Source organism: Desmodus rotundus, chromosome 1 (genome assembly GCF_022682495.2).
Source record: "Desmodus rotundus isolate HL8 chromosome 1, HLdesRot8A.1, whole genome shotgun sequence".
Taxonomy (NCBI): Eukaryota; Metazoa; Chordata; class Mammalia; order Chiroptera; family Phyllostomidae; genus Desmodus; species Desmodus rotundus.
In genome coordinates this window covers 175964471-176066572 of record NC_071387.1, presented here as the reverse complement: position 1 = coordinate 176066572, position 102102 = coordinate 175964471, and the positions used below count along the sequence as shown (strand labels likewise).

General features: G+C 39.7%; 1 protein-coding gene and 1 pseudogene across 3 annotated transcripts; one reads left to right on the top strand and one right to left on the bottom strand.

The window, feature by feature from the left end:
* Positions 1 to 17078: 17078 nt before the first annotated feature.
* ELOVL7 (ELOVL fatty acid elongase 7) lies at positions 17079 to 96813 on the bottom strand. Of its 3 annotated transcripts, none has more exons than XM_024578458.3 (8): positions 96634 to 96813; positions 43505 to 43602; positions 36861 to 37051; positions 33250 to 33330; positions 32297 to 32353; positions 29972 to 30077; positions 25641 to 25777; positions 17079 to 23092 (listed from the first exon to the last, which is right to left on the bottom strand). In XM_024578458.3, exons 2-8 carry the CDS (start codon positions 43566 to 43568, stop codon positions 22883 to 22885), a joined length of 846 nt encoding a protein of 281 aa, XP_024434226.1. In that variant the 5' UTR covers positions 43569 to 43602; positions 96634 to 96813; the 3' UTR covers positions 17079 to 22882. The 3 variants fall into 3 exon arrangements, with proteins under 3 accessions (XP_024434226.1, XP_045042190.1, XP_045042191.1); XM_045186255.3 differs by lacking the exon at positions 96634 to 96813 and adding an exon at positions 95682 to 95978; XM_045186256.2 differs by lacking the exon at positions 96634 to 96813 and adding an exon at positions 73627 to 73840.
* Positions 96814 to 98141: 1328 nt separating this feature from the next.
* On the top strand, positions 98142 to 100487 carry LOC123478493 (DNA-directed RNA polymerases I, II, and III subunit RPABC3-like; annotated as a pseudogene).
* The last annotated feature ends 1615 nt before the right edge of the window (positions 100488 to 102102 follow it).

Here is a 102102-nt window from a genome sequence, read left to right as displayed (position 1 = left end):
AGTTCTATATTTTGTATCAGACCGGAATTTTCAGTCCTTCACCATAGGGCTGTGAGTTCTTTTTCACTGCTCAGGATTTCCCCCACCTAGGAATCGGTGGTCTAATGTCCTTTTTCAAAAGGACAAATGAGGTACCAACTCTATACCTATGGCTGGAGTACAAAATTCAAATCCGATCGCCTCAGTGAGTGCTCAGGGTAAGACATAAGAAAGAGCTGAGTAAAGAATCATATACCCACTTTAATCTGTCTTCATAACTACCTTCCTCCATTTACTGGTTTAGGTATGGATTTATGTGAATTTTAGAAAGCCAAAAAAATTCCTGGGATGATACGGGTGTATTTTGTATCATCCCAGGAAAAGCACTTAAGGTCATTTTACTTCCAATGAGTGAATCCTTGTCAAAACTTCTTTTAGGAATGAGGGGGAGCCTCTAAACTCCAAGGAAGAGATTTGCTTGTTCTTGGCAGGGAATACCAAGGCAGCACAAGAGAGAGAAGAGGAGTTTCAGAGCTTTGTCCATCCAGAAACTGACATGGTGGTGGAGCTGGGACCTGATACAAAACATCGTGTGTGCTTCCTGAACATTCGCCCAAGAGTCCATCATAAGCCATGGACAAGATAATTTTACTGGAAACACACATCTTCAAAATGATCAGGGGCCACACAGTCTTTGTAAATGCAGTTTAAGTTGGACTATTAATATCAGTCTTTCTACATCCCATAAAAATAATTGGGAAATTTCTCCCCCTCTCTGTGCCTTAAAAGTTCAGTGCTTTCCACCTTTGTGGCCTAGCTCCAACCACAATGTTCTTCTTGCTGTTCCTTAAACATCCTAAGTTTTGTCCCACTTTCCCTCCTTTGGAACAACCCCTTGCCTGGAATGTCCTTGCCCCAGCCCTTTGCAAGGCCGTCTCCATCTCACAATTCAGGCCTTGGTTCAAGTAATGCCATCCTACTCCCGCACCGTTGTATTTCCTTCATACCACTTATCAGTCTCTAAGCTGTTTATTTTTTGTCTTCTAGTTACCAAATAAAGGAGTTCTACTTTCTGGGAGTATTCTGAGCATTTGTGGGGTTGTTTTCTAATTTTTAAAGAGAAAGGAGGGCCACTATTTTGGAGGCAAGAGCCAGGGATATCCAGTGATGCTGAAATGAGGCTGCATGGCCAACAACTGCCCCGTGTCCCACTGGTCTTTGAGGTAAGAGAAAAGCCTGTTTGTGATGATCTCAGCTGAGCACCTACTCTATTTTACACATGTAAAAAATATTTTCAGCCAGCTTTAATATACACTGAATTTTCCAGGAATATTATGGTCTGTTTTGTTTAGGAAAAGTCACTTGCCATGTCAGAAAATCATGTCAGTAATGAGAGCGCAGTTTGTCATGTTTGGGACACATGTCTGTGACATTCTGCATCTATAATGGTTGAACTCATGGGTATGGTACTATCGATGCAATATACTTATTTAGTCCTTATTTCAAAATGTCAAGTATAAAAAAATGATAACATTAAGTTAATTATTGTCTTTACTTCTCTTTAATCCAAATTTATTTTTCTAAGTAGATGCAAGTACTCTCCTATTTCATTATATCTTTAGTTGTAGTCATGCTTAGGTATTTATTTATATTTTCAAATAAATATTACTTTATTATAAATTGCATCCTTTTTATTTCACCTTTAAATAAAAGGATGTTGTGTTAATTGTTAATTATGTGTAGGTGGAGACATTCATTTTAGCAGAGTAAAAAGGATATTTGTTCTGATACAGTTGCAAACCACTGCTCTGGCCTAGAATATAAACTCCGTGAGATCAAGGGTCTTTTGCTTCCCACTGTACCCCAGTTCGCAGAGCAGTATCTGCTACATAGCAAACACTCAAACAAAGATTTTAAATTAATGATATATATTTATTCTAATGTAAAAATGTCTTTAACTTACTCAAACTGAAGCGCAAGATAGTTTATCCTGAGTTTTCACACTTGAGCATGCCACAGTCCTCATCCCTCCCCACTGGTACCCCAGTTTGATAAGCACAAAATATTGCTAGTTTTTCTCTGACACACTCGTGGCTATTGTAACTGAATATTTATGTCTGTTATCTACTAGGAATTTACAGCCAAATTTGTGGCCAATATCTAACAACTGTGAAAAATGTAATGGTGAGTTATTTTGCTACCTTTTTCTTTTTTTTAATTGTTGTTGAAGTACAGTTGTCTCCATTCCCACCCCCCGTCCACCCATCCCAGCCTCCCACCCTTGATCCTATCCCCTTTAGCTTTGTCCATGTGTCCTTTATACAGGTTCCTTGATGACCCTGCCCCTATTTTCCCCCATAAACCCCTCTCCCCTCCCCTCTGATTACTGTCAGTTTGTTCTTTATTTTAATGTGTCTGGTTCTATTTTCCTTGCTTGTTTGTTTTGTTGATTAGGTTCCACTTATAGGTGAGATCATATGGTATTTGTCTTTCACCGCCTGGCTTAGCGTATTTCACTTAGCATAATGCTCTCCAGATCCCTCCATGCTGTCACGAAGGGTAGGAGCTCCTTCTTTCTTTCTGCTGCGAAGTATTCCAATTCCACTGTTGGGATTATACCCTAAGAGTCCAAAAAACCAATCCAAAAGAACCTATGCACCCCAATGTTCATAGCAGCACAATTTACAATAACCAAGTGTTGGAAGCAACCTAAGTGCCCATCAGTAAATGAGTGGATCAAAAATCTACCTTTATTTTCTACTTATTCTCTGATATTATATAAATATATCATAAGCCACCTCAGCTCCCTTTTGTAAAGAGGAACTGGTTTTTGTTTTTCTTGTAAGAAATAAATTACAATTCTTACTTTTGTAAAGCAGCTTTCAAAATTTTTTCACATTATCTTATTTGATTCTAAGAACTATTTGAATAGGTAAATTATGAATAACCCCTTTTTTACTGTTGAGGAAACTAAGCTTCAGAGTGGATAAGTGACTTGCTTAACTAGAGAAGTTAAGCGTCCCATTAACAAAACTTGGAGTTGAACCTAGACCTTCTGCCGTGAAACCCTGGGGAGTTTGGTTTGGCTTGGTTGCTTGATTAGTTGGTTTTTACTAACTCCTTCAGGAATAATAAGGGATAACTTTCAAATATAAAGTCAAATTTTGATCTTTATTTATGCAAAGACACATTTCAGGAGAGGAGGAAGAAGATAGTAACCTTTCATAAGTCTATTCAAGTAAGCCTTCCCAGGAATGAGTTCCATAAACATCACACATTTGAATTCTCTTTCAACCTTCTAATTATGGTTTGGCTTATTTTTATTTCTGCATTAACTGGGTATAAAGTATAAATTTAATCCAATTACCACTCCTCCCCAGACAGGTGAATTCTCAGTTATATCTCAATTAAATTATGAAAATTCATTTCCACACTCTGAGTATAGCAATTTTAATGAATTACTGTGCGTATTCTGCAGTGGCACAGTCAGTGTGAGGACATCAAGTTCCTTATAGCAGCTTTGCTTCAGCCATAGAACATCTTTCTAAGGTCAGTACTAGTACACTGGCAGTTTCCCCATCAGCAGCTGACTCATCACCAACATTAGGAAATTTCAAGCTGTGGAGGAAAAAGTGGCATAGACATGCAGTATATTGTGGGGTTGTTAGGTATATTTCTCAGCCACACCGAGGAGGGAGTGGCTGGGAGCTACGCCTTCACTCCCAGGAGGGTTCCTGGCTGCCACATTCAGTCCTTCTGCTGTCTGAAAGGTCCCCCAGCCAGTTGGGTGTGCCGTTCTGGAAGAACATCTCTGCTGAAACCTGATTGTTCTGCAACTACATTCAGTTGTGTTTGTTGGCATTTAAGCCATCAAGACAATCTATTTGCTGACATTCTTAAAAGTTGTAAAATCCATGACTTGATTTCCACTGTTATTGATCTGTAATGTCACCATTCCGCTGGGAAGTGCATGCCCCAGCTGCCCACAGAGCTTGTAGCAATACTATTCACTAATAGGAGTGTCATGTTCTTTGGGGCATGGGTAAAGAAGAAAGCTTAAAAACATCTGGAAAATATAAAACCATACTATTTCACTGAAACAGTTGAATAATATTTTTATTTCAGTATTTAAAAAATAAATGCCACAAAGAAATACAAGGATTTACATTCACTTCATTTATTCAATATGCATGAGTACCTACTACATGTCAGGCACTGTTCCAGTCATTGGAATATAGTAGATAAAACAAAGCCCTTATTTCCAGAAATGGACATCCTAGTAGCGGAGAGGACAAGTCAACGACGATACATTTTTTTAAAATGTATATATATACACACCAGGTGGTTATTGACTGCGAGATATTGAACAGAGAATTTCTTGGAGGCAGCAGCACAGAGTCCTGGTGAGCAAGGCCCATGGACCACAAACACACACAGAGGTCCAGGGAGCCCAACGTGAGGCAGTGGTCAGCAGCACAAAGCCAGACAGGATGAAAATGAGACTGTGAGGCAAAGCTGCTGGGGAACAAGGAAGGTCTGTGAGCCGGGGTTGGGGCAGGGTGTGTGTCCGAGTTGGGCTAAATCTTACAGGATAACAAAGGCCACAATGGTGGTTGTGTTCTCCTACAACACTGCCGCCTGTATGTTCTTTCAGAGCCAAGTAACTGAAACTGGCTTGGCTATAGAATACAAAATCATTTTAAGCATTTGACCTTACTGATGACGATTACTTTACATTTTATTCTTTTGTTTAGATGACACAGATCATCTTTCTTTCAACTTTTTATTGGATTACAACATATGGAGAGAAAAGCGCAGAGATTATCAGTAGAGCGTTTGGGTAATTTTCACACACCAAACACGTCCTCGTAATCAGCACCCAGATCACGAAACAGAAATGACCAGCATTGAGCAGACCTCCTCATGCCACCTCCAGTCTCCCTCCCCTCCAACCAAGGTTTACAGAAGCAGATCATGTACTTGTAAGAAAAAAAAGAAACAAGAAAGAGTGTACCCCAGACCAAAGAGGGAACAGCAGCCAACTCACAAATTACCAGGAATTTAGTCATGTACATTGTAACTCAGAAACCAACTATGGAGGCGAAGGGATGAAAGGATTTTCTTTAGAGGACAAAAACCCAGCATTTGGTTTCAGGCTTGACTAGGTATACCGTTTGTGGGTTTTCTTTCATTTAAAATTAAAGAGAGACTTCCTAGACATTCAAACCTGTTCGACTGCATTTTTTAAGTGTAACTTTCTCTGTTGCTCCTGGAATTAACAATGGGCAGTGCTTTGATTCCAGCTCCAACAAGGGATTAGGAGGGCAAGTGGCTCATTTCAAGTTGTCCCCAGCCCGTCTACACACCGGAACCCTGAAGACAATCAATAGAACCCAGATGCAAGACTGTTCCAGGTCCCCTGACAGTAGCCCCTTTGGGGTGAGCGGACACCAGAGGAGTGACCACAGAAATGCCAGAGTCGTGAGACCCCCTCCTGCGGGCAAGCTGTGGCCTGGAGGACGGGTTCTGCAGGCCCTGCCAGGAAGCAGACCTAGGCAGTATCCTGGAAGAAAGTGACTCTTGCCTGTTCTTCTGTCCTTGAAGCTGAAGTTACCAGAAGTAGTGTTTTAAAGGAATGTCAGATAAAGGCCATGAGGAAAGTTGTCAGGTCTCCAAACTGGGTCAAGAGAAATAGAGAACCCAAGGAGATGGGAGGAAAGAGGGTATGATGAGCTAGGAGGCTGAGGCAGAGCCTGGAGTAACTACAGAGCTGCAGTACAAATAGCTAGAACCAAGTTTTGGCCAGAAGCTTTAAAAGAGACAGGGACCACAACACCATCTGCTAAGAATTCTTGCCCCCCAAATGCAACCTAAACCTGACCTCAATGTAATGTTTTAACTACCAGTGTACGGGAAATGTAGAGGATAGGAGAATATGAGGGGTTGCAACCAGCAAAATCTGTAATGTGGGAGGTTCCACAAATGACCAGGTGTGTGCAAGGAAGACGGAGGGTAGAAGGTGAAGGGAGAACCCGAAAGAGATTTAAGAGGCAAATCAATTAATCACAATGTGGGGACATTATTTGGATCATAATTCAACCAACTATGAAAATAACAAAAACTAGAAATTTTAAAAGCATTTAGACAATTGGAAGCTAGAATACTAAGTAGATATTTGAAAATAAAAACTGGACTTTAAAATTTTAAGTGTGATAATTGTATTATAGTCATTTTATAAAAAGACTCCTCAGTGTCTTCGGGCAGTGGTTTTAGAACTTTACATGCCTCAGTGTCCCCTGCAGGAGTTCTTAAAACAGACTGCTGGGCCTGCCCCAGTTTCTAATTCTTCAGGACTCCGCTGGGGCCTGACAATCTCCATTTCTAACAAGCTGGATGATGGATACATGAAGGTTTATATTACTATTCTGTCTATTTTTGTTATGTTTGAAATTTCTATTTTAGAAAGTATTTTTCAGGATAAGGAAAAAGAAATCATAGAAAAATCACTTGACAATATCCAATTTTCATTCCTGAATAATAAAACTCTCAAAAAACTGGGGAACAGAAGAAAGCTTCTTCAACCTAATACTAATAAAAGTCTATGAAAATCCTCCAGCTAACATCAGACACAAAGGCAAAGACTGAAAACTTTCTCCCCAAGATCAGCAAAAAGACAACGATGTCTTTTTCTTCATTTCTATTTAACATCATACTGGTGGCTCTAACCACTACAGTGAGGCATGAAAAGGAAATAAAAAAGCATCCGGATTGGAAAGAAAAAGTTAAACTGTCTTTATTTGTAGACAACTAGCATCTATATAGAAAATCCTATGAGGTCTACAAAATAGCTACCAAAACTAATGTAGAAGTTTTACAATACTATGGCCACAGAGAGGGACTGAAGCAGGGTATGGGCTGGATGGTTATAGGGGCTGGATGGCTGGATGGCTGCAGGGACTGGATGATTGTGGGGACTGATGGCTGTAGGGGCTGGATGATTGTGGGGACTGATGGCTGTAGGGCCTGTATGATTGTGGGGACTGATGGCTGCAGGGACTGGATGATTGTGGGGACTGATGGCTGTAGGGGCAGGGCTCTCTATTATCTATAGCCCCAAGGAGCTTTTTGCCCTTCTGAGCCTGCAACCTATCACAACCTGGAGGCCCCAGGTGGGTTGCTTTCCTTCCCTGATGTTGCTGATGTTGGGGTGATACTTACTCCTCAGTTAATCATATTTCCACATGGAGAGACTTGCCTTGACACCGCCATTCTCAAACTTGTCTGCACATTGGAACCACCTGGGGAGCTTCAAAAACTACTGATGTCTGGCTTCCATCCCCCCCCCGGATTATGATTTAATGGTTCTGGGTTATGGTCCGGGCAGAAGCTCCCAGTGATTCTAAAGTGCAATCTAGTTTGAGAACCACTGTCTCAGAGTAATATTTCTTGCCTTGCAACTTCTCTGAACAGTGAGTTTAGAAGTGAAACTGGGCAAGAATGGCTCAGGCCCTACAGGGGTTTCTGTGGGATCTGCCCGCCTACAAAGTGTACCAAGCCTGTTTTGCTGCTCTGAGCCATACATTTTATAGTAAGAGGCCCTGCGGCAATGGGCAGAGGGAACAGGAGGTGGGAGAAGCCTGTGGTTCTCTCAAGTGACTTCAGCCAGGGAGTCTATCTAATTCAGGTATAAGGAAGGGTCAGCAACCCACTTAGTCAGCAGGCCTAAACCATCTTCTCCTAACTGCTTCTCTCTCCAATTTTCATTTGGGAAAATTTCAAACCTTCAGAAAAGTTGAAAGAACAGTCCCATGACACCTACATGCCCTCCAAATACATTCATCAATTGTTAACATTGTGCTCCATTTGTCATCTCTCTCTCTCTCTCTCAGGGGTGGTACGGGGGGAGGCTGAACCTATATAGTTCAATCAGCATCTCCTAAGAACAAGGGCATTTTTCTACTCAACCATGATACCAGTTTTACTCCCAGGAAGTTTAACAAATATACATTATCTAATATACAATCCATATTTAAATTTCTCCAATTTATCACAAAATTTCCTTTATACTTATTTATATTTTATTTAATCTTTATGGTATTTTTCCCATTACCATTTAGTTCCCATTTGTCCCCCTCCTCCCAGCCATCACCACTCTGTTGTCCATGTCCACGAGTCCTTTATACTTACTTTAAAGACTGCACGCTGCACAGTTGTCTCGTCTCTCTCCTCTTCATAATCTGGAATAATCTCCCTCCTTTTTATGAGACACTGACAAATTTGAAAAGGCCAGACCGACTGTGTCATAGAATATGCCACAATGATACTTCCTTATTATTAGACTCATATTAAATATTTAGCAAGAGTACTATTCACAATGTTGTCAGCCTATTGCATCACATCAGAAAGAACGTGTCAGTTTGTCCCATTGTCTCTGATGCTGAGCTTAATCACTTGGTTAACGTACTACCCACCAGATTTCCTCATTTTAAAGGTTTCTTTTATACTTAATAAATAATCTGTGGAGTGATTATATGAAGACATGTGAATATCTTGTTTCTCAACAAACTCATACCCAATGGTTTTTGCATCCTTTGATAGCCTATGATTACAACCGTGATTGCAAATAGCAATGTATTAACTCTATCACACCTTCTACAGTTTTTAACTGGCATTCTGTGTAAAGAAGAGCTTTCCTCACTTTCACTCCACTTCCTGGTTTTTGAGTATCATTACGAACTCATGAATACTTTGTTTATTAACGAATTATGATCCATTACTATTATCTTTTTGAAACCAGCTTCTGTGTCCTTTCAATATACCCCATTAATCTTTGAGTAGTGTCTTTATTTCTGCAACAGGAGGTTTCAAGCTCATCAGATACAGTTCCTTCTGCAGACCTGAGCTCCTCCGTTTCTCCAAGAGCCTCCACTCCATTCCTCTTTCTCGGAAATGGTATTTTTACACCGTTTTTCTTTAGTACTTGTAGTGAAGTTTTTATTTTTACCTGTCTGGCTCCTGAATCTATCTCCAAGTTCTTTCTAAACTCAGGCAAGAGAAAAAATAAGATGTCATGAATTAATCCTTCTACACCTTGACACCTGACCTAGTGTAATACAGAACACATTCACGCCTTATCATTTAAATATTGATCAATTTTTATATTGATTTAACAAATATTTTTGTGTGAGTGGTTATTCTGCACAGAGCTATGTGAAGTATCCAGGATGAAATTTGAAGCAAGACAAGCACAACTGTGGCCTTCATGGAGCTTACGGTCTAGAAGGCAGAACCAACACGAACTAGAAGATCATACAAATACTTAACTGAAAATACTGTGCACGCTCTAAAAACAGGCACACTGAGTTCTAGGCACACAACAGGGACTCTGACATACTCTGGGTAGTTAGTGAAAGCATCCCAAAAATTATGAACTTGGATCTAAGACCTGAAAAATGGATAGGGGCAAGGGGGTTGTGTATATGCTGGGGGCAGCAGTGGTGGTGGCAGAGGGCTGGGGAGGTGGTCAGTAGAGTAGGCTCCAGGCAGAGGTAAAAAGAGGAACTTGGAATACTTGAGAAAGCAAAAGAATGTTGAGGTCTTGATACAGGCAAATTCTACGGACAGCAGCTATCGGAGTGGCTGGAAGGCTGGGCAGATGCTGACTCAATTGGGCCTTGAGACCAAGTTAAGGATTATAGTTTTTAATCATCCATAAATGGGAAGCCATTAAAAGGCTTATGCAGGAAAGAGACGTGATTGGATCTATTTTTTAAAATGAATATTGGCTAATGCAGAAAAGATTGGCTGGGCAAGGGCGCATGTTAGCATTCCAGGCGGAAGGGTCTTTACAGTTGTGCATAGTGAGTGTTCTAGTGTGGTGGCTGTGAAATATCACTGTCACTTCCTGTCACCGAAGCAAGCACACACCCATTTCGTGGTTCTCTAAATATTTCTCTAGACAATGGGGAATCTAATTAATGGGCACCACCTTAAGCTCTCCCCAGCAGCCCCCACACTCTCTGTTTCCCTTTTTTCTTTTATACTCAGGTAAGTAAATACAAAAATGAGATGGGAGTTCATAACAGGAGTTTCGGAACACAGAGGCACACAAAACCAGTAAACATGTCTCAAAAGCCTTCAATAGCAGGGTCTCCGGAGGTCTCTGGAGGAAGGGAAAGAGATGGCACAGAAACTTGGAACTTTGTTTGTATCTTTTGTGGGGAAGAGGAAAGGATGGGTGAGAGGTTAAGGGGTGCAAGTGTCTAAGCACAGGGCTTACCTCGCCCTTCCCTCACTCCAAAGGATCTGCCCTTTTACCACCATACAAACATGTGGCCTCACTAAAAACCTGGTCTGTCGCTACCCTGGAAATGGTTTGATACAGAGAACAGTGGAAATGGTGAATGCAGAGCAGCAAGGCTGGAGGTTGGTAGTCAGGTGAGGCAGGTAAAATATTCTAAGAGATGGAGAATTTTAGCAGTGATATGTGGAAGGGAGTACAGAGAATAACCCGCATGATTCCTTAAAACCATATAAAATCCGTATGCTATGTGAAAGTGAACACATTTTTAAAAGCTTTCCAACTCCTTCTACAATACTAGCATAAGTAGTAAATGTAAAGGGGAAAGAGTAACAAAGTCATAGCATCTTAACCATTTTTAAGTGTACAGTTCAGCAGGGTTAAGTACATTCACCTTGTTGTGCAACTAATTTCCAGAACTCTTTTCATCTCACAAAACTGAAACTCTGTACCCATTAAACACTAACTCCTCCTTCCTCCCTTCCCCCAGTCCCTGCAAACCTCCCTTCCTCTTTCCATTTCTATGAGTTTGACTACCTTATGCAAGTGGAATCATACAGTATTTGTCTTTTTAGCTTATTTTATTTACCATAATGTCCTCACGATTCATCATGTTGACGCGTGCCAGAATTTCCTTCTTTTTTAAGGCTAAATAATATTCCAGTATGTGTAAATACCCCCTGTGATTGTGAATCCCAGGTAACAAAAGATTCCCAAGGCAGTAGTTATATTTAGTTGGGAGATTTATGTCCCATCCCAGGATGGAAGACCAAGAAGAGTCTGCAGAATCAGTCCATGGTAGTCATTAGGAGCCCAGGAGGAAGAAATTGGCAAAGTTCTGTAAGTAGGAAGGAATCCCCTAGATACGAACCACAATCACACATCCCACCACCGCCACTACCCAGCAGCGACAGGTGCACCTCTCCCTCCTGTAGTCAGGGGCAAGGAACTAGATGCCACTCCTTTAAAATAATTCTTGACTTGACTAGGACAAAGTAAATTGTAGTTTTATGCAAAAGTGCTCTCCAGTGGAAGAAGTAAATAATGACAAAGGGAATGTGTTTTAAACGAGGAATTGCATGTTGGGCTACTTTGCCTATAGGTGTGAAACTGACTCATATTCTTAAAATCAGTCTTCAAAGTTTCTCTCCTGGCAAGTGTGATTAGTCTTACAATGGGTAGGGGGATTGTGAAAAGCATTTATCTTGATTCACTTTGTAAAATGGTACAAGGAAGCAAGCAGAAAAGTTATACAGTACACAGGGAGGGAAAAGACATGGATATAGTACCATCCTGGAAGCAATCAGTCCCCCTGACACCACAGGGCCGTCAAGGAAGGAAACCAGGACGACACCGCATTGAGCTCTGTAATCGTCTTAGGGCTGAAAGCTGGTTCAGAAACCTCCCAGACATGAGACCCTGGGCAGTTCATTTCAATAAAATGGGGAGAGTAACAACTTCACTGTGAGGATACATTATCTCTACATGTCAGGTAGAATTCTTAGTCTACAAACTCATGACTCCAAGGAAAAGAACTATTTTTTAATAGCCACACTGACCTTCTAACCTTAACATTTATTCTTACTAGTTTGGTACTATTTACTTTTAACAGATAAAAATGTACCCTCAGTTCTTTCCACAGCTTTATCAAGGTATGAGAGGGTGGAGAGGCTAGAATATGCCTCTTGTCATCTGACATTAGAGATGGCCCCCATGATGGCCATTGACCCTCCCTCCCCGCCCCTCTCCATGGATTCAACAGCTCCTTTCTACATTAGAACCAGCCTCCAGGCCCGGAAATCTTTTTTTTTTTTTTTTAAGTTTTCTTTTCTTTTTTTTAATTGTTATTCAATTACAGTTGTATGCCTTTTCTCCCCATCCCTCCACCTCACCCCAGCTGAACCCACCTCCCTCCCCCCTCTCCACCCTCCCCCTTGGTTTTGTCCATGTGTCCTTTATAGTAGTTCCTGTAATCCCCTCTACCCACTGTCCCCGCCCCCACCCCCCACCCCCGCCCTGGCTATTGTTAGATTGTTCTTAACTTCAATGACTCTGGTTATATTTTGTTTGCTTTTTCCTTCTATTGCTTATGTTCCAGTTAAAGGTGAGATCATATGGTATTTGTCCCTCACTTCCTGGCTTATTTCACTTAGCATAATGCTCTCCAGTACCATCCATGCTGTTGCAAAGGGTATAAGCTCCTTCTTTGTCTCTGCTGCGTAGAATTCCATTGTGTAAATATACCATAGTTTTTGGATCCACTCGTTTGCTGATGGGCACTTCGGTTGCTTCCAGTACTTGGCTATTGTAAATTGTGCTGCTATGAACATTGGGGTGCACAGATTCTTTTGGATTGGTGTTTCATTGTTCTTAGGGTATAATCCCAGCAGCGGAATTACTGGGTCAAAGGGCAGTTCCATTTTTAGTTTTCTGAGGAAATTCCATACTGTTTTCCACAGTGGCCTCACCAGTCTGCATTCCCACCAACAGTGCACGAGGGTTCCCTTTTCTCCACATCCTCTCCAACATTTGTTTGTGGATTTGTTTATGTTGGCCATTCTGACTGGTGTGAGATGATACCTCATTGTGGTTTTAATTTGCATCTCTCTGATGGCTAGTGATGCTGAGCATCTTTTCATATGTCTCTGGGCCCTCTGTATGTCTTCCTTGGAGAAGTGTCTGTTCAAGTCCTTTGCCCATTTTTTAATTGGGTTGTTTGTCTTCCTGGAGTGGAGTCGAGTGAGTTCTTTATATATTTTGGAGATCAGGCCCTTGTCTGAGGTATCATTGGCAAATATGTTTTCCCATACTGTTGGTTCTCTTTGTAATTTGGTGCTGTTTTCTTTAGCCCTGCAGAAGCTTTTTATTTTGATGAGGTCCCATTTGTTTATTCTTTCCTTTATGTCCCTTGCTTTAGGGGATGTGTCTGTGAGGATGTTGCTGCGTGGAATGTCTGAGATTTTCCTGCCAATGTTTTCCTCTAGGACTTTTATGGTGTTACGGCTTATATTTAAGTCTTTTATCCATCTTGAGTTTATTTTCGTGTATGGCGTAAGTTGGTGATCGAGTTTCATTTTTTTGCACGTAGCTGTCCAGATCTCCCAACACCATCTGTTGAAGAGACTGTTTTTGCTCCATTTTATGCTCCTGCCTCCTTTGTCAAATATTAATTGATCGTATAGGTTTGAGTTTATTTCTGGGCTCTCTATTCTGTTCCATTGGTCTATGTGCCTGTTTTTATGCCAGTACCAGGCTGTTTTGATTACAGTGGCCTTGTAATACAGTTTGATATCAGGTATTGTGATCCCTCCTGCTTTGTTTTTCTTTCTCAAAATTGCTGCTGCTATTCGAGGTCGTTTATGGTTCCATATGAATTTCTGCAATGTTTGCTCTATATCTGTGAAATATGTCATGGGTACTTTAATAGGGATTGCATTGAATCTATAAATTGCTTTGGGTAGTATGGCCATTTTGATGATGTTAATTCTTCCAATCCATGAACATGGTACATGCTTCCATTTGTTTGTATCTTCCTTAATTTCTTTCTTCAGTGTTGTGTAGTTTTCTGAGTACAGGTCTTTTACCTCCTTGGTTAGGTTTATTCCTAGGTACTTTATTTTTCTTGTTGCTATATCGAATGGGATTTTTTTCCTGATTTCTGTTTCTGCAGTTTCGTTGTTGGTGTACAGGAATGCCTTTGATTTCTGGGTATTGACTCTGTATCCAGCTATTTTGCCAAATTCATTTATTAGGTCGAGTAGTTTTTGAGTGGAGTCTATAGGGTTTTCCATGTACACTACCATGTCGTCTGCAAACAGTGACAGTTTCATTTCCTCCTTTCCAATTTGGATGCCTTTTATTGCTTTTTCTTGTCTGATTGCTGTGGCTAGGACTTCCAATACTATGTTGAATAGGAGTGGTGAGAGAGGGCATCCTTGTCTAGTTCCTGATCTTAGTGGGAAAGCTCTAAGTTTTTGTCCATTGAGTGTGATGTTCAGGCCCGGAAATCTTGACTAGGCTCTCTCTAGGCCTGCCTGACCCCACAGTATCTCCAGAGACACTGTCAGAGAGAAGGTGCAGGGCCCCTGCTCTCAGGAACGCAAAGGTATCTGTCAGCCTCTTCAGATCCACTCCCTACCAGTCCCTAGAGAATTAAAATACATCCACTCTCGCAAGAATTAACAAATGTAATCCACAATATTTCTGAGGGGATATATTGTACATGTATATTGTTCAACATCACAGAAGAGGTTAAGGCAGCCCCCTGTAATCAAACACATTCATATACTTTTAAAGATTTTATTTATTTATTTCTGGGAAGAGAGGAAGACAGGAAGAGGAACATCAATCGGTTTCCTCACCTCTAGAATGTCCCTAACTGGGAACCTGGCCCGCAACCCAGGCATGCGCACAGACCTTGAATTAAACCAGTAACCTTTCAGTTTGTGGGACGATGCCCAACTCGCTGAGTCAGACCAGTGAGAGCAAACACATTCATATTTCTACATTAAAATATAGGAACATTTGCCCTATGTGGATGAGTAAGAAAATAAACAGCCTCTCAAGTTTGGCTACCAAATAATGTGCTGCAAATTTACAAACTTTGGGTTCCAGGCCTTTTGGATTTTGTAATCATAGGAAAAGATCGTGGATCTACAGTTGAATTTGAGTCAGTTGGTTATGGGTATGATGTAACTCCACTGTAGTGCAATAAAAATTCAAAAGAGGAAGGTGCTGCTAAGGGATAATAAGATCGGTAAAGATTTCATGGAGGAGAAACATTGAAAGAAGACTGGAGAATGTATGGAAATATGCAAAGATCAGACAATAAAATGCAAAAAACTAAAAATAGCAAACTGTGGTGAGAATGTGGAGCAACTGGAACTCTCACTCATTGTTAGTGGGAATGCACAACGGTAGAGCCACTTTGGAAGACATTCTGGCATTTCCCTTACACATTTAAACATGTCTTACTATACAGTCCAGCAACTGTGCTCCTATGTATTTACCCACCTGATCTGAAAACCAATATGCACACAAACACCAGCATGTGAATGTTTACAGCAGCTTTATTCATAATCAGCCCCAAAGTGGAAGCAACCAAAATGTCCTCCCATAGGCAAATGGACAAAAAACAATGGAGTATTATAGAGCAGTAAAAAGAAATAAGCTATCAAATATAGAAAGACATGGAGGAATTTTAAATACATATTTATAAGTGGAACTATCCAATCTAAAAAGGCTGCATACTAATGATTTCATTTATATGACATTCTGGAAAAGGCAAACCTACACAGATGGCAGACAGATCACTGGACGCCAGGAGTTCAGGGCAGGGAAGGGTTGAACCAGTGAAGTGTAGAGGATGTTTAGGGTATTGAAACTGTTTCATGTGAGACTGTAATGGTGGACATATAACACCACACATGTGTCAAAACTCAAAGCACTTTACAGCACAAAGAGTCAACCTTAAGGAATGCAACACATTTAAAATCATTTAGAAGTGGAGAAGGTCCGGGGAAGAAATGTAGAATGTGAGAAACGAATCTGACTGTATCACAAATATATGAAACAACTTCACTGACGAGGATGAGGGAGAAAGACGCTGACCTAAGCAATTCTGGAAATAAGTGGAGTTTGCATATGAACGACAAACTAGTCTAGTTGATAAAGTGGGGTATGGGTTAGCAATTCTGAAGCCACTATACATGCATACGAGACTTGAACTACTAAGTAAGTAAATGGCAAATGGAGTTATAGACAGTAAGAGGCAAAGGCTAGAATGATCCATGTGGCAGTGGGTCACATTTGGAGATATCAATATGAATTGTTTATCCTAATGTAGATACAGATAGTTACATATAGAAATATTTATAGATATCTGACTATACTTTGGTTAGTATACACACATCTTCCCTGCTCTGTCAGCTGAGAGGCCCTAAAGGCAATGATGCTCCAGTAGAAATTAGCATGCCTGGTGCCAGCTCTTGGTTTCTAAAACCATTCTCCAACCAAAGGGACCAGGGCCCCTTGGAAAATTGGCTGATCTAACACTAAGGCAGGAAATATATAAGATGAGTTTGGAGCATCTTGTAGTGCCAGAAAGTAAGGAAGTGGGTGTATGTCAAAGTGACAAAGGAGCCACCTGGAAGACCTTTCCAATGGCTCAAAGTAAAAGAATGTTAACAATGAAGTAAGTTGTATTGAATTATAACTCAAAGTATAAAATACATATTCATGAGTCCATACTAGTATAAATAAGTGATTGAATAAATAATAGAAGAGAATAGGCAACTTACCCATGCAGAAGAATTCTAAATAGTTTATGCAGATATTTTGCCCTCAAGGAGGGTATTTTTTTTTTAGAGAGGGGAAGAAGGGAGGGAGAAAAACATCAGTATGAGAGAGAAACATCAATTGGCTGCCTCTAGTCTACGCCCTTACTGAAGACCAAACCACAACCCAAGCATGTAGCCCAACCAGGAATTGAATCCATGACCTTTCGGTTTTGTGGGACAATGCCCAACCAACTGAGCCATACTGGCCAGGGCAAGTGTCTGTATACAGTTACTCCCTTCCAAAGAATAAGTATAAAAGGAGAAAGAAAAAGAGTAACATTACCTCAACCAGGTGGTCAAAGTTAACTTCAACACTAAAAAGTCACAACGATAGTATGTATGATATGACCCTTGATATGACACCCATGATAAGAATACTTCACCTCTACTGCTTTCCTCCTAAAAACTAACTTAATCATGAGGAAAACACCTGACAAATTCCAGGTGTTTCACTGGAGAGACATTTCACTTCTGTATTATCCAGCCACTGTTCTATGTACTGGCAATGAACAAAACAAACCAGTGTCTGCTGGTTTGAGGACAAGACTACCCTCCTTTATAATGAGGAAGACAGTCAATACACCATATAAATAACAACTAAGCCAATCGTAAGGCATGTTATAAGGTAGTAAGTGCTGTATGGAGGAATGAAAGAGCAAAGCAGAGAGAGATCAAGGTACAGGTTGTAATGTAAACAGAGCCTCACTGAGAAAGTGCCATGGGAGCAAAGACAAGGAAGCGAGGGCCAAGCAGTTACTTGGGAAAGAGCCCCTCAGGCAGAAGCAAAAGCTGAGCCAAGGGCTCTAAGATAGGAAAGTGCTTAGCATGGTCCAGGGGACACAAGGAGGCTACGTGACTGGGGCAGCGGGAGCCAAGGGGGCCGTCATAGCAGATGAGGTCAGAGGTGCAATGGCAGGTGGGAGACAGATCATGGAGGGCCCTGTAGGCCATTGTAAAAACTCTGGCTTTTTCTCTGGGTGAAACCAGATGTCACTGGAGGGTTTTGAGTAAGAGTGACATGCAGACAATGCATTGGAAGGAGGTGAGGGCAGAAGCAGTGAGTCAGGTAGAAAGCTGTTCCAGAAACTGAGGCATGATATAAGGAGGGCCCAGAGCGGTCAGATTCTCATTATACTTTAAGGTGAAGTCTTTGATGTTGAGTGAGAGAAAGAGGGGAAGAGCTGAGGATGCCTCTGAGGTTGGAGGCCCAGACAACTATAAAGAAGGCACTGCTCTGAAAGTCTGCCCCGTGCTAACTCATCCAATCCCCACGCCACACTGCTGAGGGAGGTAATGTCGTCATCCCCAGTTTCGGTGAGGACACTAAGATGCAGAGAGGATGTCCAGGTCGCACAGCTAGTAAGGGACAGAGCTGGGATTTGACCAGACAGACTGGTTCCGGAGTCTGTGCTCTCCACCACTGCACCAAGCTTCTCTCCATGACGGCAGCCTCATTGGATAAAAAGTCTTTATATTGGGAGAAAAATGTATTAATACCAAGGATAATTCTATAATCTAGGCAAGACTATCTGGGCCTGAAGTAGGATGTTTGGCACAAGAATAAAAAGAAACAAAGGAACAGATTCATGGACAAGATAAACACAAAGCAGGCACAAAACACACTGACAAGGATTTGTGCAGCTTTTAAGATAGAAAACGTCAGCTCTGAATGCTCAGCTTTCACATTCAGACAGTCAGATGCTTGCATCATCCCTATTGAAGTTGGTGAGTATACTAGGCAAAGAATGGCCCCTCATGTAGGCTGGGCACTTTAGGCCATTATTACCTTGTCACAAGCTTTCCCTGTGTAGTAACCAGACTGTCCCCTCATTTAACTGAGTATCATGGGCCCTGGAATATATAGAAGATACAGCAATATTCCCATAATGCTGCAGGTTGAATTTAGACACAAAGGCTCTTTGGATGTTAAAAGCATTGTAATTTGCAAGAATTTGGGGGTTATATGTACACGTACAGCCTGACCTGATACCAGCTGTCAGTGAAAGCCACGACGACATCCAGACAGCCACAGAAAAGAAAGAGCCTTCTAGTCCTTGCTCTGGGGCAGCCTAGTATCACAGGACATGCCATGAGCCTATTCCATTGTTGGAAACATCTGCTGGAAACATTTGGAACTTTTATCCCAACCCATCCCCAATCAACACACACTGTATTCTGCGTGAAGTGGGAAGAACCAAAATGCCTGCCCTATCTTAAGCTAGGGACTCATTTTCTTTTCCTTCCCACTCAACTGTGCTGAGTCTGTATCTCTGTGCATATGTTATTTCACATTTTTGTCAATTACTATAAAGGGCTTTTAAATATATTATCTCGTTTAGGGCACACAACAATCCAGCAAGAAGAAAGTGTACTAGTATTCTAATTTTGTAGAGGAAGAAACAAAAGGTGAGAGAGGTTGACTGGCTTGTCCAAGGTCACATGGCAGCTAATATCCACACCTCACAGCTTCAAATGCAGCCGGATTTCCACACCACCACCCTGGACCGAGCTACACATTCCATCCTTGGCTGGTCAGTCTCCAGATGCAACTCACCATAAGCTCTCACACTTCAGCCCCTTTATTTCCATCACACACAACGACTCTCTTCACCTGATGCTTAATCAACTTATTTAACTTTGCTTTTATTATCTCATGCCCCCACCTGACCCCACTCCACCAGATGACACATCTTAAGGTACCACTTCAATCACATCTCTTCTCTCTCACAAACCACTGAATACTCCCACTTGCCTGGAGCATCCTCTCAGATGCTGCAGCAGTGCCTCCCCCAGGTCAAAGCCCACCCCCCTTGCTGGCCTCATTTCTCTATAGCACCTATGGGAAGCCTCACTATGATTTGGTCCATTGGCCATTCCTGCAACTTTCCTAATACGTTCCTTCTGCTGGCCTTTGGTTTGTTATTTCTTTTCACTTAGAACACCTTGCCCATTAACCCACCACCCATTTTGAGATTCTGTATGTCTGAAACACAGAACTCAAATTCAAACTTCCTCATAGAGCCTTTCCTGTTTGCCAAGTGACCGGATTTTCACCCATGTAGCAACTATCACACACTGTCCTGTAGCATAGTTTCCCCTACCAGTCTGTAAGCTCCAGGAGGCCCCAACTGCGCCATAGGCATCTCTGCATCACTCTAATGTCTAGCACAGGGCTCTGAACATAGCCAGTGTACAACAGGTGTGTAAAATGCTTTGGATAAATGAGTATTCCGGTTAAAAACCTCCTACCCATGCAAACATCTGCAGTGAGAGTCCATATGAAAGACACACACACACACGACACCACAGATTTGTTATAATACACACACACATGCATACATGGAACGCCACAAATTTATAATACACACATGCATGTAACACCACAAATTTATAATACACACACACACGTAACACCACAAATTTGTTATACCACACACACATACATGTAACACCACAAATTTATAATACACACACACACGTAACACCACAAATTTGTTATACCACACACACATACATGTAACACCACAAATTTATAATACACACACACGTAACACCACAAATTTGTTATACCACACACACATACATGTAACACCACAAATTTATAATACACACACATGTAACACCACAAATTTGTTATACCACACACACATACATGTAACACCACAAATTTGATATAATACACACACACGTAACACCACAAATTTGATATAATACACACACACATAACACCACAAATTTGTTATAATACACACACGTAACACCACAAATTTTTTATAATACACATACACACAACCAAAACTAACAATCTCCAGAGTTTTCCACAGTCTTTAAAAACATGACAGAAAGGAGGGATAGAATAAGAAAATATAACCTCATAATCTTATAATTTAGGTAACAATGTTATCTACTCAATTAAGAATTCTACTAAATTAAAACTGTAACATTGCAATGTCCCTTAATATTTAATGTTTTGTATTTCTATTTCTTTACAATATATATGTTCTCAAGGATTCATAGAGCCCTACGTCATAAACCAGATTTTGTAACTGGGCTCTTTATTTGTTAAGTAAGCAAATCCAAAGGTAATAATGTCCCGAAAAGTGGGATGACGCCCCAATAGAAACCCTCTGTGACCCACAAAGCCCTTTAATAAAACACCAGCTGCACAAGTTCTACAGCCGGTGTACGCATTTCGATCTGCTCATGTTTACATACATGGAGGATGCTTCTGCCAGCTGTGATTTCTTTTCATGTAACATTCTAGCTCTCCACTTTGATTTGTACAATTTAGAATGTTTCCCTCACATGTTGCTGTTAGCTGATAGGTATGTCAAACGTTTCAAAGACTACCAGGCAGTTAAGAGAGGTTGTACAATATAGGTTCAAGAATATGCAAGGAAAGAAATCAAAATCTCTTGCTTTATATTCTTTTATTTCTTTTCTTTTTTTTTTTTTTGTTTTTTGTTTTTTGCTTTTGGTCTTCACCCTACTGGGGTCTTTGGCGATTGTGTGTATATACAGCAGCACCTACCACACTTTCTCATTTAGCACAAGTTGGATTTGAAGAGGCGAAACAAGAAAAGACCTCAGGAATCCTGACTCTCTCAGAGAAGTAAATTAGATCTCTGTTTCTTTTAGCTCTGCTCTCCTGTTCTTTATTCTTTATTTTTCAAACTATCAATTTCTCCCCATTTTCAACCCTCATCTTCTCATACTGTAAGCAAGTGAAGTCACTAAAGGTCACTTAAAGGCATATAACCTGATGAATCTGCTAAGTGTGAAAGGCCATGGAACAGATGAATGGGCTGGGGAAGACACAGAACTGTGGGCGATTACAGTGGGTAAACACTCAGACTTTGTTTGTGGCGCGTATCACCGGGTGTTACACAGTAACTGAGTCACACAGTACTAACTGTTCAAAGTCATACAGGCATACGGAGTCCTTCAAAAATACAGTATAAATATAGCAGGGAAAAATGAGCTATAAGAAAAAAATTTTAGATGTCCAAATATTTGTGCTTCTTGGACAAAAATCTACTGATCATTAGTTTGGGTTTGAGAACAAGAGAATTTTAAAAAGTAGCAATTTTAAAGAAGCAAAATAAAATTTAGTCCTTCATTATATAAGTTATAAGTTGTAAAAAGAAGTCCAGGCTGTTAATTAGTAATTCTGGAAAATATTTTTTCATGCAGTGTATCTAGTACAGTAACTATCATAGGGTCTCCACTGAGAGAGGCGCTGCTCTAACTAAATCTTCCCTGGATAGCCTCTGTGTCGCCATCTGCCTCCGACTGCTTCACAGGCCGCTCCCACAGGGCTCTGCACCCGCGATGGGTGGTCTAACACCATTCATGGTCTCAGGCTACTCGCCGTGTGCTAATGGCCTGAGCATTTACACATCTGACCAGTATGGTTCAACCAAGATAACCTTTGAAACCATGGCAATATTAGCAAGTGACATTATAACACAACAGACAACAGACTAAAATAACACAGTACTTTTTCCATTGACAAGTATACAAACATAATTGAAAAACAGTCGTAGCAAAGTGTCGATTAAGCCATCAGAACAAATCACCTGTTTTCAAACATTAACCTTAGTGTCAATTGCATCAGTGTGCTCATCAAAGGGAGTGTTACTTCTGAACACTTCTGTACAACCACAGGTTGACAGAAAGTCGTATCAGCAAAACTGGTGGCGGGTACTCCAGAGATCTGTGAAAAATTATTGTTAGTGATGTTAATGACAACTTATCTAAAGTTCACTTAATGTTCACTTTGTTAGTTCTTTGGAATAGGAATTTAACTCTAGAATAAACACAGTGTCTTCTGAGTATAGTCAACAAGCTACAGAGCCAGAGCCCACAGTTTGAGGTTTTCAGACCTGGCAGAAAGAATCCACTGTACAGCATGGATCTCTGTCCGTACTCAAAATATCTAATGATATTTTTCATTTATATTGAACTTCTTTGAAAAGTACTGTACAATTTCACACGATCCTTTATTGTAACAGAATGTATCGACCAGAACCTTTAGATGAGGTTTAAGAGCAGCTGAAAAACTGGCTGCTTTAGGCTCTATCAGAAGACTGTGTTATCTGGGAGTTTCAGCTCTCAAATATCAGAAACCCCCACAGCTTATCATAAAAATACAAGCTCTTGATTTTGAAAAATATACAAAATGCACTGCACGTGGAAATATATCTTGATTGTCAAGGAAGACCAGGTATCAGTCTCTTTCATAGATTCAGGTTGTGCTTGAATTTCAGTGGTCTTTGTTTTTGCAGATTCCATTTTTCACAGTTTTGGGCAGCCTCTGACCTTTTGTGTAAGCTCGGTACCAAAAATGGAGAAAGAGCAGCAGAAAGATGAACCCATAACTCATAATGATGTACAGAAAGACTGGAAACTGGTACTTGCAATCCTCCATGAAAAAGAACTGGCCTATGTGGATGGTGACAATAATAAACTGGACCTAACAGATGAAAGAATGAAAAATAGTTCAGACATGAAGAGTCAAAATGGAGCAATTAGTTAATGCATTCTTTGCCTGCTTATGTTTCAACACTCTGCAACCACTTCCAGGCTACAGTTGGGTAGGGAATTTTATCTTTCAATCTAACCTCCATGGGAGTGACAGTGGGTGGAACAGTGTCAAAATTCAGAAGGGAATGTGGACCCACTCTTCACTGCCACCAACTGCACAACTCCAGAGGCCTCATGTAAATGTCCCTGGAGCTGTGTGACGGACGTGCCAGCCCTTCCACACTCAGAAAGCCATCAGGGCAGTTTTTCTGCAAGTCTTTGACATGAGTCCTTGACTGCTGAAATGCTCATGGGGCCACTACCTTATGGCCTAATATTTAGGATAGTTTTAATTTCACAAAGTTTGTTGTTAGAGCAGGTATTTCAATTCTGTGGAAATAAAAACATTCTAATTAGAGGTCCGCCAATTTTGTAGGAGCCAAAGTGTCTGAGTCTTCATCTCTGCCATATGTCCTCCACTGTCATGGATAAAAAAACATATCCTATCTGCCAACAGCAGCAGAGACTCTGCAAGGACTGAGACAGATTTAGGGACCCTTCCAGTGATCTCCAAGGACTGTGTTCTAGAACATTCCACACAATCTTAAGGGGATACTACTGGGCTAATGTCAGATTTTATTTTGGATGAAATAAACTATTTTGGATAAAAACTATGTTTTTTCTTCTTAAAATTGAAAGGCAACATGCATTCTTTAGAAAACTAAAAATCTATAAATAAAACTAAATAACAGTTACCCACAATACATCCAGTTATTGCTATAGTTAAGATTTGCACATAGTTTCTTTAATTATCACCATCAACTTTTCTTGCACTGTAGTAAGGAACTTCTATGACATTTCTGTGCAGTAGCTATAATTATTCCTCTCATTTTGCAGAAGAAGAAATGAAACCTTAGGAAGCCGAAGCAACATCTTCAACATTCTATGCAGGTGTGATTGTGTATAACTGATACATTGGAAATAATAATGAACATACATCTATTCTACTTTCTACATTAGTATTTTCCTACATTATTAAAAGTCTTAAAATGTAAGAGTACGTTAAGTGAAAAAAACCTAATACTAAATTTTATAGGCAGTATAATACAAATCATGCAAAAGGTATATAATATATATACACAGAGGAAAAACACTAGATAAGAATAAAATAAAATATCAGCTCTGATTATCCCTGGTGATGGAACCATGTTTTTCTTTCTCTTTGCTTAACTTGATGTTCTTATTTCTCTGCAATGAGCACATATTACTTTAAAATCAAAAAGTATACTTAGAAAGCAATTGTGAATAATTCTCATGACTTCCAAATATTCCAAAGGAGGAGTTAAAATAGTGTATTGCACCACTTCCTTAGGGTTGCTTATTTAGGGCGTTTTCAATCTTAAATACAGTAAACAACTCTGCAAGGATGTACTCTGGTGATGATTTAAGATCCTTACAGACTAGAAGATCAGTCTCTCGCCTGGGGTAACACATTATATACATATGCCAAATGTCATGTAACAAGTTGTAGGATCTTGACAGAAATGATGCTTCAACAGGCTAGATACACCTAAATTCACACTTTCTCCTTAGCATATTGGCAGAATACAACACTATATTATTACAGACTGTAAATCTAGAAAGATGAGGATCACAGAATTTTTCTTTTAATAGAAGACAAAATTTAAAGCAAATCATCATATCAACCCATGTTTACTCTTCAAAATACACACACACATGCCATATATTTTTAGGATTAATGCTTGGAAAGTACTGTCAGGCCTAACTGAGCACCTCTGCTCCTCTGAACATTGGTTGCTTGAGGACAGGGCTCTAATTTATATTATCAGGGGGAAAAACTCTTAAAAAGAAAGCAATTGTGAGTAATTTTCATGACTTTATAATATTCCAAAAGAGAAATTAAAATAATTTATTCCCTTATGTTTGGCTATTTAGAGTGTTGTCGACTTTGTCAGTATATGTATTATATTATCACTGTCCACTTTTAATCCTCACAGTACTTTTACTAGTTGGAGGAAAATAGACTTAGAAATGTGAGGACTAAATTGGCAGGCACATAGAAAGGCTTATAATCCCCTTAAAGTTACACTCCCTCAAGGTCATTCAGGTCTAGAATACAAAACTTCTAATTTCTAATTTAATATTATGTCTATTGAGATTCACCTAACTTGGAGATTATTTTGGTCATAAATGTTTATTTCACATAAGTGCACAAAATAGTACAAGGATGGTATGAGATACACATTTTGATTTAACTGTCTGAGCCTCCTGGCTAACAAATATGCTTTGCTGTCGATAAAGTTCCTGACAAAAGTTTAAATAAGAAACGATAACGATGTGGTGCCATATGGAGGCCAGACACTTCAGATCCCTGTCGCTTTGTCAACTCTGTTCTTCATTTAGTCAATGTCCTAACTCACAGGGAAGACAAGTGGCTCTAGTTTCACATGTTGTTTTAAAGAAAATTAACTACTCACAAGCTGTAAAGATGTCAAATATTTTTTCCACCACAGATACTTCTGGTAGGCTGGTCCCAATGCACACAGTCCATAGTAGGAGTACATGACTACATGTACAGCTGTATTTACAAAGGCATGGAATGTTCCCAGACCACCTGGAAAATAAAATTATTGTAAGCTGAGGGTACTGTTCCTACCATGAGACATGTTTTTGTCTGAACTGAGATTTCAGTATAGTTCTTTCTTTAACTTTAGTGGGAAAAAAAATACAGTTTATGAAACATTGATCTTATTAAACAGCTATCCAATTAGGAGGAGCTGGAAAATATACTCATTTAGTAAAATATAATATACAAGTCTCAGAAAATAAATCATCATGTCTTTGTGCTATAACATCTTGACTTAAGACGGGCTTATGACTTGAGTTTAGCAATCTAATTTGAGTTACTTTTTAAACATGATATATTGCTAAATAACGGTAATCAAATTCATTTTTAATAAGGGTTAACATATATAAAGTACACAAAGTGCATTAATCTTAAGTGCACAATCTGATGGTTTTTTACATATGCATAGACCCACGGAACCACCACCAAATTCAAGATATAAAACATTTAGGACACCAGGTAAGGTTCCCATATCCCCTTTCAAAAATACACCCCTCACAATGTAACATTTATTCTGATTTCTACAATCAAGTATTAGTTTTGCCTGCTTTTAAGCCTCATATGAATAGAATTGATATTCTTTTGTGCCTTTTTTCAATCAACATGTTTTAATATTCATCCATGTTGGTGTGCATATTAGTAGTTTGCCTTTTTATTACTATATAGTATTATACTGTATGAATACATTAGAATTTATCCATTCTCTTATTAAAAGACACTTGAATTGTTTCCGTTTGGGGTTATTATGAATAAAACCACTAAGAATACTTTTACATATGTCATTGTGTGAAATCAAATTCACTTTTTACACTCTCAATTTTCAATAAATATTTTTAGTACCATAAAACTTTGGCAGTAAAACCACTGGCTTTCATTAGTAAGCTATGCTAAGTTTGCTTTAATCAATTATTGTTTTTCTAAAATAAACAATTACTGTTAAACCATCTTTGTTTACTGCTTCTATTTGATTTTTGTAAATTGTGCCTTCCTATCTTGGTTTTCATCTTCTGATTTCCCCACACCTCCTACTGGTCACATTTAATTAAGAAGCAAAGAACGCTGGAGGGACTGTAAACAAAGATCATTTCAACTGCCTTTGCCTGGACCAGTGGTACAGTGGAAAGGGTAACCAGGTGATTAATTGGTAGTGGGGGAAATAAACAAAACTCTTCCATAGCATCTCTTTCCAAAGTGGCATAATCTAGAAGAATCTGCATTCTTTATGTATAGCCTGATTCAGCTTAGTAATGTCGGCCTGAAATTTAAATTTTTCTCCAAAATATTCTATTTTCTTTATTCCAGCATTCCTTAATTTCAGAAATAAAGCAAAACCTCACAAATTTGGACTAACTGTGTAAGGAGAAGGACCAATTTCATGAATACTATGAATTACAGAAATTTAAAGCAAAATAAAATTGTTGCATAGTAGAAACTAATTATTTTTTAATAATAATTCATAATTGTGGCAATTCTAGATACTACCACTGCTAAGGTACTCCCTTAAAATAACCCATTTCAAATAATTATTTTAAGTAGCTTAAATATTCCTCCAATGCCTCATTTATGATATACTCTCCCTTCATAAACTTTTCCTTTCTGAATAAATAAAATTTTAGATGACACTTTAATTATCACACACTTTAAGTCAGAATAAACTGAAGCTTTTATTATTTACATTTGGGCTAGTCTTCTTTTCCAAAAGAAATTTAAATAAATATTAAATATTTAAATAAATAAGCTGCTTCACAGGGATATGCCAAATACCTCTAAATTCTATTTGTGTCTCATGATTAAAATATACCCAGGAAATCTACTGTAACCTTGATAACCAATTTCATCATTAAGACACACTCTCAATTTTTGGTGTGTGTCTATATTCCCACTCGTAAGTTTTCATCATTTAAATGTCCTAAAACAAGGATTCTATGGACAGAAATTCAACAAAGCACTAGTAGAGCTAAGTGTTTAGTAAGGATTACTGATGAAAATAACCTATCAAAATCAACTTGCATATTTTCTCATATATGATCATTTTCTGATAAGTTATTTAGTGAGTTTGGTCACAAAACAATCACATTTTAATTAGCGATGTTTTTCATATCTTTTTTGAAAGGCTTTTCTAATAAAGTTTTTTCTAAGGTTGCTTTCTTCTTTGTAATAACAGTTCTGAAAAGGAAATATCTCAGAATGAATTACAATTAGTGCCATCACATTTTACTCTTTTGGTTTGGGAAAAAGGAAGGAATCACCTGGGTGATTATTTTAATTCTCTGTATCTCTGGAAGGGAGTTTGTGCATAATATAAAGACCTGTCACAAAAATATCTGCATTACATTCAAAAGAAAAGCTGGATTGCTATTATCCCAGAGAGTTGTATGAAAATAGGAAAACAGGAAACTAAACCCTAAATAGAGATCAGCTATGCTCAAGTTTTTGAAAGAACAGTTTTAAACGGGCAGTTTCTGTCTAGGAATGGAAGCCAATGCCAAACCACATCTCTGGAAACACGTTCGCTCTTACGGCTGCGCCGGTCACTGACTAGAGAGCAGGTGCACGTGTGTCTACTGGAGTCCACGCGGAGGCTGAACAGGAATGCCAACTCACGGAGCATATGAGAACAAAAAACATTATTTTCCACTCTTTTCATTTTGTAAAGCAGAGGGGGATTAAGGTATGGACAATGAACCCACTATAAAGTGCTTAATGTCCATAAACATGGTAACATTGAAAAATTGAGGTATATCATGTGTTTAAATTTTCATTCTTGAAAACTTTTTATAAAGATTTTTATTTATTTGTTTTTAGAGAGAGGTTGAAAGGAAGGAAAAAGGAAGGAAGAGAAACATCAGTTTGTGGTTGCCTCTCATGTGGCTCTCACAGGGGACCTGGCCTGCAACCCAGGCATGTGCCCTGACTGGGAATCGAACCAGCAACCCTTTGATTCACAGGCCCACATTCAATCCACTGAGCTACACCAGCCAGGGCTCTTGAAAGCATTTTTTTGAAGTGGATTCAAAGATAGAAATTAGAAAAGGGCTCAACTCTTTTCTTCAAATACAATTTTTACATTAACATACATTATAAGACAAAACAGCTACATTTACTTTTTCAAAATGCTCAACAAATAAATGCCAATTTGGGGCAAAGAGACACTGTCCATACTGGAAAATCCAATGCCCGTGGACATGGTGGGGACACAGCCCTCCTGGCTCCGCTAGGTCTGGCCTCTCTTTTGTGCCGCTGGCTTACCCACGTCCTCTCATGCTCTGAGACATGAGACAGGCAGATTTTTTCCCCATGCCTAGAGAGTCTAAAGCTCAAACGAAAGTTCCTCAACAGTGGTTCCTCTTTTTTGTTTTTTTTTTTCTTTTTCAGTCTTGCAGAGTCAGAATGACTAATAGAGGTGAGCCATTCAGAGAACTGTTAAAACATAGTCTAAGATGGGCCGCAGGCCTACCTGAAGACTACTTAACTTTAAGAAACTACCATAAATAAATCACCCAACCAACTTTTGCTAATAATATAAGAATATGTCCTTGGAAATACCACTTATTTAAAAACTTTATGATAAGATAAAATTACTTAACTTCCTGTTTTTTTCCAACTGTAGATGTTCAGAAACATAAAACCCAAACCAAAGAGCTATTTTTGACTTAACAATATCAAAGCATCCTTTAGTAAGGTAGGATGCTTTAAAACTGCAATTTGACACATCTTTAAAGAACTGCTAGGGGTTAGAGTAAGTACCAATTATTAGAAGTTAGAAAACAAAGACGACATGGAACTTAAACATTCAACTCTCTGGATACATATAAGGAATAGATATATAACTATAATTCTATAAAACCAAGACTTTTACCATCTTATTTATTTATTATTGTTTATTTATTTAAAGATATTTAATAGAACCCTATGGGGAAAAAATAAAATCCAAACAAAACAGCTAAAAAAATATGTGTAGCAGACTGTACCCAAAGTCAATGCCTTCCTCAAGGATGGAGGGTTGGAGAAAGATCTAGGTAAGACTCCTGCATTTAGGTTTCAAGTAATAATGGAAGTTAGATCAAAGCAATTCTTTGATGTTTTGAGTTTCTCTTAAATCACATTTAAGGATAGATTTAGTGTTTATAGCATAAAAAAGGTTATTATTTATAATAAATAATCCCAATCTCCCTTGGCTACCTGCAGCAAATTTGACTCCAAACCACCAGGTCCATGGCATGATGGTATGATGGAAGACATGCAGAAAAGTCACTTGGCTATTTTTCTTACGCAGAACAAAAAAGATCTGAAATAATTTAAAGAAAATCAAGTTCATATAAAATCATGCAATAATTCATCTAGAGTTATAAAAATATTGGCACAGTGAAAACAATTTCACATCATAAGTTGCTTTGAAAGGGCTGACTTATAGATGCTCACAGAAGCAGCTGATTCTCCAAGGGGCAGTTCAAAAACTAATTGGTATGAAGGAATTTAGGCATGATGCCTACTCACAGGAGAATCGATAAAAAGGTAAAAAGCAATTGCATGCAGATTTGAAAATCAAAGATGTAAAGTAAAAACTATGGCCAAAAATTATCAAAAGAAATGTTATTGGTCAAAAAGAAGTCCACATGGACTTTGAAGTACATGGGAAGGTAGGGAATCAATTCTTATGACTGAAATTATTCTACATTGCTCTCTAACACATCCTACTAATTGAGGTAAGGGATTAAGCAAACTGAAAGAGGACTTGCAACAAATCAAGAGTTAGCAAGTTATAGTTAAAGAAAAGTAAAGAGGGAAAAATTTGAAGAGTTAATGGGAAAACAGGATGGAAAAGAAAGCAAAACTGCCTTGGAAAAATGAGAAGGGCAGCAAAGGTACAATTCAGACTGAATGTACCCAGTGGTTTATAGAAACTCTACAAAGGAGTAGAATAGAAAGGGTTTGGGAGAAAATTTATTTCAAAAAACATTCAAAAGCAGAATTAAATGCCAAAAAAATACTCAAAATTCAGGAGAGCAACGATGAGTGACACTTTTAAATACGGGACTGAGCAGAGGAGCAGTACTCATAGGGGTATTTCTGAAGCCTGGTTTAAAGAAGGACATAGCGGCGGCGACCATTTCCTTATGGAAGCTCGAACTGAGAACATGCAAAGCAGAAAAAATGAAGCCAAAATGCATTTGCTTATGCACATGAGAGAAAGCAGCATGGTGCAATGGAAACAGCCATAACACAGCAATCTGGGGTCTGAGGCCATCAGTAGCAGAATTCCTTTGGGTAAGTCACTTAACTTCTTGGCGTCAATGTATTTTTGGACTGAGAGCTCTGGACTTTAATAGATCAATAGTTCTCAACCCTGCCGGTGTATTACAATGTCTACGAAGCTTTTTAAAAATAGCCATGCCTGGTCTCTACTCTAGACCATTTAGACCAAATCTAGACCATTTCTAGACCATTTAGACCAAATCTCTGAGGATGGGGCCCAGGCTCATCACTTGCTAATGCAATTAAATCTACTGCATCATGAGGGCTGAGAACCACTGGACTACACCACAAGGGGTCTCAAAGTGTGGACCTTGGACCAACAGCAACAACATCACCTGGGAACTTGCTAGAAATGTGAATTCTTGAGCTTCACCCAAGACCTACTGAATCAGAAACTCTAGGGGCTGGGATATGGGCATCTGTGTTCTTCACAAGCTCTCCAGGGGATCCTAATGCATGCTATAGTTTGAGAAGCACAGGAGTGATTCTAGGCTCACTAAAGTCCTTTCCAATTGTAACACTGAGAAGGATAAGCACACTGAGATTTGCTACAAGAAATGCAGTGGTATATGTTCTGAAGAGAGAACACACTTGTCTGTCTTAGGCCCAGGACTGGTCCAGATAACCAAGCCCCACATGCCACAAATATATAATAATTATTCAGCTTTCCTAATTTGGGAACGAAGGCACACAACTTTCCTCTCCTTATGGACTCTAATTCAAGGCACTTGCTTCTCCCAGGGCTCAGTCACCCAAATGCAGAGTTTATCCCCATGCAGAGAGAGGACTCACGAGGCAGCTGAAGGTAGTTTTGATATTACTAAAATTACTGACAGGCCAGGGTTAACTTAACATTACTGTGTAAGTGTATGAATTTTGAAGCATTTATCTGCTTAACGGAGTGCGGATGATGCAGTGCTTTTGTAAGAAGGACCAAAGGTAAGATGTTCTCTGCTTTTCGCTTCCTAAACTTGCTTCCTGAAACAGCTGTCATCCATCTACAAAATGATGCAGTTTTACAGTGTATGGACGGTTATGTGCTTATCTTAAACAGGTGGCGGATACATAAGAAAACCTTTTGGAGTTTGCAAAAGACTGAAAATAAGCTTATCCTATCTATTCTCTAAAATTACTGATAATAAAATGCCTGAGGAGGAGAGATAACTGAAGTTATCAGATAACTGAACTCTAGCAGTTTATTGCTTTCATGGAACATTAAACATTTATCAAATGAGATGACTACAGACTCACAGTATCTAGTAGCTCGATAAATTTGGAGAAGTAATAAAGCCAGCAGGTGCGTACCATCTGCAGAAACACACAGAAATGTAAATTTATTTTATTTTTTTACATGGAGGAAAAACTAGTTTTTTAAAAAAAATTTTGGCAAAACACACATAACATAAAATTTACCATCTTAACTACTTCTAAGTGTACAATTCAGGGCATTGAGTACATTCACGCTTTCGTGCAATCATCACCACCACCCATCCACAGAACTCTTAATTAATCTCACCAAACTGAGACTGGGCCTATTAAACAACTCCCCATCCTCCCTTCCCCCAGCCCCTGATTACAGCCACTGTACTTTCTGTCTCCGAATTTGACTCTAGGTTCCTCATATAATAGAACCATACAGCATTCTTGTCTTTTTGTGCCTAGATTACTTCACTAGATAATGTCCTCGTGGTTCCTGAATGTTGGGGCCCATGTCAGAATTCCCGTCCCTGTTAAGGTGGTGTGATACTCTACTGAATGTACACATGCACGCTGTCTAACCATTCGTTCGCCAACGCACACTTAGATCGCCTCCACTTTCTGGCTACTCTAAACAGTGCTGCTAGGAATATGGGCGTACAAATAGCTTCTTGAGTCTTTGCTTTGCATTTTGAAGGTGTATGTACCCAGAAGTGGAATTGCTGGGTCATATAAACTCTATTTCTAGTTTTTGAGGAAAGAGATATGAATTTATTTTTAAATCCAAGAAATTCAAAAAGGAAAGCACCAATTTTCATGTTACAGAACGTGACACACCTGACTTTGATTCTTTCTGGTTGGTACGTTTTAGTTTTTTTTTCTTTCAATATATATGTTCTAATAATTGAGTCATTTACTCATTCTGAGTTCCCCTTAAGTGTTACAGATAGAGTCCAAAAAGTTTTAACGTTGAGTTTGAGTTCCAAGTTTTTCCAAGAGAAACTTACCCTCAGTGCCGTAGGCGACTGTGAATAGTCAACAATTTCACATCGAAATGAATAACCTGTACCCCAGCCAGACATTACAAACTGCAATAGAGAACATGCATTTATTTATTTTTTAATTTATTCATTTGTTCATTTATTTATTTATTTATTTACATCTGCTGGTATTTGGACTTTCTTTTTTTTATTTTTTTTTTTTAATTTTTGTTCAAGTACAGTTTTCTGCCTTTTCCCCCCACCTCTCTCCACCACCCCGGCCCTCCCTGCCTCCTTCCCCGTTTCCACTCCCACCTTGTTATTATCCATGTGTTCTTTATAATTAAGAACATGCATTTTAAAGAAGGAGGCATTTGCTCAACAGCTACAACAAAGGTAGTTCTGAACGTCCCTTCATTACGTTCTCGGCTGAATCAGCAGGCAGTGCAAAGGGAAAGGCGTCAAGAACAGTTGCAAACTAGGAACTTGCTGGATATCAGAGCAATAAGAATTTGCAAAATCATAAATTCATATATTATTTAGATAAATTGCATTTAGAATAAAATGCCCATTTCTTGGGATTAATATAGCAGAGAAGAAAGCACTGGGAGTTTTGCTTAGACATCAAATACCAGTAGGTAGATTATATATGTATCTCTATATGCCTGTGCATATGTTTGTGTATTCTAAAGGGAATAACTAGGTCTGAATTCAGTCTTTTCCAGTGACTTCCAATCTTCACAGTTAGTCAAAAAATAAATGGGCCAACCAAAATTCCTCAGTGTACTCATAAGCTGGTGGCAACAACTGCATTTCCCTGTCCTCAGCTGATGAGTGTAATGTGAGTGGTAATCATGGTCCATGGCTCTGAAAATTCAGGGTGACCAACAAAACACTCAAATACTAGTTTTGCTTTGGGTTCACATGGCAAGTTAAAAATGCAATCTAGAAAGCCTTAATTCCAGTACGCCCACGCAGTGACCTTATACTAGTGGGGAGAAGAAAAAGCCTACTGTTGATAAGACTGACCCGTCATTCAAACATTATATCGACATTCTTTCAGTCTGACGTGGGAAGGTCTTCTTTTAAAACAGTATCTGAAAATGAAAAACTTAAGGACTGTAAATTTAAATTAATGCCTATGTTAAATGTTTGGCTTAATTAAGAGTTCTGAAAATGCGACTACTTCTCTTCGTTGATGTCCTATTCTCACAAGTGCTAACATCTTCCCTAGAATGCTTTCTTTCTCAGTATAATGGTTATATCATTTTCTGCCACTGAAGTACATTTTCAGTTTCTATTTTTAATTACTAGGAAAGCTAACATGACAACTTGATAATAAATTAACTTCTAAAAAACAAAAATTTATGAGGTATTGTCAGAATAGTATTTCCATGGTAAAACAAAAAGAAACAAAGGAGAAAGAACATGTATTTGACGTGGGGTATTTAAAAACACACCATCTTTTTCTAAAGCTAGCTCCTAGCATGCACTGAGATGATTTAATCATAAATGTTAACTTGGTAAGTTATGAAATCTTGAAAATTAAGATTGGAAAAAGTATAAGTCATACTTCATGAGAGAAAAGCATCTTACAAAAAAAGTCAATAATTTTTTTTAAGGAACAAGGTAATTGTGGTACAGAAATGGCAAATTCTGCTTTACAAAATCTGTCTGTGAGGACCCTCATATTCTCCTGAGCTCAGACTTAACTTCTGGCTGATGTAAGTAACACTCTAAGTCCATTCACTTAAACTATTTCCCACTCTTCCCTACCCCAAACAAGCACTGCGCAGAATAGGAGAAACTGAGTGTCTTGGCCTTCCAGGGGGTCTTCACTGCTCTTTATTTATCAGCGTCTGACTGGTGCCAAGTAACTAGCACATTCAAACCATCACTAAAAAAATAAGGCATGTGGGTTCCTTTAGTCTGATTTACTTTGCTTTCACCTTGCTCATAGTCACGCTAATGATGTAGGTGGTGGAGGAGTTTACTCTGCAGACCAAACGCCATCATGCTCCACCCAATAAACCGTGTGTTTGGACGTGTCCCAGAGACGACACGCTGCCCAGCTGTCAAGTCTTTGTTTGAACAGGCAGTGGAACCTAACGCTTTCCTAATATTAAGTTTAAAAGCACTCTAAACATCTGTGGAGCTTTTAACAGGCTATCTCAGGCTATCAAGAAGAAAAAGTAATAATTTATATTTAGCAGCTAATAAACCCGAAAATGGACATATAAGTAACTGTAGTATTACTGGTTAATGGGAGATAGCAACTCTCAAATGCAGATATTTTCATAACTTCTTTTATGTTTCCATTGCTAAAGCAGAAATGAAAACTAACCAGTTATAACTGAATTACTTCCTGAGAGAGATAGTTGAGGACAGCACATTCAACGACACAATCAGACCCAGCATAAAGAGACCTGAGAGGCAGGCTGGCTCAACCATGACTCTATAAAATGGGAGACCTGAGGCCCAGGGGGGTTAAGTGACTTGTTCAAATCAGATAGCTAGTCAGTAGCATAACCGGGACTAACTAGCCCCTGGTCTCCCAGCTCCCAGGTCCGTTTTTAACACTGTCCTACAGGAGGCTCTATCTTATCTCCGATAATAAGCCAAGAGCATGTATTTTCTCAGTTCCCCACCTCTATGACTTCTTCCCTTTCAGTTACTCATGCTCCAGACAGGACAGTAAGGTGGCCTGAGTTAATTTCAGAAATAAAGTATAACAGAAGGAAGATAGCGAAGTAAGCCCAACTTCAGGGAGGCCTATGAGAAATGAGGCCAGAGCAGACTGAGGGGGACCTGATCAGGTGGATTCACAGCAGGAATCAGGTTGGAAGGACACATGTGCGGTCACCAGAGTGTCAAGAGAGGTCAGAGGGGCCATGATGGACTCTTCTGAGTCCAGTATGAGAAAGCACAGTCTATGATGCTGAGGAAGCCAGCCAGTACTAGGTAGTGGGGCTAGGGGGGACAAGGAATCTCAGAAAAGCAGAGAAGGAGGATGGCTGAGACATGTTAATAGCAGAGAGAGAGAAAGTGAATCCATGAGTTTGCTTTTGGGTTCTGAGATCCCCATCTCCCTTACTGACTGTTAAGGAACAGGCTCCTTTACCTACTGCTCTGTGTGAGTTTAAGTTCTCTGTTGCTCCAACGCCCACCTAAAGCAGACCAAAATAGCCCACTGTCACAGCTGATCAGAGCACCAGAGTGCCCCATCACGATGGTGACATCCCATTAGAGACAGGATGAGCTCTGATGTCAGACCTGTATGCTAATAGCAGCCCTTCACTTACCAGCTATGCTGCTTTGAGAAAGTTACTTAATTTCCCCAAGTATGCTTCCTTAACACTAACATTTATGGGTTCATTTGATCATCTATTAAGGCTAAGTGCATGCAAGTCTGCTGGCTTAATGTTAATTTTTCTCACTACCTGTGAGGAAATTATACATAGATCCTCTAAAGAGTTTAATATCTGGTTTATACATAACAATTTTAGGGCAAATCCCTGCTTAGTGAGCCAAGTTTCTAAAATTCCTTAAATCTTGAATAGTTTAATAGCCACAACAAGAAACATGAAACAGGAAGACTCAGGCAAAATTCTCCCCTTAGGAATACTAAAGACACTTGCCTCATAACACATATACACGGAAAAGAGTACTATGGAAAAATTGTACGTTATCATCGCTTTCTTGAGTTCAAAGGGCTTTCGATTTTCCATGAGCTTTGGTCCCAGGGAAGTGACAAAATAGACATAGAGTCCCAAGATGATGGTTTGTGGCAGAGGCGAGGACATAAGGAGCCAGTCTTCAACTCTTGGATCTAAGAGAAAAACAAGACATAAGTGCACATCCACTTAGCCAAGAGACAACTGACAGCAGCCAGCAGTTCTTGAAGCGAGCACCTGGACCTTAACATTGACACTGGGCTAGCTGGGCAATTATTACTACTATCTTCGGGAAGGGTAGAGGGAAGTCCTCGGGGATAATGTTGGGGATAGAAACAGGCTGTTAGCACTCCAGGCATCTAAGGGCTAAGAGAGGTAGTGGTTTCCAGCACACAGGAGAGAGTCGTGTGAAGAAACCCTCTGGACAGAGCTGAGACCTTCAGTTGAGGGATTTGGCCAGCACAAGGCAACTCTGCAAGTAAGGGGCCAGGGGAACCAATACTCCAATACTGCCCTCCTCCCTCTCTCCAGTTTCCCAGGGCCTCCACTGGGTGAACCCAACTGAAAACCAAAGGGCAGGGGAGCAAGCCCATGGATACAATCCACACTGGTCATTCCCCCAGGGCCCAGTGCAGCATGCAGAGTGAAGCTGGAGTCAGGAGATACTCAGCAAGGTCCTACCACCCATCTATACCCACTAGTAACATTGTAGAATTCCTCCACCCAGATATTCTTCTATGTACAAAAATGTTTCTGTTTTCTGTTTTCTAATGTTCTTCTTTCCCCAAGAAAACTGGGACATTTCCCATTATATCAGAATCATAAAATGGAAAGCAACCTTAGCATCTAAGTATCTAAAGTGTAGGTTCTAAGAGTCCACATAGGATATTTTGAGGGGGAAAAAATGTAATAGCCTTACAACTGTGTAAAAGGAAAGTCACCTGATCACTGCTAGTTCCAGGCCAGGAAAGTTAGATAATTGCAAACTGCCACTCAAGATGAAATGTGATTAGCTATATAATCTTAAGTAGTTTGGCGGTAATTTTACTAAATTGCCTCATGAAGCTGGAGCATTACAACAAAATAAGTATGGATAAGTTTTCATGTGCATCCTGACTAACCTTAGTTTGCTAAATACCATTACTTTTATCTGTTGGCAAAGAGAGATGAGGGGGGATTACAGCTCTTCCTCATTTAAACTGCTTATGATGTAGCTAATTACTGGAAAACTTTGAATACCCTTAAAGTCTGACTTCCTACCCAAACAGAAACTCAATAAAAGTTTTCTGACATTCATAAACATACAAAGTTGTCAAAATCAAAAATATTTTAAAATTAAGATGGTCACAGTTTAAATTGGGAAAGGCTTTGAAATCGGCTATCCAAGAACAAGTCACTGAAGTCTTTTACTGCTTCTATTAGCTTCCTTCCTTCACAAGTTTCCTGGAACATCTGTGTGCCATGTGATATTAAGAAGGCCAGGAGGGCCCTGGCCAGGTACTCAGTTGGTTAGAGCATCATCTAGATCCGCCAAGGTTTCAGGTTCAATCTCTGGACAGGGCACATACAAAAAACAACCAACGAATGCATAAACAAGTATAACAACAAATCGATGTCTCTCTCTCTCTCTCTCTCTCTCTCTCTCTCAAATCAATTAAGTGGCGGAAAAAAAGGCCACAGGGACCCCTAGCCACAGGTCCATACCTCACCAGGGACTTCTCACTAAATAAAAGTTGTGACACAACAGGGGACCATGGAACAGAATTACAACTGATCAAACTTTAATGCATTTCTTCTATCAGTGAGTAATCCAAACCTTAAATACAAAATATCATGAGCCTTATTAATATGGCAAGCTTTTACCGCCAATGAAATAAGGACTTAAATCTAGTACCGAAAAAAGACCTGTGCAAGACTGTTAATTAATTTTATCACCTTTGGATGGTTTTTATTTTTTTCTAGATGTTTCTGTTATTAAAAGACATCACAGGTATGACTAAAAACTAGTTGGTTTTCTGTAAGTGTCGGTAAAGGAATTCCCAAATTAGAGATATATTTTATTTTACGCTTTCATCCACTCAGCAGGGGGGAGAGAGTCCAATGACATCACCGTTCTGTTATTCTGCTGGTAACAGCACAAACAAAAGGAGTCAGGAAAAGCATGCTGGGCTGGCTCAGGAAACAGAAGAAAACAATCTTAAAACAAATAACGTTTTCCTAAAATTTGACATTTTAAGCATACACCTTTTAAAATACCCTGTGTGTGACTTCCAAGTTCTACAGATTTTTTTTTAAGAAAATCATTATATCCTTAGGGAAAAGCTAGTTAATCTGATTTCTTGTTATTTTTAAAGCAAATAATAAAACAAAACACTAAGCTTTTAAATCCTATTTCAGCAAAGCTCTGGAGTTTTGATTCTGACTCCCTTCCTGACTCATTATGTGCCTTGGGGCCATTGACTTAAAGTCTTTTAGTTTAATTTCCTCATCTGTGAACTGGGCATAAAACAGCATGTACTGCGGGGGGTAGTGGGGGGACTGGGCGGAAAAGGTGAGGGGATTGAGAAGTGCAAATTGGTAAAGCACAGCACAGGGAACGTAGTCAGTATTGTAATAACTGCGTGTGGTGCCAGATGGGTACTGAACATAGCAAGGGGGAACACTTTGTAGTCTATGAATGACAAACCACTACACTGTGCACCTGCAACTAATTCAAAGTGACGGTGAATGTGAAAGTAATTGAAAAATAAAATAACACAGAACAGCATGTGTCTCACAGAGGACTTAGTGGGTTACTGCATGCAAAGAGGCCAGCACAGCCTAAGAGCTGAGTAAGTGTTGCTCCTATTACGGCAGCAGGTGTCAATCCTGTCAGCGCAGCAGGATCACCTCTAGAGGGTTTAAGAGTCAAGTGGCCAAAAAAATAACTGTGGTCCAACTGAATCAGAATCCCAGGGTCCTAGAATATGGGTTGCAGGCATCCATATTTTGAAAAAAATGGCCCAGGTGACAATGATAACCTGTCAGAATTGAGAACCAGAGGTTTGGCGAGCTACTTTCTCCTACAGCAGGGCCCCAGGGTCCCTCACTAGGTGCCCTGCAACAGGCTCTCACATGGCTTCCCTGCCTCCCGATCCAATCGGCTGCATGTGGTCTTCCATACAAATGCCAAATTCCTAAAAGTAAGCTCTGCTCAGATGATTCCTCTGCTTCAATTAGCTCTCTCTACCGAGCAGATAAAATTCAAAGTCTTTAATATTTCCCATGTGAGGTAGTGGGATCCCCATGATGAAAAGTTTACAAGTCAGGTGTGGATGGTGACTCGGTGGGGGCGGTGGTAGAAGGAGGCTGCTCATTTGAAGTTGATCCTGATTCAGTCTATGATTTCACAAACTACAAAAGGTTCACGGGTGAGGTAAGCTCTGTTTCCCCCAGAGCCAAAGGACTGATGATGCATCTTCTATTTGGCAACAGAGCTGGGTTTAAGTGTCAGAAGCAGAGACAAGATGAAAGCAGAGGGTGCAAAGAAGGCAGGCTGTCTGAGAGTCCATACCCCAGTGACTACCAAAGTTCTGACTTATTACTAGCCTGATCATTCTTTTCTAAGTGTGTCCCAGAGAGAGAGTACAGGGGAAGCACAAGTGCCACATGCATAGAGTATTAATGAGCTTGTCCATCAACAACTTGTAAGGCAGTGTTCTGTTCTTAAGTAGCATGTACTAGCTCAAAGAGTACACCCTTTAAAATTCCAAGCACCAGCAAGAAGAAGCTGGAAGAAGAAGCAAGCATGTACCTCAGTACTTGGTGAAGTACTCAAGGTTCAGAATGGCAGTACTCTTACTGAGGACCCCATCTTCTTGCAAAAAGATACCAACTAAGTCTGAAAAGTTATTACCATCCAAATACAAGGAAAGTTGCTTTTTAAACATTAAAAAAAACATTATATCATTATTTTAAAATTTGGCACTTCATATCTAAGAGTCATAATAAATCCTCTTATAGCTTAAGTATTAATTAAGCCATTCTTTAATTCCATAGCTATGGAATTTTCCACATGAAATAACTATGCATGACCACAACTTCTCTAGCAATCAGAAAACCAAACAATACCAGTAAGTTTCCTGAAGGCGACTCAGGATTAGGGCCAAAGCCAAGAATACACTTGAAATTCTTGGCCCTTGATCAGGTGCTCAGAACTTCCCAGGGTAAACAGAGTAAAACTGAACTCAGATGGCCAGAAACAATTCCTAATGGCTTTCAGAGATCAATACCCGACTAAGCAGAAGCAAAACCCTTCTCCTCTTTTACTTGAAAGTGTCCTTACAAAGATGTAAATCTCAATGCAGGGGAAAAAAAGGTGAAGACACTTTTTTAAAAGGCAATACGCTATACTGAAAATATTTGAAGATGAAATTGCTCTGTCAATCATCTGGAACCACCACTCCTGCTTGCTCTGGGAAACTTCCCAAAGGCCAGAGCACTTTCATGGATATTATCTGGTAGCTGGTAGGTATCATTCTCATCTCTGTTTTTGCTAACAAAGGAACAGACTCACAGACAATAAATCACTGGTTCAAGACCACCTGGCTAGTACACAGTAGTGTCAGAACTTACATTTAGGGTTTTGCATTACATTTTCCAGAACTGCCCTCCTCTCTCAAGACTTAAGTTAGCCTAACTTCAGGTGGCAGCACTGCGTGCCTGTTCCTGTCACCCTTCCTGCACTGTTTCCAGGGCTCTCCTTGTCTCTCCATAACCACCCCTAGCCCTCGGTCCCTTTTCTGACCTAATACGCTTCAGCTTTTCAATGTAAGCATTCCTAATAAAAAGTAAAGAGTTGATCAATGAATACAAGTAGAAGTGGAAATCAGATGTAGTTCACTTTTAAATATTTTATACTTCTAACACTATACAGATATTCATCATCATTTAAATCGATTTGGCTCTTGCTTTAGCCTATTGATTATCTGAATCTCTTGGGTTCCTCCATTTGGAATAGTGAATAGCAAGGGATCTGTTCTTCTAAACAGGTGTATTTCAAAAAATGTACCCAAAACTACTGCATTCCCAAGTTCAAATCACAAGAATTCAGGCAGCAAGGCACACCTCTACTTTGAAAAGCAATTAAATTATTAACATTTAAAAAAATAAATGAATAAAAAAAACTTTTAGAAGAAAGTGAAATACAGAGTTTAAATTAAATACTGAATTTATAAGAACAAACTACTATAAACCTTCAGGGTAGAACAATCTCTAAAGAAATCTGTATGTTCTCTGCATCATTACAAAAGTTGAAAAAACTGAAAAAAAAAGGAAAAGGAAAATAAAAAGAGAAGAAGAAAATTTGAAAATAATCACTCTTTATTTCCCTCCCAGAGTGAGGCACCTCTATTTACGGGATCTTTTTTAGATCCTTGGCATTCTTCAGAGGTAAAACTGTTGGGACCTTTTTTAGTGAAATAAAATTGGTCTTCAGGAGTCTACTGAAAATGACGGCAGCATGAAACAGTGTATCATGGCTGAAATTAGTGTTAATTGGAATGTAATGCCAATTTCGGTAGGTCCCAAGAGGTGGCACTTTTTCCTCCTGAATATGGTGAGTGTGCAATTTCTGGTTGATAGGCTAGAACTAATCTGAAGTGGTCATGGTGGTGGAACATGTGTAAAATAATTCACATGTGAAATGCCAGCATACTAATCCTAATCAGAAAACACAGGTTCTAGATTTTTCTGCCAACAACTAACCATGATGTTGGCAAGGCCACCTGCCCAGGCCTCAGTTTTTTCAACTCTAAAATGAGGAGTTAGCTTTGATGATATCTAGGACCATCTCAGCTCTAAAATGCTTGATTGTCTATTTTTTTAAATTTACCTTTGTTATATATTTAGAACATTTTGTATTAGTTATAAAAGCAACACACATTTAGTAGTTTAAGGAAATCTAGGTAGAACTGCCACACAGAGATAACTGCTAACCACCACACAAAAATACACGTGGTGCTGTATAACCTGCTTTCATTTAACATATCTTTAAACTTCTTGCTGTGGGACTAAATGTTTTTCTATAACAATTTTTTTTAACGGGCAAGAGGACAATGCAGGCATTTCAGAAGTAGTTAGCGGTCACCCTAGGAAACACCCCCTGCCCATTCTGATATACCCCTGGGGCAGGGGTGGGGATGCGGCCCTTACCTTTCTAGAACCATCCTGAACAGAGCCATTGGTGGTGATAACTATTATCTCCCCGAGGAGGAGTGTTAGGGAAGAATCAAGCCCAAGAGCACGGTGCCTCTGAAATCACTCTCAATGGTTACTCGGTTGGAATGTACCATCATTTACCAACCAATTCTCTTCAATCAATATTAAAACTATTTTCACTGTTGTAAACATCACAATGAACATCTGTGTAGCTCTATCATTGCACATATCTGTAATGAAACCCCTGACACTTTTTCTTTACTAATTAGTAATAAAAATAATATTTGGGGTATCCTTGAGGGAGTCTTAAGCTATACAGTCTGCCATTCTGTTTCAGTGAAATCCTATTAAACGTGAGAATCTGTCATGAAAGGAAGGATGAGCCTCAATTAGGAAACATGGTTACTTACCAGCATGCTTGAGCCAATTACCGTAAAGACGCACTGTCCTTGAAGTGAGATCGCTGAAGGCCATTTTCCACTGGATTTACTGGCTCTTACAATAGGTTCTTCAGTAAAATAAAAAAAGAAATGCATTATGATCTATGAATGCAAATAAAGCCAAGTTTCTACTAATACAATATTTAAAATGCTAAAAGTTTAATAGGAATAACTGGCAAACCAACAAACTTTTACTGAGGGTAAATGCATTAGCGAATCACATTGAACCCTGATGGACTTGCAAACATTTAAGATTTTTTTCATCATTGTAAAAACAATGCTTACTCTGCTGGAAAAGACTAACGTTCGATGTACAAGATACAAAAATGAATAAATGATTATAAGAACTTTCCTGGCAGCATCTTCCTTTTATGCGACAACGGAAATCAGGAATGGACTGTACCTCCCACGGCAATGCTGAAGTGAAAACCCAGGAGAAGAAAGTCTAGAAGATCCAGAGAAGCTACTCTGATCCAGATTTATAGCTGATCTTCAAGCACAAGAAGAAGGTCTTCTGTATGGAAGTTTTTACAATTTAAGAGGATCAGAGGTAGAAAGAGGGAGGGAAAGAAGATTTACAAGAGCCAAGGGGAAGCTGCCTAAGTGTTTATCTGAACAGAGAGACAAGAAGAGTTGGAAATCGAGCACTGTGGAAAAACTAGCTGTGTCATACATTAAAATACTTTAAATCTTCAATAATTTAAACAGTGCGACACTGGCTCATGAAGAGGCAAACCAATGAAATACAACAAAATAGCAAGGAACAGACCAAATACATTTGAGGATTTAGAACTGCATTCCATAAATTCTAAGATGTGCACTTCCCCACATTTTAACATCTCTGAAATCAGTACGCACCTTTCAGGTGGATAGTGTGTTACGAAATGAGTAGTGTATCTGATTCCAAGTCATATGGTGGGAAGATGAAAAAGTTCTGGAGACAGATGGTGGAGACAGTTGCACAAGAATGCAAATGTACTTAATGCCATTGAACTTCATTACTTAAAAATGGGTAAAATGGTACATTAAACCTTATATTTTACTGCAATAAAAAAGAAATTTCTAGATCTACAAGAGCAAAATTGAGTCTTCCTCCCAGCACTCTAAAATAAAACCATGTTAATATTTCATATGCACGCACACACACAGGTGCATACGGTATTGATAAAGGAGGCATCTCACACCAGTGGGCACTAAATTACCATTATTTAACAGGTGGTGTGGTACGCCTGGACAGCCATCTGAAAAAAAAAGTTGGATCCCAACATTTTACTACAAACCAAAATAAACACTAAGTAGGTAAAAAATTTAAATAGGAAAAATAGAACCATGGAAGTACTGGATGACAACATGGGAGAACAAAACCTTGGAGTGGAAAAGGCCTTTGACTTAAGCTTATGTTCTCTTATTAGACATAAGACTAACAAGTTTAATCATATGAACAGCAAGAAGAAAAAAAAACCAAATGACAAATAGGAAAAAATATGTTCAATTTATATCACAGACAATTGCTATTCTTCCTAATATATAAAGAGTGCCTAGAAATTGATAAGACCTGTAAGCCAAGAGCAAATGAACAAATTCCCATAGAAAAGGAAATACAAATGGCTCTTAAAACATACAAAAAGTTGGTTAACTTTAATCACAGGAAGAAGCCTACAATATTTTATTGAATTGGATGGTCCAAAGTCCAAACATTTTTATCAGATGGGCCCAAATCCAAATATGTGTTAACTCTGTAATAAACTGATACATTGCTGCCGGGAGTGCAAATTAGTACAACCCTTACTGAGGGTAATTTAAAATTATCAGTAAAAGCTATAAATGCATAGTTTTCAACCCAGCAGTCCTACTTCTAGAAACTTACAGATGTACTCTCGTACGTGCACATATGCAGAATGATATATATCAAAGGTTCTTCACCGCACTGGTTAGTGAGAGCAAAAGACTGGAAACAAGCCAAATGCCTATTAAAAGAGGACTGGTTAATAAATGCTAATACATCTGACACCACGAAAGAGTATGCCATTGTAAAAAAGAATGAGGAAGCTGTCTCTGTGCTGATAAGGAAAGGTATCCAAGATAAATCTCTACGTGAAAAAAAGCAAAGGAAGGTACAGGACTTTTAAATGACTACATTTTATGTAGAAAAGAGGAAAGAAGAGTGTAAATTTATATTTATTTATATTAGCATAAAAGGAATTCTGAAAAGATATCCATAAGAAAGAGAATGGGGTACAAACTGGGCTGAAGGGGTGGAAGGAAGACCTATTGTCTGGTTTTTGATTCATGTAAATATATTATTACATATCCAAAAATAAAGAATTAAAATATTTTAAAGGAAAAAATAAAAGAATAAACGTAGTCACCCCTTTGCTGGCACAGTTCTTACTTAGATATCCATGCGTAAATGTGCATATACACAAAAGAGGAACTGTTATGTCAATTCCTCAAGGTCTGCCCACTCCAGAACATCTCTCCAGGTCCCGGAAGGCATCTCAGCATGCTCTCTGCTTTGGTACATCCTGTGCCCTCAAGCTGAGCTCGCACTCAAGATGTGGTGATGCCAGGGTCTTGCCAGAGTCAGCTCGGACTCTTGTTTTCCTACAGACGTTACTACAGCGAAGGTGTGATGTGGGGTTAGGCGCAGGGGCTGTGGGGTCACTAAGACCTGGGTTTGAATCCCACCAGTTAATAGCTGTGTGACCCATGGCAAAATGAAAGCTCAATTTCCTACTCTGTAAAACAGGAATTCTTCAACTCTCACAGAGTTGTTTTGAGAACCATATATTTATAAAGTGTAGAGCACAGAATCTGACAAAGAATGAAGATTCAAAGTCAGACATTATCATTTTGTAGAGACAAGTTGTGCCAATTTAATTGGAAAACATCTGGCTGAACTCATTACCTTGTACAGTTGACTGGCAGTTTATGGAACAAATGTAGAGAAAACGGTTCTACTTTCACTTCAGAAGCCTGCATGTGTGTCACTGATTATACACGATTCCTCCCTTGATGCTTTCCAATGGTCTTAAAGTGACTGTTCCCTCCCCCTCACCTTAACCACTGAGATGACAGAGCTCCAGCCATTATTTTCATAATTAAGCTTCCAAAATAATACTGTTTAAATTATTCACAATCAGACCGAAAGATTCTAAATCTATAATGCATGTGGTGGAGTTACATTTCAAAGTATTATTCTGTTTCCTGTGCAATTCCTACCTCCTCTTTTTTTTTTCACTCATTCTACCATTTTCCTCCCCTCAGCCCTTACTGAAGCACAGAGATGCAAAGAAACCAGCCTAATGCAGGTGAGAAATATTCATGGGCAGTAAACACAGTGGTCTCTGTAATCCCAAAGATTACACAAGACTGAGATGGAGGAAGAGAAAAAGGTAGTCAGAGAAGCAACTCACACTGCACAGGATGGAGTGCAGAAACAGGCATCCTCCAAGCAGGAGAGAGATGGAGGACTGGAGGGGTAGGGGAGGGATCCATTAACCCAAGCCTTCTGGAGTGGTGACTCTCATTGACCCTTTGCTTGTAATAACCTGTCATCTGATAGTCCTTAATACACGTGGGCCCACCAGAAAAGAAGGAATGGCCATAATTGTGTAATGTTGGGGCACAAAATGAAAACCTGATCCATTTGAAACTAACGCAAACTTCTGAGAATTTCCTTTCCAGGGACAATGATGGACTGAATGTCAACAGTACATTGTAGGGATTGTCTAAAAAATTAATAACTGATTTGGGGCAACCTGGGTTGTCCTGCCAATATAGTGTTACCCCTGGGCAAGAGCCAGGCATGCCCCCGCCAACCCTCTACCATGATTATACATGGGCAATTGATTGCTAGACAATGGTAGACAGAAATGGGAAAGAACTTATTCTACGTGGTCAAGATACAGAGCTATCTTCTAGCTGACAGCAGCACTGGGACCATAACAACCTATTTAAAATACTCAGTGGCACAAAGTTCAGGGCTGGAGACGCCAGAAACATCAGGTCTCTCATGTATGTGAAGCAGAGACTTAAAACTCAAAATCAGTAAACCAGACACTTCCATTAAGGGTGGAAGAGGCAAGGGAGGTGCTGCAGGGGGAGAGAAAGAAGCTCCCTGTCAGAATTGGTCTGCCTCAAAAATAACGTGGCGGGGTTAGAGTGAACAGGAGCTCATTGACAGGGGAGTGAGCCAATTCCCCTGGCTTTTGCAACTGACTCATGAATTTTGCTCCTTATTTTTGACAGTATTACATGGTGACTGGCTCATTTGGTAAAGAAGAGACTTAATCTGCCCGGACTAGCTTCTTGGGCCTATGTTAAAGATGTCAAGTTCAAATGTGAGAAACATGCTTGCTGCCTACAGGAGAAGGCCCTTCCCACAAGGCAGCTTACCTGGAGACAATTCAAAGCCACAAGCTGAAGTCAGTACCATTTAGACACTAACATGAGGACACAGAGAGTGTGCTTCAGGTACCTGATCTCTTCATCTCTTTTGTTCCAATTTAGTTTAACAGTAATCACAGGCAGGACTCATCTGAGAGAACTTCTTGCTGGAATTCACTTAGATGGGGAAGAGGCCTTGGGCTCTCCTGCAGTAGGAAGTACCCAGCAGGAGTACTAAAGTCTAAAACCATGGCCAACCATTTCTAGGTGGACCCTCACATGTAGATATCTCCAAACTCTGCAAAACGTGTTGGGGAGACTCTCTTGAGGGAAAGCAGTGGTAGAGCCAGCGCGTGGCTTTCCTAGGGCATGTCTGTGGTCCAGAAACAGGGCCACATTGTTTCCCCTTTCTCCTTTGATGTTTGGGAGGTTCTGGGCTCTACCCATTGATTTCTGCTTTGGAAATCAGACATTGGAGCAAACCTTCTAGAACAGATCTGGCTAACCACAGATGCTGCTCGGAGATACATAAACCAAAATGAGCTACAGGAAGGCACCAGCATAGGGATAGAGGTCTGTGATGGAACTGGGGAGATTTTCTGTTGAAAAGGCAATTCTAGCCTCATATTTTGGGTTGTGGTTTGAAACTTTACCTTTGTTCAAAGTAAGGGAGGAGAAGGAAACAGGAAAAATCAAGCTATTCCACAAAAATAACAATTGTTCATCAGAGAACTGATAGGGGAAACAGACCTTCAAAAGCAGATGGCCTGGCAAGGAAAGCAGGGCCAGCTCAGAGAGCAACAGGAAAAGGCGGCGCACCTGCCTCATTAGAAAGGGACGGGGGAGCTCCACACCAAGTCAGAACAGGTCATAGGCACTCAGCCTGCCTGAAGATGAAAGGTAAAGGTATCACAGACAGCCTCTCTCTGGGTTATGATTCCGGAAAACCAGAGTTCAGACAGTGTCTCTGCTCCTGCTGTCTTGGGGAAGAAAAACTCTGAGATAAATACAATTCTCACTAAGAATTCAAAGATTGCTACGGGAACTTCCACCTCGTTATTAATCAATGCATTTCCTGTGTATTCCTGTGCCTGGCGGTTTTCTCACTGGAACCGGTTGTCCCCTGCCACCCCACACCCTCTGCAGTTAAGCTGAAACAGCCCAAAAGAGGTTATGAACTTGAGCGCTGGATGGAAAGATTTGCATACTTGTGTTTGTGCTGTGCCATTGATTTAGAAAGACTGAGACTGGGGAAAGGGCATCAGAAACTTTTAAGTATATTCAATTGTGAAAAATAACTATAAAGTAGTAATTTGTTTGTTTAAAACTGCGATTCTCAACCTCGGCTGTATTGACATTTTGGGCCAGACAATTCATGGTTGTGAGGAGCTGTCCTGACTGAGCATTGTAGGATGTTTAGCACTAACCCTGGCCTCGGCCCACTGGATGCCAGGAACACCTCCTCCCCAGGTGAGACAACCAAAAAGCTTTCCAGAAATTGGCAAATGTCCCTGGGGCGGGGTGCCGGCAAAGTCATTCCTAGTTGAGAACCACTGGTTTAAAGTAAACCACCAACATTTATTCGTCCAACACAGAGTAGTTTCCTTCACATTACTCACTTCGGCAATTACAGTAGTCCCCCCTTATCCACGGGGTTTACGTTCTAAGACCCCCAGTGGATGCCTAAAACCACAGACAGTACCAAACCCTATGTGTGCTATGTTTTTTCCTATACATACATACCTGTGACAAAGTTTAATTTAGGAATTACGTACATAAGTGATTAACAACAATAATAAAATAGAACGCATAAGAGTATACTGAAATAAAAGTTATGTAAATGTGGTCTCTCTCGAAATATATACCTGCACCGCACTCACCGTTCTTCTTGTGATGCTACGAGATGACACAGTGCCTGTGTGACGAGAGGAAGTGAGGGGGAGATGCTGCGCAAGGGACTTACGTGCCATGTGCGACAGCGAGACAGTGTGAACTTTCATAATGCTGCTCAGAACAGTGTGTAATTTAAAACTTATGAATTGTTTATTTCTGGAATTTTCCATTTAATATTTCCAGACTGGGGTTGACAGCAGGGAACTGAAACCACAGAAAGCAAAACTGAGAATAAGGGGGAATCCTGTATACGTTTGTTCCAGTGATGCTGTTGTTCAAAACACTTTCTGAGCTTTTCTTTACCAATCAACTTCAGAGATTTTTAAAATTTCATTAAATGGCTTCGAGGGAGAAAAAAACCTTTGTCTACCGCTTCTACAAACCAAACTCATAACTAATCACAAGTTAACAATGGTTTTGGAGGTAAATGGATCAAGGTAAGCTTCGTCTTGATAAGTGAGATTGGGAATGAGAGGAGTGAAAGTGGGTTTAACGAAAATTTACTACTAACATTTTCCACTTATGGTTAGCAGAGTGAGGGCAATTCCAATGGAACCAACTCAGAAATGTTTAGGGCTGTAGCAATATTAGTGGAAAAAATGTACCATTGCCTGATGTAACTGGAAAACACTCACTTAACATACAACATATTAGTTTAAATCCTTTTATCTTTATTATTATAAACTCCAATTAAAAGCCAGTGAATATAGAATGTGAAATAGACTCAGTGAAAATTTATTTCAAATGACACATTTTTCAATTTTGTTAATTACTGTGTGTTCGTGTTCCAGCATTTTAACCACATGTAATTGTTTTCATTGGGTTCAGTGTCTGTTTTAAGAAGACTGGCGAGGACGAGCAATTGAGGAGTATGGAGAGAAAACGGACCTCATGTTCCTTGTTCTTGGAGTAGAGTTGGGGAAGGGTCACCCTACGATTTGAGCTCTCAAAGCTGCATACCACCTGACAGTATGACAGTCCTTTCTAGACGGCAGTCACAAACTCACACACTCACACATACACACACCGCAGAAGCAAAAGTACAGGTTCGTTATAACTGCCATACAGGATTTTGTGTGTTATTTTAAGGTTCCTCATGTGTGTGTGTGTGTACATGTGTGTGTTTCTCCCTGGGATTTCTTTTCTTCCCCCTCTCACACACATACTCTTGGCCATTTTCTATTTCATAGCTAGGTTGTACAAATTGCCTTGCGAAAGAAACAGACAGCAGAAGGCAGAAAAACAGAAAGTTTCATCCTAGCTTTTGAGTTACAAAGCTTAGGCACTTAGCCATACAGAAGACCTCAAGAGCATAGATCAGGGATTGGGGAGGAAACCTCTGAGGTTCCCCTGCCTCCCAGCACAGAAGAGCATACTTCAGGCTTGAGGGAAGCAATTAGTGCAGTCCTCAGAGAAGAGGGCAACAGCCCTGGCGAGGTGCCCAGGAGGATTATGGGAACAGAGAGCAGAAGAGGTCAGGCTCTGTTGCTTGGGTGGAGCTGAACAGGTGGCTGATGGGGCCTTAGGCAGCCACAGAGAATTTTTCTTTCTCCATTGTGAAGCAAAAGCAGCACAGACTTCTAAGTACCTCAATAGACGAGGAAGTATTGCAGAAGAGCTACAGAAAATGGAGTCCTGCAGCCAGTGACAACACAGACCCGCATGGACAAGTGGTCAAAAACCCAATGGGACCCTCAGCATCTCAGGGGATGGTAATGTCGGCAGAGGACTAAAAGGAAGGACTCCTCCTTCCAACTGAGTTTTTCTAAATTGCTGAGAGGAGTGATCGTGTTTAGAGTCAACTGAAATAAGTTCCTACCACCTCAAAAAATAAAGAAACCTATGTTAAATATTAAGCTGGAAAGCTGGAAAGCAATTTTGGTTTTACATGGCTGACTTTGTCAGATGAGGCTTGAAACCCTTTACTTTAGATATGGGATCAGGTCGGTACAATTTTTCTGTCTTCTGTGTGCCTTATAACAGTGGTTGCCAGGCTTGGTGAGGGATTTGGATGTGACTAGTATGTTTGGAGAAAGTCTGATGATGGGCCAGGTTTGGGAACCTCTTCTTAATACTGCACAAACCATTCTTGGACGTGGCAACACCCACAGTGTAAGGACAGGCAGAAAAATTGTGACCAAAGACTCATTTAACGAATGTCACGTGGAAATGATAAGGCACCTGGGTTAAGAAGGGCAGAAATAGGAACAGGAGGTGCAATCAATATTGGAAAAGATTTCCCTGATGATTCAACACAACTCACAAGAGATGTGAAATCTGGGAGCAGATCTTCTAGTCAGCACTTATACACAGGATACAAGGAAACGAACTTCCTATTTTGAGGATGAAAGAAGCTTGAAGTTCTCAAGCATGTGTAAAAGACAAAATCATTGCTGCACCTTAGGTCTTAGTAAACTAGAGGAAATTAGAATATAAGTCTTCTGTTCTAGGCAAACAAAATTATCAACACAAATATCATCAAATAAAGATACAAATACCTAACTTTCTGTTTTTCAAATGGGAATGTTATTTATCAGGGAAGATGTTTTCATCTGTAAGTATCAGAACACTCAACTCAAAATGGCTTCAGCAGTAAGGAGCTGCATTATTTCATGGAAAAAGTAGTTGAAAGGTAGGCAGATTTCTTCTAAGTTTGTTACTATCTGTTTTGATATAAAACAGTGGCAATCATTCCAAAATGTCACATTTTCATACACCTTCATCCAGAGCACTGAAATGGTCTTGTGTCTTCTTTCAGGAGCTTCAAAACCCTCCCCCGTACCTCCCCAAAGCCCCTCAGATCCCCCTCCCAGAACTGTGGCACATGCCAACATCTACACCTAGCACAGAAAAAGAATTGGGACCGCACAGCTTCTTTAGGGTAGCCAGTACTGTGTTTACTACCAGTTCCCTTCGGTCACTTGGGGAAGCGCACGGCTTCAAGGAGGAAGGAGTAGCCCGGAATAAGGGAGAAGAGTCATTACCCCACAAGAGGGAAAGGAAGTTATCTCCAAGAACCAATGTCTGCTGTAACTGTGACTTGAAGAGGTCACTCTGCAGTGATAGTTCAAATATGCAATGATGCTCAGGCAGTGAGTCCATCCACCTAGGTGCACTCTACTCATCCTGGTGATAAGGGCACAAAATAAACTAACTTTAATGGGTTTTTTTAAACAAAATGTGATCAATGAATTAGACATGCTGTGCAGCACTGCATAAGACTTTGTAGTGACTCTTACATATCTGCTGTTTGGAATTATCTTGTACCACAGTCTCTTCGGTGTTATAGATAATACACAATAAACACACAAACACAGACAGTGTAGGGCTGAATTCTCACGTGTAATTGTTGTTGTGCCACTTCCACGAACTTATGTGGTTCTGATGGTATAAATACAATGGATGCCTCCCACCCCCAATAACAATGACATCATAGTACACATCAAAGCTCTCTCTGTAGGAATAAGCTCAGGCTTGCCCTTCAATCAGCTTTAAAAGTTGTAACGTCCATGTCAAGCAGGACCTCAAAACAAATGTCTTTATCATCTTCTCCACTCCTTATCATTATTTGATCTTAATTTTCACTTCTTCACTTTCCCTTAATATAGGGACCTATTAAAATTAGGTACCTCTGGAAAATATAACACTATATATGCATGACCCTCCAGGCTAATCCAGATTACATTTCTATTTGGTTCCAGCTCTGCAGCACAATCATGACTCATGAGTTTGAGCAAAGAGGCAGGCAAACTCTAGATCAGATGTTCATTCAACAACCTCAACATGTTAATATGACAACTCGTTACAAATGGAGTCCTAGAAACCAATGATACTAGGAACAGGCCCCACTAGGAAATACAATTCATGGTGAATATTTAGCAAAATGCTACCTATGCTATTTATTGTGCTCAATGTTACTCTTACGAAGACAGCAGACCTCCTAGGCTAAGTAGATCAATCAGTGCACTTGCCAAGTCTCTGGTCCCTAAACAGTATTCTATAATTAGAGAGACAGGGCAAACTTAGAGAAGAGTCAGAGAACTTTTAGGGCAAATAAAGGACCTGCTCAAATCACCAGCATATATAAAACAGTACTAGGTAGTAAAGGATAGGAGGGTAAAGATGGGACCTTGCCCTCAGGCAGCTTCAACACAAGAAAAGATTCTAAAAGATGCGATGAGTAAGTCTGAGAAGAGAAAAGCATCTGAAAAACTGTCCAGATTAGATGCCTCTAGGAAACATAACATTATACGAGTATAATGTATGACCCACCATACTGACTGACCACAATGACCACTGGAACCAGGGGGACTTGTTTTTCTCTAAGAAGTGATAAGCACCTCCAGGGCAGTTTAATTCCTATTTGTAATCTGTGTCCTTGAGTAAAATAGGTGCTCAATAAAAATCTGCTGAATATATTTTAAAATGTAAAATCAGAAAAACAAGGCAGGGCAAGAACAAACACCCCATCTGTTAGGCCTTCTTCTCTACTTTTGTTCAAATGAATGCAATACTCCTCTCATTTATTTTCTTTTCAAACAAAAAGTATTTTCCGAGCATCTGTTATTATGCAAGCAAGTGCTGAGCAGTACACAATATTATTTATAAAATATGGTCCCTGAATTCAAACAACTTTCAATTTGGCAGGAAAAATAAACACCTGCCAAACAGATATCTAAAATGCAAAGCAGAATGTGAGGTCACACAAATGGTTCACACGGAACCCTACAGCCTCTCGAAATGAAGATTTACACCTGGCATGCGACCCGGAAGAAAGGCATAATAAAGGAGAGGATACATGAGCTGAGCTTTCGAATAAGATTTCAATAGGCAAAAATATGTGCACCTGGCAAAGGAGAGAGGCATACATCACAGGAAGGGGGACCTCCAGGGGGAAATTCATTCATTTGTTTATTCAATGAATATTCTTAAGTATCTGTTATGTGCGAACCACTGTTTTAGGTGTCAATGAACTCATAGAAAACAAAACAAAAATCTTGCCTTCATGAAATTAGAGAAAAGCTCCTGGTGTGTTTCCAGAGTGTTTGTTAATCCATTTTGGTAACATACAGAGAAGAACTGAAAGGTCAAGACAGGAAAGGTAGATTCCAGAGACAGTATTTGATTATGGAGGAACCAAAAGCCAGGCTAAAGAATTTTTTGAACTTAGTTCTTGACATTGAGGAGTCATTCATTATATGTTTCTCAAGCAGGGACTGTCTTAATCAAAATGGTGTTTGGAAAGATTAACTGAGTGATAGACTCCAGGGCTGGGTGACTGAGGGTGTGGTGTGAAAGCAGGGAGAACAATTACTCGCTATTGCATCCTGTTGGGAAGCATCCAATGTAAGTATCACTTCCTTTGAGCTGTCACCCCTGATTCAATCAAATCGGTCAGTATCAGGTGTCCCACTAAGGTGTTCTCATAGCAATTTGTCTCATCTATGATAGCACTTATTTTGCATAGCGTTGCAATTGCCTGTTTACTAATTCTTGCCTTTCCACTCATCAGGAGCGGAGAGCCTGAGCTTCATTATCTTTGTGTTCCCAGTGCTAGACTAGTGCCTGGAACGCAGCAGAAAATATTTATGGTATGAGTGAATGATCAAATGTTATGGGCTGAATTCTGTCCTTTCAAAATTAATATGTTGAAGTCCTAACCCCCAGGACCTCAGAATATGACCTTATTTGGAGAGAGGGTCTTTACAGAGGTAATCAAGTTAAAATGGAGTCATTAGGCTGGGCCCTAATCCAATCTGATTGATGTCCTTTTTAAAAGGGAAAATTTGGAGACAGACATGCATAGAAAAAAACACAGTAAGAACAGGAAGACGACCATCTACAAACCAAGGAGAAAGGCCTGGAATGGATCCTAATCTCATAGCCATTAGAAGGACGCAATCCTGTCAACCTCTTGCTTTTCCAGCCTACAGAACTGTGAGAGGATAAAATTCTGTTTTTTAAACCATGCAGTTTGTGGTACTTTGTGCCAGCATACTGGCAAACTAAAACCACAAGTGAAGGTGTTCATCTAACTTGAAGGAACATCCAGAACTAGAGCTCAGGATTAGGGTTGTCATTAATTGTAAACAAGAGGTGATAATATGAGAGTAGCATAAATATCTGTGATGCATGATGTAGGAGGAAACACTCATGTTTAGGAAACAGAAAGAGAAGCCAGGGACAAATGTAGAGCAGCAACAGAAAGCTGCAGATTAAAGCTGCCCGGGAGACTTTCCCTCCAAAGATTAAGAAAAGTAAAATAAGCAGTCAAAAAATACCCACAAAATTTTTCAGAAGTCACCAAATAAGGAAGGGCCACAGACAGATGTTCAAAATCTCAGAAAAGCTGTGTGGACCAGGAAAGGCTCTGGAGCAACGTGGCATCATCTGTAGTGTGGCAAAGCTCCTCACCCCACATGGCCTCTTCTCCAGCTGTACTGTTGACACAGAAGGACCCGAGAATTCTGACAAGTTCCCCCAAATCTGAATAGAAGCAAATGGACTAATAATCTCATCTTTCCCTTCTCCGGCGAGGGAATGAACCAATAGGACAGACTCTGATGATGGAGGCTCCACACTAAACTGGTGAACCAATAAAGATGCCTTAAAGGTGTGCCTTGGGAATGGGATACACCTTTGAGATGCGGTGAAATCTTGGCATATTTAACACTTGAGAATACAACACAAGTACAACCTTCCTTCACTGAATTCTTCTTTCTTTCATTCTCTGTGTCTCAGGGTACAGAAAACAATGTGCACCAACTGAAATCCTCAGCCCTCAAACTGCAGCTCAGGCTGAAAAACAAACCGGCCTTAAAAACACCATTGGGAGGGGGCAACGAGGCACCCATAACCCATCAGGGCACACTGATGGCCCGGTCAGAGGTGCCAAGTACTCAGAAAATGGGGGAAAGTGACAGAAGAATTTCACAAATAGATTATGAAAAAAGTAAAGTGAGAACACATAGTAAACAAAGAACTCAAAAAAGAGAAAAAGGTAAAGTAACAAAAGGAAATTCTCCACAAGTCTTTGAGTTTAAAACATGAATTCATAAAATGATAAAACAAAAAAAATGAAATGGAACTGGAAAATGCAGAACCAAGGAAACGAATTGAGGACCAAAGCATTATTATAGCACTAATGCCTAAATAAGAAAAAGCCAGAAACAGAAGAGTTGTAGCTAAACAGTTGATTTCTGACATAGAAAGGAGGTTGAAATAATCAGATGAAAATGACAAAGGGTAAAAGAATAGAGAAAAGCTATTAGGGCAAAGATGACCAACTATTGGGATACCGTACTTTTCAGACTATAAGACACACTTTACCCGCCCCCTCCCGCCCAAATTTGGGAGGAAAATGGGGGTGCATCTTATATTCCGAATGTAGCTGACCTGGCTTGCTGGGGGGGAGGGTGCGGGGGTGGAGCAGGATTTTTTTCCCTATTTTCCTCCTCTAAAACCTAGGGGTGTCTTATGGTCCAGTGCATTTTATAGTCTGAAAAATACAGTAATTGTTTTTTTCTTTTTAACTGATTTTAGAGAGAAAGGAAGGGGGAGAGAGAGAGAAACATCTCTCGGTTGCCTCTTGCATACACACTTTTCCTAGGGCCTCAGACAAACTTCATTATACCCAGAGAGCTCATTCTGCCCTAAATCCCCTAATACAACTACCTACCAGGATGTAATCCTACCAAAAATGTCCTGAGTGCATAATTACCTAATCCCTCAAACATCAAATAAAAAAGTAAAATTATCAAATTTCAACTCATGTTGGCCAGATCCTGGAAAGAAAACAATGTCATTATTATTTAGAATAGGAGAGTAATTCTTACACTTAAATGTGCATTCCGCCTTCCTGAGATACTTAATGGAGAGCCGGATTTCCAGGGCCTCCCCCAGAGGCAATGTCATTCCCATAGGCGGTCCTTCAGTCACAATTAGGGGAGAACACTGAACTATGATCTTCTGGTTTTGTTTAAAGACAATGCTTGTTAACACAAAGCATTGAATTCTTAAGTGAGTGTTTTACATAGGTAAGAAAATAAAATGAAGGATTTCTTACAGTATGAAGGAAAATGTTCTGGAGCACGAGAACTATAGAAGTAGGTCAGCCCAGCCTAGGGTCCTCTCCTGGCTACATATTAACACTTCACATTCACCTTCACTTCATATTCGTGGGTGAAAACACTGACAGTAGAATCAATATGAAGGGTAAGGATGAAAGTGAGTTCATTCATTCATTAGAGGTTTTTTACACATAAGGGTTTTTCTAAGCCCACTGCTTGGCTATCGTCTACGGTTTATCTAAATTTCTGTGTGAGGAGATTTAATGGAGAATTCATGAGGTAGAAATATTGTTCTGTCCAAAATTGGTAATAGCTTAGTCCACTACCCTATATTACTATTCAGCTGAATCAATTTCTGAATTACACAAATTATGTGCAATCCTACAGCATAGTATGTCACCAGCACTGACATTCTGCTCTTGGGCATTGGTTTATCAGCTTATCATGGCTGGCTTCCATCCTGACTGGCTGGATATCCATGCCACACAGGTTGTTAGTAACTGTGGTTCTCACTCCAGTTTGTAGTTCTATATTTGACAGGTGCCATGCTGCATTTTACTTTAGTTGTAGACATGTCGTGTGTCACTTAAATTCTGTAAGTTCTGGTACGGTAGGGTGGAAAGACTGCCATAGGCAAATTTATATCTTGTACAGCACTAACCCAGGGCAGGTGAGACTAGAAGTAAACGTCACGGTATAAACAATCAACAAAGGAAATTATCATAGCTGGTGATCGAATTTTGCTGCACTGCTAGCAGAAAGGCTCAAATTTCTTAGCTTCAAATTTAAGTTAGACACATAAGCAAATAAGACATTTATCTTTAAATAACTCATGTGGTGAGGTCAACTTCTCAGCTTTTTGCTATTTATTCATAGTCTGTGCTCTTGACTTGTAGTGAGAAGCTGTACTTGAAGTTCTCAAATGATTTTCTTTTAATGGGATTTGGTTCTGAAAAACTTGAAGAATGTGTTTTCATTAAGGTCAGTTGCACTTTTTTTAGAACCCTAGTACTAAGATTAGTTGCTTTTTATTCATTTAAATTATTACCATTTAACCAAATCCTCATGGCTTAAAGGAAGACATAATACATTTAAATCACAGTGTGTGTGTGTATGTGTGTATAGTGTGTATATAGAGAGAAAGTGTATATATATACATCGAGGTCTGTCTGGGAGAAGTCCAGTCATTGTTAATATAATAAGAAGGTTTGTGTGACATCAATGTAACCTAGCAGAGAAGGAGAGAGGAATGGAATGAGCATGCACGAACAATGACTACTTCACTGTACTAGTCAGTGAGGGCGGTAGACACTGTTGAGTCTACCTTGCATATGGTCTGTCCAGAAGGTATCCAGCCATGTAATATGAAAAATAGAGACGTTGAAAAGATACAAAATAAAAGAAACATTGTACACAGGACAATGATGCCTCAGTACCCTTCAAAGTAGGCACATTGGGACCTCACACAGTCTCCCAATCTCCATCAGCTGCCCCACTATATTATACTGAATCTCACCAACGGTCTAAAATCTCTTCCCTTTCAAAGGCGATTTTAGTTTTGGGAAAAGCCAGAAGCCACAGGGCGCCAAATCTGGGCTGTAGAGGGGTTGAGTCACCTGGGTGATTTGATGTTTTGCCAAAAAGTGCATGAGATGTGATATAGTAGCATTGTTGTGATGAAGCTGCCAGTCACCAGCTGCCCATAGCTGCGGCCTTCTGAATCATCCAGACAGTTTCCACAGAGGAATATTCAAGCTTAATACAAAATTTGATGCAGATTAGTTGCTCTACTAGCTCAGTCATTTCGAATGTAACGCCCACAGCGTATACAAGTTCACTGAATGGCATCTACCATCCTCACTGACTAGTACAGTGAAGCTGTCATTGTTCACACAGGCTCATTCCAGTCCACTCTCCATGGCTGCCAGGTTATATTGATGTCACACAAACCGTTTTCATTATATTAACAATGGTTGGACTTTTTCCAGGCAGAACTTGTATGTTTAATATCATGTATAGTATATAAGACAGTATAGTTAAATTAAGCATTCCAAGTTAAGTTTCTCTACTGACTTACAAGTTTTTTAGTTCATTTAACTTGGTTCCTGGTTAAGTAGCAGAACTAATTTGAGTTTTCTCACTCTTTCTCATTATACTTTGTTAGAAAGGCAAATAATGACATAACAAGAATAAAGATCAGAAACTGAGAAACTGGGACCTGGATAAGTTATGTTTCATATGAGCTTTCACATCCCAGTCCAGCTTCAACTTTGAATTTTACTTGCCCCAGTACAAAAAGTACCAAAATTTAGTACTGCTCCAGATGGGACTGACCAGAAACACACTTGCCATTGCTAATATAAAGTCTTGGAAATTTGGTGTGTTTTTCCTTTTGGACAGTAAATAGAAAAATACAGTATTGTAAAGTCTGATAAATTTATAATTTAGTCAAACTGCACATAAAAATATTTTTTTACCCTTTCTACTATATTACTAATCTGATCAAACACAAATCAAGTATATATCTAAAATTTTAAGTGAAATAAAATCTATGAAAAAAAAATTTGGCATAAGTAAGTTCCAAAATCTTCAGAGTAATTAAGGCCATATAATGTCTTTTCAGAACAGCTTTCAAGAGACATTTATCACCTACGAATTCCGAAGTGTCTGACAGCCACACAGCTATCACACTACCTTTTTGTCATCGGGAACTTCTTTTTGATAGAGTTCAGTATATCAGGTGATCAATGATTATGTAAAAATGTAGCCCTGTGTCAATAATAAAAAGAAAGAAAGAAAAACCAGCCCTACTACTAAATCACATCACTTAAAACTACAAAGGATTTCACCTTTACTTTTACTTTTTTTGTGACCTAAGAAAGACACAATATGTATTGAATGTCTTCCAATCTGTCATCTGAGCTGTGGAGTTTGTGATTCCTCCAAATAGAATTTAGGAATATAACCTTTTTTAAAAAACAGATTTTATTTATTTATTTTTAGCAAGAGGGGAAGGGAGGGAGAAAGAGAAAGAGGGAAACATCAATGCATGGTTGCTTCTTGCACACCCCCTACTGGAAAACTGGCCCACAGCCCAGGCATTTGCCCTGACTGGGAATTGAACTGGGTATCTTTTGGTTTGCAGGCCTGTACTCAGTCCACTGGGCCATAACAGCTAGGGCTATAACCTTGAACCGTACTTCTATTAAGTGTGTTGATCTTATACCTCTCACTCAAACATCATTTGTGGAGTTCTGAGAAGGCTGACAATAGTTTTAAGGATAGTAACAATGTGACATCTTCTCATTTATTCTGTAAATCCCTTCCCCAAGCCACCACTGACATGCTACCCATTTTATGCCCCTAGCTCCCCTTCTATATTCTCTATTGAGATGTTTCTCTATTCATCTCACCTCAATCTTAAACTAAGACAAGTCCTAGAAAAAAGCAAAAATGAGAGATATAAACAATAAAAAGTTATCTTGAGGAAAAATTGAAGAAGACAAAGTAACAAAGGGATCCTTACCAGTAAGTCTGACAATAGAAAGCAAAACTTATTGTTGGATATATAGTTCATTTTCATCAGGAAACATGTGTTGTGATAGGAAAAGTTTAACCAATTACAACATTTGCTGATGGAGCAATAGCACTAGTGATAAGCCCCTTGCTAGGCTGGAGCAGGCAAGCTGCTTAACCTAACTAGAAAAATAAGAAATAGGCCTCTGCTAACGAAATAAGGGAGAGGGATTGTTCTTGAGTAAATCCATCATACTCTGATTTACAAGGTGGGGACTCTGGACACTAGCATTTCTGGAGGGTGATGGATGGAGGGTGTGACTGTCTGCAGATAACCATCCCACTTGGTTAAAGGTGTTGGCTCTCACTGGAGCTATTCACAAAGGTTGGGAATCTCCTTCTTGCAAAGGCTTTTGCCTGAGTTCTTATCTACTTTATTTCTCTGCAGTCCCACTTTGCTGGCCTCTCCTTTTCCTGAAGCCCCGACTTTGACTTTCAGAACATACCCCTCTTCTAACTGGCCTCATGCCATGCCATTGTTCAGCCGTGAATCATTTCGTCCTGTTGGTTCTTTTCTTCACACCCCTGCACCTGGGGGTTTCTCCCCTCAACGTTTGGCACTTTTTTTCTCTTTTTATCTACTTACTCCTCATACTATGTTAATGAGCTGCAAATCTGAACTCTGAACCCCAACCTTTCATTCAAGCTAGAGGTCACTATTTCCCACTGCTAATAAACATTATAACTTAAGTATTTCACTGTCACAGGGAACCTAACTAATCCCAATATGCACTGATTTTGCCCAATTTCCACCTCCCACCATTTGGCTTCTTTGTCCAACACCTTCACTGATGCTGATGGCTTAACTTTTCTTCTGATCTAAAACAATGGGATCATCTTTGACTCTGCTCTTTCGCCTCTAATATGCAAGCTTTTCTTTTCTTAAATGAAAGATTTCTCCACTATTCTCACTAACAACCATAAAGAACCCCACTTCTCCCTGTATTACTGCAACTATGTCCGAACATCTCCTAACTCCACTCTAATTTTTTTTTAAATTCATGCTTGGGGTAAATGTTATTATCAGAAAAATATTCTAAAATACCACTTTTATCATCTTTTCTCCTTCTAAAGAATATACATAAATGATACATATGCATAATAGGACTCCCTATCACAAATCACATCAAGCCCCAAGTTCTCATCTCTACTATATGACTATTCTCCCCATTCAAGTTCACTTCCCACTTCTCCCTGCTGCTCTCTAATGTTAAAATCTTTTTATTTTTCTAGTGAGCTATTTCCCACCTGTCCCCTTCCCTCTCTGCTAACCCCCAAACTCATCAACTGTTTGGGTTGTCTCCCATCACACTCTTTTTATGAACAGAAATGAGGACTTGGAACTTCAAAGGGTGCCTGTTACAAGCCCCTTAGTCCAACTGCAGAGAAGCAGCAGCCACTAAAACTGGGCAAGTAGATGGGGGCTGAATAAGAAAGATCCCTAAGGGCAAGCGTGTCACATTTATTTCTCTTAGGGATTTAGCTCTCAGGTAAAAACAATGAAACAATCATGAAATCATAATACAGTGCAAGCAAGAAAAACAAAATCCCAAGGTTTCCCTCGTGACCACCATGTATGAGGTTTATAAGAACAACACTTCCTGCCATTGGAACTTTGCCACTGTGTCCCTCAGATGAAAGCAGTTCCTCTGCTTTCATAAGTTACCAAGAGGTTCAAAAGCAAGGCGGCAACAAGCTCTACTGAGCAACTTCTCTGACAAAAGTCGGAAGAGCTTTTCTCAGGCGCCCAAATCAATCTGCGCCAACATGAAATCTTCATTCTTGGGCATTTTTGCAATTAAAAAGCTGTCTTGATTAAAGTTTTAAAAATTGATGCTTCTGAAAAGAAAACCATTTTAAAAACGAGTTAACAGAAGCCAGCAAACCTGTGAAATGAGTCAGTTAAAGCTTAGAAATTCATAAGGAAGAAGCAGAACCACAGATGACCATCAGTTTTCTGCAAAGGCCTCAAAATCACCATAGAGTATTGCTCAAAAAAACTAAAGAGATGTGTACAGATCCTCTAACGAAACTGTAGGCAGTTTGCTTGAAGAAGGAAAGGAAGTTGATCCAGCATACCATGGGCAGTGTCAACTAGGCACATCTGAAATCAACTGTAGCCTATTTCCTGAGGCAAGGGTGTAGCTCCCCAAGTTATCCGAGAGAATGACAACAGCACCCACTTATCAAGGACTCTGGGCTGGGTACAGTGTGAGGTGTTTTATATACATTACCTATTTAATCCTCATAGCAACCCTATGAAAGAGGTATCATTACTTTTATCTACTCATCTACTGATGGACACTTGGATGGACCTGGGGAGCATTATGCTAAGAGAAATATGCCAGTCAGAGAAAAAATAAATACCACAGGATTTCACATACATGTGGAATCTAATAAACAAAATAAACTAACAAAATAGAAACAGATTCATAGATAGAGAAAAGACTGACAGCTGTTAGAGGGGAGGGAGGTTGCGGGACTGGGTGAAAAAGGTGAAGAAATTAAGCAAAAAAAAAAAAAACCTGAAACACCAATCCAAAAGAACCTGTGCACCCCAATGTTCATAGCAGCACAATTTACAATAGCCAAGTACTGGAAGCAACCGAAGTGCCCATCAGCAAACGAGTGGATCCAAAAACTATGGTATATTTACACAATGGAATTCTACGCAGCAGAGAGAAAGAAGGAGCTTATACCCTTTGCAACAGCATGGATGGAACTGGAGAGCATTATGCTAAGTAAAATAAGCCAGGCGGTGAGGGACAAATACCATATGATCTCACCTTTAACTGGAACATAATCAACAGAAGAAAAAAGCAAACAAAATATAACCAGAGATATTGAAGTTAAGAACAATCTAACAATAGCCGGGGGTGCAGGGACAGTGGGAAGAGGGGATTACAGGAACTACTATAAAGGACACATGGACAAAATCAAGGGGGAGGGTGGAGGTGGGGTAGGGAGGTGGGTTCGGCTGGGGTGGGGTGGAGGGATGGGGAGAAAAGGCATACAACTGTAATTGAATAACAATAAAAATTAAAAAAATTAAACAAAAACAAAAACAAAAACCTCATAGACACAGACAACAGTATGGTGATTACCAGAGGGAAAGAGAGAAAGGTGTGTTGGGGTGGGGCGGGAAGGTAAGGGGGGAAGTACAAGGGTATGTATAGGAGGGATAAATGGTGATGGAAAGATACTTGACTTGGGGTAGTAAACACACAATAGGATATACAGATGAGGTACAGAATTATACACCTGAAACCTATATAATTTGTATTAACCAATGCCACCCCAATAAATTCAATAAAAAATAAAAATAAATACAAAAACAGAGGTACATTATCTTTGTTACAGATATGGAAACTGGAGCTCAGAGAAGTTTAGTAACTTGCTTCTGATCACACAGTTATCATCTTGCAGAGCAGGTGTTCACAGTTCAACAGGACTCGGGTCTATGCTCACCCACTACAGCATGGAGGTTCCCAGTGTAAAAGGTGGTGAGAGGAGCAAGACGGCAGGACAGACTTAGCTAATCAACCAGCGTATACAACATATAAACACCATAGCAGGCCCTATGCTGGGGATTCAAAAGTGGGCCAACCCTTGCCCTGGCTGGATGGCTCAGTTGGCTGGAGCATCATCCAGTCAGGGCACATACCTAGCATGCAGATTCAATTCCCAGTCAGGACTCATATGGGAGGCAACCAATTAATGTTTCTCTCTCAAATCAGTATTTCTCCCTCCTTCTCTCTCCCTAAAATCAATAAACATATCCTTGGGTGAGGATTAAAATAAAGTGAACCAACCCCTTCACACCTACCAGGATGGCCATAATCAAAAAGGCAGACAATAACTAGTGTTGGCAAGGATGTGGGCAAGTTAGAATACTCATGCCTTTTACTCTGGTAAAATGGTACAGTCACTGTAGAAAACAGTTTCACAGTTCCTCAAAATATTAAACAGAGAGGGACCATATGACCCAGCCATGTTACTCCTAGGTATATACCCAAGAGAACTGAAAACATCTTGCATATAAATGTCCATGCTGCATTATTTATAGCAGTCAAAAAGTACAAAAATGCCAAATGGCCATCAATTAAGGAGACAATAAATATCATGTGGTATATGCATACAATAAAGTATACTGAACAGTAAAAAGTATTGAAGTACTAATTCATGTTACAACACTGACGAACCTTGAACATATTATACTAAGTGAAAAAAGTGAGTAAAAAAAAATCACATGTTATATGCTTTCATTTACATTAAATATCCACAATAGGTCCTTAGAGATAGGACAGAAGAGTCGTATCTGCCTAGCATGGGAGAATTAGGGAGCTGGGGGTGGGGAGGGAGCAGGGAGTGACTGCTAATGGTTATTGGGATTCTTTGTTCCAAAATTGTTTATAGTGTTGGTTGTACAGTTCTATGAACATACTAAAAACCAATGAATTGTACATTTTAAATGGGTGAATTTTATGAAGCATGAATTTCATCTCATTAAAGCTATTTTTAAAATGTGGACTAGGAGACCCAAGATGGCAGAGGAATTAGTGGAAGCTAAACTAACCTGTTCCCAGAACCAAACTGGAATTACAACTAAATTATAGAAAAATCATCCTGAATAACCAATTGAACAATAGCTGGAGAGAAGCCTTATAACCACAGACAGATAGAAGAAAACACTTCACCACAATGTGACTGGTAGGAAGTATGGAGGAGGCGGGAGAGGGCTGGCTGGGCTCCCACAGTGGCAGCTGAAGTTCCGGAGGAATATTTCAGTAGCCAGGGGGTTTTCACTGAGAAGTGTAGGGTCTAAACCCCAAGCTGGGCTCCCCAGCCTATAGCAACAGGACTGTCAAAGGAACCCAGATTATGACAAGCTGTTCTAGGAAAAAACACATGACAGAACACAAAACAAGTCTCAATAAATTGAAGAATATTGAAATCACATCAAGCATCTTCTCTGACCACAATGCTATGAAACGAGAAATCAATCACAAGAAGAACACTGAAAAACACGCAAAGACCTGGAAGCTGAATAACATGTCATTAAACAATGAATGTGGCAACAACAAGATCAAGGAAGAAATCAAAAGATACCTTGAAATAAATGATAATGAGAACACAACAATCCAAAATCTGTGGGACACAGGGAAAGCAAATCTAAGAGGGAAATTCATAGCATTACAGGCCTATCTCAAAAAACAAGATAAAGCTCAAATAAACAATCTAATTTTATACGTAAAGGAAGTTGAAAAAGAATAACAAACAAAGCCCAAAGTGAGTAGAAGGAAGGAAATAATAGAGATCAGAGCAGAAATAAATGAAATAGAGTCTAAAAATAATACAAAATATCAATGCTTGTTCAAAGCTTCTTCTTTGAAAAGATAAACAAGTATGGCAAACCCTTAACCAGACTCAACAAGAAGGGAGAGAGGACCCAAATAAATAAAACCAGAAATGAAAGAGGACAAACAGCAACTGACATCAAAGAAATAGAAAGGATTGTAAGAAAATATTATGAACAACTATATGCTAACAAACTGGACAACCTGGATGAAATGGATAAATTCCTAGAAACATATAGTCTTCCAAAACTAAATCAGGAAGAATCAGAGAATCTGAATAGACAGATTACACCTAGCGAAATTGAAACAGTAATCAAAAAACTCCCAATAAACAAAAGCCCTTGAGCAGATGGCTTCACAGGTGAATTTTACCAAATATTCCAAGAGAACTAACATCTTCCTTCTCAAACTATTTCAAAATATTCAAGAGAAGGGAAGTCTGTCAAGCTCATTTTATGAAGCCAGTATTATCCTAATTCCAAAATCAGATAAAGACACATACAAAAAAAAGAAGAAGAAAATTATAGGTCAATATCCATGATGAACATAGACACTAAAATCTTCAACAAAATATTAGCAAACTGAATACAACAATGCATCAAAAAGATCATACACCACGATCAAGTGGGATTTATTTTGGGCATGCAAGGTTGACACAACATTTGGAAATCAATAAATGTGATTCACTACATCAACAAAATAAGGGATAAAAAACACAGGATCCTATCAATAGATGCAGAAAAGGCATTCGATAAAATCCAGCACCCATTTATGATGAAAACTCTCAGAAAACTGGGATTAGAGGGAATATGCCTAAACATAATAAAGGCTGTGTATGACAAACCCACTGCTGGTATCATACTCAGTGGGCAAAAATTACAACCATTCCCCTTAAGATCTGGAAAAATACAGGGATGCCCACTTTCACCTCTTTCATTCAACATAGTACTACATGTCCTAGCCACAGCAATCAGACAAGAAGATGAAATAAAAGGCATCCAAATTGGAGAGGAAGAAGTAAAACTGTCTTTATTTGCAGATGACATGATACTGTACATGGAGAACCCCAAAGACTCAACCAAGAAAACACTAGAACTGATAAATGAATTCAGCCAAGTAGCAGGATACAAAATTAATATCCAGAAATCAGTTGCATTTTTATATGCCAATAACAAACTAACAGAAAGGGAAATTAAGAAAACAACCACATTCACAATTGCTTCAAAAAGAGTAAAATACCTAGGATTAAGCCTAATCAAGAATGTAAAAGACCTGTTATTGGAAAATTATAAGATACTGAAAAAACTTAAGAAGATACAAATAAGAAGTACATACTATGTTCATGGATAGGAAGAATTAACATCATTAAAATGTCCATAGTACCCAAAGCAATCTATAGATTTAACACAATTCCTATCAACATTCCAATGATGTATTTCACAGAACTAGAAGAAATATTTCAAAAATTTATATGGTACCACAAAAGGCCCCGCCTAGCATCAGCAATCCTAAGAAAGAACAAAGTTGGAGAAATCACACTATCTAACATCAAACTATATTATAAGGCCATAATAATCAAAATATCATAGAACTGGCATAAAAACAGACACATAGATTAATGGAACAGAATAGAGAGCCCAGAATTAAACCCACACCTTTACAGTCAATTGATATTCGACAGAGGAAGCTACCACATACAATGAGCTAAAAATTATTCAATAAATGGTGTTGGGAAAATTCATCAGATATGTGCAGAAAAGGGAAACTAGACCATTTTCTTATACTACACACAAGAATAAATTCAAAATGTATGTTAGACCTGAAACCATAAAAGTCATAGACGAAAACATAGGCAACAAAATCTTGGACATCACTCATAGCAATATTTTATCTGATATATCTCCCCAGGGAAACAAAAGAGAAAATAAACAAATTGGACTACATCAAACTAAAAACTTTTTGCACAGCAAAGGAAAACATCAACATAATAAAAAGACAGCCCACAGAATGGGAGAGCATATTCACCAATACATCTGATAAGGAATCAATATCCAAAACTTATGAAGAACTTTTAAAATGCAGCACCACAAAAACAAAAAAATCCAATTAAAAAATGGACAAAGAACCTAAATAGACACTTATTCGAAGAGGACATACAGACGGCCAATAAACATATGGGAAGATACTAAACATCACTAATCATCAGAGAAACGCAAATTAATACTACAATGAGATATCATCTCACACCTGTCAGAATGGTGAGTGGAGAAAGAGGAACCCTTTTGCACTGTTGGTGGGAATGCAGACTGGTACAGCTACTGCAGAAAGCAGTACAAAGATACCTCAGTAAATTAATGGATCTGCCTTTCAATCCAGTGATCTCGCTTTGGGGAATATATATGAAGGAACCCAAAACACTAATTTGAAAGAACATAAGCGCCCCTATGTTTATTGCAGTGATATTTACAATTGCTAAGATATGGAAGCTTCCCAAGTGTCCATCAGTAGATGAGAGAATAAAACAATTATGGGACATTTACACAATGGACTACTACTCAGCTCTAAAAAAGAAGAAAATTTTGCCCTTTGTGACAGTATGGATTGACCTAGAGAATATTATGCTAAGTGAAGTAAGCCAGTCAGAGAAAGAAAAATACATATGATTTCACTCGCATGGGGAATCTAATGAACAAACTGAACTAACAAGCAAAATAGAGTCATACATAGAGATTAGGATGACAGCTAAGGGGGTGGGGGAAAGTTAGGGGGTAGAAGGACTGAGCAAAAAGGAAACAGGACTCGTGGACATGGAAAACAGGGTGGTGATTTCAGGGGGAGGGGGATATAAGGGAACTAAATGGTAATGGAAAAGAGGGGAGAAATACAATTAAAAAAACAAAAAAAATGAATAAAATGTGGACTGACTGAACAGAGTGCTCACTCTCTTTAAGTTCATATACAAGTAAACAGTTATAATATATAGCATATATTCTGTAATACCAATAAGCCGAGGGAGCTTTAGCAGCAAAGATGAGAGGGTAGTTACTCCAGCCTAGGAACCAGAGTCATGGACAGAGATCAAGAAAGTAGTCCTGGAGAAAGCTGTACCAGAGCAGACCATTCAAAGGGTAAGTAAGAGCTAGGCTGATGAAAAAGATACAGTACCCTTCAGAATGTAACCTGGGAATATCTTATAAGAGAAAGCTAATACAATCCATTCCAGCTCTCCCTGATTACTGACTTTTAACCTAAGATGGCTTGTGGTTCACATATTGCTAACCACAATGTAGAAAAGTCTCAGAAAGGAGTAAAGGCAAACTCAGAAATAGAAAGTTCAAGTCCCCCAGTGGGATACATCTCTAAATTCGGGGATAAAAGCTAGACGTGTCAGCCACTCACCTTTACAGATTGAGGTTAATATGGAGTTGAAGGTCTTTACATGAAGAGCTAAGGACTGGGAATGAAAGACAGCCAACCTACTGATAACAGTTAGATGCCACCCTTCATGTGAAAAGAAATAATATAAAATGTAATGGATAGACTTTAGTAGGTTGTGACAGTTCTGTTGAAATTGAGGAAGGTGATGTAAAAGTGAATGCCAACTAAGAGACAGAGGTCCCCTGGAAGTCTCCAAAACATAGTTGGTGAAGTACTCACCAGGGTTTTCAGCACTGCATAGAGAGAAGGATGTGAAGGAAGGTTTTCAGAGACAGAATCATCTCTAGAGAGGAGAATGGAATTAATCAAGCTCTTTTTGCTTTAATATTACCAAACAATCTTCACACCTAGACTTGGATCTCCTGAGAATTCTCTACTTGTACATTTGCTCAGTCTTGACTTTGTCTACATAAATAGACAACCAATTTTAAATGAATGACCTGGGATTCTAGTTTAAGAACCAGGTTTTTGGGCATGGCTGGCCTTGCACTAACTCACTAAACCCAAAGAACATATTCCTCCCCACCAAACACACTAAAGGACTTTTGTTCCTAGTATCCAAATTGGTCAATTTGAGGGCTATCCATGGAGAACTCACACAGAGATACCTTCCAACAGAAGTGAGTAAAATCATCTGGAAGACCTCCCTTCACTACAGCGATAATTCTTAACAGTAAGTGAAAAACTGAGAGTGGGAGGCTCACCTGCTTTACTTCCCCTAAAATCCCTATTCCATGAAAAGCATCACGTGGACTATGTTGCAGCTAACAGGAAACTGTAAGAGGACCTTACAACGTGTGTGACAGATAACTTCAGATAAAAGCACATACAGAATTTAAGTGGTGGTCTTTAAATGTATGCTAGCAAGCTAATGTAATTAATGGAAATTGAGTCCATTATTCTACAATAACCAGCCTATATGACTTCTCCTAGCAGTTGTGATTTTTAATTGGATTGAAGAATTTCTAACATGTTTTCCCTCTAAATAACCCACATGAAAATACTTGTCATTCCTTAAATGCTTTTGTTCATTCCCTCCTAAATGGGAACATAAAACTATGGAAATACTAGCAAGATAAGAAAAAAAAAGAACATATTTAGAATCATGGAGCTGGGTAAGAATTTAAGAATTATTTAAATCTACCCCCTAAATTCAGATAACTAAGTAAGTAGATGAGCCATCTATCTTTGCTTAGCCTTTTCACTGAAAAGCAGAGACTAAAAGTGTTGAAAGCCTGCAGGTTGGCTAAAACAGAGATGGAGCGGTGGAGCTGCATGTAGCTGAGAGGTTTTTATCCCAGGTCAGGGGAGTGAAGAGACTCCGCAGGCAGATCTGAGGCACGTCCTGAAATACAGCCCAGGATAATATTCATCACAAGGCCAGAACCTGTCTAAACTCCGCCGTCTTACTCTATAACCTGAGGTCTGGGCAATCTCAATCCTTCTGAGTCTCTACTTCCCATACACAAAACGAGGGATAATATAGTATGTCCCTCAGAAATGTTTTGTGAGGATTAATTGCATGGATAACCTTAATAGATGGGGATCGATGAGCTAAGATGAACTCTTGGAAGCCAAGGAATGAATGTCATTCATCAGTACCCCAGCACAACCCACAAAGTCAATTCTAGACAAATGGGCCAAATTACACCAATATAGGATTTTGAAACAAGGCCAGCACTGGTCACCGCAACAGGTAGCTTTTGAAAAAATATACACTAACAGTTCAGCTTCTCTTCAAGTTGTGATACTTGAAATATTTAAAATATTAACCATACTATGTGCTGAAATTTAGCACATGATACATCTGCATTTTAAATTACTGGGGAAAATACAGATTAGTCAATAACCAGTATTAGGACAAATGGGTAGCAGATTGGTAAAAAAATAAAATAAATTGGTATCTATGTCTCAACCAAAATAAATTTCAGATGCATCAAAAATTTAAGTGTAAAAAAATAAAACTATAAAAATGAAACTGAGTGAAGGATACACATTATGTCTCTGCACTAACTTTGCAACTTCCCATGACTCTATGTTAATTTCAAAAAGTTAAAAAATACTTGATGAGACCAGATGATCATTATATAATCCTAAAGTAAGAAAGGCCTTTCCAACCATGACAAAATCACAGAAATCATAGATTTAAAGAGTAATTAAATATACCCACCTACAATGAAATGTTTGTGCATGTCAAAAGCCTCAGTATACAAAATCAAAAGACAAATCAAACAAAGAAAATTACATGCATCTCATATCCTGAAGGGCAAATTTCTTTACCATATAGACTGCCAACAAATTAACAAGAAAAAAGCCAACAACCCAACAGAGAAATGGATAAAAAGTACGAACAGGTTATAAAAAATTAACAGAAATACCTCTAAAGTATATACAAAGAAGATACCCAACTTTATTCAGCAATGTGACAATGCAAGTGTAAGTTAGAATGAAATAACATTTTTACTTATCAGACTGGCAAAGTCCATAAAGTTCGGTAACACACCTCGTTGGCCGAAATGCAGGAAATGTGCACTCCTGTGCATTGCTGGTAGGAATGTGAATTGGTACGACTCCTGTGGGAGTAATTTGGCCATATCTGCTGCAGTGCAGATGTCCTAGGTATCTACTTAACACTCGTATGAAAGGTGCATGTGCAAGATTTTTTACGTTTAAAAGCAAAAGAAAGGGAAACTCTCCAAACGTCCTCCAATGTGAGGCTTATGAACAGTAATACTCATACCAGCAAATACTGTGTAGCTTTAAAAAATACTAGAGTAGGTTTAGTTATACTGCTATTGAATAAGCACTAAAATAGATAAGTAATGCCAGGTACAAGACAAACACTTCCTTGCATATGCACAGAATGTCTCTGGAAAGACTGATAAGTTGGTAATATTTGTTACTTATTTAAATACAGTTAAAAATTAAAACAACAATTAAAATAGGTATTGTTTCCTCAATTTTATGGCCTCACATAGAAGGCAATGAACCAAGCAGGAACAATCATGATTACACACATTTACTGAGTCCTTGGTACAGGCTTTGAAGTAAAGCATACAGTAAACAGATACTCGCTAAGCAGGAAGAAAACAGCATCAACACAAGCCAAACTTATCAGTAGATGGCATGGATTTAAGAAAATTTGATACAGACCTCAATATACAGAAAAGAAGCTGGCAGTAATCAGGTGTTATTTATCTCTGTAGCTCACTCTTTCCCTCTTTCCCCAACCTAGCACTGACTTTTAAAACAAAGCAGGTACTCAAATATTTACAAACGAATGAGTAACTAATTGAATGGATAAATGGATGGGATGAATAAATGGATGGATGGTTAGAAGAAGGAGCATAAATTGAAGGGATTGACCTACCTTTGCTTCCATTTCCTTCTGACACCGTGCAAGCCTTAGTTTTCCTGTGTTTCCCCGTACAAACGGAAGGTGCAGGAATATGTGTTTAAAAAACATGATCATAATTCCTACATGACTTGGTGGGTAATTTCTATCATGGGTGGCAAAAATCATGCCCCACCCCTGCAAAAAAAGTGCCCATACCTTAATCCCTGCAATCTGTGACTATGTTACCTGGCAAAAGGGACTCTGCAGGCATAATTAAGGTTACAGATCTTAAAATAGGGAGATTATCCTAGATTATCAAGATAGGCCCAAGGTAATCACTTGAGCCCTTACAAGCAGAGAGCTGCTTCTGGTGGGAAGAAGAGATGCAGCAAGCAAGGAAGGCAGAGAGATTTGAAGCATGAGGATTCGATGCACTGTTGCTGGCTCAGAGATGGGTTCAAGGACTGGAGAGAAGCCCCTTAGTACCTAAGGGCGGCCCCTAGCTGACACCCAGCAAGGCCACAGGTATTTCAGTCCTGGAAACACAAGGAACTGAATTCTGCCAGCAACCTGAATGAACTTGGCAACTGATTCTTTCCAGAGACTTCCAAAAAGAATCCAGATGGCCAGCACCATGTGAAACACAGAACAGAGCCATCACCCTTGACAACCTGGGTTTCTGACCTACAGAACTGTGAGACAATAAGTGTGTATTTTTTTAATCCGCTAAGTGTGTGATGATTTGTTATGCAGTAATAGGAAGCTAATACACTATCTTTCTGTTCAGTCCTAGAACCATTTGTTGAGCCTTCCCCCCATGTTAGGCCCTGTGCCAAGTATTTAGGAGGGACAAGTGGGTACACATTCTCAAGGAGCTCATGAGCATAGAACATTCTATGACAGAGGGTATCACAACACACTACAGGATCACAAAGAAGAAGTGCTAACTGGTATGACACAGTTACTTTACTTATCAGTTCTGTATTCCCTCCCCCTTCTACCAATGAATTGGAACACTAACCTTATCACAAATCGGAAATGACATGCCATCCTAAACATTGCTGGCCCCTCGAGATCTGTGATTTATATCGCCCTAATACTATTTCTCCTAAAAAGTCCCTTTCCCTTTCCCTCAACCCTACTTCTTCCCCCAACCTCTACCTCCTACTTCTAGACCCAAATCATCTCCTACTTAAATTACTGTAATGGCCGCTCAGCTAACTTTCCTGACTCAATGGTCATCATTTTCCACAGGCTACCAGAGACATCTTTCCAAGGATTAAACTGATCATGTCATATTTTGGGTCAAAATCCTTTGAAGACTGCCTATGGTAAAAGTCTAACTCCTGGGCTTCCCTTAGCAACCTTTCTGAACTCTACTAGTATAAAACTGTCTCTACTGAGCTTCTAATCCAAGGATCCGGCACATAGTTGGATCTTGGAAAGTATTTGCTAAATGACGAAAATCAACTCCACCTGATGCTAGAGCCTCATCTCTCACCTTATAGCTGTCCCCTTTCTCGACCTTCACCTCAGCCAACCCCAGCTGTTCCATCTCCCCTCTCTCTCTACGGTCCAATTTCTCCTCATAGCGAAAAGGTTTTGTTCACCTGGCTGGTAAACTGATATCATTTTTTAAGATTTTGTCTTCCTCTAGCAGGGTTTCTTCTCCCCTTACAGCTCAACAACTCAGGGAAAGTGTCTAGTTACTTCTGGGCTCTTAATGTAAACTGTCTCCTCTCCTACCATGGCTTCTACAGCCAACCCTCTAGTGTGGTGTTATTCAAAGATGGCCTGTGGACTGAAGCTGATGGTTTACTACCAGTGTGGCACAAGGCTAGTCAAGAAATCACCTGTGAGTATTTAGAAATGTTTATGGCACGATGCCATTGCCATGACATCCAAGTATGTGATACTTGTTCAACAAGGTATAGACCTGTTTGGGTGTTGCTGAATTTGTGAGGTGAGTCACATGTGGCGCAAACTGCATTCTATCCACGTGCAACAGGACAGCTTACTGTGCATAACAGAGCAGAACAAACTAACAAAACCCAACTGGTCACCTCCACCGACGCTCTGAGGAGCACTGCCCTAATGCACTCAGCCATGTCCTCATCGTCCACCTTTTGGGATGTTGTTGGTTGCCTGAGAGATAAATGTCCAATCAGTGCCAGTGAATAAATTCATGAAGACTCCCTGAAAGAGGTGAGATCTGGATGTCCTAGTGACTGGTAGGAACTGAGCACTTTGGGGTAACAGGATGGGCGAATGCAGAAAGGAGTGCAAATGAGGAACCATGAGAAAAGATACTGAAAGATATTGCACAGGCAATGGGAAGCTTTCCAAAGGTGAACTATTATACAGAAGTATAATTATGTAAAAGAGTTCAACCAGACAGTTCTGCCAGAGTCCTACCACTCTTACCACCCCCACCAGGCTTACTCAAAAGCACCCCCTCTGTGCAAAGTCTACAAGCCTCAGCTCAGGCAGAGGGAGCCCTAAAAGGTTTAAACCAGTGTTGTGACCTAGCTGTGTGGAGCACAAATGTGAGGCAGGAGGTCAGCCTGCAGGAAGGGAGAACAACTAGGCTGTAACTGCAATCATCCCAGTGAGAAAAGGTCAGAACATGGGCAGAGGTAGTTTGGGATGTGCAGTGGCGGCGGATGCAGAGTCAAGAAATCGTTATGAGGCAATATGGGAAGGGCTTGGTGACTCACTAGACAGGGTAAAGGCACAGAGTAGCATAACTAAAGTTTCTGGTTTTGTTTGGGTAACTATGTGCAGGTGATGTCACCAGATGAAGTAAGGAAAAGAAAGTGGGACAGGTTTTAGGAGCAGGGAATTCACAAATTTCAGTGTGACAAGCCTGTGAGATATTTAGGTGAAGATGCTGAACAGGCCCTTGGGAAGGTCAAAGCATCTGGAGATACAAACTTTGGAAGCTTTCACATCTAGATGGGATTGAAACCACAGTGATGGTGGATGAAAAAAGTTGTTTCCTAAAGACAAACCCTTGAATAATACTACAATTTAAGGGGTGGGCTGAGATAGGGAATCTGACAAAGCAGATGAAAAAGAGAGTCAAAAGACACAAGGATAACTGAGCACATGCAGAAACAGAAAGAAAACTGGGAGAATTCTGAAGGAGGAGAGGGCGATAAACAGCCAAATGCAGAGAAAACCACTGTGACAGGGCTGAATGGTCTCCACCAACTCAGGTGAAACTGGAAGCCCCTGTGACCTGAGGAAAGTTAAGCAGTGCAATCAAGCAGGAGCCAGCACATAAGGGCGAGTGAGAAACGGAAGACATTGAACCCGTCAGTCTCAAGAGGTCTGCTTGTGAAGGCTAGAAAAGAGGAAGGAGGCACAAAATCAAGCTAGAGCATTTTTGGTAAAACCTTAAGCATTTTTGTAGTGAGAGGGTGAAGCAATAGAGAGAAACAGGAGAAACAGCCAATGAAAGTTTAGAGGAGAAATGGAGGGGAGGGAAACAGAAGCCCGCCAGGGGATGCTCTTCTTCCACTGGAGCAAGGCGACACCTCATCCTCCAAGAGAGGAAAAGAGAAAGAAGGGCAGGACATGGGTGAGTTAACAAGGATGAAGGAAGCCAGGGCCCATGTGTGGATTACACCCAACCCATCCCAAATCCTGACAACTCTGTCTCCTAAATGTTTTCTCGAATCCAACCACTCTTCATTCTAGTGGTAGTCCAAGTCACTGTCCTCTCTCCTCTGAATCACTACAATAGCCTCTCAGCTGGTCTCCCTGATTTCACCTTTGTCCCGCTTTGATTCACATTAAAGAAAAGGCAAAACAAAACAAAAGATACCCAAGTCATGTCACTTCTCTACATAAAATGTGCCAATGTCTTCCCACTGCATTGACACTAATAGTCAAACTTCCTATAATGGACTGCAAGGCTCTACAAGATCTGGGCCTTACCTCTGACCTTACCTCCTCCTCACTTCCATTGTTTACCTGCAGCTACATTGGGCTCCTTGCCCATACTTGCACACAGCAAAAATACTCTTGCCTCAAAGCATTTGAAACCACTGTTCCCACAACCTGGAATTCTGTTCTTGTGGATATCTGCCATTGGCAACTGTTTCACTTCCTTCAGATCTCTGCTAAAATGTTACCTTCACCTCTTCCACCAACATGAACTTCCCAATGTTTGTTGCTTTATTTTTCTCTACAGCACTTTTCATCATTATATATGAGGCCTGCCTGGTAAAAGTCCAGCCATCGTTAACAAGAGAACGGTTTGTGTCACATCGATGTAACTTGGCAGCCAAGGAGAGTGGACTGGAATGTGCATGCGTGAACAATGACACCTTCACTGTTCTGGTCAGTGGGGGTGGTAGATGCCATTGAGTGAGAATGTGTACTGTGGCCATTGCATTAAAAATGACTGAGTGAGTAGAGCAACGAATTTGCATCAAATTTGCATTAAGCTGGCATATCCCTCCACAGAAACTACTCAGATGATTCAGAAGGCCACAGATATAGGCAACTGGTCATTAGCAGCTTCATCGCACAATGTGCCCACTCATGCATCGCGTCTCATGCAGAGTTTTTTTGAGAAACATCAAATCGCTCAGGTGACTCAACCCCACTACAGCCCAGATTTGGTGCCCTGTGGCTTCTGGCTTTTCCCAAAACTATAATCACCTTTGAAAGGGAAGAGGTTTCAGACCATTGATGAGATTCAGGAAAATAAGATGGGGCAGCTAATGGTGACTGGGAGAACTGTGTGAGGTCCCCAGGTGCCTACTTTGAAGGGGACTGAGGCGTTATTATCCTATGTACATTTTTCCATGTATCTTTTTCAATAATTGTCTCTATTTTTCCTATTACATGGCTGATATATTTCATCAATATTCTATACTTATTTTTTTTATTGTCCGAACACCCACTCCCCAGTAACACTAGAAATATAAACTCCTCGGGATAGGAATCTTTTCTGTTTTGCACATTGTTGCCTCTCTAACACCTGGGGCAGACCTGGGACATGGCAGACACTCAGGTATTTGTTGTATAGATGAATGGATAAGCCTTCTCGAAAGGAGTGTATGGGCCTAACGTGGGAGGTTTTGTTTGGAAGGTGTTGGGATTGAGGTAGTAAGAGTTTTAATGCCACGGAACAAGGGTTTCAAAGGATAAAGGACAAAGCTGAACCTGTGGTTAACAGTAGACACAACACAAAGGCTATATAATACCTAGTAAGGGATTTCTGTTTTAGGCAGTAACTAAGAACGATAAGAATGAGAGGAACAGTAAGAATCAACTGGCTTCAAAACCTTGGCAAAACAAGCCAGAAACGGCAGTAACAGGTTCGGAGCAGGTAGGACCCGGAATTGGGCACAGAGCCCCTTCAGGGGAGAGAAATGGTATCCTGAGGTGGATGGGAAAGTCATGTGGGTTGGTGAACCCTAGAGAGAATAAAACCCATAATGTTCTCTCCTGTTACAAATTTGAACATAAGGAAAGTGTTATAATATACCTATAAAAAATTGTGTAAGTTAATAAAAGGGGGAAAAAACCAAATCATTCTCAAAGAGACGTGTGGATGTGAAAAATAACCAATAGTAAGACTGAGTTAATTCATCCTGCTTCTTTCCATATATTGGTACAATTAATTTATTCAGCCTCATGCAGGAAAACAGTGCTTCATAGAAGTATTTTAGATAAATGAAATGTCTACCTGTAAGTACAACCACTTTAATTTTAAATTTAGTTTTCTGATAGAAAAACGTAAAACATTTTTTGAAATATCTGAATCACCTTATACGCAGACCTTCTCTGGATCATTTGGGGATAGTATTAAGAGCAGTAGCATCACACCAGCGTCCTCTGGCACCACCATCTATGTCTAGGGCTATGGACCTTTTGCCTTCCAATAAAAAATTCTAAAAATAAAATAAAATTCCAAACCAGAAAATAAATTTTAAAAACTAGTAACAAGGAAAAGATTCCAAATTGCTAGGCATTTCAAATACCTGCATTTTCTGAAAAGTAGAATTCAAGTCTTCTCCTACCAGCCTGTTAGCCACTACACTGTTACCAGAGTTCCTGTTTCTATGAGATGACCCTCATTCTGATTTGCTGTCCCTAACCTGCCGTGGGACAGGAGATCAGGTAACTAATGAGGCTGGATGTTTAAAATGACACTACGTGGGCTGTGGTTAAAAACCAAAGGGTCTCCCTACGGGTTGAGCACAAATATACTCAGTGGACTTTGGGACACTGTTTTCTCTGCTCAGGGACAATGCCTGCTTTCTTACTGCTTTTCAGCAGGATTTTGGGTCTTAAAACTTCACAATAAATGGCCTGTAAGTTAGCACACTCTTCTTATGTCTAAGGTATCTCAATCCTGTTTAACAAATTAGAAACGAAGACAGACTTAGAACAACAGAGGATTTGTATTTATTCCATATCTACATATCCCACTGAGACCAAAATTTATCATTTGGTTATTTTAACCACAGAAAACGTTTTCCCAAGGAAAGTGCAATTACACTTCTATGCTAGTAGTCAAATTGATTTAATGCATAATGTATTTAAATACATTTATAATAAAGGATAGCATTGCTAAATACCACTGCTTAATTTTTAAGTTACATAATTTTGAAAGAAAAATTCGAGGAACAACAATGTAGAATGACTAACATTTTCCCCAAGTATTTTTCTGAATAGAACAGTACAGTTTAGTTCAATATGGTCTCAGTGTAGGCCCCTCTTCTTTGACCCTTTCAAACAACAGCTCAACATCAACAAACAGAAATTGCAGATAACGCAAGATTAGAACAATAATCGCCCTGTACAAGTGGTCATGGAAAATTTTTACACACGCTCACCTTTAGCCCAGTAAATAAAGTCTTTCTAGTTCTTTTTACCTGAACTATTTAAATAATCTCCATAGATGTTCCTCCTCATGAGGGAAGAGGAACAAGGGGAAAAGTCTAGTTATTCTGGCTTTATCTACCATTATGACTTTTAATCATCTGATCTTTGACTATCTCAACAATTTCTCAATTGCTCCATCCTGAAGGAATTGCCCAGAAGAGGCCACCTGGGTTGAAAGTCTCAAATTCTGCAAATGATCATGTTAATTTGTTCGCTTACCTTGCAATGATTAACCAGCAATAGAAATAAAGCGATTTTCAGAATCTCAGCCAAAACATTTCCCTGACCTAGTTTCCCCAAGACCCACTTTGGCACACCATCCACCCATGTTTCCAGGCTCCAAAACTTAACCTCCTGCCTCTCCCTTATCTAGACCTTCCTCTTTTTTACCTTCCCCTTACTTTCTGTGCCCTTCTCATTTCTGTCCATCCATACAGGTCAGATATAATCTCTCCTCTTTCACCCCCTACTTTCCTTTCAACTTGGCAGTGTGACAAGCCAGCACCTGAATCAGCCAGCATGAAGCAACTCTGACCAGGTCCTTTCTCTTTTCAGAAATTTGTAATGGAGCCAAACTGAATTCCTGGTCACAGACTTCATTAACTGGACTCCTGGCACTTTTTACCATTCCTTCTTACTCTGATTCCCGATAAACTAGTCTCTCAGCAAAGGAAACGTCTCTTGCTTTTCCCTAAAGTCTCTTTATTATGCCCTCACAATAACTGTAGTATGAATAAATTATTCAGACTTTCAGGATTTTGCTTTTTTCTTCCTTTAAAAGTTATCATATATCTTTAGAGCATAAAAATTGTTTCTACTAATGAAGGAAAACCTAAGTATAAACGGATCTGCTCTGCTTCATTAATTTAAAAGAGCATACGCCTAACAATATCTCCTCTTTATTCCTCTTTAGTTAAAGTATTTACCATATTAGGAAAATGTATTAAATGTATCACAGTATGGGACCTATGGGAACATGTCTAACTGCTGACTTTTATGTACCCAAGTTCACACTTTCCCCCTATATTAGCCCCCCAAATGCATGAGTTTAAAAACTCATTCATTATAGGGGAACACTGCATTTTAAATTAAACACCGGGGATAAAGACATTGCAAAGTTATTAAAATATGAACTGTCAGATTGCTAACTAACATTAACATTTATCTATAGGAGATAAGCACTAAATGAATATTACTGTTTTTCTTGTGAAAAATATTCATTTTCCTCGTGATAAACAGTCACAAGGAATATTCATTTCATCATCCTTCTGTATTTCCTTGTGGCCGTTTATACAATTTGTTAAGTAGCCTGCACATCACCTTATTAGCAAGAATCTCTACACTACTATCCTGTAGTCAGCATCTGATTTACATTTATTTTTTAAATAATTTTCCTATTGATATTTAATGGCAGTAATGGATGACTTTTAGTTTTTTAGGTGTAAAAATGATGTTGTGGTAATTTTTGTTAAGCTCTAATCTTTTGGAGACATAATGAAATATTTACAGGTAAAATAAGATTAGACATGAGCCTGAGTAATGTGTATATTCAGTTCATTATATTATTCGACTTCTAAAAATGTTTGGGAGTTTCTATAATATGAGTTTTTAGAAAGAAATAAAATCTCCATGTTGAAAATATAAGGTTGTTTGGAGTTTGTTTTTTAAAGTACACTAGATGTTTTTTGTTTCTTCACCTAAATAGTTACCACTTTTTTCTAAGAAAAACACTGACAACCTTAAACAAAAAAAAACCCAGTCTACAATAGACTACAATTTACCAAAGCAATTTACCAAAATGTTACAATGGTAATTTCTGGTTGGTGGTGAGGACAGTAGGGGGTTCTGTGGAAAGTAATCTCACGGGTGATACGATCATTAAATCCTAACTAGGCAGGCAGGCAGTCATGCCCCAGGCATACAACTTCTGCAGTGAAAGGTTTTAAGCCAGCCCCATCCACTGATCTCTGGCAGCTAGGTTAACAGCTAATACAGCTTTGAAATAACCAGAAGTTATACCCACCTTGCTCTCTCCAATCTTCCTGATGGCCCCTCTTTAATTTCAAATGCATAAAAGAAGCCACAAAACTATTATTCTCTGATGCATATGAGATCAGTGTGGCTCAAGAAAATCTTATAAAAACTTCTATTCAGATTTGGACATTTGTCATGTTAACAGTGGGATCACCAGTAATGTCTGCTTTCTTATGGGCTACAAGTTTTTGTTTTTCGTGTTGTAAGTTTTCCATATTTCTAAAATCAGATATACTGTTACCACAGTTAGAAAGTAATGAGATTGTTCTGATTATACAGAAGTATGATTTCCCACGTCAAGCACAGAACATGTGTCTATGTCAGAAATCTCTATACCTTTTTCTATATTTACCTTGAAAAATACTAATGACAGATATGCACATGAAAGTCCAGTAATCCACAAAACTACCTGTAGCATGCCAGCATGATGGAAAGGGTGAGTTTTGATTGTCATTGGGGAACACATGCCAGAGAACAGAATTCTGAAATGATAAAAAGCTTGGTAAGATTTTGGTCTCATTTTGGCAAGACTGCCTTATTGACTAACCACTGAGTGCTCATAATGCACCCTCTAAGAGCAGCGAATGGTCTAGAGGAGTCAGGCATTTCTGGGAATGTGATATACGATATCTTACACAACTTTCATTTTACGCTTGGCTTGGGCAGGGTTCGTGCCTAGATACTGGTATGTAGCTCTAGTTTTATTTTTTCTTGCTTTTCTTTTAGATTGGGAGGGACCCTTGAATAAGAGGAAACTGTTCTTGTGTTTTTGACTCTTTTGCCCCCAACATCATACTCTCCTCCTCCTCCTCCCCCATGTCTTTTATTTTGGGCAAAACTATGTGAGACTTAACTGAGAGGCTCTCAAAGAGCTGTTCACAATCACAACTCAGGGCTCCTGAGACTCAGAATCAGAACGTGCAAGGTCCTTGGAGAAGGGTCCACATCTGCATTCATTTATTCCTTAAATATTTGGCCACCTACTATGTAACAAGCACCCTTCTCGCCACTGGGAATACACACAGAAAGATGCCTGTTCTCATGGAGTTGACTTCCTAGTGGGAAGACACACAGGTAAACAGAGCCACAAACATGAATAAGACAAATAGTGGCAAAAGATACGAAGAAATGAGACCAGAGAGCTATGTGACAGGGTCACGAAGGAAAGAGGACTGCAACAGAAGAATAGCCAGAAAGATCTAGAACACAAGAAGATATGAGGGACCAGTGATCCTAGAGGAGATAACAGCAAGGGCAAAGGCCCGGAGGCAGGAACAAACTCAGCACGTCAGAGAAGCAGGGAGCAGGGTGCAAAAAGGAGAGTGATGCGAGATGACTTGGAAAAGTGGGTACGCAGGGTCTTGAGGCCTAAATTAAAGAGCCAGGGTTTCATTCTTGGTGCAGCAGGAAGCCATCAGAGGCTTTTCTTAAATTTTAGTATGACTATTTTTTTAATTATGTTACAATACACATAACAGAAAAAATTACCATTTTAACCATTTTGAAGTGTACAGTTCAGTGGTATTAAGTACATCCACAGTGTTGTACAATCCCAGCCACCACCCAACTCCAGGGCTCCACATCTTGCAAACTGAATCTTTCATCAGAGGCTTTTAAGCAAAGCAATGGCATAATCTAACATGGTTTTAAAACTTAATTTGGTGGCTCAACAGAGAATTGATTGTAGGGAGACAGTAGGACTAGGAGTTTATTGATACATTTTGTGGACATAGCTAATATGATTGCTCCTAATTTGGATGTGGGCATGCTATAAAGAAAGAAATGAGTAGAGATGACTTCTAGATTCTTACATCTCCAGTGTCTATAGCCCAATGTTTATTTCATAGATGAGTTTATAATGATCCAACATTTAAAAAGTAGAAACTTTTCTTCCTGGAGAATAAGGACAACAAACATGAAAACTACCAAGGATGCAGGAGGTATCTTTTTTTCTAGGTCCCACTTTCTAGGCTGATTATGTCCTTATAGGCTGGATAAAATCTATATAGTTAGTTCATGTCAACATTATAAGCCTAATTCCAACATTAACATTAAAAGCTAACCCTTTTCATATATATAGTAAGTTAAATTTTATTAAGCATCTTTATACAATTATTTCATGTCTTTCCTAAATAGATTTTTTAAATTACATTTTATTGATTATGCTATTATAGTTGTCCCAATTTTCCCCCTTTGCCCCCACCACCCAGCAGGTCTTTACCATGTCTTTAACAAAACAAACAAATCAACTCATAGACATAGACAACAGAAGGGTGATTACCAGAGGGGAAGGGCTGTGAGGGGAGAATGAAGAGGGTCAAGGGTGATGGAGGAAGACTACTAGACTTTGAGTGGTGAACACAAAATGCAATATACAGATGATGTATTACTAGAATGGTACATTTGAAATGTATGTATTAACTAATGTCACTCAATACATTTAATCTAAATAATATTATGAAAGGAATGAAAAAATTTAAAAAGTTAATGCATGTAATTTTGCAAATTGTAAACTACTATTAGGTGTTGGTTGTTATTAATAACATAAAACCTACCTCTAAAAAATTGTGTACATACTCATATCCTAGCAAAGGTTTCGCTCCTTCACCCCATAGGTGGGGTGACTCTGAGGCATGCTGCAGTGGGAGTGAAGCCCAGGTCTGCCCAGCAGTAGCAGCAGCATCTTCATTGGCACACCCTGCACTAGCTGCCTCCCCGCCCTTTCTCGGCTGGTACTCTCTAGGATCACCTCTCAAATAAAAGGGTTAATAAAATCCACCTACATCAGAAATTCAGGTCAGAGTACTGCATTATAAAGTAGTAAAAGCATGGGCATATCAGCACGGAAATTCCGACTAAATTGGGTCTGATTCCCAGTTCTGTTACTCACTAGCCAAAACCTTTGGGCAAGTTACTTAACTTCTATATGCATAGCTTCTTTGTTTATAAAGTGGAAACAATATCTGTGAAGAATAAATGAGGTAAGGCATATGTAGAAATTAGCAAAGTGCCTAGAATATACCAAGTATCTAATAATGCCATTATAAAATGTACTTTTATTTTATTCATTTTATCAGCTCAGTCTTTTCTCACTAACTTGTAAAGCTTTAGAAAATAACTACAAACGTCTGTAATAAGTTTGAATCTAGAATAAGTTTTACCTTGACCAATTCAAACTAAGAAATTTATCAAGTTTAATACACTCTAGTTAATGCTATACAATGTATTTTTGCTTTCAATTTTTATGGAAGTCATTTCAGGGAGGTAGGAGCTAACCAGCTCTAGGTTCTACATAATGGTTCACATCATTAAAATAAACGTAAATGTTACAGGGATGCTGAAAGCCTAATTTAAAGCAAGAAGTATGAGTTCATTAGCATGGTATGCTTAGCAGAAAATAAAGAAATCTCTGTGTACTCCATTTTTTACATTCCGAATGGCAAATTTCACTTTGTCTTTATTAACACGTGTCCTTAGAACAACTGCAGAGGCAAAGGTTCTGACTACTTACTATGCTATGGCATAAACTACTACTGTCAGACGAACAGCAGCAGTATTTTGACTGGTTCTGGTTCGTTAATCAAGAATACTGTTTACAGTAAAGAGTCAAAAGATTCTGTGCATACCATAAACACTGACTTAACCTTAAGACATATAAATATGCATTAAGTACCCAATTTTCCAAAGCATTTTCAAGTAATCCTCGAAGAGAACTACCTCCCCAATATTTTCCTTACATAAACCATAATCAGAATTTATCTTGTACAAATTCCAATTTTTATTTTCTAAGTGGTTTAAAAACTAAAAAAACAAAGACAAGAAAACAAACTTGTAAAGCAAGCTTGGGATATTACCTTCTGAGTTTTTATAATTTTCTCTCCAATCTTTTCAGTTAGCCACTAACTTAGTATGGAATCTTCCTAAATAATTTAACATTCCTTTCACAGAAACAATAATATTCTTTCCATTTGCACTTATGTTTCATAGATTTGCACACTTATTTAAATTATCTAATTACAATAATAAGTGTAACTGGTACCAACAGGTTTGCAATAACTACAACAGACTATTGTTGAGCCAGTAACCCAAGAGTTGGAACAGGGAACAGGCTACTAGCAGCCTGGGCAGCACTCAGTCTGCTTTATGGGGAAATGAAGCCCATTGGCTCACTGGCCAACGGGTTAGAGGTCAAGAGGATTGTCTTTGTATTAGGATGAGCCATATGCAGTGCCAACATCCAACTGTCTTTTCTCTAGAGAAATGGCAAGTGCATATATTTGACGTATTGAACATATTTTTTATTATTTTTATATTAACTACTGTTAATATATTTTTATTTACTATGAAATATTTTATCTACTACCCATTTTTTTCTCCCTTTGAACAATGAATAGTGATTCTCCCAACTTTATTTTTTAAATTCTATTCTACATTTATTAGGCACTCATGTTAAGCTACTGAATAATCAGGACTTGGACTCTGGCTTCCTAAGAATGTTATTTCTACCTTCTTTCTTCAAGTTAAAGACACACATATTAGAATTTCAAAGAGGCTGAAGGCATAAGCCTGTGTCATCTAACAAACTGAATGACAAACAGCAGAGGGATTAAAATGTGAGGTTGGCGTTAGTTTGTTTGTTTATTGGTTTGCTTGTAAGACACATTTTTTTGGCCCACGGAACCCAACACAGGTACAAAGAGGAGTGAGCAGAGAAGCCCCTGGACAGACTTAGGATAAGCCATCCTTAAACACAAGCACCTTTTACTTTTGTTCTGTCCTTGTGAGGGCCATTTAATAATAAACAAACACAACATCACAAATGCGCCATTAAGACAAAACCTAGAAATACAGGACAGAAACGAAGAAGGAGGGGCTGTATTTAGATGAGGGAGTACTTTCAAACTCTTCGAAGCTCTCACATTTCTACTCCTGACCCTAAGAAGTCTAAGGAGGTTTGCAATTGTGGTTGCCCTTATGCCCACACAAAACTCTTGCATGATATCATAGTCCCAGTGTCTCTTAGAGCCTCTAAAACATCAGCCCCCAGAGTAAGTATGCAGAGTGAGAAGAGCCTAAACATTGTAATTATACCCAGGTTTCAATCCCGGCTGCATACTTCTAACCATAGTCCTCACAGCACACATGGGTACAGAACAGGAAAAAGAAGGGCTCTCTCTCTTTCTGCTTTTTCCTCATCTGAACACCCTTCTTTCCTTTTCTGCACCCACATGTGCTATGGGGATTATGGGGCACACCTTACTGGCTTCAGAGGATTTATGAGAAAATGCATGTACAGTGCCTTCCTACAACTATTACTGATACGTAAAAGGGGCCAAAACTTTTCACCTCGTGACTGTCAACTTACAGGTTGAAATCTTAAATGCAGGCACGAGCAGTCTATAAACAGGTGGCACAGAGGACAGCCATGCAGCTTATTTTCTATTCCCAAAATTGTTATGCCAACTGAGCACAATCAATACATCAAATATAAGCAAGGAAGGTAGCTGTCCTTTCCAGACCACATGGAGAGGTGAGACAGAGCCTCCAATGGGAGAAGAGGTTTCAAAGAGGTGAAGCTGCAAATGCCAGAGGGATAATTTTAAAATACAAATCTTACCAGGTCCCTGTCCTTTGTATAGGTCTCTAATGGCTCCCAATTAACTTTGGGATAAAATCCAAAATCTTTAGCAGATCACACCAGGCTCTCGGTACCCAAGGCCATGCATAGCTAGGCAACCTCATCTCACACCCTCTTCTGCAGTGATTTCAGATTCTCTGATCACACCTGCATTCTCTGGGCCTGAATTTGATTTTCTGTCCTCACCCCATTTCTCTGCTGCCTTAACTCCCAGCCTTCCTTCTTTCACCTCAGGAAAACAACTCTGTCTGCCTTCCACCGCTGGGCTTCCCCAGCGCCGTCTGTGTTAATCGCTGTTTACCACACTGTACTGTTACTGTTAACCTCCCTCGAGCCCACCCAGAACTGGGCTGGCTTTAGCATCATGTCTGACAAAAAGCGGACACGCAGTGGTTTTTGAATATGTACTTCTGAAACTCCCTAATTGGAGGTAGGTTTGGCTCTATTACCTTATAGTAAAAGGGACACAGAACCTGGGTGGCTGGTGTATGCGGCCTGTGTGTACCTGTGCGGCCAGATGGATGAAGGCTTGTCTCTAACATGCAGACCTATAAGGTATATGGTAACTTATTTCATCTGGATAATAGTCTGTTTAGAAATATTTATGATGGTGTGCCTACCTCTATCATTTAAAAAAATGATTTTACTTGACAATGGGCTTTTTAATAATATGTGCTTTTAATATATCTAAATCAATTAGGAATAATTGGACATGACAATTGTTTTTTAGAAGATCAGTCTTATAAAGTGGCAAATTTACATTAGTTTTCAACATTTTTATAACTTGTGGTCCAAATTGCAGAAGTCACAGAAACACATCTAAGATACATTTTTCTCTAAAAATATGTTTATGGCATGCTTCTTTCGAAGTTATTGAAATTCACGGTTATCTCCCAATTTAACATGCTACCATATACACAAATGCTCCAAAATTATTTGGTAAATGGCATTCTTTCATGCCCTAACACTGATGTTTGCACATGTAGCACACCAAGGAAAATAAATAATTAAACAGATTTTTAAAAATCTTATTTCTTCAACTTCAATTAGCAATTATTTAAAAATCGGGGCTTTCCAAATCTTGATGGACATAAAAGGAGAGACTGGCAGTAATGCAGTCATAGTAGGGAATTTTAATTCCCTATTGACATCAATGGGTAGATCTTCCAGAGAGAAAATCAACGCGAAAACAGGAACCTTAAATGACACACCAGATCTGGTGGATTTAATTTACATCTTCAGAGCAGTCCACCATACAGCAACAGAATATACATTCTTTTCAAGTGCACATGGAACATTTTCTTGGATAGACAACATGTTAGGATACGAAATGAGTCTCAATAAATTTAAGAACACTGAAATTATATCAAGCATCTTCTCTGACCATGATGGTATGAAACTAGAAATCAATCACAAGGAGAAAAAAACACACACAAAGACATGGAGGCTGAATAACATGTTATAAAACAATGAATGAGTTAAAATGAGATAAAGGAAGAAATTAAAAGATACCTTGAAACAAATAAAAATTAGAACCCAACAACCCAAAGCCTGTGGGACACAGTGAAGGCAATCCTAACAGGGAATTTCAGAGCATTACAGGCCTATCTCAAGAAAAATCTCAAATAAAAAATCTAACTTCACATTTAAAGAAATTGAGAAAGAACATAAAGGCCAAAGAAAATATTTAGATCAGACCAGAAATAAACAAGATAGGGTCTTAAAAAATAATACAAAAGATCAATGAAACCAAAAGCTGGTTCTTTGAAAAGATTAATAATATTGACAAACCTTTACCAGACTCATCAAGAGAAAAAGACAGAGGATGCAAATAAAGTAAAAAAATGAAAGAGGAAAAGTAACAATTAATATCAAAGAAATACAAATTATAAGAAAATATTACAAACAACTACATGCCAACAAATGGGACAATCTGGATGAAATGGATAAAGTCTTAGGAACACATAATCTTCCAAAACTGAATCAGGAACAATCAGAGCATCTGAACAGTTTACAACTAAATAAACTGAAGCAATAATAAAAAAAAAAAACCCAAAAAACAAAAGCCCTGGATTGGATGGCTTCACAGGTGAATTTTACCAAACATTCAGAGAAGAACTAAACCCTATCCTTCTTAAACTATTCCAAAAAAATTCAAAAGAAGGAAGACTCCCAAACTCATTTTATGAGGCCAACATTATCTAATTCTAAAACCAGGTAAAGCCACTACAAAGAAACAAAGTTATAGGCCAATACCCTGATGAACATAGATGCTAAAATACTCAACAAAATACTAGCAAACCAAATCCAGCAATACATTAAAAAGATCACAAACAATGATCAAGTGGGATTTATTCTGGTGATGTAAGGTTGGCACAATATCCACAAATCAATAAATGTGATATACCATATAAACAAAGTGAAGGATAAAAACCACATGATCATATCAATAAATGCAGAAAAAGCATCTGATAAAATCCAGCAACCATATATGGTAAAAACTCACAGCAAAATAGGAATAGAAGAAACATACCTAAATGTAATAAAGGCCATATATGATAAACATGCTGTCAACATCATACTGAGTGGGCAAAAACTATAAGCATTCCCTTTAAGATTTGACATAAGACAGGGATATCCACTTTCACCACTCTTATTCAACATAGTACTAGAAGTACTAGCCACAGCAGTTGGACAAGAAGAAGAAATGAAAGACAACCAAATTGGAAAGGAAAAAATAAAACTGTCACTATTTACAGATGACATGATACTGTATATAGAGAACCCTAAAAATTCCACAGAACAATAGGAGAACTAATAAGTAAATTCAGTAAAGTAGCAGGATACAAAATAAATATCCAGAAATCAGTTGCATTTTTAAACCTATAATTTAACCAATAATTAACTAACATAAAGGGAAACTAAGAAAACAATCCCATTTAAAATTGCATCAAACAACTCTAAAAATAAATTTAACCAAGGATGTAAAACATCTGTATTCAGAAAATTATAAGACACTGAAGAAAAAAACCAAACAAGGCACAGTGCAGAAGTATATGCCGTGTCCATTGAAAAGAATTAACATCATTAAAATATCCGTATTACCCAAAGCAATCTATAGATTCAGTGCAACTCCCATGAAAATACCAATGGTATATTTCCCAGAACTAGCACAAATATTCCAAAAATTTATAAGGCACCACAAAAGACCCCAAATAGCCACAGTGATGTTGAGAAAGAACAGCAGAGTTGGAGAAATCATGTTACCTGATATAAAACTACACTACAAGGCCATAGTACTCAAAAGAGCATGGTGATGGCATAAAAACAGATATATAGATCAATGGAACAGAATAGAGCCCAGAAATAAACCCATGCCTTTATGGTCAATTAAAATTTGACCAAGAAGGCAAGAACATACCATGGGGTAAAGACAGTCCATTTAATAAATGGTGTTGGGAAAATTGGACAGATATGTGCAAAAAAAATGAAACTAGACCACCTTCTTACACCATACACAAGAATAAACTTGAAATGAATTAAAGACTTAAATGTAAGACTAAAAACCATAAAAATCATAAAACATAGGCAGTAAAATCTCAAGACATTTTCTCATAGCAATATTTTTTTCTGAAATACACATATCTCCTCAGGCAAAGGAAACAAAAAAAGTAAACAAACATAATTACAACAAACTAAAAAAAAATTTTGCACATCAAAGGAAACCATCAACAAAATGAAAAGACAACCCACTGAATGGGAGAACATATTTAACAATGATACATCTGATAAGGGGGGGTGAACATCCAAAATTTATAAAGAACTTTTAAAACTCAATACCATAAAAGCAAACAACCCAATTAAAAAATGGGCAAAGGACCTGAATAGACACTTCTCCAAAGAGGACATATAGATAGCAAATAGACATATGAAAAGATGCTCAATGACACTAATCATCAGAGAAATACAAATTAAAACCACAACGAGATACCATGTCAGAATGGCTATCGCCAATAAATCAACAACAATAAGTGTTGGCAAGAATGTGGAGAAAAGGAAACCCTCGTGCGCTGCTGGTGGGAATGCAGACTGGTGCAGCCACTGTGGAAAGCAGTATGGAGATATCTCAAAAACTTAAAAATGGAACTACCTTATGACCCAGGTATTCCATTTCTGGGAATACACCTGAAGAAACCTGAAACACTACTTTGAAAGAATATATGCATCCCTACACTCATTGCAGCGTTATTTACAATAGCCAAGTTTTGGAAGTAGGTAAGTGGATGAGTAGGTAAAAAAGCTGTGGTACATTTATACAATGAAACACTATACAGCCATTAAAAAGAATCTCAATCTCTCTCTCTCAAATCAATTAAAATTTTTTTTAAAAAAGGAGATCTTACCTGTTGGAACAGCATGGATAGACCTAGAGAGTATTATGCTAATGAAATAAGCCAGTCAAAGGAAGACAAATACCATATGATTTCACTTATATGTGAAAGCTAATTAACAAAATAAACTAACAAACAAAACAGAAACAGACTCATAGATACAGCTGTCACAGGGGAGGAGGCATTGGAGGGCTGGGTGAAAAAAAAGGTGAAGGGATTAAGCAAAAACAACAAAAACCAAAAAACTCAGACACCGACAACAGTATGGCAGTTACCAGAGGGAAAGTGGGGAGGAGGAAGGTAGAAGTGGGTAAAGGAAGGGTAAATGGTGATGGAAGGAGACTTGCCTTGGGGTGGTGAACACACAATACACAGGTGATGTATTATAAAAGTGTATACCTGAAACCTATACAATTTTCTTAACCAATGACACCCCAATAAATGCAATAAAAAAGAACAAGAGGGCTTTCTTTTATGTATATCCCAGTGTTTACCACAGTCCCTGTTATGAGTTGAACTGTGACCCCCAGAAAGATATGTTGACATCTCAGCCCCAAGTACCTCAGAATGAGACATAATTTGGAAATTGGTTGTTTGCAGAGGTAATCAGTTGAGGTGAGGTCATACCTTAATGCAGTATGACTGGTGTCCTTATAAGAAAAGAGCCATGTGCAGACAGACACACAGGGAGAATGCTATGGAAGACTGAGTCAGATACTGAAATCTACAAGGCAACAACCGCCATTGTCACCAAGAAGCTAGAGAAAGGCACGCAACAGACTCTCCTTCAAAGCCCTCAGAAGTAACCAACACTGTCAAAACCCTGAATTCAGAGTTCTATCTTCCAGAGCTTTGAGACAATAAATTCCTGTTCTTTTAAGCCGCCCAGTCTGTGGTGCTTTGTTACAGCAGCCCCAGGAAACCAACACAGTACCAAATATGCAAAACTAGTTTAATAATACTGTTCACATTGAATTGAAATGCTGCTGCTTCAGAGAGAAAAAAGTAGGCAAACACATCCATTCTGTTTTTAAATTTTCTTTTAGAAATCTGTCAAGGTGTATTAAGAACCACAAAAATGACCATACTTGTTGACAAAGTAATTCCACTTCTGGAAAACTATCATAAAAACTACCACAATTTGTTCCCTGATATATCTGCAAAGATAAGTATTTCTGTAACTGAGGTTGTTTATAATCTGCTGTGCAAAAATAGAAGACTAGTTAAGTAAATCACATTGTAATTACTGGAATATAACACAAACAACAGGACTTTTGGAAATTACATAAGATGAAAATGCCTACTATTTGGTATATGGAAAACACAGAATACTAAAATTCTATACAGAGTGATGTAGGAAAACATGCATTGAAAAAAAGGAGAGAGACGACAGTAAAATTGAAAAAACATTCACTGTGGTAGAAGTATGTTCAGTGGATTAGAACTCTCTTCTTGACTCCCTAATCTCACCATTTTGGGACCTCTGTCCAGTCTTTTTCTCTCCTCACACCTCCCCAGGCAAAGCCAATTCTTTCTTGACAATGCCTCCAGGATGGACCCAGACTGCATCACTGGATACCAAGGTTTCTTTGGGGAAAGATTCCGATCTGGCCTGTCTGCAGTCTTATCCCACTATCTATCTACCTCCAGAATAAGACAGTCATTCTACAACAGCCAAAAATATCTGATGTGGTAGTCTCTTCATTTATGCTCTATGCATTTTTATGTATCTGTCACATTCTTCTATAAAAATGGGGTCATTTTTCAGTAACTTACTGTGATTTCATATCCTGTTTTGCTGAGATTAGGATTCATGCTTTTCTGCCAACATGGTCCTATTTCATTACACTTCGGAGTGAAATGTTTAGCCAAGAGGAGCTGGGTTCCCGTCACAGCAATGGAGTTGGCAGAGGCTGTTGTTCTTCTACGATGCCTGCCAGCTCCCCTATGTCTACCAATGCAAACTCCTTATCATCCAGTAAATCCTGGCTTCAAAATTTCAAACTTTTCCACCACCAGCAAACCCGCCTGATCTCTGCAATCTTCATTCATAGTGATCATATTCTGCAAGCATTTATCAAGCAACCATTAGTTGCAAGGCCTGAATGAAGATGCTTACAATCTTTTTGTGGACACTGAACATTAATGAAAGAAGATCCAACAGTAGAAAATAGCATGTTAAGTGGATAAATGAGTGCTCACGGATGGGAAAGAGGGAGGCTGGCGAAGGCTAGAAGGAAGAATCAAGGGAAAAGTTGATAGATTTCATGACTGGGAGGTGGGTGATCAGAGATAGGACCACTGAGCTGGGCACCTAGGTGACTAGGAAAATGGAGTGGGTCCTTGCCAGAAATGATGTCAACTAGAAATGCTTTGGGCAAAGCAGGACAAATCCAAACGGAATATTACTATATTCTCTGAGTGACAGATGCTCCACTCAAACTGATAAGACACACGGGAAGCACAGAACCTTAAGCCAGGTGAGTGGAGGTGATAAGAGAAGAAACAAAGTTCTATGAAATCTTGAAAAGAAGAATCCGAACTAGTACAAAGTGACACAAGAAGAAAAAGAGGGACCTCAGAAAGACAGTCTGGTGAATGATGCTTGACACAGCCGAGGAAAACAAGGACCAAGAAAGGATTGGTGGGCAGTATGCAGTGGTCAACAGTCCCCGTGCTGGATCACAGCCTCCGAGTTGGAATCCCGTCCTGTGCCTTTGGGCAAGTTAGTGTCTCAGTTTCTTCATCCGTAAAATGAGGATAGTATCATTTACCTCACAGAATTGTTTGGAGCATTAAGAGTTAATACAAGTTCTTAGAACAGTGCCCTGCAGTTAAAGCACTCGATAAATATCTGCCACTTCAGGGAAAAAAAATTGTTAGCACTCAAATGACCTTGAGGAAAACAATTTCTAGCCAGTAGTAGGAGCAGAAACTACAAAGTAAGGGAATTAATAAGCAAGTGAGCAGTAAGAAGACGGAGGCAGCCGCAAAGTATCGATGACTTTCACAGCAGTTCAGCAGTAAAAGTGAGCATTAAGAGTAACCTGCGAGTACTGGGCTAAGAGAGAATGCTTTCCGAGAGGGTATCTCAGCAAGAAGGAAAAGGCTTGGCTCACCGAAACTATTCTTCAGTCAGTGTGGAACTGGTTTCCCCAACCACACGAGGAGCTGGACCGGGTAGAGACCGGACCGTTCCAGTGCCAGCTCTCCAGGGAGCTCGAAACAGCGCTGTCTCCGCATCCGGTAAGTTTGAATCAGCACTGACTGATGACAGGGAGAGGCCCATTTCCTAATGAACGCTATCTCGAAAGATGAAACAAAAGGTTTTCCCATTTCCCTCTCCGGCACGACCTGTTCCACGGCTTGTACTCATCACTCCTCTCCTCGGCCACCAGCAGCCGCTGGGACAGGATGCAGTTCCCGGAGCTAAAGAGGCAGAGCCCCGCTGCAAGAGCAGCGCCCCAGGTTCATTCCAACGTCAAGGACACAAAAGCGCCCCAGAAGGGAAGGAAACAGGAAGAAAGGGGCACGGGATTCCGGGGGTAGCTAGCGAGACCAGGCTCCGGGGCTGGGAAAGTGACCTCGATGTCAAGGTCGTGCAGGTCCTTCTCTCTCCCGGTCCTACCAGAGAGCACCTTTGCCCTCCCGCCTGGGAAAGCAGGACCCGCGCTGCGTAGGAGCGCCTGGGGCAGGCGCAAAGCCCCGGGACTGCCGGGACAGCCGGGGACCACGGTCCCCTGGGGACGCTGAGGGAGGCTGGGGGCTCTCAAGGGAGCGCGCAGGTGTGCACGGCGGCCCCGCCCTCCCGCGGGGAAAGGGCCTTCTCCCTCCGCACTGCAGGCCGTGGTGCAGGAACTTTCGAAGCCCTCCTTTCCCCAGCAGAGCCCAGGATGGCCCTGCCAGGATCCCCGAGTCTCCGGCATCCAGATCCCAGTACCCGCGTGCAGCGCTCAAGTTCCTCCATCCGGCTGCTCCCGATTCCCGTCCCTCGTCCCTCAGGTACCCTCTCTCTTCCCCCCTCTATTCTCCGCGTCCTGTAAAAGTTTGGCCCCAGAGCCCCGCACTCACCCCGCGGGGACCGGAGCCCAAGCGCCCGGTGCGCGCGAGCAGAAGGCGAGCTCCTCACTGCGGCCCTCGCAGCGCTGGCTGCCGACTCGGCTGAAAAAGGGGAGGCGGTGTACGGAGTGTCACCTGCCCACTCTCCCACCCCGCTGCGTGACGCCGCGCAGCGCCGCCCCCGCTCGCCAGGTACCCGCGAGGGGCGGGGTGGGCGGAGCCGCGGAGGAACCGGGAGGGAGAGGCCGCGAGCCTCGTGCGCCGGCCGAGTCCGCCTCCGCCGGGCTCCTCGCCACTAGACCGGTCGCTGGGAGCGTGGCCCCGACGCCGGCACTGCAGGCTGCTGGCGGGTATCGGCTCTGCCCATGAACTAATTACATTTTTTTCTGAGCACAAATGCCATCACCCGAGGTCATCTCGAGGCTTAACATAAACAGTGAAAATTGTCGGCAGGCAGAAGTGAAGAATGAAACTGTAGAAAAATCTGAAATGAAGAAAACCTGGCTCAGGATGAGGTTGGGGGCGGGGAGAGAGAAAGAAGGGCGTCCCTGGTCCTGAAAAGGCAATTCGGGAGACTAATTCTTATCTGAAATGGAGGCCAGACCGACCAAGACAAGAGGCCCAGTTTGGGTCGGCTTCATCCTCTGCTTATTAAGAGAATTGCTGCAAATATTGGGGTGGGGAGGACCTTTAGAGCAACTTGTATATACTCTAAGTACTGCTTTCCTGGTTAGTAGGAAACAAGGAAGCAAAGTCCACCAAACTGTCTCCTCATCTGCTACAGTTGGATTGAGGAGTGGGGTGAGAATACTCCACTATTTTTTAAAGTTACCTGGCCTGTTTCTGGTTACGGTTCTCTTGAATGCTGTTGCCTTTTTGGAGTCATGGCATCAATAGCTGGAAGGCCAAATGGAGGTCCGAAGAAGTTACCAAGTTTAAAAGCAAAACCAAGAACTGGAACTGAGTTACCTCCCAGAAGCCTGAAAAATAACCTGAGAGGTTGCAGTCCTGACCCCAGGACCTCACAAATGTGGCCTGTGGGTTTGTGCTGTGAGCTTTAAACATGGAATCGCGACCCAAGGCTCAAAATTACCAGGCAGGGTGGGTAGGGAGGACACCTAGGCCAGAAGCATGTTTTTCTCATAGGGTCTGCCTTCCACCACCGAATCCTGCTGCATTAAAACAAGAGGTTTTAAACGTTTTATGTAAAACTTTGAAAATTCACAAAGTAGCCATTAAAAGGAAAGCAAAAAACAGGAAAGAAATTTAAGAACCTTGAAGTCAAGGATTCCTCCTTCCTTTTAGATAAACTTTGCTTTCATCATAAAAACAGTTTGTTCAGTACATTTGGGAGATCCTTTGGGAATTGGAGACTCTTGCTTAATGACATTTGCCTTTTGAGTCTGTCACTACCTACCAACATATATATATATATATATATATATATATATATATATATATATACACACACACGTTTATGAAATTTCAAATATGCAGGTCAAATGGATTGACTCATTTAACAAACATTTATTGAATACTACTGTGGTCCAAGTCCTGAAGATTCAACAGACAATACAAAAGACAAAACAAATCCTGTTCTCACGGCGTGTGCATTCATTCTATTGGGGATGACAGATGATAGCTGAATAAACAATAAGCAGTGTTCCTGTTGTGGCAAGCTCTACAAAAAACAGTAAAGGGATGGAGAGAGGTCCTTTGAAGGTGCAATGTTAAAGTGGTTAGGGAAGACCTCAATGGAAGGAGGCATCGAGCCAAAATTTTATTTTATGGATTTATTTATTTTAACTCTACTTTCCTTATTTTGTTTTGAATTTTTTTTATTGTTGTTCAAGGACAGTTGTCTCCATATTCCCCCCACCACTCTCCCCCACCTCAGCCAAAATTTTAAAGATGTGAGTTGGCAAGCCCGTGTGTCTGTCCGGTTAACAGCACTGCAGTCAGTGGGAACAGCAAGGCTAAAGGCCCTGGGGGTATGTAAGGGATGTTCCTGTTCATACAACAGCAAGGAGGCCAGAGTGGTTGAATTGGAGTGATTGAGGACTGTAGGAATAAGTAAGGTCAAAGAGGTAGAGGAAGCATTTTGAAAAGTACATCATCTGACTGAAATTTTAAAAAGGAGTACCCTGGCAACTTTTTTGAGAATATGCTGGGGAAGGGATGGGAGGTAAAAGGGCAGAAGCATTGATGATTAGGAGGATCTTAGAAAATCTGGATTAGAGATAAAAGTGGTTTGACCGTCTAGTAATTGTAAAGGTAATCAGGTTTGAAAATATATTCTGAAGCTAGTGTCAACAGGATTTCCCAAGGATCTGATGTGGGCTGTGAGAAAGGAAACAAGTCAAGAATGACTTTAAGCTGTTTGCCTTGAGCAATTGGAAGGGGAGTTGCCGTGTACTAAAGAGAGAAAGATTGTGAGAGTGTCGCCCACTCGAGAAGGTGGGTGTATCCCTAAATGTGTTCACACACTAAGCCTCTGCTACTCTCACAACCCTTTCACCATGGGGGGCATCCTCTTTGAGGATATTTTTGATGAGGAAGACATTGATCCAGAAGGCAAGAAGTTTGACTGAGTATCTTGACTGATTTGTGAGAATGAATCTTTCAAGACGGACCTTATTTTAGATGTATGCAATCAGAGTGCCCTGTAGACTAGGGTGACAAGTTCCAGTTGGTCACAGACAGTACCTTGTGTGAAGATGGTACCCTGGATCACGGTGAATAAAACCCCACAGATGACAGACCTTCCAGGGATGACCAATTACAGTATGTAAAGTACGGGGAAGTGTGCAGGGTTGGGGAGATGAAATTTCTGTTAAAGCAGCAACGCGCCTCTCTGCCTACGTGTCCCATGGGGGCCTGCTCGTGAGGCTGCAGTGTGATGCCAACCAACATCCTGTGTGGATTTGAAGTGGATTCCAGAGTTTATCTGCTGAGAAAGAAACTGGCCTTCTGGACCACCCAGGAGGCCAACCTTGCTGCTTAGTCTCCCAGATCATGGACATTTGTTTACGCATGAGCAGCAGTTGCTGTTGTTTGCCCCTTCAGGAGGGGATGGCTTGCTGTTCCCTGGGCTGCATCTTTCGGTGGTCTGCACGCCGTGGGAAACTGACTTGCCTGTGAAAGACACAGCTTAAAATAAATCAGAAGTTGTTTTTTGTGTGTGATTTTTTAAAGTTTACTTTTTTCAGACTTTTCCTTCCCTTAAAAAAAAGACTGTAAGATAGTTGGGAGGAGGATAATCAGGAATTGTTTGGGGGACTGACTTAATTTGAGATCCCTCTTAGAGATTTTAGTGGGAATGTCAAGTAGGCAGTTGGTTATACCACTCTGTAGGAGCTGGCGATATAAATTCGGGAGTAGTTAGCTTTCAGAGAATATTTAAAGGTATGAGATGACAATGGCTAAGAGCACCAAGAGTAAGACTAGAGGTTTGAGAAATGAGCCCTGGGGAACTCCAGTATTATCTGGTTAAGGGAAATGAGGAGAGATCAGTAAGTAAACTGATGTATCTGAGAAAGAATGGAAATGAGGTTGAAATAAAATCACAAGAGTGATGTATCCTGGAAGGCAAGTGAGTTGGTCAGCTATTGCCACAATAATGCTGCATAACAAATCAGCCATAACAAAAGCTCAGTAGCTTAACAATATACCATATTTTTCAGACTATAAGACATACTGGACCATAAGATGTACCTAGGTTTTAGAGGAGGAAAACAGGAAATGAAAAACCCACTCCACCGCTGTCCCCCCCACCCCCCGCAAGCCAGGTATGCTACATTTGGACTATAAGATGCACCCCCATTTTCCTCCCAAATCGGGGGGGGGGAGTGCATCTTATAGTCCAAAAATACAGTACTTGTTATTTCCACCAGTCAGCAGTTTAGTTGCGGTTCACCTGACCTAGGCTACGCTCAGCTGTGGGACTCTGCTTTAGGTTGCAGATTGAGCTTAAATCTGTTCCATGTGTGTTCATGACAGAGCCCAGACTGAAGAGACAATAGCCACGTGAAAAAGAGCTCCCCATAGTAGATAATTGGGGTATGAGAGCCAATCCAAAGCTCTCAAGCTTTTGGAGCCTCTGCTCCATCTCTGAAGCACGTTTAAGGCCTCTGGTCACATCAGTTGGCTAATATTCTATTGGCTAGAGTATATCACAGAGCCAAATCTAACATGGGGTGGGAGTAGGAGAGCATATCCAACCCACAGTGGAAGGGTGAGGAGAATGATTATTTATTTGCTGAACAATAATCCAAACTTTTATCACAGCAAAGGAAGAAAGTTCTTTAAGGTGTAAGAAGTGATCCCCTGTGTCAAACACTGTAAGCTGAGGACCAGAAATTGACGAGTGATTAGCAATCATTGGGGCTTGACAAGAACAGGTTTGGAGGAACAGAAGGAATGAAAACCTGAATGGAGTGAGTTTCAAGAGTAAGTGGGGAGAGAGAAATTGGAGAAACCAAGTTCACACAATTCACCAAGGATTTTGTCGTATAAAGGAACACATGAGAAAGAAAAGTAATGACAGGAAGGGGGATTGGCTCTAGAGAGCTTTGTTTTTTTAAATAGATGACATTTAAAGTATGTTTGCATTTTGTGGAAAATTTTTCATAGAGAAGAAAAAGCTGCTAAAGCTTGAAAGAGAGGACAACTGTTGTAGTGATGTCCTTGAGTAGGGAAGAGGGCTGGGATTTGGTGCACAGGTAGGGAGCGTGGCCTTAGGTCTGAACGTGTGCACTTTTCAGGTCATTTGCTGGTTTTTGAGATAGAATTATTTATATTTTTATTTTTGCTTTGTGCTATTTTTGTTATGTTTTATACTTTATCTAGGGCTTTTATCTTAAATTTTATGAGATTGTTATTCTTAGGCTTTAAAAATTTTAATTTACAAAATTTCTAATTTTAAAAATAGTTGAATTTATCAATATTTTTCCTATGCTTTTTTCCTCTTAAAATTTTTTTTCTGAAGTCATAAATATACTCATTTTTTGGTTTTCTAAAATGTATGGCTTTTCCTTATTAAATTTAGATCTTTAAACCATCTGTAATTGTTTTAAATTATTTTTGAGTTGATAATACATTCATAAGCCTTACATACCAAAAAGGCATACAGTGAAAAATCTTCCAACTCTTCTCCCATCTATGTCTTTCTAAATATTTCCAACACCCCGAGCATCCCTTGCTTGGATTAAAACAGACGCTTAATGGATTTCTTTGCTTCTGCACATTGCTCCTTTTCAACCAATCCTCACACAGACCCGAGAGTGATCCTATTAAAACGGAAGTCAGATTATGTCTCTCTCCTGCTCAAAACCTTCCAATGGCTTCGCATATCCCCTTCAGGGACCTACAAGGCCTTTCTTAATCTGACATCATCTCCAACCCCTGTCCCCCTAATTACTTTTCCTCATTTCACTGTCTTCCTTATCCCTGGAAACTCTTATTTATGCTCCTGCTTCAAGG

What these genes read in the sequence shown, in the direction of transcription:
- ELOVL7 (XM_024578458.3), bottom strand. Translation starts at nt 43,568, where the DNA reads ATGGCCTTCAGCGATCTCACTTCAAGGACAGTGCGTCTTTACGGTAAT. An exon ending in TAATTGGCTCAAGCATGCTG is followed by an intron (nt 37,052 to 43,504) that starts GTAAGTAACCAT and finishes TTTTTCTCTTAG; the next exon opens with ATCCAAGAGTTGAAGACTGG. An exon ending in TTATCGAGCTACTAGATACT is followed by an intron (nt 30,078 to 32,296) that starts GTGAGTCTGTAG and finishes AAATTATTTCAG; the next exon opens with ATCTTTTTTGTTCTGCGTAA.